At 43.1% G+C, this 144179-nt stretch overlaps 1 protein-coding gene across 1 annotated transcript; it reads left to right on the top strand.

The window, feature by feature from the left end:
- Positions 1–35411: 35411 nt before the first annotated feature.
- On the top strand, positions 35412–133894 carry ADRA1A (adrenoceptor alpha 1A). The gene is made up of 3 exons (XM_066592993.1): positions 35412–35538; positions 107838–109448; positions 131853–133894. Exons 2-3 carry the CDS (start codon positions 108551–108553, stop codon positions 132365–132367), a joined length of 1413 nt encoding a protein of 470 aa, XP_066449090.1. The 5' UTR covers positions 35412–35538; positions 107838–108550; the 3' UTR covers positions 132368–133894.
- Positions 133895–144179: the final 10285 nt, after the last annotated feature.

The raw sequence follows: 144179 nt of genomic DNA, 5'->3' as shown, positions 1-144179 counted from the left end.
CGAATGGAGGGAAATACCAGTTGAAGTGTATCAGACATTAGTAGAAAGAATGTCACAGAGAATATCCAATGCCATTAGGGCCAAAGGAGGCTCCACTAAGTATTAACATATGGAAATAAATACTGTTTTTGATTCTAAGGCCGCCTGCACACGGGCGGAAATCCCGCGGCGGGATTTCCCGCGGGATTTCCGCCACTGAAAGCCTGCATAGGAGTGCATTACAATACGCACTCCTATGCAGACGGCCGCGATTTGGCCGCGCGAAATGTTGCGCGGAAAACAAACCGCGGCATGTCCTATTTTTGTGCGGGGCTCGCAGAGCCTCACACAGAAACGTCACTCACCCGACCGCCGGCTCCGGCCTGCGCATGCGCCGGCTGCTTGGCAGTCGGCACATGAAAGAGCCGGGGCCGCCGGGCGCGGGTGAGTACGCGCTCCTCCCTGCAGGCGCTCGGGTCGGGTCCCGCGGCGAGAATTCTCGCTGCCTGATCCGACCCGCCTGTCTGCAGGCGGCCTTACTCAGATGTACAATTGCATTTGATAGAGTAATGTATTTGGAATTTTAATTGATATATGTGAGCAGGTTTATGCTATTTGTTTTGCCATAATAGACATTTATTTTTAAACATTGATAATAATAATAAGTATTAGTACTGTTGTGTCCTTTATGACACATTAGGCCCCCTGTCCACGGGCGTTGCGGTATCTCGCGGCGAATCTCCGCCTCGGGAGCCGCCGCCCATGAGCAGGATCCGGCAGATGGATCTCCGCGGTCAAGCCGATCTAACAAATAGGCTGACTGCGGAGAATCGTGGCAATGCTGAGAATTGCCGGCCGCGAGCGGAGAATTGCAATGATTCTCTGCTTGTGGACACGGGCCGGCACTTTCCATAGCAACACTATGGAAAGCTTCAGACGGCATGATTCGCCGGCGATTTACCGCCGGGGAAATCACATCCGTGGACAGGCGGCCTTGGAGACAGTTTTACTGTTATTTTTCCAGAATTTGAACATTGATAGCCTAGTGATGAAACAGGGCATCAATGTTTGGCTTTAAAAGGGTTTTCCAGTTGTAAACTATTGATGGCGTATCCTCAGGATAGATCATCAATAGTAGAAGGGTGATTGTCTGCTGCTCAAGACCTTCACTAATAAGCTGTTTTATGGGCTGGTGTGTTCCTACACTGAGCTGAATTCTGCAGGAAGCAGACAGCTCTGCTCATACTGCAGTGGCCAGGCTTGGTATTGCAGGATCTAAAGTGAACGTAAACTTTGCTTGCAATACTAAGCCTGGCCACTGCAGTGGGAACAGAGCTGTCTGCTTCCTACAGAAATCAGCTCAATGCATAAGTGCACTGGCCCAGAGAACAGCAGATCAGAGGGTAGCTCAAGTGGCAAACAGCCACCAATGCACTGTTGATGGCCTATTCTGGTGATAGACCATCAATAGTTTACTACTTGAGAACTCCTTTAATGCTGCATCCCATACAAAGCTATTTCCTATACAGTGGCACTTGCTACACTGGGGAGGCTTGGGGCAGCACTGTGCATGGAGCAACTAGAAAGGGGACACAGCACCAAAGTAGTGCGAAATTAGTATTGCAGCCACTTAAATTTTTTAACCTGTAGAGTCCCGGCAACAGGACCCCCAACTATCAGAAAGTGATGGTATAGCCTATCAATATGCCATTACTTCTTGTGATAAGAATAACTTTTTAACAATATAGCCCCTCTCTGAACCCAATTCCCATCAGTTAATATCTTGTCATGATCTCAAGCAATATTAAAAGGGCATTACAGTTACTTGAGGTTTTTCACATTTTCACACATCCACTGGATAGGTGAAAACTGATAGATCAGTGGGAATGCAACCCCCACTGATCGTCAATACAGAGTTCCTGCAGTTCCACAAATGAATGAAGCGGTTGCCACACGTGTCAAAGTTCTACTCTTTTCAGTGGTACTGCCGGTGATAGCAAAATTCAAGCACCCAGCTATCTTTGCCAGCCCCACTGAAATGAATGGAGTGGCAGTGCACATACAAGGCTACTCAGGAGCTTTGGCACCAGAAATGTATACGATACGAGAAATGAACAAGCTACAAAGATAAGGTACCAAAATTGTGTTTACAGCATAGGTATGGCTCCAGAACTAAGCTTACTGCATAGATTTTGTACCAGAACCAAGCTTACTACAAAAATACAGTACCAAAACTGAGCTCAATGCATAAATACTGAAGTGCTGGAAAAAAATGTGATCATGCTTGTGCCATATTAATTAAAAACCATGCATTGTGTTAACCCCTCGGTTAACCAAATGTAGATAATTTGTGTTGTACTACTTTTAAAAAATAAAAGATCATTAAAAAAAATGTATGTCGCCATCTTCTGACCACTGTGTCTGCGACAGAAAATATCACTGGATCCGCATTATCCACAGGTCCCCCAACAATTGCCCACATGTTGTTGCTCAAGCACCAACTTTAATAATAAGTAGCAAGAACTCTTCAGTGTTCAGCGGCACCGATGTGTCCGCTCTGTGCCTTCGAGAGGAATCATGGGTAATAAGTGCACTCACTTTTCTTTCTTTCTGATCAGCGTTGATCAGGGTTGTCCTCTGTGTTATCCCTAATGCTTACTAGGACTCTAACTCTTCCCCACAGTACAGCTACAACCTCACCTCAAATGTGCAAATCCCCTCTCATTAAAGGCACAGAAGCTTGATAATAAGCCTTACAATAATGGAACATCAAAATAACAAACATTTCCCAAGTGTTCCTCGCCCATTACACCTCCTCTACATCAGCATAGTAGCATAGCTGAGAAGATTCCTTCCACAGGAAAACTAAGAAACAATTATGTAATCAGCTGCCAGAGGGGGAAGACGACCAATTCAGCCTAGAATTTGCCCCCAGCAGCACAGTTGAGCAGCAGTACCAAGAAAGACACAATGGAACAAATGTGATGGAAAAGTGATTGTTAATGATTATAGATGAGCGAGTATACTCGCTAAAGGCAATTGCTCGAGCGAGCATTGCCTTTAGCGAGTATCTCCCCCGCTCGAGACTGCAGGTTCAGGTGCTGGCAGCGGGCACGGAGCTGCGGGGGAGAGCGGGGCGGAATGGAGGGGAGATCTCTCTCTACCTCTCTCCCCCCCGCTCCCTCCTGCTGACAGCCGCTACTCACCGCTCCCCCGCGCCGGCACCCGAACCTGCAGTCTCGAGCGGGGGAGATACTCGCTAAAGGCAATGCTCACTCGAGCAATTGCCTTTAGCGAGTATACTCGCTCATCTCTATTAATGATCGAAATACAGTAAATGAATTTAAATCAGCTATTAGCAGCCTTTCAGGACTTTTCTGTATGAAGATGATTCATGGCATATCCCGTTTAATAAGACAATGAATCTCATTCAGTTAACCCTTTCCAATCCACTGTCTGACGTCTTCGGACATTCTGATTGAAGGCTGTACAGCTCCGACATCAGAAGACGTCCAGCAGGGTGTTCTTACTGTATATTACTGGTCGCTATGTTGTCGTGGGCTTTTCTAGCATGTCCAATACCGCAGTACTGGCTCTAGCCAGCAGATGGCATAATTTTATAATGGCAGAAAGAGAAAGCCCCCTAGGAAACCCTGAATCCAAAATTGGATTGCAAAGGGTTAAAAGAAGCAATTAACTGTAAGAGAACAAGACGGAGAAATGTTTGTTGAATATCAAATGAAAACAGTGTTTATGGAGACATGGGAGCAAGAAAATTTTAAGGGAGGATACAATATCTTGTAGCTGTGACTTCTACATTTCTAGACTGTGAAGACTTTAAATAATGGTCAATGGATCCTGACCAATACGCTAACGGAATCCTATCAAGAGATATTGAACAGATCCTCTATGACCAGTCTCTTGGTGCTAGAAAATGGATTATTTGAGACTTCATTAGACCCTATTTGTATGGCGACAAGTTGTTAACACAGTATATAGAAGTATTGCAGTTAGTAGCCTTCAAGATCTCAAATACTGATTTTTAACGAGATTCACACTTGTAATTTATTGCAATTTAACACCTGGCCTGCAAATCATCATTAGACTACGACCTGCATAGAACACAAACTTTTCCAATTAAAAAAATGGCAGCTTTAACTTTACATCAAAGATACTGTAGATGGGAAGTTTCTGAAGGGTTTAGTGACAGAATTGTCAGTAAGGAACCTGGCACATACTGCACTTCCTACGGTGAGAAAATGGGAGAGGTCACACGGAGCAGCAGATGTGGGCCATGCAGCTGCCAAATCCATCAAATGCACGCAGTTTTATTTTTTGTGATGTGGTGGCCAAAAAAACACTGCGGTGATTGAGTGTAGCACATTGGTCAAAAGAAGGGGAATGTTCTGCACACCGTACACTCAGATCAACATGGTGCTCATGGAAAGAACAGTCCATAAAAATAATAAGCAAAAATCCACAGTATTCATGAATATGCAGTGAAAAAATCCAGATTTATTAGATTCTATTAAAATTCTATTTATTATACAGCAAGTTGCAGTATTCACCATACGAAACAATAGTTCAGGAAATAGTGAGTAGAACACAGTAGCAGCTATCATACATCACATGGCCTTTTGAGTCTCCTCACTCACCATCTAGGTGCTCTCCCTAAGGAGAAAAGATAGCATTTCTGACCCGCATGCCAGGCCTCTTACTAGTAAAGCCAGACTCCTACTGTACACTGGTGAAGGGCAAATATCCTGAAACAGCTGTCTGTGCATGGAGTCTGGCTTTGCATTTAATTCCCAGTCATTGTTACAAGGCTTGTATAAAGAGGATAACTTTGGTTTGAAGGAATGCTGCCTTCCAATAGGTGGCACTGTGGAGGTTTTAATCTCAATCTCTCAGCCATGTGATTATGGCCTAACAAATCCCAGAATGACTAAGGAAATAACAATTGTAGTCATAGAAAACCATATCTATCACAGAAAGAGCACTATTAGAACTTAACCTTTATTGATACTTTGCTAAAATCTAGACATAAATTAAATATTCCAAAACTAAAATATGTGCCAAACGGAAAGAGATAAAAGGCAGGATATGTCCAATAAACTCACCCTATTACAGCCCTTAAATAACCTGCCTACCTAATGAAAACTGGGATAGCCGTCCTGATAAGGGCGATTCAAACAGGAACCTCCTAGTTTCATTATATTGCAAAATGTAAAAAAAACAATAGCCCATGCAGAATATCTGCACAGCATATGAATAATAAGGACTACCAAATTACCATCCCTCTTATGATATAACCTGACATGAAACAGGATCACAATATCTGCACCATCACCTTGGACTAGAGGGCAGCTGTCTACTGAACATCTCCAATGACATCAAATTGTGAAAAAAGTTTCAATCTCAAAATACCTCCAACATGTTTCTCTAGGTCATTTATAGACCATAGTTCATCAGGTAGAATACAATATAAAAAATACAATATAGTAGCTCATTCTCATTCAAAGAAACACCAAAAATGCATGGGATATTTACATGCCCTGCATCCCTGCATTTGATGAAGTTGATGTGATGCTAGATATTATGTGGGTTATCTATCATGTGCGGTGACAAGGACACGCATGCAATAAAAGCAAGAAATGGGCTTCTAAGAGACCCATAAAATATGGAGACTAAATTAAGTTGCCCCATACTTTATGAGTAGAAGGAAGTTGCACAAGGCTTATTCTCCACAGGAACCTTTATATCATCTAATTTGGAAGGGAAATAGCAGCCCAAGCAGGCATTGTGTCCTACAGATAATTGGATGGGAGAATGACTAGCCCCAGACTGTCCCAAATGGTATGATGACACGAAGTAGTACCACAGGGACCCATTTTGCTCCTGCAATAGAGTTTTATATTCTCTATGTTTGTTCCTGTGCTGGTGCGATTGTTTCAGGATGGTGCAGGGGTGATAGACGGAAACAGCCTCTTTTTAAAGAAAACTTTACTTAAAACTGATATTATATCGCTTCACAAGAGGGTACAAGGACTTTTATGTTACATATAATTAACCTGAATTTCACACTACAACATATGCCTCCATATAACAGCCTCCATACTCCAGGCATGCTGGATTAATGCACCATAGATGCAGGATAAATCCCCTCTACTTCCCTCCGGTTGACAAGACACTTTGCACACATTATTACTATCCACCATCCATATATTGCTCCATATACATCATGGCACTTCATGTTACCAAAGGTCCACTGCATGTCGACATCGCGGCCTAATGCATTATAGGTGTCTAAGAACATCCTAAATTTCAGGAGCTCCGCGTCACTGCAGCTTTACATGCACCAAGGATGCAAACATCATCTGCATTAAAGCATAACTGTCTCTTGTGTAGGTATAGCACTACAATCCCAAAGTGTCCAGTCCCCTGTTACATCACGTCTTACACATCACATTAATCAACATCCATCATGTATAACTCTCATTGTATAACTTCAGTCCCAGCAGAACTATAACCTCCCTTGGAGAGATGCTGCCCCAGTCCATCAGCGTCCGTCATAGTCACTAAAGTGTGCAAACGACTGTCTCGTTCAACCAGTGTTTCACACATCCTGAACCTTTCTTTGCTCACAGGTCCATGCCATTATGTTGTATAGGGACCAAGTCCCTTGCGGAAGGGGAGGCTTCCTCTCCTTCCACACGGCTTGACATTTTTGGCCCAAGGTCATTGGGCCCTGTGGACATTCCGGATGCTTCCCTGCTCTGCCTCCTAAACATCCCTGTTTCCTTCAGTGGCAGCTGGCCTCCACCACTTTCCTGGCCTCCAGTGGGTGAGGTCAGGGTCATATATTATCCCTACTTCAGAGGCCATTATCTTTTGGGCGGTGACATGCTATTCACATTATAACCCGCATCATCATGGGGGCCAAACCATGATGTGGTGAAATGAAATCTGTTGAATGTAGCATTCCTAGAGGTACTGTCCCACCATTAAAGGGGTTGTCCAAGTAGTAAGAACTTTGCAAAACCCCTCCCCAATGCATTTAAATATTAAATGGTAACATACTCACCTCTCACTGCTTCAACTGTGTCCTGCAATGGCATTCAGTCCCCCACTCGGGTCTCTGTTGACCGCTATAGCGCTGCCTGGTTTACAGGATGTCACAGGGATTGCAGCCAATAATAGAGCTCAGCGATCGATCACGGATTCTTACACATCGGACAACCCATTTAAATACAGGTTGAATATACCATAAAGAAATGAACAATGTTTGACCTTTATATGTTGTTAAAATTGATCCAGTGAAGAGTTATGACATTTACTTACCTGGTCTTCAATGTGTATAGCAATCTGCAAGTCCACCCAATGATCTGAGTGCTGGCGGACACACATGCTCAAACATACTCCAACATAGAAAATCATTGCTCTCTGCCACAACCAGATGTTGAGCATATAGTAATGTACAAGCATCAAAAATATACAATAACATATTAAGTTGGCCATACACTTGACAGATTGGTTGTCTGAAACAGACAATTTTAGCCATTTCAACCATTGGCTGCAGAATTAGCATAAATGATCATTTGTGACAGTCATGGTGAAATATATTCTGCCAAACATGCAATCCAGCATATTGGAGAATTTGGGCAAACAGCCATTGAAATTGCAAGTATATTGTATGATCGGTCGAATCCAAACAATCATACCATATTGTAGAAGCCTCTGAAAGAAAAGATTAAGCTAGTGTTCTGCCATCCAGTGCAGGAGCCAGCATATGTATTTCAGCCGCACTTCAGTAGCGGTGAGCGATTCCAGCGACCTGATTGGTTGTTGGGTACACACCCCCCTTTGGAGATCTGCACGAGTACTAGTTCACGAGACCCGTGGGTGGTTAGGTTTAGTGTTAGGGTTAGGGTTTAGGTTTTGGGTTTAGGTTTTGGGTTTAGGTTTGGGGTTTAGGGTTGGGCTTTAGGGTTAGTTGGCGACCCTACTACGGCCGTGCTACTGCTTATTTTGGCGATGTGCATGAGTGGGCGGCCCGTTAAATAAGCAGCAGCACGGCCGTAGTAGGGTCGCCAACTAACTCTAACCCCTCACCCTAAACCCTAACCTTAAACCCTAAACCTAAACCCTAACACTAAACCTTAACCCCTAACCCTAAACCCTAACACTAAACCTAACCACCCGCAGGTCTCATGAACTAGTACTCGTGCAGATCTCCAAAGGGGGGTGTGTACCCAACAACCAATCAGGTCGCTGGAATCGCTCACCGCTACTGAAGTGCAGCTGAAATACAATATATGCGCCCCGGTCACCATCACTCTGAACCCGGAAGAAGTTGGTAGTGGTCACATGCACAAGAATGGCACATGACTGCTACGTCTTCTTCTGGGCTCGGCATAGTGGTGAGCATCGCTTCAGGGCTGGATGGGGAAACACATTTAAGTTTGTATTAGGTTTTAAGAGGTGTTCTTTATTTTAAGCTAGACATCCAAATATATGACCAGTTTAAGTTTTCTCTACAGAGATATAAAAGACCATACATGTCATGAGAACACTTGTTTCTTGTAGACTAGACAACTAATTTCCATAGAGGTCAATGCCTACCTCAATAGATGTATTTTTAGATAATGTATTCTCTATCCTTGTCTATAAAATCAGATGAAGCAGAGAAAACAAGATGCAAGTGAGCAAATGGGCACACTGACTTAACCTTTATTTATACAGTTATGGACCCATCATGGAAGACTAAGGAAGAAGTACTATGAAAGCCAAAAAGAATATTTCAAGATGCTGATGGCTACAGCTCAGCCTGTTACATATTTCTTTCCACATCTGCAAATATGAATTTTCAGATCCTACCATTGTGAGATTTAATGAGTAGCATCGCCATATCTTTTGTTTTAGGTAAAAATACATTAGATTGTTAAGAATTCCTGCTGTTTGAGGGCCGCAGATTGCAATACTCTACTCTTTGTCATACTCTTTGTATTTGTTTCAAAGCACGACATTCATAATAAGAATCCTTTTTAAATTGCGTCTAAAGAATTACATTTACGTCTTCTAATGAGATCTGGGCTGCCGTATGTCCTGATATTATTGTACTGGTCAGATATCTAATGATGTGACTTATATGGAGGAGATGAGTCAATGAGACATATGGTTTATAGAAACTCTTCATTATTGTATTTCCTTAGTAACCTGGTTTACAGAAAGGAATACCATTACAAATTGGATGCTTAATATCTGTAATACATTCACAGAGATGGTTCCTGGAGCAGATACTAAAGAAAACCTTGCCATATTCTTATTAAAGGTACCATTCTTGAAATGTAGGTCTTGGAATTCAAGTAGATCCTATATGAGCTTTAACTGTATTTAACCCGGTAACCAAAAACATAACATAAAGGGATTCTCCAAAATCTGAAAAAATGGCAAAAGCTGGAAAGATACTAAAATAAAAAAGAAACAACTCATACTCACTTATGCATTACCCCAACCTCCAATCCAATGCAGCCCTCCAGCGCCCCCCCCCCCCCCCGGGGTCTTTGTTGACTTGCCGAACATGCATGAGAATGGAGCAGCTACTCGCTGCCCTGAGTGGTAAGGCTTGCATGGCATGAGAGCACTGAAGCCAGTGATGGGCTATAGCCGTCAAATGCATACAGGACACATTATCATTGCAAGACCATTTAAACAAGGCCCGTGGCAGAGTGGTGGGGCATGTAGCAGGTGAGTATAGTTTTTATTTCCATTTTATCAAGTTTTTGGCACTTAGTTGAATTAGATTCCTTTAATCATACAAGCAGATACTCTTTTAATAAGGCTTGTGGCTGTGTTCAGAGTTAACCAAATCACATTAAAAATTACATCCAATTAGCACCAAGCACATTAATTCTGATTAGAGGCAAAAAATTACAATAATGTTTTAAACACATCAATTTTTTAATCTAAATAGCTCCAAATCCTAAGCATAGACAAAGAGTTAAATGCTAAACTTCAAACTTTCTGCAGCCACCAGTAAGTGGAGCTTTGGAGTTTACTCTATACTGTTTATGCATTGAGCTTAAATGGCTTGTGCCAAGTTTAAAAAGCATACCCTATTCATAGCATAGAGGAAAAGGATCTGATCAATGGGGGCTCAGCTGCTGGTACCCCCACTGATCACTAGAACAGGGGTCTCATGTAACCTCAAATAAATGAAACAATGGTATAGAATGCGAGCTATCACTCCATTACATTGAGCACCAGCAGGGGACACAATCCTGGTTCCGGGAACAAATAATGGTAGGTTATACTAAAATCTTGGAAGGTCCAACATCATATCAGACCAACTCATCTTGCAGGTTGTAGTTCCTTCGATACGCCATAAATAGTGGACTAGGAAATGAGTTTCGAAGACCTCTGCATAGGATATATTACTGTTTGTAAATAATTTGTTGTACTTTACCACCGGAATCACAAAAGTTAGAAACACCGGGGGTACACTTCCCCGTCTGTGCAGTGGAGTTATGTTCCAGTAAAGCCTGTGTGGGATATTAGAAAGCATATTGAAATGTTCACTAAGGACAGAAGTAGGATAGCCACGTTGTCTAAATCTATCAGCCATCTCTCTCGTACGTAAATCAGCAGTCATAGGGTCTAAGACAATCCTCTTCGCTCTCGTAAACTGAGAGCGAGGAAGAGATTTTATAAGGCCCAGGGAATGTGAGCTGGAATATTTAGGCAAGCTGTTCTTAACAGTAGGTTTATGATGGACATCAAATACTATCTTACTGTTAATTATCTCAAGGTTAACATCCAGAAAGGTGTCCCTAGTAGCTGTTACTTGCATTTGCCATAGTTATCTCTTCCTGACTCTTATTGGGACTCGTCCATCATTGACACCTATATCCACGTTCGAGTCTTCTGATTTAGGTCTTCTGACAATATTATCTGCTTGATAAAGGGCATTAGCCTGAAATGTTGTATGTTACAATGCATATCTGGAGATTATTAAGAAATCCTAAAATCATTCTTAAAAAAAGATCCTCAGAGTGTGCTCTTTATTTTTACAGCTTGTGGAGTCCTGGACGGTGGGACCATAGGATATTGCAGCACACGCTGTGCATAGGAATGACCACTACTAACCCCCTCTTTACGGACATAAAGATGAATGGAGTACCAACATGCATGCTTGACCCCCATTCTTGTGATTAGTGGGGCTCCAGTAGTTGAATCCTCACTGATCAGACACTTATGCCCTATCCTATGGATAGAGGATAGGTTTTAAACAAGACAAACCCTTTAAACACTAAAACAGTATGCTACAAGTTTATAGCTCCCTCTGGTGGTGGCTGCAGACAATCAGAATAATATCATGCAACTACTTTCTACCCAAGGGATGAGAACTAAAAACAGAGTTGTTTCCACTATAAGGCTTTATTCCCACAAGCGTTTTATTGCAACGATTTTGCCACGATGAAACCCCAGTCAAAAATCGTGACTATCTGAAGCACTGGATTCCAATGCATTCGTTCAGATGGGCAATTGTGCAGTGCGTAAAATTGGATGTTCGGAAAAAATAGCACATATGGTGCCGATTCCGGCAGCTGCTTTTACACATGGCCAGAAAAGATAGGACTTGTCCTATCTTTTGGCCGCAAGTAGCCAATGGGAGCCACCGGCAGGCAGAGGGGGAGGAAGTTTAGCATGACTAACTCTTCTAAACTCCCACCTCGTCTCGCACTCTCCGTTTGCCAGCAGCCGGCAAGGGGCTGAGAGGGAGAGGGAAGGCAGTTTAGCAGAGCTAAACTCTCTCTCCCCAGCTGACGGTATTCCGGGCTGTGGTGTATATACGCTGCACCCCGCCGTCTGAATGGGCGAGAAAATGGAAGATGCAGCCATGACTTGATCGCGGCAGCCTCTCGTTCATGCCATTTTCTGCCCCGATGTGTGTGGCTGAAAATCGCATCGCCTGTGTGAATAAAGCCTAAAGATGTACACTGTTATGAAATTAGACCGAATAGTTTGTTAAAAGGTCAACATTCACTTGAAGGATACTCTGAAGTCTTTGTGCTTTTATTCAGCATATCAAAAGTCTACTAGAAGCTTACAAAACAAAAATGGAATACTTTTGTAGAGGGGAATTATGGTATTTCCTCAGGAGAGGTATAAAAGGATGTAAATGCCATTACATGGACCACAGAACACTTTTAACACTATCATCGAGTAGAGAATATAAGGCACCACAGGGATTTCCAAAATCTCTCTATTCCTTCAAAGTTGATGACAAGATGAAATTAAAGCAATCAAGGCCTTTACCGTCATTAAATGGGCATGGTCCTCTAGAATGGCTGAAGAGTGCTGAGCTAATGGGATCCCTTTCCAAATTGATAGGACTTATACTATTTTGCAAGGAAGGATGGGATAAAAATTGCTAAGCTCAGATGTATAAAACAGATGGGAAGCTATTTATGCAATTACATTAAGGATTATTCTTGGTCAGTAATTGTTACTGCTACAGTCACATCATTTACCAATGATCTTCTGACAAGCTCCCGATATGGTTAATGCAAAAGTTAAATCAGAAAATGTTACCTATTGCAGAGAAATCTATCTGCATATACGTGGTTTGAAGACAAATATTCCAATGTGTGAACATTCATCTAATTATATCTAATTGTCTCTATGGACACAACAATTCTCAGTAATAAAGCTAGTTAGCACATACAGCAGCTTATTCAAGCTTCTACATACACTGAGTAGTATATATAAAGTCTTCTTTTATTCTAAACTGAATGATCCCTTTCTTAGACACCCATCTAGTAGCGCTTTGGACCTTCTTCGTCTTGTAGACCCACAACAATTTGTGATGTCATCCATTTACATTCCCCACACCATTACCTCACTTCCACCAGCCTGAACTCATAGAATCATAGAATGGTAAAGTTGGAAGGGACCTCCAGGGTCATCGGGTCCAACCCCCTGCTCAGTGCAGGATTCACTAAATCACCCTAGACAGATATTTGTTCAGCCTCTGTTTGAACACTTCCATTGAAGGAGAACTCACTACCACCCATGGTAACCTGTTCCACTCATTGATCACCCTCACTGTCAGAAAGTTTTTTCTAATATCTAATTTGTGTCTCCTCCTTTTTAGTTTTATCCAATTGCTTCTGGTCTTTCCTGTTGGTACTTGAAGGGGTTCAAGACACAGATTAGATAATAGAAAAAACGTTGACAGCGAGGGTGATCAATGAGTGGAACAGATTGCCACTAGAGGTGGTGAGTTCTCCTTTAATTGAAATCTTCAAACAGAGGCTGGACAGACATCTGTCAGTGTCAGGGCTCGAACCCAAGAGCTCTTGTACTCTAGGCGGTGGCCCTCCTCTTCATCACAGCTTAGTTTACCGGAGAGTGCGGGGTGTGGAATGTGACCCTGAGAGTCCGGCCTGCCAACCATCAAAGCATTGCTGGCGACTGCCGATATGTGCATGATGCTCCAGCGCCATCTATTTTCAGGGCTAGTTGATTCTGCAGGTGAGTGAAGCCGTGACGAGTAGGAGGGCCACCGCCTGCAGTACAGGAGCTCCTGGGTTCGAGCTCTGACAATGTGGGATGATTTAGTAATCATTAGAGATGAGCGAACGCGTTCGTCCGAGCTTGATATTCGTGCGAATATTAGGGTGTTCGGGATGTTCGTTATTCGTGACGAACACCATGCGGTGTTCTGGTTACTTTCACTTCCTTCCCTGAGACGTTAGCGCGCTTTTCTGGCCAATTGAAAGACAGGGAAGGCATTACAACTTCCCCCTGCAACGTTTAAGCCCTATACCACCCCCCTGCTGTGAGTGGCTGGCGAGATCAGGTGTTCGCCTAATATAAAAGTCGGCCCCTCCCGCGGCTCGCCTCAGATGCGGTGTGAGTTAGATGAGGGACAGTGCTGTTTATACCGGAGCTGCTGTAGGGAAAGAATTGGTAGTTAGTGTAGGCTTCAAGACCCCCCAAAGGTCCTTATTAGGGCCACTGATAGCTGTGTGTTGGCTGCTGTTAGCAGTGGGATTTTTTTTTTCTCAAAATCGCCTCTGCAGACCGTTGCACCTGGCATTAGGGACAGAAGTGCTGCATAGGCAGGGAGAGTGTTAGGAGTGAGTGTAGCCTTCAAGAACCTCAACGGTCCTTTCTAGGGCCATATTTATCCGTGTGCAGTACTGTCCAGGCTGCTGTTGGCTGTGCTGCATTTTTTTTGGGCTTCTCAAAATCGCCTCTGCAGAGCATTCCACCCTCCATTGATACTGCAGGGAAAGAATTGTATAGGCAGGGCCACAACACAGTTATTATTCATAGAATATACGCAGTGCTGCCTGTTGGTGGGAAAAAACTGAAAACAAATCTATTTGTCCAGCCTCTGTCCGTCCTTACGGGCGGTGGAGACGTGTGAGCTGCGTGAAAAACATTGCTAAATCATACGCACCCAGCTACGCTTTACTGCTGGCTTCGCCATTTGCTTTCCTTAATTGGGAAAAAAAATACCTGCTCTCCAAGAGTTATAATAACTCTGCTACCCTCACGTTCTGTGACACATAAGCAGGGACACAGCACAGTTATTAAACTTCTCAGGTTCATTGAATATACGCAGTGCTGCCTGTTGGTGGGAAAAAACTGAAAAGAAATCTATTTGTCCAGCCTGTGTCCGTCCTTACGCCTGTGGAGACGTGTGAGCTGCGTGAAAAACATTGCTAAATCATACGCAGCCAGCTACGCTTTACTGCTGGGTTCGCCATTTGCTTTCCTTAATTGGGAAAAAAAATACCTGCTCTCCAAGAGTTATAATAACTCTGCTACCCTCACGTTCTGTGACACATAAGCAGGGACACAGCACAGTTATTAAACTTCTCAGGTTCATAGAATATACGCAGTGCTGCCTGTTGGTGGGAAAAAACTGAAAACAAATCTATTTGTCCAGCCTCTGTCCGTCCTTACGGGCGGTGGACACGTGTGAGCTGCGTGAAAAACATTGCTAAATCATACGCAGCCAGCTACGCTTTACTGCTGGGTTCGCCATTTGCTTTCCTTAATTGGGAAAAAAAATACCTGCTCTCCAAGAGTTATAATAACTCTGCTACCCTCACGTTCTGTGACACATAAGCAGGGACACAGCACAGTTATTAAACTTCTCAGGTTCATTGAATATACGCAGTGCTGCCTGTTGGTGGGAAAAAACTGAAAAGAAATCTATTTGTCCAGCCTGTGTCCGTCCTTACGCCTGTGGAGACGTGTGAGCTGCGTGAAAAACATTGCTAAATCATACGCACCCAGCTACGCTTTACTGCTGGCTTCGCCATTTGCTTTCCTTAATTGGGAAAAAAAATACCTGCTCTCCAAGAGTTATAATAACTCTGCTACCCTCACGTTCTGTGACACATAAGCAGGGACACAGCACAGTTATTAAACTTCTCAGGTTCATTGAATATACGCAGTGCTGCCTGTTGGTGGGAAAAAACTGAAAAGAAATCTATTTGTCCAGCCTGTGTCCGTCCTTACGCCTGTGGAGACGTGTGAGCTGCGTGAAAAACATTGCTAAATCATACGCACCCAGCTACGCTTTACTGCTGGCTTCGCCATTTGCTTTCCTTAATTGGGAAAAAAAAATACCTGCTCTGCCACAGTTAATAACTCTGCTACCCTCACGTTCTGTGACACATAAGCAGGGACACAGCACAGTTATTAAACTTAGATAATTCATTCACTAGAGGCAGTGGGGCCTTTCGTTTTCCAAAAAGGGCAAAAATTATATTTGGCCTGCAGTCTTGCGCCAATTTATTTCCTGCCTGGGAAATCTAATCACTGGTAATACAGCATGCTGAGGGGTAGGGGTAAGCCTAGAGGACGTGGACGTGGACGTGGCCGAGGACGCGGAGGGCCAAGTGAGGGTGTGGGCACAGGCCAAGCTCCTGATCCAGGTGTGTCGCAGCTGTCTGCTGCGCGATTAGGAGAGAGGCACGTTTCTGGCGTCCCCACATTCATCGCCCAATTAATGGGTCCACGCGGGAGACGGTTATTAGAAAATGAGCAGTGTGAGCAGGTCCTGTCCTGGATGGCAGAAAGTGCTTCGAGCAACCTATCGTCTACCCGCAGTTCTGCGCCGTCCACTGCTGCCAATCCGAATCCTCTGTCTGCTGCTCCTCCTTCCTCCCAGCCTCCTCACTCCACTACAATGACACCTGCTCAGGAGCGGGAACACTCCCAGGAACTGTTCTCGGGCCCCTGCTTAGATTGGGCAGCAGCGGTTCCTCTCCCACCAGAGGAGTTTATCGTCACTGATGCCCAACCATTCGAAAGTTCCCGGGGTCCGGGGGAAGAGGCTGGGGACTTCCGCCAACTGTCTCAACAACTTTCTGTGGGTGAGGAGGACGATGACGATCAGACACAGTTGTCTTGCAGTGAGGTAGTAGTAAGGGCAGTAAGTCCCAGGGAGCAGCGCACAGAGGATTCGGAGGAAGAGCAGCAGGACGATGAGGTGACTGACCCCACCTGGTGTGCAACGCTTACTCAGGAGGACAGGTCTTCAGAGGGGGAGTCAAGGGCATCAGCAGGGCAGGTTGCAAGAGGCAGTGCGGTGGCCAGGGGTAGAGGCAGGGCTAGACCGAATAATCCACCAAGTGTTTCCCAAAGCGCCCCCTCGCGCCATGCCACCCTGCGGAGGCCGAGGTGCTCTAAGGTCTGGCAGTTTTTCACAGAGACGCCTGACGACCGACGAACAGTGGTGTGCAACCTTTGTCGCGCAAAGCTCAGCCGGGGAGCCAACACCAACAGCCTCACCACCACCACCATGCGCAGACATATGATGGCCAAGCACCCCGCAAGGTGGGACGAAGGCCGTTCACCGCCTCCGGTTTGCACCCCTGCCTCTCCCCCTGTGCCCCAACCTGCCACTGAGATGCAACCCCCCTCTCAGGACACAGGCACTACCGCCTCATGGCCTGCACCCACACCCTCATCTCCGCTGTCCTCGGCCCCATCCAGCAGTGTAGTTCAGCGCACCGTTCAGCCGTCGCTTGCGCAAGTGTTCGAGCGCAAGCGCAAGTACGCCGCCACGCACCCGCACGCTCAAACGTTAACCGTCCGCATCGCAAAATTCATCAGCCTTGAGATGCTGCCGTATAGGGTTGTGGAAACGGAGTCCTTCAAAAGTATCATGGAGGCGGCGGCCCCGCGCTACTCAGTTCCCAGTCGCCACTACTTTTCCCGATGTGCCGTCCCAGCCCTGCACGACCACGTCTCCCGCAACATTGTGCGCGCCCTCACCAACGCGGTTACTGCCACGGTCCACTTAACTACGGACACGTGGACAAGCACAGGCGGGCAGGGCCACTACATCTCCCTGACGGCACATTGGGTGAATTTAGTGGAGGCTGGGACAGAGTCAGAGCCTGGGACCGCTCACGTCCTACCCACCCCCAGAATTGCGGGCCCCAGCTCGGTGGTGGTATCTGCGGAGGTGTATGCTTCCTCCACTAAAGCACCCTCCTCCTCCTCCTCCTCCTCTGTCTCACAATCAAGATGTGTTAGCAGCAGCATGTCGCCAGCAGTCGGTGTCGCGCGGTGTGGCAGCACAGCGGTGGGCAAGCGTCAGCAGGCCGTGCTGAAACTACTCAGCTTAGGCGATAAGAGGCACACGGCCCACGAACTGCTGCAGGGTCTGACACAGCAGACCGACCGCTGGCTTGCGCCGCTGAGCCTCCAACCGGGCATGGTCGTGTGTGACAACGGCCGTAACCTGGTGGCGGCTCTGCAGCTCGGCAGCCTCACGCACGTGCCATGCCTGGCCCACGTCTTTAATTTGGTGGTTCAGCGGTTTCTGAAAAGCTACCCACGCTTGTCAGACCTGCTCGTAAAGGCGCGCCGGCTCTGCGCACATTTCCGCAAGTCCCACACGGACGCTGCCACCCTGCGCACCCTGCAACATCACTTTAAGCTGCCAGTGCACCGACTGCTGTGCGACGTGCCCACACGGTGGAACTCTACGCTCCACATGTTGGCCAGGCTCTATGAACAGCGTAGAGCTATAGTCGAATACCAACTCCAACATGGGCGGCGCAGTGGGAGTCAGCCTCCTCAATTCCTTTCAGAAGAGTGGGCCTGGTTGGCAGACATCTGCCATGTCCTTGGTAATTTTGAGGAGTCTACCCAGGTGGTGAGCGGCGATGCTACAATCATTAGCGTCACCATTCCTCTGCTATGCATCTTGAGAAATTCCCTGCAAACCATAAAGGCAGCTGCTTTGCGCTCGGAAACGGGGGCGGGGGAAGACAGTATGCCGCTGGATAGTCAGGGCACCCTCCTGTCTATTTATCAGCGCGTACAGGAGGAGGAGGAGGAGGAGCATGAGGAGGAGGGGGAAGAGACAGCTTGGGCCGCTGCTGACGGTACACCGGCTGATTGCCTGTCATCCTTTCAGCGTGTATGGCCTGAGGAGGAGGAGGAGGAGGAGGAGGAGGATCCTGAAAGTGATCTTCCTAGTGAAGACAGCCATGTGTTGCGTACAGGTACCCTGGCACACATGGCTGACTTCATGTTAGGATGCCTTTCTCGTGACCCTCGCGTTGCACGCATTCTGGCCACTACGGATTACTGGGTGTACACACTGCTCGATCCACGGTATAAGGAGAACCTGCCCACTCTGATTCCCGAAGAGGAAAGGGGTTCGAGAGTGTTGCTATACCACAGGACCCTTGCGGACAAGCTGATGGTAAAATTCCCAGCCGACAGCGCTAGTGGCAGAAGGCGCAGTTCCGAGGGCCATGTTGCAGGGGATGTGCGTAGATCGAGCAGCATGTACATCCCAGGCAGTGCAACAGTCTTTAAGGGCCTGGCCAGCTTTATGGCTCCCCACCAAGACTGTGTCACCGCTCCCCAGTCACGGCTGAGTCGGCGGGAGCACTGCAAAAGGATGGTGAGGGAGTACGTAGCGGATCGCACGACCATCCTTGGTGACGCCTCTGCCCCCTACAACTACTGGGTGTCGAAGCTGGACACGTGGCCTGAACTAGCCCTGTATGCCCTTGAGGTGCTTGCTTGTCCTGCGGCTAGCGTGTTGTCGGAGAGGGTGTTTAGTGCGGCTGGGGGAATCATCACAGATAAGCGTAGCCGCTTGTCAACCGACAGTGCCGACAGGCTAACACTCATCAAGATGAACAAAGGCTGGATTTCCCCAGACTTCTGTTCTCCACCAGCGGACAGCAGCGATACGTAAGCAATACGTAGGCTGCACCCGCGGATGGAAGCTACGTTCTCTCTCACCATCCAAAACGGGGACATTTCTGCTTCATCAATCTGTGTCTAATATTCCTCCTCCTCCTCCTCCTGCTCCTCCTCGTGAAACCTCACGTAATCACGCTGAACGGGCAATTTTTCTTAGGGCCACAAGGCTCACTCAAATAATTTTTCTGAACAATTTTTATAAGTTTCAATGCGCTTAAAAGCATTGGAACTTTAACTTGAACCAATTTTTCGTTACACTGGGCTGCCTCCAGGCCTAGTTACCACTTAAGCCACATTAACCAAAGCGATTAATGGGTTTCACCTGCCCTCTTGGCTGGCCATGGCCAATTTTTGGGATGTACATTAGTACTGTTGATACAGCAATTTTTGTGGGCCCTCGCCTACAGTGTAATCAAATTAATTTTTAGCCCACCTGCATTACAGCTGACGTTACCTCAGCTGTGTTGGGCAATGCAATGGGATATTTTTGTGTACCGCCGGTGGGTTCCAGGGAGCCACCCATGCTGTAGGTGCACACTGAGTTTTTAATACTTCTGTACACTTCTAAAGAACCCGTCTGACTGGGGCATGCAGTGTGGGCCGAAGCCCACCTGTATTACGCACGACATTACTACCTCAGCTGTGTTGGGCAATGCAATGGGATATTTCTATGTACCGGCCGTGGCTTCCTGGCACCCACCCAGGCAGTGGGTCCACAGGGAGTTAAACCTACATGTGTCCACTTGTAAAGAACCCCAGTCTGACTGGGGCATGCAGTGTGGGCCGAAACCCACCTGCATTAACCCTTTCCAGTCCACTGTGTGACCTGTGAAGACATTAGGGTTTAAGGCTGTACAGCTCCGTTGTTGGTAGACGTCCGTCGGGGTTCTCTTACTGTATATTGCCAGCCTCTCTGCTGTCGGAGCCTATCCTACGTGTCAGCTCATGCAGTACTGGCTTTAGCCAGCATATAGCGCCGTTGTATAACAGCAGAAAAAGAGTAAGCCCCCTAGGAAAACCATATACAAATTGGATTGGAAAGGGTTAAGCACAACATTACTACCTCAGCTGTGTTGGGCAATGCAATGGGATATTTCTATGTACCGCCGGTGGCTTCCTGGCACCCACCCATGCTGTAGGTGCACACGGAGTTTTTACTACATCTGTACACTTATAAAGAACCCCAGTCAGACTGGGGCATGCAGTGTGGGCCGAAGCCCACCTGCATTAAGCACGACATTACTACCTCAGCTGTGTTGGGCAATGCAATGGGATATTTCTGTGTACCGCCGGTGGGTTCCAGGGAGCCACCCATGCTGTGGGTCGACAGGGACTTCACAATAGGGAGTTGTACCTGCCTGTGTCTATGAATTAAAAAGCCCGGTCTGACTGGGGCATGCAGACACCTTGACAGAATGAATAGTGTGTGGCACATAGGTTCCCCATTGCTATGCCCACGTGTGCAGCTCCTGATGGCGGTGGCACAGGATTCTATTTCTCATTGCTTCTGTACAGCATTGTGGGCTATCGCTCCGCCACTTTTAAAGAGGGTCGCTGCCTAGCCGTGCCAACCTCTGCAGTGTGTGCCTGCGGTCCCTCGTCATGGCAGACGCAATTCTAAATAGACATGAGCGTGGTGTGGCATGAGGGCAGCTGAAGGCTGCGCAGGGACACTTTGGTGTGCGCTGTGGGGGGGAGGGGGGGCGGTTGGGCAGCATGTAACCCAGGAGAAGTGTCAGTGGAGTGTCATGCAGGCAGTGATTGTGCTTTGTTGGAGGTAGTGTGGTGCTTAGCAAAGGTATGCCATGCTAATGAGGGCTTTTCAGAAGTAAAAGTTGTTGGGAGGGGGGGGGCCCACTCTTGCCGGTATTGTGGCTTAATAGTGGGACCTGTGAACTTGAGATGCAGCCCAACATGTAGCCCCTCGCCTGCCCTATCCGTCACTGTGTCATTCCCATCACTTTCCTGAATTGCCCAGATTTTCACACATGAAAACCTTAGCGAGCATCGGCGAAATACAAAAATGTTCTGGTCGCCCATTGACTTCAATGGGGTTCGTTGTTCGAAACGAACCCTCGAGCATCACGGGAAGTTCGTTACGAATAACGAACACCCGAACATTTTGGTGTTCGCTCATCTCTAGTAATCATTGATTAGGGGGTTAGACCCGATGAACTGGGAAGCCCCTTCCAACTCAGACAATGTTTTGCCCTTGCTCAGTGATCCAATTTTTGTACATTTTTGTCCACTGGAGTTGTGCCTTTCTGTTTGTCTTAGACAGTACTTAAATTGGTCATCTGCTGTTATAGCCCATCTGTGCTAAGAACTAAAAAGGTGTGTGTGGAATACATTAGTTGGAACACCAGTTATGTATTTGGTTGCAGTGTGCTTGACTGCACACTGCCTGTTCATTAGAACAATTCTTGACATCCTCTTCCAAACCCCTTATTGACAAGATGTTTACATCTACAGGATCACTTTTCATTGGTAGACTCAAACTGCTGGATTTTCCTATTGTAACGTGCACTCACACTGAAACGCATCCCCACAAAACTTGTCATGTGATGTCATGCTTCACTCTGGAGTTAGGAGTTAATTTGAACATAGGGGAGCTCCAAATGTGAAAGAGCTGGTGTTACTAATAAAGTGGCCATTCAATGTGTGTTCTTTCTATTATACTTGAAGTCATAGCTAGATTTTCCTTCACTCAGGGCAAATATTCATGTTGGCCTCCCTACTGGCACCAAGCCCCGGGACTAGAGATGAGCGAACGTACTCGGTTCGGGTGTTTTTGCACGCGAGCACCGCTTTTTCCGAGTAACTGACTACTCGGACGAAAAGATTCGGGGGCCGCCGGGGTGGAGCGGGGGTAGCAGTGGGGAACAGGGGGGAGCTCTCTCTTTCTTCCCCACCCCCACTTCCCTCGGCAACCCCACGGTGCCCCCCGAATCTTTTCGTCCGAGTAGTCAGTTACTCGGAAAAAGCGGTGCTTGAGTGCAAAAACACCCGAAAAGAGTACGTTCACTCATCTCTAATCGGGACGCATCTACCACTCCAACTGCTACTTTCTGCTGGATGCACGGTACAGTTTGAAAGTAGATGTGTAAGTATATCTAACAATACACAATCCAAGATTCTCTGCTACAAACACAAAAATGATCATATAAATAAGAAGAAGAATCCTGCCCTCCCTAGACATTTTAGATTGCAGATTTTTATGTTTCTCTGATGAGCTGCACAACTAAGAGCAAGCACGAGCAATTCACCAATGGACTGAAACAGCAGAATTTTATGACAAGCAGCTGCTAAGCAAAGCATGAAATGAAGAATTAGATGGGAGTATAGACTTTGTTCACATTACCCTTGGGACGTACTGTAATGTACATTTGTGAAATAAAGTTTTTTTGTTTGCCTTTTAAAATTATGCTAAATTTAATAAATGAGTAATATAAGAAAATGTATATTTCTAGAAATAAGTAGCATAGTGTTTCTTCTGGTTCTTTATAGAGTAGCGGAGCCAGAAGTGCAGCACCTTTAACAACTATATCCGGAAATAAACCTGTCAAAGTACCTTTGGACTGCCTCACAGAAACCATGTTTGATATACATGATATATGACCTGAATAAAAACTAAAAACAAGAGGTTAAAGTACTCTGGCCATTTACTACTGATGACCTATACTCAGTGTAGGTCATCAATATCAGCAGGGTTTCACTACCTGGGATCTCTGCCGATCAGCTGATCCTCCAATCTGCTATCAGTGCAATTGGGCCAGACGTTCACATCGGGGGTCATGGCCGGAAGTGTAACAGGAGGCATCCCTCCCAACACTAATATTCAAATTTACATTTTTATATCAGACACTATTCTATAATGTAAACTGTCTCGCATGTATAACACAGTTAGTCATTAATCCAGGGCATGCGTGAAGAAATTGGTATGATTCCTGCGGGACGTATTGGAGAAGTAGAGTTTAACCCCCTAAGGACCAGGTTGTTTTGTCCCTTAAGGACCAGACACTTTTTAGGGATTTTACTAGAGATGAGCGAGCATACTTGTCCGAGCTTGATGCTCGTTCGAGTGCTCGAGATGCTCGTTACTCGAGACAAGCACCACGCGGTGCTCGTCTCGATTAAACGAGCACTGACCATTGAATTCAATGGAGCCGGCAATACAGCCGGCTCCATTGAAAGCAATGGGCTGCCGGCTAGCGCGGGATGAATTTTCGGGAAGGGCTTAAAAATATAAGCCCTTACCTGAAATTCATCCAGAAATGTGTAAAAAGTAAAAAAATAAATATACTCACCTTGTCCCGGCAGAACGATGTTAGCCCATTGAATTCAATGGAGCCGGCAATACAGCCGTCTCCATTGAAAGCAATGGGCTGCCGGCGAGCGCGGGATGAATTTTCGGGAAGGGCTTAAAAATATAAGCCCTTACCTGAAAATCATTCTAAAATGTGTAAAAAGTAAAAAAAAATATATCAGGAGGCTGGAATCGGCACACGTCATGGGGCGGAGCTACGCGATGACGCGTACAAGGGGGCTGAGCCAAACCGCCGATGGTGCCGAGCCGAGCCAAAGGGAGAAGACCCATCTGCGCAAGCGCGTCTAAAAAAGCAAAAAGACACCGAAATTAGACGGAGCCATGGAGACGGGGACGCCAGCAACGGAGCAGGTAAGTGAATAACTTCTGTATGGCTCATATTTAATGCACGATGTATATTACAAAGTGCATTAATATGGCCATACAGAAGTGCTGAACCCCACTTGCTTTCGCGAGACAACCCCTTTAATAAATCAAAAATATCCAATCCAGACTTTTACTCTCTCCAAACAAAAACTTCAGTCATGGAGTCTTTTCAAATTCAAGTTGAAAAGGAACTTACCATCTTATATTCCAGATGTAACAAGATGGTACATAATAAATCCCTAAACTAAAGACAAGCACTAGAAGATGTTGCTCTCAATCCTTTTATCATAGTCCGCCCTGCAGATAAGGACGGTTCTATTGTGATACTTGACAAAGCTTTATATGAACATGAAGTACTTCTATTGTTATCTGCCACCTCCACTTATGGCTCTGTTTAGATTGATCCAGAAGAAACATTTAAAATTGCTTCATCCAAATTCTTAGAAGAAGGTTTGTCCTCAGGATAATAGACCAAAAACTATATGATTATTTATTGGTAAACTCTCCAGGCTGCCCTATATTCCATGCATTGCTCATTGAAATCAATGGGTTCCATTCACTGTATATTGCGCGCAAATACGTCAGTGTGAAGCCGACCTAAATGTTGTTTCAAACAAGATGTGACCTGTGCTCTTTATTTCAAACAAACCAAACCATATTCTTCCTCTACAACATCACAGACTTTTTATATTAATTCATTTATAAATATGATGTGCGACCCCAGTCATGTGATCACTGTTATCCAATGGATAATGGTGCTCGTATAAAAGTTTTTAAAAGTTTTAAAAAAAATTAGTTTAATCTCCCCTCATGGAACCGATTCCATGAAAGGAGATGAAACTACTCATTTCTGGCTTCCGCGATCTACTGTGGCTATCTGGTCCTGCAAGTACCTAGTGCCGGCTTCTGCACAAGTGCCCCATCGGCAAAGTGTCGGGCGCATGCGCAGAAGCCAGAAGATCCCGGGAAATTTAAAATCTCCCTGCTCCCAGATACCGAGGGTAGCCGACAGCCTACAAATTTCACGAGGGGGGGGGGGGGGGGGGATAACGGCGATTATGTAAACTAAAAAAAAGTTTTAAAAGTTTAAAAAGATTGTATCCACGAGGATCTGTCCCTCTGACGGGATGTTTATCCACGGACCTTTCCACGGACCTTTCCTGTGCATGCACCTGTCTGCAAAATAACGGAGAAGCAGAAGCCGAGGGTTGCCCAGTAAATTTAGAATCTCTCTGCTCCTGGCTATCAAAGGTAGCTGAGAGCCTTGAGATTTCACGGGGGGCTGTCGAATGTGGTCCCTGGTCACGCGATCGCCATTATCTAATGGATAATGGCGAAAGTGTAGGGGTAAAAAAAAAAGTTAAAGTTTCACCTCCCTTCATGGATTTGATCTATGATGGGAGGTGAAAATACTTACCTAAAGGTCTACTAGGTAATGCTAATGGTCTACTAGGCTAGTCTCACACAACGGATAGGAATTGGGGATTCCGCATGAGTTTGATCTGCAGTAATACGCGGATCAATCACATGCATTGGATTACACAACTCCGCTCACATTGGCGAGTCAGAAATTATGCAATCCACTCGCAGACAATATAATGCAGCATGTTGTATTTTATCTCTGATATTCGCGACATAGAGCCCATTGTGCTTTATGGTTGCGGATATAATCGCAGCTCATACGCAACTACATTGTGTACGGGCTGCAGGTATCCGCGTCATCACTAAGCGACGGCACGGGAAATATAAACAAACAAAAAAAGGTGTACTGCACATGAACGTCTGCGTGAGCACGCAGTTATGCGCAGTGCAGAACATTACATGGCCGTACACAGGGCCACGGCCAGGCTCACAGCTGGGATCTGCAAGCAGAGTCCACATGTGGCCGTGAGAGCCCGGCATTATTCAGACCGCTACCTGTAATACATAATTTACAAGACGCCCCGGGAACGCTCACCTTCCTTCAGTTCCAGGAGCAGCTTGTTGAGTGCCTTCTGTGTGAGACCACCGCACCTCAGCAAGATTATAAGTCTAAGGAGGTGCAAAGGCACACATTGCAACACTTTTTACACCCCATCCCTGCCACTGAGGCCAAGAAATACCCCCCAAAAAAGTGTCGGGTTTGCAGTAAGCATGGGAGGAGGAGGGATACCCGGTTTTATTGCTCCATGTGCCCATCCCAACCGGGCCTCAATAATTACCCCTGATTTTAGACGTACCACACAGTTTACATTATTACTTTTATCTAAGATTTAGGGAATGCCAAAAAGGACGCGGAGGAGTCAATTGTTTTCTGCACAAGAGAACAATGGGGCCTGTAATTTATGCAATTGTGCCCTGAAAGCAAATAGATGTTTCCTCAAGTATAAGCCTACCCATGTGTACTATAAGCAGATTGGGGCTACAATGGGTTTATTGCTGAACACAGAAGAACTAGTACTATACAATTTGGGGTGCGTCTTCCCAGTTTTTCCTGCTTGAAACAAAGAAAACTGCCATAAAAGTGACATTTATGGGGAAAAAGAATCGTATTTATTTTTCACCTGCTGGGGTCAGAATGCTCAAAATGAGGTCACTTGTGGGGGGCATTCTATCATTCTGGCAGCTTGGCTCTACAAGTGAGAAAGGGGGCCTGGAATTTATTCAGTTGTGCCCTGAATGTTCCCTTCATTACAGGCCTAGCCAATGTGTCTAGTAAGCAGATTAGGGCCACAATGGGTATGTTTCTGAGCACAGGACAAACAGGGGGATCAATTTTGGGTTGAAAGTCTTCATTCATATGTGTGCTGTACAAAAAAAAACAGTTTTTTAAAATTACACAATTGCTAAAAAAATGAAAATCGTAATTTTGTCCTTCAGATTTGCTTGGATTTATTCAAAAACTGTGGGGTCAAAATATGCAGTACACCACTAGATGAATTTATTAAGGGGACTAGCTTTCTAAATCGGGTCATTTGTGGGGGTTCTCAATCGTTTTGGTTGCTCAAGGGCTCTACAAGTGGACAATGGGGCCTAAATCACCTTCAAGCAAAATGTATGGTCTGAAAGCCACTGGCTGCTCCTTTCAGTTTGGGCCCCGTTGAGCATACAGACATAAGATTAGGGCCACAATGGGTATGTTTCTGAATATAGGACAAACAGGGGTATCTATTTTGGGGTGCAAGTCCTCATTTTCATGTGCACTATAGAAAAAAAACTGTCTTTAAACTGACATATTTGCAAAAATATGAAATTTTGTTTTTTCTCCTCTAAGTCGCATTAATTCCTGAAAAAAAAAACTGTGGGGTAAAAATACTCATGACACCCCTCAGGGAATACATTAAGGGGTGTAGTTTTTAAAATGTGGTCATTTGTGGGGGTTCATGTTCTGACACCTATGAGACTTTTTAATCTTGGCTTTGGGTAAGAAACAAAATGTTTAAATTTGTACGTCTTCTAAATGGATTTTAAAAAAACTAATGTTTTTCAAATGTGCTTCCAGAATAAGGTAAACAGATGGAACTATACATCTTATCAAAAATGTGTACAGTTCCTTTGCACATATTTGAGATATTGCAGTGAAAATGTGAAAAAAATACAATTTTTCCTAATTTTCCCCAATTTTGGCACTTAATAAATATACACAAATTCTATCAGTCTATTTTTACCACCTAAATGAAGTACAATTTGTGGCAGAAAAACTATGTCAGAATCACTGGGATATGCAAAACCTTTACTGAGTTATTCTTTGTTAAAGTGACATGTCAGATTTCCAATTGCTGAATGAGCTGCCTCTGATTGGTCACAGCCTCACCAATCAACCTGTCATTTAGCTGAGAGCTGCCCCTGATTGGTCCCTGCGCTGAGCCAATCAGAGGCAGCACTCACTCACCCATTCATGTATTCATGAATGGGTAAGTGAGAGCTGCCTCTGATTGGTGAGGCTGTGACCAATCAGAGGCAGCTCATTCAGCAGGTGGGGATTTTAAATCCCCGGCTGCTGAATATTACTCAGAGCAGTTCAGGAGAACTGCCGCCGGCCGCGGCTGAACTCCGTCTGCTGGGACCAGGTGAGTATATATTTTTTTTTTGTTTTTACACATTTCTGGATGAATTGCAGGGAAGGGCTTATATTTTTAAGCCCTTCCCGAAAATTCATCGTGCGCTCGCCGGCAGCCCATTGCTTTCAATGGAGCCGGTTGTATTGCCAGCTCCATTGAATTCAATGGGCAAACATCATTCTTCTCTGCCACAGCTGTTACAGCTGTGGCAGAGGAGAATGATTTGTCTACTATATGTTCTCAATGGGGTCAGCGCTGCTGCCGCCGGCCCCATTGAGCACATATAGGGATGAGAACAGGAATCGCAGATTGCAGATTGGTGCGATCTGCGATTTCTGTTCTATAATTTATCGGACGAGTGCATAAAAAGCGCTCATGTGTACGATACCATTGCAAAGCAATGGTTTTATAAAATCGCCGGACGCATGCGCAAATCGTGCGAAAAAACGCCCGTCTGACCGAGGCCTAAGGCTGCATTCCCATGAACGTATATCGGCTCGGTTTTCACGCCGAGCCGATATACGTCGTCCTCATCTGCAGCGGGGGAGGATGGAAGACCCAGGAGCAGGAACTGAGCTCCTGCCCCCTCTCTGCCTCCTCTCCGTCCCTCTGCACTATTTGAGATGAAAATAGTGCAGAGGGGCGGAGAGGAGGCAGAGAGGGGGCGGGAGCTCAGTTCCTGCTCCTGACTCTTCCATCCTCCCCCCCGCCTGCACATGAGGACGACGTATATCGGCTCGGCGTGAAAACCGAGCCGATATACGTTCGTGGGAATGAACCCTAAGACTCATTCAGATGAACGTAATTTTCATGCTGCTAGCAGCGCAAAATGATCGCTGCTAACATCTCTATGGCCTCATTCACATGGGCGACAAAGTCGCACGATTTTGTAGCGTTGCTACAATGCTACAAATCGCATGTATGTGAAGCCCATGCTTTCCTATGGGTTACTTCACTCATGCAATATTTTGTAGCATGCGACAACCCGACACAAAAACCCTGCAGGTCCGGCGATATGCCCGTGACTCATGAGGTTTTGTAGCCCATGTTTCCCTATAGAGCATTCCTCCCTGTTGCATTGCATCACACGAAAACGTGGTTATCGTGTGGTGCAATGCAACTTTGACAGTAGAAAATCCTACATTTAAAGCTATAATGTAAGCCATTGCTGCAGAAAAAAAATTAAAAAAAATACATACACCACCTTACAAGCGCTGTCAGCCCAGCTGCGTCTTCTCCCCGGGTCCCGGCACTGATTCTATTTACTATCTTCTTGACGGGGTTTGAAAAATCCCCGCCTCTTGGAAGTGCTGGCTGTGATTGGCTGACGCTTAGCCAATCACAGCCAGCACTCGATGAATGGCTGTGATTGAACCAATCAACTGAAACAAGACAACTGTTAGGTGGATTCACAACTGGCTGAGTGATCACACTCAAAGAGTGGTCATAAATGGCTGCACATTCAAGTGGAAGAATGTATCAAGTGGGGTACCACAAGGCTCTGTCCTATGCCCAGTGTTGTTCAATTTTTTTATGAATGATCTGGAGGAGGGAATTGATAGGAAACTGTTCAATTTTGCCGACAACACAAAGCTAGAAGGGATAGCTAACACTAGGGAAGAGAGAGAGAGTATTCAAAAAGATCTATAAAAGCTTGCACAGTGGGCAACGACTAACAGAATGATATTTAACAAGGAGAAATGCAAAGTCCTACATCTGGGCAAGAAAAATGAAGAAAGCACATACAGAATGGGAGGAACTGGGCTAAGCAGCCGAACATGTGAAAAAGATGGGTATACTGATAGATCATAGACTGAACATGAGTCAACAATGTGATGCAGCAGCCAAAAAGACAAACACAATTCTAGGATGTATTAAGAGAAGCATAGAGTCTAGATCACGTGAGGTCATTATCCCCCTCTACTCTTCCTTAGTCAGACCTCATCTGGAATACTGTGTCTAGTTAAGGGCACACCAATTTAAAAAAAGACATAGACAAACTGGAGCAAGTTCAGAGAAGAGTTACCAAGATTGTGAGTGGTCTGCAAATCATGTCCTTTGAAGAACGGTTAAAGGATCTGGGAATGTTTAGCTTGCAAAAAAGAAGGCTGAGAGGAGACTTAATAGCTGTCTACAAATATCTGAAGGGTTGTCACAGTGCAGAGGGATCAGCCCTATTCTCATTTGTACAAGGAAAGACTAGAAGCAATGGGATGAAACTGAAAGATTAGATATTAGAAAAAACTTTCTGACAGTGAGGGTGATCAATGAGTGGAACAGGTTACCACAGGAGGTGGGGAGTTCTCCTTCAATGGAAGTGTTCAAACAAAGGCTGGACAAATATCTGTGTGGGATGCACTGAGCAGGGGGTTGAACCCGATGACCCTGGAGATCCCTGAACGAGGTTTTTTTATGCTTTTTTTTCCTTCACAATAGCTGCACATTGAAGCCTAATTCTGCACAAAAATAGAGCATATCGTGTATTTTCTTGCCAAAATGGAAATGCACTAAGAATAACGAGCAATGTGAGGGAACACATTGAAATCAATGGGTTTTAATGGATGCGGTTTCTATGAACAATTTTCTGCGCACAAAAACCCGTGTGCAAGAGTCCTTAATGACTTGCGGTGCTTACTGAGTTGATTCAGTATAGTCTTTGTAGAGATGTTCTACAGTAATCCAATGTACTAAAAACCAGACGTCTGCTGAACGCACCAATTTCATCGGATCTACTACTATTGCCCAGAATGAAGGGGGTCATGTGTTTTGTAAAAGGTTCTGACATTTCAGTGCAGTATGGCCATCTCGGCATATAAATGGCCCTTTGGCATTTTCTCTGCAGAGCGCCATTCCTTTCTCTCTATTAATGCACTTAATGCTATACGGAACTTGCACATAAGTAAGCTGATAGATAAATAAATTTGTATTTATCTACTTCTTGCAGCACCTAGGAAGATGATTCCCTTCACATTACATTGTGTTAAGTGCCGTGACATATTGCACCAATTTCACTGTTATTGCTGCTGCAGTCATATAATCCGATGATAAAAGGCAGCGCCGCAAAAAGCAAAATAAAACATAGCAAAAGCAAATGGTTTTTATTTCGATAAGTGAGACTATTAGCTTTTATATGCCTTTTTTTGCTTAAATGTCTTATCTGTATTTGGGATTCTCGTTACATAAATCAGAAATAATGTGGCCACCATTGTTGGTGCAGTAAGCGTGGACCTGATGTCTTACCATAGAGCCATGTTTTATCTATATTATTACAGGGCTAGTAAGAGATAGACGTAACAATAAAGATATATTGGGCCAAAGCCAAGTCCTAATGAAAAAAGTGAGTATTGAACCATGTGATTAGATTTCCAGACTTGTAGAAAATCATATATATGTAAAAAGAAGGCATATCCGGGTCTGATATACTGTATAATGACACTTTAAGTAGATTTGCAAATTAAAGAATTCCTGCATCTTATGCTAAGAGCTGCTAATGTCACAGGTGTAGCTTGTATTGTATATCTGTTTAGAGACCCTCAGAGCTGGAGATAAAGAGAGAGAATGTAGTGACTATAGGGGGGAAATCACTTTAGTAATCCAATTGAAGAACACTGCAGTCCACTTCTCCACTGCCTGAAATAGCTGGTAATGGGAAACAATACACTAAATTACATCCATAGCAACTAGAGGTAATACAGACTTTAACTACAGAGTCCCTTTAAATATTTACTTGTTTATACCACATGCTTAAAGAGATTGTCCAACTTTTACTATTGATGACCTGTCCTCAGGATAGGTGAAATGTGCACGCAAAATCGGAATATGTGTATGAACCCACTGACATCAATGGGTTCTGTTCTCTACATATTGCATGTGTAAAATTTATGTGCGCAAATATGCTCATCGGAAACAGCCCTGGGGGCTCATTCACACGGGTGTCAAAGTCGCGGAGAAGTTAGCCACACGAAAAAATCCTGGATAACTTGCAAGAAAATTGCGTGAATGGACAATTTCCCACTATCAAGTCATGAGCTTAAGTAGTGGTGAAATTGCCCATTCAAACGAATGGGAGCTGTATGTCGCAGGAAAAAAAATACTGCTGCTCCGGGAGGAGAGAGAAAGAGATGAAGGAAAGCCCCATGGGGCTTCCATTCATCACTGGGGACTGCGGAATATCCCTCCAGCTCCCCTGCAGGTGAACCCCTCTCTCCCTGCTACAGGCCAATTTCTCCTTTTCCCATGCAGGGGAACCCTTCTTTCCCTGCAATGGGGAAATCCCTCCAGCTCCGCTGTTGGGGAACCCTCTAGCTCGCTGAGATATAGGTAATCCCTGGCGATGAAGATTCCCCCAGGGCTTCCCTTCCTGGCTCTCTCTCTGCATTGAAGGAAATTCCCAGGGAGAAGAAGGGGTTTTCCCCGGGGCTTTCCTTCACCGCTCTCTCTTTCTCCCCACTGCAGGGAACACCCTTTATCTCCCTTTGCCGGCCGTATCGCATAGTCTCCTATGGAAGTCTATAGACAATCCTGCGCTTTTTATTGATCAAAGATAGGTCAAGACCTAAATTTTCATGCAGCAGGAAATTTCAGTCACTGATGTCCTTTTTTTTTAGGTGCATTTTTTTGCGCGGCTAAAATTCCTTCAGTTGAATGTTTCCATGGGAAACCCTTGGGTCTAATAGTTGCATTTTTGTGCGCACGTAAGTTACCTGCTTAAATTCCCTCGTGTGAATGAGCCCTGGGACTGCAAAAGTGGCGAGGTTTATACTAGTTTATATTAAAAGGGAGAAGAGAGATGTGAAATTTTGGGGGCGTTCCTGACCAGAAGGGGGACAGAGTTTACGTTGCCCCACAATTAAGGATTCATATGTTGGTAACTAGGCTAGAGCAGTCGATGTGGAAAAAGATTTAACCACTATTGTGAAGCACATTAGGTCTTCTCCGGAAACAAGAAAACTTCCCCGTATAGGTAACTACTCTTTTAGGGTTTATTCACATGAGGGAATTTGCGCAGCTAAGTTAGCTGCGCAAAATAAACGCGACTATTAGAATCAAACATTCAGACAGAGGAATTTTAGGCACACGAAAATAAACAAAAAAAAATATCACACCTATAAAGAATAAGACATGAGCAACTGAAATTCCCTGCTGCACGAAAATATAGGTCTTGACTTATCTTTGGTGTGCACACACTGACGGAGGTGTGTGCGCATGGATGCCTCCTCCCCCCTCCTTCTGTGAAACCAATGAGGGGAGGTCAGGGAAGGAGGATCCTGGGTGCACACACTTCCGTCAGTGTGTACATCCCGCAGCAGTGGCAGTGAGTGATTACCACCTGGGGAGCCGCGGCACCCTGGCTAGTAATCACCTTCATGTTATCCCACTTGGGACTCTGGGGAAAGCGGGATACAGGGTCCCAATATGGGACTGTCCTGCCTAAATCAGGATGTCTTGGCCCATTAGCTATTCTGTCATCCTCTTTGCAGTGGATCCATATGCAAATTTAGCTTTTCCAAAGGACTTGTAGAACATCTGATGTGTTTCCATGAAGATCTGTATGAAGAAATGACGTCATTTCTTAATGCAGATCCGTGCAGAAATGTGTCAATTAGGTCTAAGGGCAAAAACAGACAACAGTTCGCACAAATACACTCGCCAGTATGAACCGTAGATGTGCTTGAATGAGGTAAATTTCTTCTCCTTCGGCCATCCAAATTCTGCGCTATAGCGTTTATGTGTTTTCGCTCTTAGGCCTTATTCACATGAGCGTTTTTACACAGGTAATTTAGCCGCAATAAAAAATCGTGACCACCTGAAGCATTGGATTCTAATGGATTCATTCAGATGAGTGATTTTTACGGCGGCCGGTTTTGTATGCGGCCGGAAAAGATAGGTCTTGCCCTATCTTTCGCTGATATATGCTGGTGGTTCCCATAGACTCCTATAGGAGCTGCAAAAAAGGGAGGGGGAGGAAGTTTAGCAGCGTCCAACACTACGAAAACATTATGGCTGGCACTAGTTAACCCTTACATGCCATACCAAGGATTTATGCCAACCAAGGGCTTTCCATGCTGCAGCGTACATATGCCGCAGGCGCTCATGTGATTGGTCGGGAAAATGCATATTTTGGCCACGACTAGATCGTGGCTTTTTCCCGTTCACACATTTTTTTGCCTGCGATGCGGCCAGTATGAAAACGTAACGCTCATGTGAATGAGGCCTTAATCAGATGAATGTCTGCGTAAGTTTGCTCGCCACAATGGAGCATATTTGCGCATGAACGTGATTTGGAAACGGCCCTATACAGGCTGATATGCACGTGCCATCGCATATTATGCAAATTTAGCGGTTTACGGGCGTGAATTTCACATGCACAAAAACCTCCACAAACACGTTCGACTGTTTAAGTCTTTAGGGCTCCTTTACACAGGTGCGTTTGTGCGCACAATAGGCTGAGAATAGAACGCATTGATTTTAATGGGTTAGTTTACATTTCTGTTTTATGCACGCACATTTCGATCGTGCAAAGGAAAAAACACGGCATACTTTATTTTTCTGCGCAATTCTACAAAGAACTCAATAATGGGGTGCGCAAATGTGTGCGCAATACGCAAGGATATGTGTAATACGCTGCATAATGCTGCTGGAAAAAGAACACATCTGGAACTAATTAGCCATTTCAAGCTATTGCAAATGAACATACCCTGCGGGCAGAAAAAGTACAGTAAAGTATGCTGATGCCAATGCGAAAAAGCATTATTCTGCAAAAACGCATAAATGTGGTTTTCACAAATGCGCATTCGCTTGTGTGAAGGAATCCTAAATCCGCACACGGATTTTGCCAATTGACAGGACTAAATCCCCCTCCAGATCCGTGCAAAGAATAACCACGGATCTCCGCAGCGGTTTTACAAGAGCTGAAAATTCGATGGTGCGTGAACACGACCCTAAATGGTGCAAATATCTGCAGCAAAGTCCACTGCTGAAATTCTTCATGCTCTGTGTGAAGCCGCCCTTATAATAATGAAGGTAACATCTTTCCTGCTTCTTTGCAACCAGAAGCCCCGGCAGCACTTTTCCGCTCCGCAGTCTATTCCACACATTCATTCAGCCATTCATTCACTCATTCATTCAAACAACAAGCAAATTTCTATAATCAAGTTGGCAGGAACTGCTGGGAATTATAGTGTCACAAGATCTGTACATCAAGTCAACTATAAAAATAGCATCAACCCTGCATGTACAAAGAGTCTAGAAAAGCCACTGGTTGCCTGAGCTTATTTTAAATGCTCTTGCCTTCTTTTAAAGGGCTGGGAGCCTTCAGTAGGACTGGGAAGCTGGGAGTGCTCGTCTACACTGCACATTACGGTAGCAGTCAGGCTGCGCTGCTCTCCCTCTGCTACATGAAGAGATGAGTAAAGTTGCATCCACATAATGCGGGTGTCAATGTGAGGATCAGGCAGTGTCCTGTCACTGAGGAGTATGTGCCATGCAGGCTGGACTGCAAGAATACTGCTCAGCGGCCAGAAGACAGTCACCGCTGGCTGGTGATGGCATCATGCTGCTCATAAGGTGGGTGATTGATTACAAATATTGATTATTGGCACATTTAAGAACAATAGCAGTGATCCGAGAAAAGTCATGCGTTGAGAACCCGTTCATTGCAAAGCACTCAATGTTTTTTAGATTTTATGGATTTATTCATTTTTGCAAAGTTTTCCATATTTGTATATTTTTACAGTTAGTCGTCTTTCTCGGATCATTCTGACTGCAGTACTCCTGGCCATAGACGTTACAATCTCTCATTAAAATGATGAATGATCCGGCATTGGCTTTTTAGAATGGTCAGCAGATCATTCCGAAATAACTCATTATCCCATTAAAAAAATGATTAATGATAATGATGATGCGAATTATTCCGTCTCGCCTCATCAACTATCCACCACCAATATGTTTCTCACAGTGGGTTATTATTGTTCACGCCAAATATGAGTATGCAAGCAGGAACTGGATGAAATTTGGAATCAATCAATGTGTAATTGGTTAAAAAAAAAAAACATTAGTTGAAGGACCAACAATATGATGGGACATTAATTAGGTGCTGCTGTTCCGCTAAGTGTCTGGCAGCGAAGAGTTAATGTGATACAGTATCTTCTGTAATCTGACATTTAGTGCGCTAATAAAAGACCAACTGTATATCAATATGAGGTACGGTAATAGGAATATACGGAGCCGGTGGTACATAGAGACACACAGGTCTTGCTCTGCAGAACTTGGAAGGGACTCTTGGATCACTAAATTACTGGAACTAATTACAGAATACTGACCTCTGGATTTACCGCATTTGCCAACGAATCAATGCAGGTATCAAATAAATTAAATTATTGTTCAAAGTTTAGTGATTTGCTCCGAACATACAGCACTGTTACTTTCTCAGATTTGACTTTTAATCAGAATTGACTCATTATTTAGGAAAGGGTTAAAGGGTACTGGGGCATAAATCCATAGAAAGTCAATGCTAGATCTGATCCAGAGTAGCGCTGGGGGGATTAATAATACACTGTGTTACAAGGGGATGTTTTCCTGGGTAATAATCAGTGTTCTTCCCTATATTCAGGGTGCTGAATCCAAATATGGCAAGCAAAATCGCCTGCTAGACAGGTTATAGACATCATAAGAAAGTAGGCTATTCAATAGTGTAGCATTTTGTTACGGTGTATTGTCCATTACAACCCCATTCCATCCAAATGCCAAAAGGCTCATTTACACGTAAGTGTGCGATAATCGTTGCGTCTAAATGCGAGCCATTCTGCATTTTTTGGGGGGCTCAGTTTCTTGGCTGCATAAAAATAATCGGCGGCTCACTCACTTTTTGTTACATCTAACCGCTCCCCACTCAGCGTATGCGTAGGAATGTGAAGGACTCAGCGGGAAGAGAAGGATTCTCAGCGGTGATCTGCCGGTTTAAACATTCTGCACGAGCGCGAACAACTAGCGGTGACGTCACCCGCTTATGGGCTCATTCATACGAGAATTGTCCCATGTAAAAGGGGCATAAAGCGGTTTTCACACCTGCATTAGGGCTTCCGTCTCACTTTTCCGTTTTTTCTCTGTATTTCAGAGAAACTGAAGTACAACTGAAAAAAAAAACGAATCCGAGTTTATCCCCATTGACTTCAATGGGGCTTCAAGAAAATGGAAAGTTTTCTGTTTTATTGGACGGAAAACTAATGCATCGCGGTGAAAAACATGCGTTGACATGTGTAATATTGGGTCAAGTTTCTGATCCCGATAAGACACTCGCCCGTGTGAATGTAGCCGGTACTTCCCAGGGAGATGCAGAGACTTATCAGATGAGCATGGTGACAGATTATGTGCAATTGAAAACTGGTATGAAGGAAAGTGGAAGCCTGCTGGAATATTCCAGGGAAGAACACTGGCAGACAGGAAAGAAATAAGTGACCTGTGCAAACATTGTATCTAACTTCTCAGATTCCTGCCACTTCTGGAAGTTCTTTGTACATCTGCCACCTGGTGCTTATTGTAAGGATCGGCGGGTCGCGGGTCTCTCGTGCCCTCACCGCTGGTCCTGTCACGCGGGCTGCTGCTGTGCGACGCAGGGGAGCCCCAGTCCTCGTCACCTCCCCTGGCCGCTGGGCTCCTCCTCGCTGCCAGATTGCTAGGGATGCAGCAGGTGTTGCCCCCTGCCACGTCCTCCGTTCCATGGAAACCCGGCATGCGTCTCCTTCTCTGCCTCCTGCAGGGCTGGGGGCGGGTTCCCCAGTGCTGCTGGGTGCACTCAGCTGCTGTCAGACTCCCCGCCCCAATCAGCTGGTGGGGCGGGAGCTCTGACAGCATTTAAACCTGCTTGTGTCTGCAGATCAGTGCCAGTGTTAGTTTGGTCTTCCTGCTACACCAACGTACTTCTTGTTGTGACTCCTGGCTTTTGACTCCCTGTTTTTGAACCTGACGTTGCCTTTGCCTGACCCTCTTGTACCGTACCCTCTCATTGCCGGCCCGGATAGTCTGACTCTTCTTGCTGTTGTTTGTTCCAGTGTCTGTCTGTTTGTTAGTCCCAGTGTTCCCTTTCCTTAGTGAGTGTAGGGACCGTCGCCCAGTTGTCGCCCTGGGGCTAGGCCCAGGGTGGCAAGTAGGTAGGGACAGGGGTTGCGGGTATTTTCAGGGACTTCCAGTTTCCTGGACCCCGAGTCCTGACACTTATAACTGTGTGTTACCCCATTCAGGACTTACTGTTCATAAGTACGTTTATAAAACATATTTAATTGTAATTCTATCTGCACTTCTTTATGCCTCTTTCACACGAGAGTATGCGTTTTTGCGGTCACCCGCACGTCCTGTTAAATCGAGCGAATGAAGAAATGATGGGATCAAGTCCCGAGCTTAATTAGCGGTTTCTCATCCATTCACACGGCTGTATGCAACGTATTAGCGAAAAAATACATCCCAGCCAGAAAATCATTTGCTCGGCATGAATCCTCGGAATGACTTCTAATGCCTAAATAGAGGCACCTGCAAGCTTTTCCCTGTGTTGGATGCTGCTATACTGCCTCCCCTTCCCTATTTTTCCATCTCCCATAGGAGTCTATGGGAGCCGCCAGTATGTATCGGTCGAAAGATAGATCCAGAGTAATCTTTTCCAGCCACACGTAAAAGCGCCCACCGGAATCTGCAGCACAAGTGCTATTTTTCCCCGTCGGATAATTGTTTGTGGCGCAAAATCGCCCGTGTGAACGAATGCATTGGAATCCAATGCCTCAGATGGTCGCGATATTCAGCCGGACGTGAAAACACAGCTAAATAACTGCGTAAAAACGCTGGTGTGAATAAAGCTTAATGCTATTATCTGTAAACCTGTTCCTGACATTCAAAATCTGAGCACACCAAAAATTCTGGAAGAAACACAAAAATTTTGTCCAGAAAAAAGAAAAACATTATTTTGTAATCCAGGGCTCTCACGCAACTGTATTGTAATTGCGCATTACCCGCGTGAATTTCACATGCATAATATGCTGTTGCAAGTGGCCATAGAATTACTTTGTGCCACTCACACATATTGCATGAAATACGCGCGAGATAAATCACAGCATGCTCTATCCTGCCACAGGTATACACGCCAGGATAGTTCATGGGATTGGTGATCCGCAGCAAGAACGCATGCTTGCTGTGTGCAGCGTATATATCTCACAGGCAGCATGCAGCAAATTACGGCCATCTGAGCCTGGCCTAATTGAAATAAACTGATCTAATCTATTTAGTAAATAGTTACTGGATGTACATTATGGTACACTGCTCCTGGGTATACACTAAGGGCTTAGTCACATGGGCGCATCCAGGCGCCGATGCACCCGTCTTCCTGCAGGATAAGACGGCCGCATTGTAGGTGCGGAAAAAGAACACATGACTGGCTCTATTGCCGGTCATGTGTTCTATTTTCCAGTGCTGCGGAGAATCGTCCATACCTACAGTGCGGCCGTCTTCTTCATGCGCCCGTGTGACTAAGCCCTGAGGGCTAAAACGAAGTGCATGCGCAAATACGCTTGCCGCTACAGAGTGTATTTGTGCATCAACCAGTGATTTTTTTTTTTGACTGTTCAAATTCCGCGCTATTGCGTACGAGTTTGAATTTTAAAAATATCGGGAAGAAAAGAGTCAAGTGTAGCGTAAAATAGAAGAAGCCATGTTCTTCTGTAAAAACATCCGTGACTCAAAATGTGTGCCTTTTTTCACCAAAAAATCCCTGTCACAAGTGACTCCATAATTTCCTCACTCTGGGTTTAGGGTCAGACTCGCAAGTGCAGTTTTTCATGCAGTTGTTTTGTGTCAAACACAAGAGTGAATACAACAGAGATGAGGAATATTTCAGAAAAACGCTATAGTTTGTCCTGCAGTTTTTTTTTAGCAAAAGTCCAAAGTGGATTCACAAGAAATGAGAAATATAAAGGGAGGACTTCTTCCTGCCAGATGGATCGACTTCTGCAACCTCATGAATGAAAAATACAGACTTAGCAAAACTGAGCATTTTGTAATTAGAGATGATTTATTAAAAGGTTTCACGGAACACTTAATTAGCATAGTGACAGGTCCGAGAACCCTCTTACGTACTGATCAAGCACTGCGCTGTATTCATGTATAACCGTATATTCTATGGATAACGGTAGATAGCACAACTGATCATGATATCACTGTGGGCTAACGGTAAAACTTAGCTCTGCTACATCTGTTAATAGCACCGCTATATTACTTTGATTCTATTGGGCTCTTCTTAGGAATAAGGCTGGGCTCACATGAGCGTAAGTTTACCACCTATTACGAGCACGATGTACACCCGTGTGATACACGGTAATTCGCTCACATTTGCGCGTATGAATTGTGTAATGAGCGAACGAAAAAAAAGAACGCAGCACGTTTTATTTTGACGTGTATTATGCACGATGGGGGCCCTTTGTTCTCTATGGGCGCATAATCAATTACATTGCATATAGATGGCGTATATAGGCACCATTGCAAAGCGACAGAGTGGGAAAATTAAACAAAAAGGAAGACCTATGTGAGATACGCTGTCATGTGCAGTACCATATCGCTGCCATACACAGCGACAGGCTGGTTTCACAGTGACTCACGCAGGGTTTTACGCATATGGTCGTGTGAGCCCGGTCTAATAATGTCATGGCAGGTTTAGTGATGTTACTTTATACACTGTAATACCCTGGCACCATGTATGGGAACAGGTAAAGACTATAAAATAAGAGCACCTGGAGCGACTATTATACTAGTCATAGCTCTAGAAGAAGTAAATTCCGCCATGTTTGCTACCAGCAGCCTCTCGTGTTGGTCCTTAGCAATACTTCTATTAAGAATAATCATAAACTTCCCATAGTCATTGGAAGACCATGCAGATATTGGAAGCTAAGTCCAGATAGTTGTAGGTTGAGCAGCAGAGGGGCGCAGAAAGTTAATTCATACCCAACGGTTGTCTTTATTAGGTCCACATAGTTATGCCGTATTATATGTGGACCTAATAAAGACAACCGTTGGATATGAATTAACTTTCTGCGCCCCTCTGCTGCTCAACCTACAACTATCTGGACTTGTATTGATATTGGATCCAGGGTCTGGATCCGGGACTGAGCATGCAGTGTCTTCAAAGCTTCCCCTTGGTGGTGGTGGTGAGTGCTGCAGATACATCCTATTGCAGACATTGGAAGCTTTTGGGTTTTGCAATGTAAGTAAGGCTCTGCTCACATCTGCGTTAGAGCTTCAGTCATAATTCCGTTCCTCTGCTCCATTTTTGGAGAAGAGAAAGGCAATTGAAACAGAAATAAACAGATCAATTTTTCCACTACTGATTTTATTGGGTTTTCTAAAAAACGGAAAACAAACAGAAAGCAGGAAGGGGTCATCGATTCATGCTGCTTGCACTAAATTCGGACCTCCCATCACCACGGTGCAACAGAAATCTGGATTCATGTGGGCAGCCAATGCTTTTTTGCTGCTGAGTGATACACTTTTTGCGCTCTTTTGCCCTCTGGAGTCTTGTCTTTCTGTTTCTGTAAGACAACAATGGCGCTAGGACTCATTATTTGCTGTTATAGGCCATCTGTGCTAGCATTTGGACACATTAGCAGCAGCATTGTATTCAGCTTCAATTTATTTGCCTGTGCACTGCTTATTTGTCAGAAGGATTCTTGACATCCTCCTCTGACCCCTTTCATAAAAGAGCTGTTTACCTTCACGGGATCCCCTTTCCCTGGATGTTTGGTATTCTCTCGACACTGCTGCATGATAAAACCCCACAAGGTTGGCAGGTTTTTAAATCCTAGCACCGATGACCAGGCCTCATTCAAAGTTGCTCAGATTGCTCGATTTTCCAATAATAATGTGAATTCACACTAAAACTGATTCATGAAGAACTTACTTGATTTTATGTTGCACTCCGGGGTCATGTGCCAAATTTTCATACACGCATGCTCCAATGATCTACAGCATATTAGAATGTGTGCCAATGTATCAGCCTTTGCCTATTCTATAATATTATGGGTATAGAATGTATGATGTAGCATGCAGTTAAGATAACATAATAAGCTTACCTTCAATGGTTACTAATTTTTCGTTCAGCTTTTACTTATATGATAGCCAGTGTGATGACTAGCAAAACTGCAATTTACTTTATATATCTAAGATTGAACCTTGTGCTGAAAAAAAATCATTCTAATGTGCTAGCCACTGGGGATCTCCCTTTCTACTAACTTACCACTTCCTGCTGTTAAGTGTGTCCCTGGACACAGGACTAGAGAACAAGAAGAAGTGTGGGAGGGGAATGAGTCATCAAGCTCATTGAAGTGCATAGGGAGTAGAAGGGAGGGAAAAGAGAGAAGGAGAGGCTAATAAAGACACTGTAAGGCTGCCTGTCCACGGGCGTTGTGGTATCCTGCAGCAGATCTCTGCCGCAGGAACCATCACCCGGGAGCAGGAGCCAGCAGATGGATCTCCGCCGGTCAGCCTATCTGTCAGATAGGCTGACAGATAGCGCTCTCCATAACAGCAGGGAACGCAGTGAAAAGCCGCCCGTGGATAGGCAGCCTAAGTGACTGTTTACTGTGTTTTAGCTATTTAAATCACATCTCCACTGCTCTGTACTGCTATAGTGTCCTCCATGATGATACAGATATGTCCTTCCTTACATTTCCTCTTGGTAGGATATGTTCAGATATCTGTGTCACAAAATAACCAGCTTTTCTTTTTGCGATACTCTGACATGAGATCTCTATCATGCATCTATTGTAGCCATCCAGAGGTTGTCTTGTGAACTGTACACAGATTAGATATTAGAAAGAACTTTCTGACAGTGAGGGAGAGCAATGAGTGGAACAGGTTACCACGGGAGGTGGTGAGTTCTCCTTCAATGGAAGTTTTCAAACAAAGGCTGGACAGACATCTGTCTGGGATGATTTAGTGATCCTGCACTGAGCAGGGAGTTGGACCCGATGACCCTAGAGGTCCCTTCCAACTCTACCATTCTAGGATTCTAGTGGTTGTGCCAAAAGACAGACTCTTTGTGATACTGATAAACATGGATCCGCTAAATCTGTAATTGTAAACATGTATAGGGGTGGACAAATCCCAAGAGCCAGATGGCCAGCACACCTAAGGGCTTAAACAGATTGCCATGTTTTTGTATGCATGAAAATCACGCCCACAGAGCATGACGAATAGAGCCCATTGATTTCAATGTGTCTGCTCTCATGAGCGTGTTTCCTGCGTGCGAGAAGAGATAGGTCCTGCCCTATCTTTTTGTGTTTTACGCAGCAAACTGCCATAGAAGTCTATGGCAAGTTAAAAAAATTAAGGTGAAGGGTGTGACCCTGCGGTCAACGGAGGGAGAAGAAGACAGATGGCCCTTATTAGGCTTTAAATAGCCATACAATTTCACGGAAAGAGAGTATCACACGCGTATTTGAACTGGTCTTGTGAGCACAAAAATTACAATCCTATGTGCAGACAGTCCTGTTTATTCCCCTCTCCAACCCTTATTCATGCGCAAATATGCTGCGTTGTGGCGAGCATATTTGCGCGTATGTTCGTCTGTCAAAGCCCTAAAGGTTGTGTTCCTGTTGCCTACAGTTTAACGGTTTTAGGGCTTCGACAGACAAACATTGGACCTGCTCAATTTCCCTGCGTTTTGCGCTGCAAGGGCCCCATAGAAGTCTATGGTAGGTACGCAAAAATAACACATTTGGACCTCATTAGGCTAATTAGGGTGTGTCACGCAAGCATGTGTACTGGCCCTAGGTGCGCAAAAAGTATGTTAATATGTGCAGACATGCGTGCAAATGTACCGCAAATATATTGAGCTGCGGCAAGCATTTTTGCACATACGGTTGTCTAAATAAGCACTATATCTTATGCAAGTTTTACATTTTTAAGGCAAAAACACATAAGACATACATCAAAATTGCAGGGAAATCGGTGGAAATAGTACATTTTCACTGACCGATATCGCTAGAGCCTGTGTAAATACAGCCATATAGCACCGGAACTGACCAGGTAGTTTCTGTTACGACCAGGAAACATTCAAGGCTTCTCTCCTGGCTCTTGACTCAGCCACACCCAACCTGGCACCAACCCAACAAACTTACTACTAACTCTATTATTGGTGCCAACACAGTGTGTGTGCCACACCCCGTCTTCTGTACCAAACACAGCCACCATCCTAGTGGTGCAATAGCGCTATGGACCAGCTACAGAATGTCCATTGCACATACAGTATCTTGTCCAACCATGGCCATATATCAAGTGTTGTTTGTAATACACCCGTGTACGTTGAGTTTGCACATACAGTATCTTGTCCAACCATGGCCATATATCAAGTGTTGCTTGTAATACACCCGTGTACGTTGAGTTTCTGCAGTCAATATCATCTGGGGTTGACTTTTATGTAACATCGTGAAGCTTTTCATACCTATGTCTTAGCTTGAACTGGAGGGTATCCTGTATGATAGATGTAGTCAGTGATGAATGGGCTCCATTTCTTGTGACTATACCTAACAGAAGGGAGGATAAATGTATTCTACCCTATGTGATTGCCTGCGCACGTCCTTTAAAACAGATCAAGAAATTGTCAGTCATTTCTTGAAATCCAGTGAACATGTATTAATATATAAGGGTCACATTTTAAAGGTTATTCCCATCTGATAAGTTGATAGCATTTCACTAAGACATACTGTCACTTTGTAATCCGTGGATGGCTGACTACCCCCCCCCCCCCCACGCTGTTCCAGAGAATGAATGAGGTCGGACCCCCACCCATGTTAAAGTGATAGCATATCATAGCAATACCAAGAATAAGCCTTTACAAGTCCATAGAGTTTTTTCTTAAAGAGTTCGATTCATAAGCCTACCAAGTACCAAAGTCATGTCAATAGAGTTCAAACAGAGGAGAAGAGGGAATATGATTGACCGTAAAGAAAAGTGATGGGGGTGGTGGCTTAGATCGTAGATTCTACCTCACTAGAAGAAAGCTGAAAATGCATTTGCTTGAGCTCATAGCAGCTTCACCTCCCGTCAGCTTCTCCCCCAAGCACTCAAGAGAGCGGAAGGCAGCCAACTGACTCTAATGCAATAGCACTGACTAAAATGCGTTAGCACCTATTGGCTTCTGTTACTTTCTCCTGGCAGTAATAGGGAGAACTGAAGATGACCAATAGACTTGTATTACAGTCTTCAACTCCCCTGGGTACATATGCTTTAACCCCTTTGCTCCTGAGCCATTTTCCGTTTTTTTGCCCTCACCAACAAGAGCTATAAATGTTATTTTCCTGCTGACACAGAGATATGAGGGCTTTTTTTGCAGTTGTAAAAAAGTTGTATTTTCTGATGTTTAATGCCATAGCACCAAGGGCATGCTAGGAGGTTTAGTTTGGAAACAGCTGAAGAGCCACAGGTTGAGGAATCCTGCTCTAAAAGCTGAACAGGCTTTACTTAGCAGCTATATTAGTAGTACAGTCACTGTAACTTTGCACATAGTTTCAGAACACGGCAACAAAGTTTCAATACTTTGTCAATGCTGGCTTTTCTACTATTCAGCTTTACTACACTGTTTCAGCTTTTGGTTCTCGTGAATCAAGTCTCAGTCTTCTTATGTCTTTACAGTCTGTAGTTACTCAGTAGGTCTGGCATCGCTCTGTAGACCCTCTCAACAGTTCACAAGGGTATGCACTCACAATCTTTTAATTTTTACTCTCTCAGCAATACATCAAGTCTACGACCAAAGCTTCCTCAGCTATGATGGTCCAACTGACCAGGTAGTTTCAGTTATGACCAGGAGACATTCAAGGCTTCTCTCCTGGCTCTTCACTCAGCCACACCCAACCTGGCACCCAACAAACTTGCTGCTAACTACATTATTGTTGCCACAAACCGCCTTTTGTATCAAACACAGCCACCATGCTGTGGGGCAATGCGTTCCCTACTATTTGTCTGTCCAATGTATATGGTCTGCCTGGCATGGCATCCGCTTAGGCAAACTTTAAAAATGGCTACCACAACTGTGACAGAGACCACATGCACAGAATGTCCACATGGGCCACAACAGAGACTTACATAAATCAGCTGCATAATACACAATACACCTCAGTAGTTCTGTAATAATACTTGGCAGCAATGTAATAATCATCCATCACTATAGCATTTTTCCTAATAAACATTAGTATTTATATTACTTACCCCACTTAATGTTAGCATTCTACGTCACCGCTCGAAATAAACGCTAGCCAGTAAAGTGTTTACCCAATTACACTTGATTAACGTTTTCATGGTGCAGTTTTTGATGCTGATATTCTGCAGCAAATCCGGCCCATGTGGATATAGCCTTTTACACACCCTAAGGACTCTTTCACATGAGCGTATATTGGCCGCCGCTTTCACGGACGGACAATGTACGCTACGATCTGATGCATTGGATTCCAATGCATCAGATCACATGGCCGTATTCCCGCGACATAAAAGCACCTGGCCAGGGTAATATAGCATGGGGCGCTTTTACATCGGGCCCAAAAGATAGTCCTGGAACTATCTTTTGGGCTGGAATACGTCGGCCACTGCATGGGCTCCTACGGGTGCTAATGACAGCGGCCAGAGAAGGGAGGTGGGAGGGAGTTTAGCAGCATAACTGCTAAACTCCCTACCTCTTCTCTCCTCCCCTCCAGCTAATTGCAATGGGCCGCCCCGTCCCGCCGCTTGTCCGCAACCAGCAATGGGAGGAGGCTGGACAGGGCAGCGCTTAGCTCAGCTGTTGTCTCGCCTCCTCCCATTGCAATCAGCCCAAGGGGAGGAGAGAGGAGGTGAGCCAGCGAGGGGGAGGGAAGGGCAACGACGGGGCCCATGCTGTTCGAACTGCCACACAAACGTTAGATTTATGCACCCGTTCAATAGTTTTTACACCGCACATCGTAGCGTATATCGGCCGTCCATGAAAACGGCGGCCAATATACGCTCGTGTGAAAGAGTCCCTAGGCAGACAGATTTTCAGCCACTGAATGAAAACAAGAATGCTTCCATTCACTTACAGCAGTACTTATTAGTCTATATTGATAAGCTCTACAAGCAAACTTCCACTTCTGGTTGCCACAGACATGAAAATTGTGGCCCAGATAATGGAGCTAAACATGGTTTTGTCTTTGACTTCCATGACAATCCAGGGGACTCGGAGTTAGAAAAAGTTCCAACCATTATGAGGATCTACAGGGAGTAGTCAAAGAACCGATATATCTCAATACTGGTGTCCTATATTGAAATAATAACGTTCTTGAATAGGAAGGCATGCATGTGCTACATGATGGTATGGCCCCTGGGGCCCCGGAGCATGGATTTCAAAAGAGAGTAAAACCCAATTGCAAAGTTGAAGAGTAACATGTGAGAAGCATAAATCCTCTTTGGAACTGCTACTATGACCTAAGTAAGGAAAGTGTACCCTAAGTGGTCTCCTTCTGCTACCATATACGCATGGCGCCATTCAACAGTGCAGTCAGGGCTGACGCTATCATTACAGAACTGTGTTAGTGAACGGTGAAGTGCCGATTCAGTGCAGATATACTAGTAAGAACAAAAGCCAATCAAAAGACAATGCAAATTTCAGCGTGAACATGTGGGTCAGAATTTGGTGCTATCGCTTTGTTGGACTGGTGTTCATTGCAGGGACTCTCAACACGGATTGGTACCTGAATCTCTGGCAGATAATGGTGGATAACTTCCTGGATGATCTGCCTTTATCGTAGCAGAAGGAGGCCGACATAGGACACCAGTATTGAGATATAGAACTGGATCAGTCTTTTTGACTACCCGACTGTATAGGGAAATTCAGAAAAGAATTTTGGACCTAAAAACATCAAGATGAGTAAAGAATAATATTACAAAAATGCGAAATCTTAATTGTCATATTGCACAAATTTAACTCCTTAACGATGGCCATCATAGTACAAAACATTGCATGAGAACTAGTGATAATTGTGTTAGGGTGGAACTAGATTAGTCATGTGAATGAGTACGAAGTTAAAGCCTCGTTGAAATTTGATCGGTGCCCATTGGACACAGCAGATCCAATTCATATACTTTTGTCACATAAATTTTAACTACGCAACACATGACTGTGATAACTTCCTACAAAGACGCCCTTTAACTGTCATGATGTATGGATAGGAAAACAACAAGGTCACCGAAGGTGCCAAAATAACATTTAGCTGAGGTGGGACTAATAGAGCCGAAAGATGCAGTCAGCAACTCCTAAAAATACAAATCTCTTTATAGAATGATGATCACTCTGGTTCTATTTATTGAACCACGATCACCTCGGACAGCTTTTTTATCCAGTGTTTACGTACTATGTTCATAGTTGTACCCTATCACAGCCCATTACTAAAGTGGTGAATCCTGGGACAAGTAAGGTCAATGATTTCATATTCTTAACTTGTTCCAAGTTATAAATATGACCATTTGGTCTACGCTTCCGAGCGTGCATATGGCGTCATTACAGCCTGGATCATTTACACTGCATTAACACCTTATGTCCTGCTCTCCCTGGTGTTCATCTGACTTTGTTCACGTGTTTAGGTGATTCCAAGTATTAACGCCATTTACACTTCAGTTCTGTACAGCCATGTAATAGGACACTGATAGAGGCACATAGAGCCATACTGAATCTTCATATACTACCATATTTGCAGTATACGAGGGCACTGGAAGTTTGTTTTTGGTCAGACTTAGTATGAAGTAGGAAAAAGAAATTCTAATATGCTTCATCATTTGCCATATGATGGAGGTTTTCTCCCAATTAGAGAATAGAGCTGTGCACATGTTTCTTGTTATTTGTATAACACCAACTTATTAGTGCTTTCAGGTAATTATTATTTATTACCCCCCCCCCCCCCTCCCCAAGCTGGGTTCTCATTTTACCAACCTCAAGCTTCAGCCGGCTACCTGAATCATGCGGGGATTGAACTTGCAACCTTCACACTCTGCACCACATGAGGCTCACATGCTTCAGTCTCTCACTTTTCAGTAGGGATCACAGAGGTAAGTCTCTGCTCATAAGTGTGCCAGAAGGCTCCTCCTAATCCCATCAGTTTTCTTACTAATCATAATAAATTAACGTGGAGAATAAGTTGGCAATAGAAGCTTCTGCTAATAAATAGTAGGACACATCTTACACAGCTCCTTAAGCTGACTCTTTACTCCTCTTGCAACTCTCTCTGCCTGCAATGCAGTCTCTCAAAGCTGAGGACCACTGGGATCGTTCTCCAGCTTGTTGCTCTCTCACACGGTGTCTGGCTCCTACAGTTTCCACCCAAGGACATGGAGCCCATGCACCTCTTCTCTATCATCCCCAGTCTTCCAGACATCCCACCTGATCTCTGCAGCCAATGAAAAGTAGTATACAATACCCCATAGAGAAATACACAAAATGCAGTAATGTATGATGGCCAGTAGAGGTCGTCCATATACCATCCAAGAAAATATCATTTGAGCCCTTACACTATTATTCAACTATTGACCAGGATTAATCAAACTGTGTTCCACAACTCACAAATGAGTATATTACTGGGAAGCAGTACCCTTAACCAGATCTGGGTGTCAGAACATCCATCTGGTTCCAACATCAGATCACATGGTATGGACTCTGTGCCTGTCATGTCATCAGAGGGGACAATTGTTCCACTCATCTTAATAACTAAGCCAGACCCATTCCCTGTTTCAGCGACAAAGAAGGGCTTAGCTTAGTTATTAAAATGAGCAAAACAGCCAGCCCCCTTCAGATGAAGTGACGGAAGCCATACTATGAGACCCAGTGTCAGAACTGGGACAGAAGTGGAGGTTCTGGTACCGCAGGTCTAGATGTGGATTCTGCTTCCCTGGACCGCCCCTTTATCCTATTAAGGACCAAGCACCATAAATATATTGGCACTTGGTCCTGGGCTTTAATCTACGTCATGAAATTAAAACTCCTGATCCTGCAAGGAGTAGATTGGGTTTCATGTGTCAAACACAGTCAAGGACCCGAAGAAGCAGGCAGAGGTGCTTTTTTACCACTTTTGCCTTCTCCTTTAGAGGCTACATAGTGCTTAGTGAGCACTATGCAGAGAATGCAGGAAGCAGCAGTGCCGTTTTCTGCATGGAATCCCTGACCAGCTCTGACAGTGACTACTGTCATTATAGGGGTAATTGTTCCCTGTAATTGGGGCTCCTGTGGATGCTTCAGTACAGTGGAAAAACGTTAAAAAAAATGCAGTGTGAATGACCCCAGAAATCTTATATATACTGTAACGAGCCACGCCATTGTGTTGTCACCATAAAATTCGCATGTTGTGATTGCAAGTGGAAATATTGAACCCCTTGAAGAATTGCTAAACAAGGTATAATAAGGAAATTGCAAAACTTTTCATTATACTAGCATAATGAATGTTTTTTGCTGTAAATTGAACACTCCTTTAATTATAAAGAACATCATAGAAAACTGCGATGAGCACCTACTCTGAATGTGCCCCTGCCCTTCTGTCTGATTAATTATGGTGCCCTGCAAAATTACATTTTTTCTTTTTCATCCAGATGAGAATGGAGCGACAGTCATCTGCCGGCTGTAAACGCCCTTTATTTCCAATGCAAAATTATGCTCATCTGCAGCTATGTTACTCCATAAATCTGTGGCGTTAGATGACAATAGAGACACAGTGGCGCAGACTGGGAGAACAACAAGCAATTTGTGCTGGACTTTTTGGCCTTTAAAACCAAACTACTGACCTGAAACGGGAAAACAGACTGTAGACGTGAAATGACCACCTATGCTTCACTTCCCATATTAGTATCCTCATACAACTATTGTAGTAAATGTGCAGCAGATTAGTTTCATACTAGTGAATACCTCATTTTGCTGTTACTAGTCATGTGAGATCATCACATGCAATGGTGCCCTGATATTCCCTCTCTGCGGTCTAGCGTCTATTGGCCCTCCTAAATACCTCTCTTCATTGGACAGTTTGGCCACATGCTTCATGGAGGAGCACTGCCTGCCAGACATTACCTGCAGTGTGTAAGGGACTCACCCCAAGGGGTTAATGTTGCCATAGAGATGGACTGGGGTGATGCATCAAAAATTGCACCAAAATCGTTGTGTGCAAAAAAAGTTTGCCAAAACTTGGAACAATAGAACTGAGCATGCTCACTGAGAACTTACTGTTTGGATGATAACCTGTTATAAAAAAGGACTGCATAGTAGGCTGCGCAAGGATGGTACGTAATGTAGAGAGAGTTAAGCTGGTGAAAGACAGAAGCTGGAAAAGAGGGAGACGGTACTGCCTAGGACAGAGGTGAGCAGGATCGACTGGGCAGAAAGTAGCGCTCCCGACCCCAGACAACCTTATCTAGGGTTGCCACCTGGCCGGTATATTACTGGCCTGACCGGTATTACTAGTGGGAGGTGGGTATCATTATTTAATTTCTAATACACCAAAGTCTGCAGGCTACCTGCAGATTTTAATGCAGAACTGAAAATGACTTAAATTCGCCTGCCATTCCACATAAAAGTCCACAGTTAGACCTGCGTCTTGCGGTGCGTCCTGGTGGAAATATTCCGTCTATGTGAAAGACTCCGTAGATAGTGTTCGCAAAAATGTAGAGTGTCAGCAGCGCTCATACTCTTACTAAGCTTCAACAAAAGCTTTTTTAATGCACGCCTTAAACCAAAGGACTGGATCCAGAAAGTCCAAAAATCAATCCAAGAATATGCAAAGTAAGCCAGCACAATCCACAGCAAATAGGGAAAAGAAAGTGATACAACCTTTATTTATTCCATGGTCTAAAAAGAGCCTTAGCAGCAACATTTCGACCTCTATCTGGGTCTTTGTCAAGCTTTGTCAAGCATATTCTTGGACTCCGTAGATAGTGTTATACGCCAGTTTTAGGGGTTTCCTTGCACTTCCAGTTCGGTTCAGAGTAATTTGGACAGAACTGAACTTTTTGCAAAAGTTTGGCAAACTAGACAAACCAAACTTATCAAACATTCGCTAATTACTATTGAGAAACATTGAATAATACCCAGGCTGCCATGAAAGCCACGCTCCTAAATCGCACCACTGCCACACTAAAAACCACAGCCCTAATTTTTGGTTAGAAAGGTGGCAACCCTAACAAGATCGCCTGGGCCGGTAGAAGTTGAGACTCCCATGTGTCAAAGTGTGAGGCTTGCCTCAAATGGAAATTTAAGGTCAGAAATTGCTAGCTAGCGGGCCTGCTTCAGCAGAAAGAACCTATACTGATGAAATGGGACTGTTGATTAGTTTCCATCACTCGAACCCTGATTCACAGACGGATAAGTTTACAAGGAGGAAAGTGAAAACGGGTAGTTTGCGAGCCTTAGATAAAGAGACTTTGCAAGTGTATTCTGTAATCTACATTTCTATTAGACTGTATTGATATTAGTAAAGTATTAATAATATTACTTAGAGGGTATTACTACATTATCGTTGATAGCCCAAGAGAATAGAGAGAATTGCATATTCATTACCATTCCATTCACCTGCGCACCTTTAGGGGTAGCAGGGGTCGCAATTGCGATCCGACACCTTTAGCGAACGGGGGTCCACGTTCGGGGATATACTGTATCACTGCCAGCTGTAGGTACCTCTCAAAGGGTGGAGAGCCTTTACCTGGGGAGCTGGCAGTCAATTCCATGCTGCAGACTCCCCGGTCACGCGGTCCTCCTACCACTGAGAGACTGCAGTCATGATTCGGCACAACTGCAGTCTATCAGTGCACTGCCGGCCGCGTGATTGGTACATATATAATTATATACAGGAGATATCCAGGGTATACCAGCATGGTCCATAACACTATATACAAGGGTATGTGCATCTACCTGTATATAGCGATATGGAGCATGCTGGTATAACCTGGGCATCTCCTGTATATAATTATATATGTACAGCTAGTATAAGCTATACACCCTGTATGTAGTAATATTGACCATTCTGCCATACCCTGGTATATCACTATATACAGGAGATGTATAAAACCTATACTGGCTGTACATATATAATTATACACAGGTTATACCAGCATGGTCCATATTACTATATACAGGATATGTATAACTTACACCAACTGTACATATATAATTATATACAGTATATACCCAAGTAAGGGTGGTTTCACACCTGCGTTGGGCATTTCGGTTTCCTGCTCTGTTTGGAAAGCAGGTAAGGAGAATTCCCATGGCTGAATGGCTCCATCTCTAGACGGAACCAAACAGCGCTGGAGGACCCCCCCCCCCCCCCCATTGACTATAATGGGTTCCATCCACTTTCCGCCCAGCTCCCCGGCTTTTGGATGGAATGAAAAAGCACTGCATGCAGCACTTTTTCTTCCAGTATTTTAAGCTGGATCTATGACAGAACCTCCAACCAGAGGTTTCAACGTAGACGTGAAACCGGCCTTACACCAGCATGGTTGATATCACTGTATACAAGGAGATGTATATACATCTCCCTGTATATAGTGATATCGACTATGTATATAGTGACATGGAGCATGCTGGTATAACCTGGGTATTTCCTGTATATAATTATATATGTACAGCTGGTATTAGTTCTACGTCTGCTGTATATGCTGATATGTTGCATGCTGGTATAACCTGGGTGTCTTCTGTATATAATTATATATGTACAGCTGGTATAAGTTATACATCTCCTTGTGTTATAGTGATATGGACCATGCTGGTATAACCTGGGTATCTCTTATATATGATTCCCCACTTTGCACACAATTAAAAAAACGCAGCCAAATCCTGTATGCGGTTTTTTAAAAAAATCCATGTGTTGTTTAAATCCACATGCGGTTTTTAATAGTGTATGCAGTTTCTTAAAAACGAATGTGGCTTTTGATACATTTTTTAATTGTGGTTTAAAAATGCAGCAAAGAAACATGAACACAGCCAAAGGGTCCACAAACTAATTTTCACATAGTCCAAGAATGAGTCATGTTTATGCCAACAGGTACAGGTATAGGTTTGGGGGATGGGGGGCCCAAGCTCAACTTTTGCCCCTGTGCCCCTGAGCCGATTCCATTGTTCACTTTTATTTGTGTGTTCTTAAATAAACATTGTACCCTTTGGTAACACCATCTGCTGCATCCTATCCTGAATGTAGCGCCCCTGCACCTCAACCTGCAACACAGCGCACAATATGGGACAGTCTTTGCCTGTATTGCGGGTTTCATTAAGAGTTGGCACTGCAGTGAATAGGGTTTTTATAGAAGTCTTGGATGCTGCAACAGCACCACTGATAATCTAGCCCTGACCTTGTCGATTGGGCATTTCTGTTTTATAATGTAGCATTTTTTCATGACAGTTAATGTTTTCCAAAAGTTTGCAATATAGCTAGAATATGCTGCATCCTTCTCTCAAGAGTTCTCATTACTTGTTGTCACACAGAGCCCAATCTGAATTTTGAAGCATTGGGAATTCCCGGACGATATGAAAGTGTTACTACAGCATTCCTTACTCCAGGTGTCCTTCTGTTCTGCCAGATAGGTGTGCAGCATGTCGTCTGCAAGGTGTTTGGCACAGGCTTGAGAGATCTTCTGGGATTTGTTTTTCCACATCAATAACATACAGACATGGGGACTCTGTACGGGACTTAATTCTTTTTAAGTATGAGTTTTTATGACAAACAGTACAACTCATAATTGTAAAATTCGAGATTCGCTCTAGACAAGGGAATTTCTCTATGTACAATGCAGTCCTTCATAAGCATTGCCATTGTCTTGTTTGGGCTAATAGAAGAAGACAATAAATGGCTTATAATAAAATGTTGCTTATATCTGTGACTAAGACTCCTAAAGTTTTTAGTTTTGGATAAGAATAAGAAAGTATGACTCATTTCTTAACCTACAACTCCAGCACTACAAGGCAGCAGTGTTAATGACTGAGCCATCATGCTTGCTCATTCTTCTTTCTTCTCTGGAGGAGGAGAACAAAAAAAACACAAAGAAAAGATAAAGTCCATGCAGATGTTGCCTTTGGTCAAATTTAAAACTAGGATTTCAGCACAGCAAGACAACAGTAGTAATGACTAACCCACCATGCTTTTTGTTCTTTCTTCTCCCTCTTCCTCCTCCTTCAAAGGAGAAGGAGTTATAAGAAAGAGAAGGAGGAGGTGAAAGGGGAAAAGGAGAATACGACAATCTTGTCATTCTCCTCCTCCTGCTATGAAGAAGGAAGAACTAGGAGGAGGAAGAAGCTTGACGGGTTTGTGGCTTGGGAGTTTCTCCCATTGTTCTCAATGGGGGAAACATTGCATCGCACCATATGCTCATAGTTTGTGGTGCAATGCTTCCTCTTCTATTTCTCTGAAAGAACAAGTGTGGTGGCTGGGATGTTAGCACTGCTGCCTAGCAGTGCTGGAGTTCAAGATTCAAATCTGAAAAAAGGTTGTATGGAGGTTTTCAAAGTTGATGTTGCTCTTGAAGGATTTGAGCCCAGGACCCCAGCATGGCAAGGCACCATTGCTAACCACTGATGCTACATTTATTAAAGAGTCCCCACCATACAGAAAACGGACAAAACTGAAAAGTAGATTGTCTTCAAGTTCTATCTGCCGCCCATTGAGAAAAGTGCAATAAAAAAAGGATCCATCTGTATTCCATTTCCAAAACTTGAAACAAAAGCACAGTATCCCGTAAAAAATCAGAATGAAGATGGAAAATACAGAAACAGATTGAAACTGAAGACCTTCCGCTTCAATGCATTGCTATGGGCTTGAAAACGAAAAATGTTTTCTTTCCTTTTTGCCAATTCCCATGACAGAACAGCAAAACAGAAAAGAAAATGCTAGTGTGAAAAGGCCCTCACTTGCAGTTTTCAGTACAACTGGAACCATTAAAAAAAATCTATATGAAGGGCAGACTTGCATACATTGATGCGCATAGGCATACAGTACAGTTGCATATATCTAGGGAAATACATTCAGTCTAACTGTTCATATTCTCCTCAAATGCCCAAATGCTGTCTCAACCTAGCTTTGACCATTATAGTTCTATAACTTTAGTTATTTGACTTCATAACTAATATTCAATTACTTGGGCAGATTGACTATCATGTTTTTAGATATGTTGTACACTTTTTTACAACTTTTCTGACAAAAGGGCATGGCTTCGTGAAAAATGCAACTTTGTGTTCCAAAAATTAAGCCAAAGTTTGCTGAAATATTTGACATTAACTGTGCCAACTGTTAGGCCGTATAAAGTTACACTAGAACATCTAAAAATATGCCAGATTTATCATTCAGCCGAGTCACTGTGATGGATCGGGTGCATTTAAAGACTGTCTACTTTAAGTCTACACTGTCTAAATATTAGACAGTGTTAGTAAATCTGTCCTATTATCTTTTACTGTTTTGAATGCCACAGTCCATTGTTCTAATTTATTCAACCTATACAGTATGTGTTATTAACCCTGTGGCAAAGTTTTAACATTCCAGCATAGCTTTACTTGTCGGCATTTCCATTGGTGTGTACAGCATCCTGCTGGTATCCATGGGGAAGAAGCTGATCTAACAATTCTAAGCTCTGCAACCTTCCACCTAATTCACTGAATAACTCAGAACAAACATTTTTTTCTGAGAAGGCAGATAATCACTCAAAATAATGCTTTATATTCTCAGTCATTGTTAAAAGGCTTGTCAAAAGGTCTGACATAGACTTGCAGGAATGCTTCCTTCCAATAGGTGGCGATGTAGAGGCATTGTTTCAGCTTCGTATTTACATAAATTGCCCAGAGAAGCATACATGGCCTTATAAGTCTCCTTGTATTTTGGCCAGAATACTTAAAGGAGATGTCCCGCGCCGAAACGGGTTTTTTTTTTTTTAACCCCCCCCCCCGTTCGGCGCGAGACAACCCCGATGCAGGGGTTAAAAAAACCACCCGCACAGCGCTTACCTGAATCCCGGCGGTCCGGTGACTTCAATACTTACCGCTGAAGATGGCCGCCGGGATCTTCTACCTTCGTGGACCGCAGCTCTTCTGTGCGGTCCACTGCCGATTCCAGCCTCCTGATTGGCTGGAATCGGCACGTGACGGGGCGGAGCTACACGGAGCCCCTCTCTGGCACGAGCGGCTCCATAGAAGAAAGCTGAAGACCCGGACTGCGCAAGCGCGGCTAATTTGGCCATCGGAGGCCAAAAATTAGTCGGCACCATGGAGACGAGGACGCCAGCAACGGAGCAGGTAAGTATAAAACTTCTTATAACTTCTGTATGGCTCATAATTAATGCACAATGTATATTACAAAGTGCATTATTATGGCCATACAGAAGTGTATAGACCCACTTGCTGCCTCGGGACATCTCCTTTAAGCCCACAAGCCCAGATCAAGGGTCCTTGTTGTCTTACGAGTCCCTACTTTAACAAGACAACTAAAACCCAAAGGGAGTCCTGCCTACAAGCAGGGTGATCATCCTAATAGGGACAGCACGCTGCAACCTAAGGGCCTGGCTCACCCTAGATGGTAGCTAGCACCAACAAACGGTCAAATGAATAAGACCACAGATGCTGAACAGGACAGTTCACACCCAATGTCTGAACACCTACAAACAGTCACTGAACACGTCGGTGTTCACACCAACAAATGGACAAGGCAATTCCACCCAGAATTCGATGCATGCAACTTACACCAAAGCAGAACATGCATGACTCCAAGCACCAGAGTTCTGAGAGAGAATGAGATAATGAATGAATGACCAACACCCTTTAGTAAGGCCAGTGATGATTGACTGGCTGGAGGAATACACATCCAGCCAGCTCAATCATTCCACACTTGTGGAAAAGTGCTTCTGGAAACCCATAGAACTACTGGTTCCAGGAATACAACATGACATTACACAGCTGCATCCACAGAAAAATAAAAAAGTTACGGAATTTTGATATTGTCATTATCATATTGTCACAAGTCTGGTGTGGGACTAGAGTCTCTTGTTGTAGCCACTACTGGATGGTAGCATTGTCAAGGAGTAGACGAGGTCTGGTACATAAGATGGTGATGCAGTACAGACATTCAAACAGTAGAATAGTCGAAAGATAGCCAAGGTCCGGTAGGACGATCTGATTGGACGATCAGTTGTAGAGAAGCAGATATGCAGGGAGGAAGCTTGGTTAAAGGCTCAATAAGCATGCAAGAAAGGGGGGGGGGGCAGGGCCAGGTTTATATAGAAGACTAATTGGGGAAAGTATAAGACACGGGGAGGACTAGACAGGGAACACAGAACCAGGAACATGGAACAAGAGATAAGGCACGAGGAACATGGGACTAGGAATCAGGGAGCTAGCCAGGAGGCTAAATAGTTCAGTAGATAGGACTGCTGCTCAGAGTGCAGGAGGTTGCAGGTTCAAACCCTGACACATACTGCCCTAAAGAATAAAATTATCATGTTTTTTGCTGTAGTGTGTATGTCCTACAAATGAGACACCAAACACTGCGTAATTACTTTTTTTTTCAATTTCACTTCAGTTAGAAATTTTTTCAAGTTTTTTTTTTTTTGCATATCATATGGTACATTAAAAAGTATCACTGAAAAGTACAACTCTTCCTCCAAAAAACGAGCACTCAAACAGCTAAGTTAACAAAAAAATATATGATTTTTTGAAAGTGGGAAGGAGAAAAGATAAATTAAAATAAAAGTGGCTGTGTACTCAAGGGGTTAATTAAAACTATTTATCATGAATAGGTAGTTAGGTTTACTTTGCCAGAAATTCATTTGTTTTCCTTGCAATTCACAAAAATGTGTAGAGCTGAAAGCCATCCATTCTTTTCCTATTATACTCTTTTATTATCCAATATTCACAGCCATTAAGGATCACGTACTATACTATATGTGATAAAACAGTAACTGTATTGGATATAGCCACTCGGAGGATCTATAATGGTGCATATGACACAGAAAGGATGCCACTTTGCAGCAATTAGAAGGCAGCTGGTTAAGTTTGATAAAGGAGTAGCCAAGTCATTCACAGTTGCTGTTGAGCCAGGGCTGAGGAGCAGCCTAAGCTGGAGCTTGTGGGACTGGAACAACCAAACTGCATGGAAGAGATGCCCTTAATACTGCAGCCCAAGAGTTGGTAATGAACTCCGATTTAATTGAGATTAACTGTCTTATGTTTAGGTATTAGGCCTGTTAGTTAGAGACAGAGATTGTGTCAGGAATAGAGATGAGCGAACGTACTCGGTAAGGCCGATTTCGCAATCGAGCACCGCGATTTTCAAGTACTTCACTACTCGGGTGAAAAGTACTTGGGGGAGCTGTGGGGCGGGGTGTGGCGTGGTGGAGCGGGGGGTAGCAGCGCGGAACAGGTGGGAGCTCTCTCTCTCTCCCTTTCCCCCCCACTCCCCTCTGCAACCCCCCGCTCACCCACAGCGCCCCCGAGTACTTTTCACCCGAGTAGTGAAGTACTCGAAAATTGCGGTGCTCGATTGCGAAATCGGCCTTACCGAGTACGTTCGCTCATCTTTAGTCAGGAATCAAACCGGGGACCTCCTACACTCCAGCCAGTAGTGGTCCTGGCCTCGCCTCTTTTCTTGATTGTACTTCCTATAAAAGCCTGTCCCTGTCCCTCCCTCAGTGTGTGATTATTCTCTTCCATAGCACCGTTTGATCTAGCTCAACTTGCCTGTTCCTCTGTGATTTCTGCAAGACCTCCTGATACTGCGTTCTGGCTTCCCTTCTGACTACGCTACCCACCTCATCCATCTGTACTGCAAAGCAAGACCTCCTGATACTGACTTCTGGCTTCCTTTCCAACTACGTTACTCGCCTCATCAATCTGTACTGCAAACCAAGACCTCCCATTGCTGACTCTCAGCTCTTTCTTAACTACTCTCCAGACCTGTGGCCATTACACCTGAGGCTCCAACCCAGTGCCTAAAATCACTACCGATTGTTTAGATTAGTGGCCAGATGGCCAGGGTTTATTTGTGTACCGGTCTAATGTACAATGTGAAGTACTGTGATGGGAATAAACCTGGCAGGTGCAATATTTTAAAGTCATTGCAGTTGTAAAGTGTGTTCCTGAGATTGGGCCAGCCATCTTGAATGGAGAAGATGGCAATACCGAGATGTGACTAATCCCCCCCTATTGTCACATATAGGCTAGACAATTATAGTTCTGTATTCCCTATTCCGAGTGGCGTAGCAATAAAGGCTTCCAGGGGTTGCCATTGCACCCAGGCCCTGGTGCCTGAGGGAGTCCACGGGACTCTGGCACATAGAAAGATAACGCTATTATAAATGGTAGGTGGTGGATCTTTTACATAGTTTGCATTGGGGCCCAGGAGCTTCAAGATATGCCTCAGCCTATTGAAAAGGTCTTGTTGAATGTTAACATACCATAGAAGCTTGAAAGTAATTCGCACTAGGATTTGTCACTGTGCCTTCAAGCACAATATACCTTTTAATAAAGCAGTATCCTTAGACCTGCATGGAGGACAGACTAAAACCCATTTAGAGAGAAGCAATTCAAAGTGATACATTCAAAAAAGTTTGTCTTGAAGATGGAAAAACCTTCCCGTCATCACATAGATAATCCAGTATGTCGTTATAAAGATTTTTCTAGTATAAAAAAAAACGTTCTATCGCATCACAGTTCCGATCAACAGGAAGAAAACGAACACAAGATATAAGTGCAGTTGTTTTCTAGCTGTAATAAACCTAATGTGTTTGTAGCCTACAGGTCTTATTTGTCTATTGTCTAAGATAAAAACATATGTAAGGGACCTTTCACACAGGATGGAATAGGCCACGCCATGCACCCCTAGCAGTAAATTATCCTTATCAGTGGACTAATTAAGTATTTACTCCTCTGCTTATCTTGTTCTGGTATTGTTTTAAATGCAAATTAATCACATGCCTTTTTATATGTATTTGTGTGTGTATATATATATATATATATATATATATATATATATTTCATATTTCTTTGGACCTATTCTATTATACCTGAGGAAGAACCTCTAAGTAGGATCGAAAGTGTGCTATAACATCATGTCTTTCTGTTTGCCATTACAAGGGATCATTATATCTACAATATTACTTGGTTTCTCTTACGTGGTACCAAACTTTTTTCTTCTATTTAATAAATATGTGTAATTCATATATATTCAATATATTGCTTAACACAGCTACAGTATGTTAAAGTGTATCAGAGAAGGTAATATTGTTAGGTAACCACCGAAATAGAGCAAACATTTTCCTACCCTAGGCGCCAAGCTCATAGACTTGCCAATAGTGATACAATGTAAAGGCAGCCGAACGCATTAGATAGAAGTAGGTTGATTGTTGAGCAACTGTTCAGTAAATAATCATCTGGTGAACAATTGCTTCGCAGACACGGCCATACATATTTTAGTCCATATTGGTCATTACTGTTGTTCAAACAAGCCATACATTTTCCGTGACTGAATGACGAACGAATGATCCTTCTGGGATGTTTTTTTTTTTCAAAGAAAGACCATTCATAGAAAAAAGAGTTTTTGGCTGACTAACAGGAGAAAGTTTCAGATGTGGCCAACTTCCTTCCAGATAGTCAGTCATTGGTCTGGTAAAATGACGATTCATTCTTATATTTCTTCTGACAAATGATTGATTGTTTTAAGCTCCTTCTATATGGCCTGATTATTGGGTGAGAACGTTCACATGAACTCTTCATTGCTCGTACATCGAACTGCATTACACTCGTTCGTCTTCTATGTGTATGATACACTCGTATCTTGTATGCAAGCATGGAAATGCTCGCTGGTTGACTACACATCTCCCCATGTAAATGGGGATATGTGCAGATGACCAATGCCAACCCTATGGGGATGAATGATTGTATGAAGGAACATTCATGACCTTAATTGTCTCAATCAGCCCATGTAAAGGACTGGTAGACAAGTGCCAATCTGATTGTTTGGTGCTCATCTACCAGAGCAAATCACTCAGTTGCTGTTTTCAGCCTCTGAGTGTAGATGGAAAATGCTTTCCATTCACTGTCAGCATGCAAAGACCTTGAAAATGGGAAGATTATTTAGGTATTTACTATTTTAGAAGTAGATTTGTAATATAGCTATTTATTTTCTCATACATATTTAACGTTTTACCTTTTATGAGTAAAATCTGATACCAGGATGAATGTAATTTAATAACCCACTGGGGTGTTCTTGAAAGCAACTAGAAAAATAATATACCAATATTCTGTATAGAATATATGGCTATCAGTGCCAAATGGGACAGGATTCATGGTGCCCATAATCTACACTGGTGTAAATCCATTCCTGTCAATAGGCAAAGGGAAGGAGAAATTGTTTCATGTGCTAGGGATAAGAATGTCATACAAAATAGCTTAAAGTGATCCTCTGGTTTTGGGACCAAATTTTGACTTATACTATCTGCTGTTGGTCTTCTGTGCTGATGTCCCTCTGATCTGCTGGTTCCAGGTCCCATTTTCAGCTGTCCAAGTTGACCGATAAAATCTTCAGATTAACTAAACCCCATAGTATATTGGTAGTGTTTATAGATGAGCGAGTATACTCGCTAAAGGCAATTGCTCGAGCGAGCATTGCCTTTAGCGAGTATCTCCCCCACTCGAGACTGCAGGTTCGGGTGCCGGCATCGGGCACGGAGCTGCGGGGGAGAGTGGGGCGGAACGGAGGGGAGATCTCTCTCTCCCTCTCTCCCCCACGCTCCCTCCTGCTGACAGCCGCTACTCACCGCTCCCCCGCGCCGACACCCGAACCTGCAGTCTTGAGCGGGGGAGATACTCGCTAAAGGCAATGCTCGCTCGAGCAATTGCCTTTAGCGAGTATACTCGCTCATCTCTAGTAGTGTTAGACTACCAATGCACTATAGCTTCTTTCTAATTCCCAGATGGCAGGCCAGTCAGAGAACGGTGCACAGTGTACGTTAGGTCACTAAAAAATTGCAGTGGCCATCTTAAACAGCTGAAAACAGAGTCCCGAATCGGTGGATTGTATGGGCATCAACAGCTAAATACTACTGCTGGTAATATACCCTATCACCTTTGGTCCTGGGACAGAATTTGGGAATTTTGGTTAAGGTCTTTGGTTCAGTTCTGATGATTATATGAACTGGAGGTAGTTACAAATTACCCTTTCAGTTTAGCATCAATCCTGTCACCTAGCTAGAGGCATAACTTAAAGCTGCTGCGCCCCAATGCAAAATCTGTAAAAGGCCCAATTTGCCGCAATTATAATTCTCATTTAAGTATGAGTCTCCTCATATGGGGAAGAGAGCAATATGGGTCCCCTAAAGCTCCATGCCCAGGTACAGCCTTACCCTCTGCTCTATGGTAACCCCCCTGCACCCAGCAAATCCTGTGAAGGTTTTCATGGTATCAGAGGTAATTCCACCTCAATAAGAGTATCTGCAGTCCCGTATTGCGTACATGTTATCATTCTCTTGATGTTTATGTGCATATTCAAATATATTTATGACTTAGAATCTGCAGGAGGTAGAATTGATATTCTCTACTGTGTGCATCACATTGTACAGACTATGATACATTCTAAATAGCTCAGTGCATTCAATCAGTTAATTGACAGTGATCCACCATATAAGATGTGCAAACATGTTCCCTGATAATGGAAATGAATATACATATTTCCATAGTCATTTATAAAATGGCAAAAAAAATGCATGAATCACCCCGGGACACCCATCTCCACATTCATGCTTCAAGCATATTTTATTTACTGTGTATTAGGTAGGCATATCTTAGGGTGAATTTTCCTCTCTTTTACATGTATATCTACAGCAGGGGGTGAAATCATTGAGTTTCCAAGAGATAATAGTTTACAGGTTTCATGGAGTGGACAAGTGAGCTTCACGTGGCGTAGCCGGCGGTCAGTTCACTAAGACATTGCTAATGCACAAGATGTGAAGTTGCTAGAAAAATGATGCCTTGAAAACTGCACAATGCAGAAAACATTTTGGAATCCAAAAACACTAATTGTTTGTCCACCATTGATGATGGGGGCTTGATATGATTATTTATTGGCTGTATCCAAAAATATCTTGATTTTATTGTATAACATCTCTTCGAGTCATTAGTATTCTCTGCCTTGTCAAAACACAGTGATTTATTTACAAAGCCCATCTGCTTCTTCCCATCGCTTTGGGTCGTGCACAGTAAAATTGCATTTGCTTTTTATTGTAAACTGCACTACAGAAATGTCACGGTGTGCAGCAGCAGATGATATTTCTATGGAATAATACAAACAGACGGAACACGTGCGGTTCAGGTGATTTGTAAGAGAGATCCATCATTGTGTTCGGCACCATCCACGTGAAAACCTTGGAAACATATTGTCTTGCACTGTACAATACTTGAATCCTTGAATTTCCTTTAAGTTCTTAAGATTTTTGACAATTCCCCCTAGTAAATGTGTTTTAGTTAATCAATATTTCTGGGATGCATTGCACACACAGACCTCTTCAGGTCGTATCACAGCATCTCAGAAGGGTTTAGGTCAAGAGTCTGACTTGGCCTTTCTGAAACTGAAATTTTCTGCTTTTTTTAACCATTTTCAGTTGATTTACCAATGTGTTTTGGGCCATTATATCATTGCATCACCCAACATCTCTTTAGCTTGAAGTCGTGGACTGCTGCACTTACATTTTCCTGTAAAATGTTTTGATACATCTTTCAATTCATTGTTCCCTAAATCAGAAAGCATCCAGGCCTTGAATCAGTAAACCATGATGCTCCCCCCACCATGCTTCACTGTTGGGATGAGGTTTTGGTGTTGGTGTGCAGACTTCCTTTTCCTCCAAAAATGACATTTTGAATTTGTGCTAATAAGTTCCACTTCTTTCTCTACTGAGGTAATCTTGAGCATAGTTGAGGCGAGCTAGAATGTTTTTTTTTGTTTTAGGACAGGAGTGGCTTACTTCTTGGTGTCCTTCCATAAACACCATTTTGTTCAGTGTTTTTGTAATCGTGGACACATAAACAGAGGTTTTTGCAGTTTGCAAAGTCCTTTGTAGGTATTTTTCTGTTACCTTTGGATTCCCTCTCACCTCTTTCAGTATTGACCATTGTGCTTTTGGAGTGATCTTACCAGGATGTCCAGTCCTAGGGAAAGTAGCAACAGTCCTGAATTTCTTTATTTGTAGATACTTTGTCTAACCGAGTATTGGTAAACACCCATCTTGCAATGCTTTTTAAGCTCAATGTGCCATTATAGCATTCCTTCTGATGTCTTCTAAAAGTTGTTTGCTTCAATGCATGGTTCACACTAACCAATCTTTTTTGAGAAAACACATTTGTCAGTAACCAGGCTTTGTGTGCTTTTTATTTAATGGCAAACCCACCTGTGAAACCTACACTGCCAAACTCATCTTAGCTGTAACACTTTTTATGAATTATCTCTTGGAGAAGTCATCATCACAGACCTTCACTTAGGGTTCTTCTAGACAAGCCCATTATCATTTGAACAAGCGAGTGACATCATCACTGGCTGATTCGCTCATGCACTCTGTTCAGAAAGGCAGATCTTGGGGCCCAGAAGCTTCAAGTTATGCCTCTGGATAGATACATTGTTGGCTCATTCAGAATCGTTCAGTCTTTCACATTTGCCGTATAAGTAAATGAGAAGGACTGAACGAGAGCTGTTTAACCCTTTCCAGTCCACTTTGTATCCTGGTTTTCCAAGGGGGATTACTCTTTTCCTGCCGTTATACAAAGGCGATATATGCTGGCTAAAGCCAGTATTGCATGAGGTGACACGTTGGAAAGGCTCCGACAGTAGAGAGGCTGGCAATATACAGTAAGAGAACCCCAACGGGTGTCTTCCAACATCGCAGCTGTACAGCCTTAAATCATAATGTCTTTAGATGTCAGACAATGGATTGGAAAGGGTTAAACTCAATGATAAGCCATGCACCCACAATGATTTTTATGCCTGCATAAAGTGAATGATTATCGTTCATCATTCAGTCGTTCACCAGAATTGTAGACCAAACAATTATTATTCAATTTCTCTTGTGTGAACGATTTTTTTGAACGATAATCATTCTGCTAAAATGATTCTTAGCCTTTCTTTATACACTATGGATGTTTAATCGATTGTAGTCAATAAAATACTCGTACGTGAGTAGTACAACTGTTTGTGTGTTATTGGACAAGTGAAGATCTATGTTCTCGGCAAGTTCCCTTCCTCCCAAAGAAGTGAATGGAGTGGTAGTTAAGTATGCGTGCCATTGTTCCATTTACAGTGTGCATTTACGATGCGCTAGTCTCGGAATTGCTGTGGATCCCAGCGGTCAGAATGAGGATGAATGTCTTTGGTAGGAGATAAATACCTGTGGATAAAGGATAAATGTCTATAATAGAAAAATCCATTTAAACATCTCCAGATATCCAGTAACGTTATCATTGGCATCATTTTGTTCATTTCTTTAAAAAGCCTTTCACTTGATCCGTGCATTCTCTTCATTCCTGAGGTTCACTTCTGTATATCTATATCACTGGTTAACTGTGAAAATCTTTCTGACTTGAAAATACGTATTTCTTAATCATTTCATCATGGAAAAAATGAAAATGACATTGAAAACTTTGAGTTAGCTCTTGGCTCTGAGATGTAGCCCATTTAAGTTAAATATATGTATCTTTATACAGATCCACGAGGTTAGATGAGTGACAGTGGGATGGGTGGGATATGTCTTCTCACTACAAGATAAAAGTGTGGCCCCCATGATAAAATCTCTGCCGGAGAGAAAAATGTCCAACATGATCCTCAGGTAGAAAGCAACAAAATTATTTTGCCCTCTCTACACATAAAACTTGGGCTCATGAAGACCTTTGCAAAGGGGATGAACCAGGGTGAAGAAACTTTTCAGGACCTTTAGAAGACAATTTCCATAGCTCAGTGATGCTAAAGTTGAAGAAGGCATCTTCATTGGCCCGCAGATTCGTCATCTTCTAAAAACTTTGAGCAAGTTCTTCAGGGTCATGAGAAAGCAGCATGGGAGGCATATAAAGATGTGCCTGGCTTCCTGGGAAATTGAAGAGTTGACAACTAGGTTGAGATTGTGAATAAACTTCTAGTAAAGTACCATCGATTAGGTTGCAACATGTCACTCAAAATTCATCTCCTACATTCTCACCTGGACTTCTTCCCTGACAACTGCGGTGCCATGAGTGACGAACATGGAGAGCGATTCCATCACGATATATTGAAAATGGAAAGAAGGTATCAGGGAAGATGGTCTGCTTGTGGACTACTGTTGGACAGTGACAAGAGACACCCCAGAAAGGGAGTACAAGCGACTAGCAGAGAGAACCCATTCACGTGATTAAGCCCTTTTATTGGAAATTAGTGTATCTATAAAACCAGAGTAAGGCCTACTAAACAAAATATGTCATATTTATTTTTCTCGACCCAAAATTAGGGTAGTTTAGTTATTTTGAGAATAGAAAGAACCTCAAAGTGTATTCTTAGTATTTTGATTTGAGATTAGTATATCCTAAAAAGAGCTAATAAACAAAATCTAATCCCATTTTTGTGTTTCTCGACCCAAAATTAGGGTAGTTTAACTATTTTGAGAAAGGAAAAAATTGCATTTTTGGTGTCCATATTTGTACGTATATTTTTACGATAAAAGCAGAAATTTTATGTGTTGAGTTAATGTGAGAGTGATATCATTGAAATACCTACAAATCTAGAAGGAACCTAATTGTGCTGAGCAAAATTTATAAAGATGCAACTGGTGGAAACCTTATCCTTTGCCAATTACTAGCATGGGTAAGGCAGACTTCACATCCGCATCGGAACCTTCGGTCGCAGGTTCCGTCACAGATTCGGCTCAAAATACAGGTAGAAGAAGCACTGCATGCAGCACTTTTTCATCTGGCCAAACCTGGACAGCTAGGCGGAAAGTGGATGCACCCCATTATAGTCAACAGGGTCCATCAAGCGAGCAGCAAAGTGGAATCCTTAGCGCAGGTGTGAAACCACTCTAAGTAGCTGACCGACAATTTCTATTATTTCTGCTACCCATTTAACAAATAATAAAAGAATCACAAATGTTGGGCTATTTTTCTTCATCATTGATCACCAGCCTGGTGATTGTTTGGTAATTACATTCCCTTCAGATACGGTGACCCCATGACATTGAGATAGAATCTGCTGTTTGTCATGTCACATATGTCCTTTCTTGTATTTGCTTTGTCACATATGTCCTTTCTTGTATTTGCTTTGTCACATATGTCCTTTAGTGACCTGTAATATAAATTGAAGCTTACAAGCATTTTCCTCTAGTAGAGTCTTAAAGTTCTTTTTTTTCTATTCAGAGTCTTCTAATGTATATTCCCTGCCTTTCAGAAATAAGCTTTTTGTGAAAATTCAGATTTTATTTATTGTTATAGCTTTATGCAAATAGGATGTCAATAACACCTTTGTTGTAGACTCTGCTAAGTAATAGAAAATCATGTTCTTTTTCATTATACATAGTATTTGCAAAGAAGATTATGCCTTGCTTTGTGAAATTGAAAATCAGGGGCTGATAGAGTTTTGCAAATCTTATGCGTGTATTGTGCTAGAACTTTTTCTAAAATAGGTTATATCTACCTTTGAACAATGTGCATTAGATACAATGATTCACCAGATACAGCGCTTGGGTAAAAGATGTTTTACACATAAAATGTATCTTCTGATGTATAATTGAAACGTGTCAGAAAGTAATAAAATTGCCCAAGTAGTGTATCCACCCCTTCATTGCAATTGTTACACCTGGCAATTGGTGGTAAATGCTCTGTAGTTATACTTTATCTGCGCACTTACTATACTTGAGGTAACCCTTTGTTACATCTGCTCAGCGCACTAAAGCGCTATGCCTCAGAACAGACGCAGGATTGTGTCCTTTTAAAACCGCAATCACTCACATAGTGATTGCAAGGACCAATTGCACCTCTCGAGGCAATGATGGAAGGACCCCTGTCCCTTAATAATGAGGGAAATTGGGGAACCCCTTGTCTAAAAGCGGGGTGATCGTCCCAGTAAGGTTGGCCCCACTGTCTTCATCTGGGACCTGGCTATCCTGGATTAGGACCCTGGAGAGATGCACTAAACACACGTATGACACGACACTGTTCACACACACCGAACGCAGAACAGGACTGCACATAAAGCACGTCTGGCCACCTGCACCAACACACCACACGTCACTGTTCACACTAACATACAGAGTAACAAAACCACGTAGAACAGGACTACACATAGAGCACATGTCTGGCGACCTGCACAGACATAACACACACGTCGCTGTTCACACCAACATACCAGGTTTTGCATAGCACATATAACTGGAACTCCACCCAGAGCTCACATGCATGCAGATGGTAAACGATAGCCAGTCCAAGTATCCCCACACCAGGGGAATAGAGAGTCAGCCACCGTGCTGACATAGGGAACAGTGTCAGGCATCACACATCTGACACACATATAGGACATCAGACGTCTGGGGGACGCACCTACCCAGTGATAGGGAGAAACCTGCGGGGCCGCCTGCACATGTGTGGTCACCGTACCACACACTACCCAATGCACGCACCCCAGAACACAAGGAGGGGAGGGACAGCAGGTGCCCACATCGTCTTCAGGGGAGGAGAGAGGGACACTACGGACAAGCATGCACCACACCAGCTCTGAGTGGGATTAACTGTGAAGAACTGAAATGACCAGCAATCTCTCACAAGAGTTTGCTGGTATTTATCTGCTGCAGACCAGGGGGATTGGCTGGTGGAGAATACCACACCCAGTCAGCTCAATTAACCCCTACGTGTGAAGGTGTGCACAAGGAAACCTGTAGAACCACAGGTCTCAGATGCACAACCTTAACACCCTTTAAGAGGACTTGACATGTGATAAAATTAGTCAGTATCCACGTGGACCTCTGTATAGTAACTTTATGGATCATTAATAAAGAAGAATTCATTTTGTCCTGGTTTTGGATCTCTGTACCTGTATTTGAACATTTGCCATTAGCTGATGGTTCTTCAGGAATATAAGCACTTGATTGATAGTATATTATTACGTTACCCATTGATAGTGAACAGTGAGAATTAGAGGGCAATATGAAAAAACAATGCCCAGTGATAAGTTAGGCACAGTTGCAGAGCTATGCAGCCAGACCTATTGATATAATCCCATAACAAGTCTTCTATAAATGCACTCTATATTACAATGTAGTAGTGCCCCAGAGGCTGTAATTTAAGCATAGGGCAACTTTGTGACAGATTACAGGCATTATGGAGCAACCATACAATCCCATATTTTCATACTTCACATCAAGGAAGTGTTCAAAATGTATACAGTTCCTTTCACATATGATAGCATTTTTTGCTACAGCCCAAAAATTGCATTTAGATGGAACAAAACTAGGTTTTACTGTATCAAATTGAGACCACTTTAATCTTGTTTGGACTTGATTTCCTTTTCCCTTCAGGCATTTTAGCAGAACAGAAAAGTGTCAATTTAACGCTTCTCTGTTCTATCAAAATGCTGGGCTGGGGACCATGCCATATTAAAGTCTATGATTTTGTACAGATTTCCTCTGAATGCTGTTTTTGAGGATTCCAATGGAACCTTGGGACAGAAATGTGTGATTTAGTGAAAACACTATGGGAAAAGAGCTTGACAGGTTCTTATGCACTGGAGAACATTTCCTGGAAGTAGCTTAAGGAAAAATGTGAGAGTCTGACCATTCCCACTACCCACCAGCAAGCCATGTAATCTCTATCCTGAAATATAACCAGGACATCAATTGTATTAGAACGTAGTTCCTATCTCAATTTCAGCTTCTGGGATAGTATGTCATTTCAATGTACAACCCAAACCAAGTATTCATATTTATAGGGGGAAAGCTTCTTGGAGAACAAGCGCTGAGCCTTCTTGTGCATGGCTACATTAGTGTCTCTAAGCAGTCTATAAGGTAATGGCATGGAACACTCCGACAACCCCTGTGAATGAGTTAAAACTGGCAAAACTACAAACCGAGCCACTCGTATCCCATTTTTTCTCTAATCTGTTATCCATTCAATGTCTGGAAGACCTATAACAAACAATGTGGGTTTCATGAGACGGGGTTGCAAGTCGGAGGATGTCAAAAATGCTTCTACTTGGTCATCTCTTCTCCCTTTCTACATTTTGTCTTCTCACTCTGTCACTTCTTCACCCTTTTTTTATTCGGAGAAAGGCATTTATTTCTTCTGGATCCTTTTCCTTGTCTTACTAATGTGCCATGCACGTCTTTTACTTTTCCATGTGGTCTGATTAATGAAAGTGTCTAACATGATTGGATTTACAGTAGTAGTGACCTTTTTGTATCCCAGCTCTTACAGAGTTTTGAATGACCCAAGTATTTCAGATTAACTGATTTTACAAGACCTTCTATACCTGTCTATAAAAGCTTTGGTCCAGCATGACCTTGAAGACCAGTGCTTATCAAAATTGGAGAGACTTTGTTCTTATTACTTACTGTTGGACAGTATTCCGTGACTCAGATGTTGCCCCATTTTGGGCATGGTTTCCTTCTATGTGTGCCAATGATATAATGAGTGACTCATCCCTCATAGGAGTGCACAATCATCTATTCTCTCTCCTTTTTTTTCTCTGACCATATTTTTTATGTTTTTATTGTGAAATGTTTCTCGTTTTCCTGCCTCAGGAAAGGCTGCTGTGATGGTTTCTGCAAATTAAATTATTTTTTTACCTGTTCTCATGCCCTTAACACTTATAGGAAAAAGAAATGTTTCATTGAATGTCACTTGGAAAACCAATTCCCCAGGTGCCATAAAGAAAAATTATTGCATTTCTATAAGCAGCACTTATTTTAGGCTTCATTCAGCCGTTGTTGAGAGAACAGTGTCATGCTTGGCAAACATAAAGCAAGTTATATTACGATGCTGTCCTATAGAGGGATGGGTACCTGTCGTCATAGCAGACCTTTTTAGATAAAGTCACTTACTTGTAAGATTACTTGTATAGATTTGTGATCTGCCAGCCATTAGGATTACATTTCAATTTTTAGAATTCAGTTTTCTTTCTTTTTTAAGTTTTCAGTAAAATACAAGATGATTAAACTGTATGTAAGAGAATTCCACCATATTAGTAACTCCATTACCTTACTATGTGGAGCTATACTTTTTAGGGTGAAGCCAGACAAGCATTTGTTTGCGCGCATCCATGTGTGCAAAAAAAAGCATGCCTGATAGAGCCATTGGTTCCCTATGGTGTGATCACATGTCCATTTTTTACAGGCGCCCAAATTCGCACACCTGCAAAAGATAGGACATCCACGCACCGGCAAGGTCCGTGCTGCACGTAAATATTCCCCGCAGGGAGTCCCCTCATCAGTGAACACTGTGACAGCACTGTCACAGTGTTCAGGGATAATGGTACTCCCCGTGGAGAGGAAAGAATCCCCTGCCACAGCTGTCGCAGCTGTGGCAAAGGAACGCAATGTTCTTCCATTGCTTACAATGGGGCTGTTGCTGCTGCCGACGGCCCCATTGAAAGCAATGGAATGCAGGCAACCCCCACAGTGATTTTCAGGGAAGGGCTTTAAATACAAGCCCTTCTCTGAAAATCATCCTTAGGTGTAGAAAAGAAAAATTACTCACCTAGCAGCGCTGTCCGGGCTCCGGCGCATCTTCTCTCTGGCATCTCCAGCACCGTACTGAAGCACTTTCCCTAGTTGGGGTTTTAAAAATCCCTGCTCAGGGAACGGGCTATGTCTAATTGGCTGAGTGCACAGCCAATCTCAGGCAGCGCTCAACTATTTATTGAATGACTGCTGAGAGCTGCCTGTGATTGGTTGAGTGCTCAGCCAATCAGACGCAGCCCTTTCCCGGACAGCGCTGCTAGGTGAGTAATATATATATTTCTTTCTACACCTAAGGATGATTTTTCAGGGAAGGGCTTATATTTAAAGCCCTTCCCCTGAAAATCACTGCGGGAGTTGCCTGCATCCCATTGCTTTAAATTGGGGCACTGGCAGCAGCGGTGGCCCCATGGAAAGCAATGGTCACAGAGCTATGGTCACCCGCTTTTTTGCACATCCATTGATGCACTGTTTTGTGTGCACATACGCGTGCATAAATATACGCTCGTCTGACTGAGCTCTTATACAGTAGGTTGAATTTAGCATTGTATATAAATGGGGAAATGTTTCGCTCTTTTTTGGCCATTATGGATCACCACATATGAAAATATAGAGCAGTATTTCTCTTCCAGAGTTTCCAAGAATATGGTCAGTTATCCAAAATACAACAGCAACAAGAGATGACACTTTTGTTGAAGAGGTGGCAAAATTATCTAAGACTGCTCAAAGATTATGGGTGCAAGCAAAGCATACAACTCTCAGCTAGAGTTTTAGAATACTTTACCTGCCTTGAAAGCAAGATTCTTTGGATGAGTGGGAGTAGAGGTCTATGGGTGTGGAACTTTTCATCATGGGCTCCCCAATGGTAATAAAGTTGGGGTTGGATTTGAGCATCATGCACACAGATTGTACAGAAGCACACAGTATCCATGTGGCCCCATAGTAAGTTGGTATGGAACTGTAGGCATAGTAGTATTGTGTCCACTGTAGACTCACATGGGAGAATACCTGCATAATGTGACATCTGATGGAGCATACATCCATTTTTAATGAATCCTTATGAGGCATATGTAATACAGTAGTCTTAGAAGTTTTACGAATCCAACTCGCATGAGCTTTTATTACATTTCTGCAGATACTGTAAATTTGAAAACTGTCAACTTTACAATCATGCATAAAAATAGCATAAAATAGATCTAGTCCAGTCTGGCGTTTCACCAAGTCCCAGCTGAAATGGATGTTAGAAGCAAGCTTGTGCTACACTCATAAGTCTGCAAGTTTCATTAGATTTTTTTCGTTAAAGGGATTCTCCGGGACTTTTACTATTAATGTCAGTGCAAAGAGTGCTGAAAGCAGATAGTGCTGGTTTGGTACTTCAGACACTGTTCCAACTGAATTCAGTGGGACCTATGCCTATAGTAATCAACTAGCTGCTGCAATGTTGACAGCATTATCTGCTCCCTGCACTAACAGTGGGCCCAGGAATCAGCTGATTGGCAGGGCTTCCTGACTGGTGGCCTCCACCGATCAACTCTTGATGATCTATTCTGAGGATGAGTCTTCAAATATAGTAAAAATCCTGGAAAACCCCTTTAAATTATCTACAGGCATCATAGAAGCACTTCACAATTTATTTTCTTTCAAATTCAAATGGAATATAAAAAATCTTTGCTTGTCCATGGGGCATATGGCAATACAGAAAAGCCACACAGAAGAACAGCGGCTCTGTACAACTTTGCAGTAGTAGGGTGCCATGTTACGTGAGTGCGCACAAGCCTTTAAGGTCAAGAAAAGATATTTATTAGCATAAAAAAATGTCTATTCTCACCTTCTTTTTATGAGGTGTGTTCAAAAAGTATTCAACCTTTATTTTATGTGCATAAACTAATTAAGATAGGGACGTGTGGTTTGGTGCACGTATTTAGGCAAACAGCTGATGAGCGCCGTCTGATTTCCTTTTTGACAAAATGACAGAAAAGCTTGAACACCGACACTGCAATAAATTTTGTGTAAAGCTTGTCGATTCCCAAGTGGAAACGATCTGCAAGATTCAACAGGCCTTCAGGGACAGAGCAATGGGCACTACACAAGTAAAGGAGTGGCATAACTGCTTCTAAGATGGGTGCACATCAGTGGAGAGTCAGGCTCCCGGTATTAGTGTATCTTGATGCCACGGGAAGCTAGGGGTTTGACAGGAGGAATGCCCCTCTCACACCCCTAGCTCCCGATTGGCTCAAGAACCTATGGGTCCTGGAAGGAGGTTAAGTGGATGGACAAGCGGCATTCAAACTAACATAGGAGGGCTCCTTGTGTTAGCCACCGATCACCTGCAGCAGGTAAGCTGATGTCCCAGGGCCTCTTAGCTGTCCTGCTCGTTGTGCTGTCTGCGGCCCGGTGCCTGGAACGCTGACTCCACTGCCGCTGTTGCCTGGCTGCTGTCCTAAAGCAGTGTGCGGACATGTCAGGAACTGTTGTCTCCACTGTTGGCTCCCTGCTGTTGGTTGGATGGTGTCTATGGCTTCATGCAGGGCCTCCGCTGTGTTCTTCCAGATACCGACCAGCCCAAAGGAAGGTGGGAGGAGAGGGCACTAAACGCCGCCGCAGCCATAGACGCTGGAGGCCACTGTGGCCTACCTAATGGCAAGGGGGCTTTGCGATGTGACACTCAGCGGGGTGCCTTGTTCTGGCCGCTGAGTGGAGACCTGGTTTGACCACAGCAAATGCGTGCATCCATCGAGGGCAGGGAAGGAAGGCAGATGCAGTCCTCCGTCCATTGCTGCGGGGTGGCTTTTCTTGTGGCCGGCTGGCAGGGATGGCATTTCAGCAGGCCCAATTCGGCGGCGGGGAAGGGGGTTTCAGCAGGACCAATGGGGCCACCCAGCAGAGGCGAAGGAACACAGGTGCACGGGTCCCTAGATTACAGCTGCAGCATCACTTTACTTAGCTGCCAGGACCTGCAGCTCATCCACGTCTGCAACCAATGAGGTCCAGGAGGCATCACCCCCCTGTCAGTCTTGACTCCACCAGTTCTTCCTGGTGGCGCCAAGATACTAATACCCAGGCTCCCTACTCTCTCGGCGTCTCTATTTGACTTATGGCTTTTCCCCAAGCTAAAAATACCCTGAGAGTAAGTAGATTTCAGTCCAGAGAAGACATTGTGCAGAATGTGATGGACCAGCTATGCGCCATCTCAACATGGGCGTTTCAGCACTGCTTCCGACAGTGGCAGAAGCGTTGGGAGAAGCGTGTGGCTACCCAAGAGGACTACTTTGAAGGAGATTAGTGTAAGATTATTGTATCTGAATACAAACATTTTTGGTACTTAGATTTTAAATATTGAGCAAAACCCATTCTGAAATGATTTTGATAAGAGCTGCCTATGCAAAACTTCTGACACCGCTGAAATTTTATATTATTTCAGTCTATTTTTACAACCTGGCCACGCGTGAATAGCTGAATTCCTAAGTGCGTAAATGCAATTGAAACCACCTCTGTTTTCGGATAATGCCGGTCACAGTTACTTCAAACGGTCCCTTCATTCCGCTGCTATAAATGACTGGATGCCGGTGTGTGATTGATACGGAGCTGATCTACATTTCATTCCTCTCAATGTGCTATGATTACATTTCTTAGACAGAGTAAAGTAATTTGATTTTTATTTTTAGAAAGTTGAAAGATGGAAGAATTAAATGTACTCCCTAATGAAACAGGTAATTGCCGCATCTGTTATGTTTTTCTAATAAAGCACACTTGATTTTTTTTTTTTTGCTTAAAAGCCATTTCTGAAAGTACTAGAATGTTAAATGCCAAGAAAGGAATTTAATAAACTCGGTCTTACTCAAGCTGATGAAACGTCAGCTGCCAACTCACAACCAAGAAATCAAAACTTACTCCATGGAGTTTAGAACCCCGTTAATCTGTTTTTCATTTGTTATTTTAATCTCACTGATTACCTACATGCCGACGTGCCATGAACAGCAATATGTTCTGTGCCCGCCACGACTGGAAACCTTCATTCTGTGACAGCACTGCCGCAGACCCCGACGGTACTGGCAATTAATAGGTCTAGGGAAAATTATCTAAGTAGCATGCAGAACAGTGAAGATTGTACTGTACATTAAGCTAATTAATAAAACTAAGATCTTTTCGAGAGCAAAGTCTACAAAATTGGCAGCGTTTTAAGCAATCTGGGATGATTGCTCAGTAGACGTGAACGTATTGAATTACTAAAAACAGAAGTGTGAAAGAACACATTTACTGAAACATGATGCGCTGCATAGCCCTGCTTACTCTATTTTTAAGGATATTTGTCTAATAGTTGAATCCAGAACTTGATCAAGGTTGGTGGAGAACCCTAGGAAAAAAATTTGTTGGGGATTCATCCTTAACATCTATGTCATATAACGGGGCAAAAGATTTTATTAAATGAGTTGTCCTGTGTCCATAGGATAGGAGATAAGTGTCTCATCAATAAAGGTCCAACCACTGGTCCCATGTCCCTTCATGAATGGAGCAGCACCTGAATGCTAATATACCATTCATATCTATGAGACTGCTAAACAGAAGTAGAGTATTGCACTCAGCAGTCCCTGTCAGTCCCAAAGAGATGAATGGGGCAGGAGCATTCATGCGCAATTGTTGCTCTATTCATACAGTCAGACCCAGAATCCTTGTTCTTATTAGTAGGGGGCCCAGCGGAGGGACCTACACCAAACAGACACTTATTCTCTATCCTTAATAAGTGTGAAAGAATACCACACCTGTTTGATTTCCACCCAGTTCATATGAGGGACATGGATCTCCATTTTAGTGATTGGTGGGGTTCCCACTGATCAGATACATATCCTCTACTTTAGATAAGTGTGAAAGAAAACACTTGCTTGAACATGGTGTGCTGCAAAGTCCCACCAATTAGACAAAAACCCCTGACCTATCCTAAACATTTATCTCTTAGGGCTTAAACACATGGGCGTGTTTTAGTCCCGTTATGTGGCCATGAAAATTACTATTCCACTATCGGGATTCTCGCACGTTAATACTACACACGAGTGAAGATAGGACTTGCCCTATCTTTCTTGCAGGGAGTTAATACTATGTACAAGAAAGATAGGGCAGGACCTATCTTCCCACTTTGTTTTTCAAACTCATGTGCACTAGCAAAAAATAAACCTAGTTCATTCTCTAATGTGCTGCATAGCGGCAAGAGTATTGGCGCATGCGCCCATGTGTTTTTGCCCTTAGGGTCCTAACAATTCTCGTTTGAATGAGCAAGTGATATCACTGCCAGCTCATTCGCTCTCTTTTAGCCTGTTTGGACAGGCAAATACATCTTCGGCTCATTCAAAAGAGCATTATTCAGTATCATTCAGTCTTTCACATTCGCTGTATTAGCTGTTTAAACTGAATGATAAGTGAATCAGCCATCAATGATTTTTAGTCCTGCATAAGATGAACAACGAGCAAAAAGCGAAAAATTCTCACTCCTCATTCAGTCGTTGCTCGTGTTTAGACTGTACAATTATCATTCACTTTTGCTCGTTTTAATGATTTTTTTGAATGACAATGGTTCCATCTAGAAACGCAATTATCCTAGTATTTATTCACACTTATCTAGGATAAGGGATAAGAGTCTGATCGGTGGGAGTCCAAGTGTTGGGACCATTGATCACAAGAACATCGCGCTATTGTTTTACACATACTATATCTAAGGCAGCATGCACATAGGGGGATCGGATTCCGCATTCGGAATCTAGCCCTGGCAGTAGCGGCGTCCACGTGTACATGCATGGTCTTTCCTTCATCTGTACTGCGAATAGTTCGCATGGCTCGTCATCGGACATGCGCAGTACAGTTTTTTTTCTAAACTCCTGCTGTTCCCACGTCATCGCCTAGCGATGACATGGAATCCACGACCTTTCCTCAATGTCATTGCGCCGCAAATCGCATGGCTTCCATTGACTTCAATGGAAGCCGTCCATGTGGAATCTGCACAAGAATGGAACATGCTGATGTTTTTCCTCCACGAGCGGACAATCGTAATTGATTAGTGGGGTTATGCGAAACACCATGTGCAAGTAAGTATATTAATTCATACTTATCTAGGATAGGGCATGAATATATTATTCATGGGGGTCTAATTTCTGGGTATAGGGAATAAGTTTAACTCTTGGGACGACCCCTTAAATCTTGTAAGAATCCAACAGCAATTAGGAATGTATAATATATGGTAGCAGTTACACTTTATCCCAAATATTTGCAAGTTGGCGGAAAACAAGGTCTAGCTTGTGGGATTTTAACAAGGCGCAATCCTCTGATTATCGGGTAAATAAGCGGAGAAAATGTGACTGGCAGCTGCTTATTCTCCCCTCTCTGTGGTATTAAAATGCAGACTTCATTTCCAGATATCTTCTAATTACTGCAAGCAAATGTGGCATCAGAGTTCTGTGCAAGATGAACCGAGCTTCAACCCTTAGTAATAAACATAAGTGAAAGCTGCCTAATGACCACTTCTGCCAAATAGCATACATTATATTGTGAAAGTACACTTCAAATCTTTTCAAACTCCCTTGTCTTAAAGCTTTGAGTGTCTGGGAAAGGCTGAGGGGACTAGTTGGTGATGACTTCTAAGTATTTGTCCCTTTGTAAGGCTCAGCTCACATTCCATTTATGCCTCTGTCAACAGTTTTCATCTGAAATACCGAAAATAGAACCGTAAGCTTTAATGTGTGAAACTGTGACCCCGTTGATCTCCATTTCACAAGGTTTTTGTCCCCTTCTGACTTTTTAGGAGGTTGGAAAAGCCTAGTTGACTCCAGCTTGTGAAGGGTTTAAGCGAAACCATACATTTTTGAAACAAATATACATTTTACTCATGGGAGCCTTTGTAGGTTGTAGAGGGTTCCAACTTGACATTATCCATATTTATCAACCCTTGCCATATCCATAATGAAAGCGTATAAAGGTCATAGAGGATGATCCTCTGCTTGGGTCCTTCTTTTTAGAAGTTCAGATGAAAACCGTTTCCCGTTTTTAACATAAAAATATATAGCAAATAAAAAATGTAATTGGTATTGCCGCATGCCAATAAGTAATAAAATACATAATTTATCTCCCATGGTGAATAACATAGGGAAAAATATACACAACGCCAGATGTTTTTGGTCGCCTCGCGACCCAAACGAAATGGTATAAAAAGTGATCCCAAATTTGAATGTATCTAAAAATGCTACCAATGAAAAGCATACTGAGATCGGGCGCGTGACGTCATGCAGGAGTCACAGCACATGCGCCTAAACTTAGTATGGTGCAGGCATGTTTGGTGGAACGCAGGACGATTCCAATGGCAGAGCTGGAGGCGTCAGTCAGCAAAGAAGAGGGCGTGTTTGAGATAAAGGAACAGAAAGAGATCCCAGAATGCTTGCAGAGATGGACCGCCCATCGGTAGGTCCATCAGTGATTTGCATGCAGTGCGGGAAGAAGAAGAAACCCCTGCATTCCTCCATCAGGTGCACATGATGTATGGCATTAATAGCGCAAAATAATGTGACAGACTTCCTTTAAGTCATATCCTCAGTTCTCAATAATAAGCATTGTAGATTCTGTCACTTTGTCAAAGCTTTTATCAACAGCTATTATGAGGATAGAATTGCAATCCGTTCCTAATTACTTGGACTCCTTGTTTCTGCAAATTTATTATGTAAATTGCATGTTATCTTACTCTTCATTGAGAGCCACTGTCTCCATGTAGTTCTATTCTTTAGGCTTCATTATTTATATGTCCCAACATAACAAGTGGGAGTGAAACAGCGTCACTGGAGTGTTGCAAATGTCATAATGCATAAAAAGATGGGAAAGGAGGTTTGAATGTGCATTTAGGATATGAAAAACAAAGCCGGTTGAATTCTTTAAAACGTCTTTTGAATTGCGCTATTCATTGTTTGAAGCAGCGCTAGAATACTAAGAAACAAGTAGCAATGCCTCTACGGTTCAGAGTCCCCCGCTGTGCTAATGCATGACCACTGTGGTGCCACTATTGCATAGTAATATTGTGAGCTGCCAACAGCTTATGCAGGGGGCCTGGAAACCACATGCTAATTTACTGAAGCTAATACAGTGGATAGAAAATGTCTTCACACCCCTGTTAAAGTGTCGTGTTAAAAAATCTGACAAATAGAAATGATTTCAGATTTATTTCCACTTTCTACGTGCCCCGTTATCTGTACAATGCCATTGACAAACAAACTGAAATCATTTAGGGTGGAAAATAAACATAACAAAACTGAAATTGTGTGGCTGCATAAGTGTTATCACCCTCTTATATTTGGGGATGTGGTTGTGTTTAGTATTCACCAATCACATTTAGACTCTTAGTAGTTAAATAGTAATCAGCACTCCGCTGCCATTATGCAGGGATTCCGATTTACACCATATAAAGTTCAGCTGTTCTAGTAGAATATTGTTAGTTGGTTCATAAAGAGTTTACAACACATCAAAGGGATCCGATTGTTGGAAGGTATCTATCAGGAGAAGGGGGACCAAAACATTTCCAAGGCATTACATATACCATAGAACACAGTGAAGACGTCATCAAGAAGTGGATTACATTTGGTACAACAGTGATATTACCAAGAACTGAATGTCCCTCAAAAATTGATGAAAAGACGAGAAGAATGTTGGTCCATGAGTCTGCCAAGAGGCCTACAATAACATTAAAGGAACTGCAGGAATTTCTGGCAAGTACTGGTTATGTAGTGCATGTGACAACCATCTTCCGTATTCTTCATATGTCTGGGCTGTGGGGTAGGGGGCAAGACATAAAGAAAAACATCCAAATCCAGAAATGCAGCCCTAAGCTCTCGCTCACGACCTAAAGGTTGCGAGTTCAATCCCCACATGGTTCAAGGTTGACTCAGCCTTCCATCCTTCTAAGCTCAGTAAAATGAGTACCCAGCTTGCTGGGGGGTAAAAGATGACTGGGGAAGGGGTGGCAAACCAGCCCAGCAAAAACAGTCTGCCAAGAAAATGTCATGAAAGGACTTTACCTTACATGAAGTATGTGAGAGAACATGTTCTGGTCTGATGAGACCAAGGTTCAACTTTTTGGCCATAATTTCTTTTTTGGTAATGTTTTTGGTAATGTTTGGTATGAAGCCAACACTGCGTATCACCAGAAGACCACCAGACCTGCGGTGAAAATGGTGGAGGCAGCATTATGCTTTGAGGCTGTTTTTCTACTGCTGGAACTGGGGCTTTAGTCAAGGTGCAGGGAATTATGAACATTTCTAAATATCCGTCCATTTTTGGCCCAAAATCTTCAGGCTTCTGCTAAAATGCTGAAGATAAGATGAATTTTACCTTTCAGCTGATAGACAACAACTAGAAGCATGCCTCCAAATCAACAAAAGAATGGCTTTTGCAGAAGAAGATCAAAGTTTTGTAATGACCCAGCCAGAGTCCAGACCTGAATCCCATTGAAAATCTGTGGGATAACCTTAAGAGGGCGCTACACACAAGATGTCCTTGCAATCTGACAGATCTGGAGCGTTTTTGCAAAGAAGAAAGGGCAAAGATTGCCAAGTCAAGATGTGCCATGCTGATAGACACCGACCCAAAAACACTGAATGCTGTGATAAAATCAAAGGGTACCTTAACAAAGTTTTAGCATAGAGTGTGCATAAGTATGCAACCACATTATTTTAGTTTTTGTTTTTTTTTAATTTTTCCACTCTAAATGATTTCAATTTGTTTTTCGAAGGAATTGTACAGATAATGGGACACATTAAAGGTGGAAACAAGTCTGAAATGATGCATCTTTATCAGATTTTTTAGCATGCCAAAAATATAGCATTTTAACAAGGGTGTGTAAATGTTTTATATCCACTATATATGGCAGCAGAACTAAGGGCTCTCTCACACAAGCGTTTGTCACTGCTTACCACGCGTGCATCTCTGCGTGGATTACATACTGCTGTGTGCTGATAAATCCCCATACACTATCTTGGCATGTATGAGTGCATAATATGCGCCAAGATAGCGCATGTTGCGTTCTTTTTTTGCACACACATTTCACACGCTGTGTTCAAGAGGCACCGTTTAGAGTAATGTAAAATTTATTATCGCGTATTACGCATGCAAAACCCGCACATGCAATACATAGTAAAAAGCGCTTGTGTGAGACATCCCTAACATTATGACCTGTATAACATTGTATCCTAAATTTCATGTTAGGCCTGAAGCATAAAAAAAGATGTTGGAAAATGTATTCCGAAGATTATGAAATTAAATGGGGTACCTCCAATGATCTAGACCTTTAGCTGGCATTGGATGTAAAAGTATTGATTTTAGGACTACTCTCAATGACACTCATTTTTTCTAGGTAGGTAGTTGTGAGTGAATTGCACCTTTCTGTTCGGCATCAATGGTTGTCTATATGTTATTTCTAAAATCTGTAAAGCGTTTTCCCAGTTAAAGACATTTGCCCCTATCCACAGGATAGGGGATGAATGTCTGTTCACTGGGGATCCAACCAATGGGACCACTAGTTGTCTTGAGATCTGCGTACCCTGAAGGTCCCATGTGAATTGAGCGGTGGTGTATATGCTCAACCGCAACTCCGTTCACTTTTGTGGGACAGGTAGAGATTAATGCACTGGGGCAATCCTCCTTCTCCACTCATGCACTCAGCACCACTATTCCATTCATATGGGGCACTCAGGGTACACAGATCTCAGGATGACTAGGGGTTCCAGTGGTCAGACTCCTATGGATAGGGTATAATGTCTTTAAAGGAGTTGTCTGACTTAAATATAATATGAGCAACTTTTTACTTTTTCTTGCTACTTTTGAAAAGTGGCTAGAAAAGAGTGTGGGGTTATGCGGGATGAGCTATTCCATTGATCCAAGTGATTAACTATAATTTATGCCAGAAATTAGCATAAATTACATCTCAAATCTACACCTGCGCATGGAATAAAATTAATTCCAATTTCTAAAGCATGGACAGGCAAGGACCTGCCAAATTTCCTGTGATACGCATGCCTCTCAATAAATGTGGTGCATTTCACTCCAACGCGTTTTGGTTTTATCCTTACATGTGAAGCGCTATTCTTACTCAAGTTCTCCTATGACTTTGCAGGCGATTTGCATCTTTGTAAACAAAGCCCCAACTGCTAAAAAGATGTATTAAGAAATTAGTCAACACAGATTTTTGCACCTAAAAACAACATGGTGTTAAAAGTAGGCATTCATTTTAAGCTGTAATATTCTATTCTAGGCCATTATAATCATCGCATAATTATAGTTTTAATAAGGCTATGTTTTTTTCCCCCACTTACTCGATCGCTGTTATTTCCCATGGCATTTCATGCAGAGAATGACAAAAGCTATGCCGCCACAACAGCTACAGAGGAATACTGAATTATACCACTTCCTATAGACTTGAAAGCAATATGTTTATGAGTGTGTACACAGAACAGCTGTACTGTGCATGAATGGGATCCGTGGAGCGCACAATTTTCAGCTATGGTGCCTTTATATGGTGAACATCAATAATTATTATCTCACCGTAAAAACATAAAATGTAGTGAATATTCAACACCTGTAAATGTATTCGACAAATATAGTTTTATCAGAGGAAAAAGCTGCAAAAAGTGATGTTAAAAAAAAAGTTTTAGAACATCTAGAATACACAATTGTATACAATATATAATATTTTAATTATGATCAGTTCCTCCCCATGGCTGGCTTTAGCTACATGCAATCCATGTGGGTGCCAGCCACCAGCTTGTAGGGGGGCACTAGGCAAATATAGGCTCGGGGTGAATACCCCTATTAGGTCCGCTCGGCTAGATGAACTTTTTCCTCCATGCGGCAGCATCTTCCTTTCTGATGGTCTGAGGTGCTGCTGTCAAGTCAACCCAGTGACGCCAAAGCAATAACTTAGTTCTGCTGTATTTATGTTATGAGCTTTGTTCTGGTATTGTATTTATGTACTGAGGTTGATTTGTGCTACGTTTATGTGTTAAGCTTGGTTCTGGTGCTATATTTATGTTATGAGATTGGTTCTTGTACAGCATTTCTTCACTGAGCTGTTCTGGTGTGGGTATACTGCTTTCTGCTCAAGCAGAATACAAGCTGGGTATATCAGCCTTGGGCAAGGCTGGGTATATCAGCTAGTATACATATTTGCCCCTATATATATATACTAGCTGATATACCCAGCCTTGCCCAAGTTAATTTGATACAGGTGTTTACCTGTTGTTCGCACGGAACATTTTATGAAGTCATGGTTACTTTAGAGTAACCGAGGAATTAAATATATATACACATAGAGGAGAATTAGATTCTCCTTAGGCTACATGTACCGATGTCCCTCTGTAGAATGTGGCACCCCTCCCACGCTCCTCATTTAGGACCTAAAGAATGCTTAATGCTTGTGCCAAATTTCACGCTTGTACAACACTGAGAAGTTACATTATGTAGGAGTGCACTTACTTTTGCAAATACAGTTAGGGCCAGAAATATTTGGACAGTGACACAAGTTTTGTTATTTTAGCTGTTTACAGAAACATGTTCAGAAATACAATTATATATATAATATGGGCTGAAAGTGCACACTCCCAGCTGCAATATGAGAGTTTCCACATCCAAATCGGAGAAAGGGTTTAGGAATCATAGCTCTGTAATGCATAGCCTCCTCTTTTTCAAGGGACCAAAAGTAATTGGACAATGGACTCTAAGGGCTGCAATTAACTCAGAAGGTGTCTCCCTCGTTAACCTGTAATCAATTAAGTAGTTAAAAGGTCTGGGGTTGATTCCAGGTGTGTGGTTTTGGATTTGGAAGCTGTTGCTGTGACCAGACAACATGCGGTCAAAGGAACTCTCAATTGAGGTGAAGCAGAACATCCTGAGGCTGAAAAAAAAGAAAAAATCCATCAGAGAGATAGCAGACATGCTTGGAGTAGCAAAATCAACAGTCGGGTACATTCTGAGAAAAAAGGAATTCACTGGTGAGCTTGGGAACTCAAAAAGGCCTGGGCGTCCACGGAAGACAACGGTGGTGGATGATCGCCGCATACTTTCTTTGGTGAAGAAGAACCCGTTCACAACATCAACTGAAGTCCAGAACACTCTCAGGGAAGTAGGTGTATCTGTCTCTAAGTCAACAGTAAAGAGAAGACTCCATGAAAGTAAATACAAAGGGTTCACATCTAGATGCAAACCATTCATCAATTCCAAAAATAGACAGGCCAGAGTTAAATTTGCCGAACAACACCTCAAGAAGCCAGCCCAGTTCTGGAAAAGTATTCTATGGACAGATGAGACAAAGATCAACCTGTACCAGAATGATGGGAAGAAAAAAGTTTGGAGAAGAAAGGGAACGGCACATGATCCAAGGCACACCACATCCTCTGTAAAACATGGTGGAGGCAACGTGATGGCATGGGCATGCATGGCTTTCAATGGCACTGGGTCACTTGTGTTTATTGATGACATAACAGCAGACAAGAGTAGCCGGATGAATTCTGAAGTGTACCGGGATATACTTTCAGCCCAGATTCAGCCAAATCCTGCAAAGTTGATCGGACGGTGCTTCACAGTAGAGATGGACAATGACCCCAAGCATACAGCCAAAGCTACCCAGAAGTTCATGAGTGCAAAAAAGTGGAACATTCTGCAATGGCCAAGTCAATCACCAGATCTTAACCCAATTGAGCATGCATTTCACTTGCTCAAATCCAGACTTCAGACGGAAAGACCCACAAACAAGCAAGACCTGAAGGCTGCGGCTGTAAAGGCCTGGCAAAGCATTAAGAAGGAGGAAACCCAGCGTTTGGTGATGTCCATGGGTTCCAGACTTAAGGCAGTGATTGCCTCCAAAGGATTCGCAACAAAATATTGAAAAAAAAATATTTTGTTTGGGTTATGTTTATTTGTCCAATTACTTTTGAGCTCCTAAAATGTGGAGTGTTTGTAAAGAAATGTGTACAATTCCTACATTTTCTATCAGATATTTTTGTTCAACCCTTTAAATTAAACGTTACAATCTGCACTTGAATTCTGTTGTAGAGGCTTCATTTCAAATCCAATGCGGTGGCATGCAGAGCGCAACTCGCGAAAATTGTGTTACTGGCCAAATATTTCTGGCCCTAACTGTAGGAATTGAATAACTGAGTTGTGACCACTTTACTTTTCCTATTTAGGATCTAAAGAATGGTCATGTCAAATTTCATTTTTTTATAACACTCGGAAGTTACATTACATAGGGGTGCACTTACTTTTGCAATTAGCATTGAATAATCAAGTTGTGACCCCTTTACATTTCCTATTTAGGACCTAAAGAATGGGCGTGCCAAGTTTCATGTTTGTACGACATTGGGAAGTTAGAGAATTAGATTTGGTACATTACACAGGGGTGCCAATACTTTTGCACTTAGCATTAAATTTTCAAGTTGTGACCGCTTTCTATTCTCCTCATTTAGGACCTAAAGAATGCTCATGCCAAATTTCACGCTTGTAGAACACCGAGAAGTTACATTACATAGGGGTGCACTTACTTTAGCAATTAGCATTAAATAATTGAGTTGTGACCCTCTTCCATTCTCCTCATTTAGGACCTAAAGAACAGTCATGCCAAATTTCATGTTTGTAGGACACTGGGAAGTTACATTACATAGGGGTGCCAATACTTTTGCACTTAGCATTGAATTTCCGTGTTGTGACCCCTTTAATTTTACTATTTAGCACCTATAGAACTCTCCTGCCAAATTTCATGTTTTTGCAACACCGGGAAGTTACAGAATTTGTGGTTAGTCAGTCAGTGAGGGATTTCACCTGTGGTATATATATAGTTTTATTTATTATGACGGGGCAAAAATAAGTTTGCACAAGGTACCATCTAACCTAATGCTGGCAGTGGTGCCCCCCAATGCAAGTTAGGCATGTAAAGACTAAGGGCTCAGTCACACTGGCGTTTGCAATGGGCGTTTTCCGCACATCAAAAAATTCGCACTAAATAGAACCAATGCTTTTCAATAACAGCGGTCGCATGTGCGAATTTTGCATGCGGAAAAACTCCTGCGGTGAAAATTACAGGACGCCAGTATGCAGAACGCATGTAACTGCGTTTTGCGGCAAACCGGTGTCCTGTGTATGTGAAACCCCTGGATGCGACAGGGGTTTCACCTTGCTTTCAATGGGGCTGGCGGCAGCAGCACCGAACCCATTGAGAACATATAGTGAAGATAGTGATCCTCTGCAATACAGCTGGCTCCATTGAAAGCAATGGGCTGCCAGCCAGCGCTGCAGTGATTTTCGGGGAAGGGCTTAAAATATAAGCCCTTTCCTGAAAACCATTCTAAAAATGTGTAGAAAATAAAAAAAAAATCTATACTCACCTCTCTGCAGCTGCCGGGGCTCAGACGAGTCCAGCCGGCTCTTCTGCTGCACTGCTCCAAGGAGAATTCAGCAAATGGGCTGCCTCTGATTGGCTGAGCACTGTAACCAATCAGAGGCAGCTCTCAGCTATTGAATGACAGCTGAGAGCTGCCTCTGATTGGTCCCTGCACTCAGCCAATCAGAGACTGCACTCACCCATTCATGAATTAACTATGGAAAGCTTCAGATGGCGTGATTCGCCGTCGATTTACCGAACTCAGATCAGTGCGAGAGAAGAGCTGGCTGGACTTGGCTGAGCCCCGGCAGCTGCAGAGAGGTGAGTATAGATTTTTTTTTATTTTTTGCACATTTCTAGGTTGGTTTTCAGGGAAGGGCTTATATTTTGATGTGACAGCATCCAGGGATTTCACATCCAAGGAATCCTCTGCTGCAGCTGTCACAACCACAGCAGGGGATAGCGGAAAGCGGTCTTCTTGGGCGGATAAACGCTGCTAGCAGCGTTTTTCCGCTGTGACACCCGCTTCGGTCACGCAAATTTTTTAACGCATAACTTATGCGTTCAAACATTTGTGCGTCAAAATGATCGTATGACTGAGCCCTAATGGAAAGCTTTTTATCCCTATCGTTTGCCATTGGAATACAGTGATCCCTCACATTGCAATATTAATATCAATTGCTTCAGTGCAAGGGCTCACTCACACGGGCATATTGTCGCCGCGTATTACGCATGCATATTTCCCATGCGTAACACGCAGTCAATGGAAGCAATGCAAGTCAATGGACTTTCATTTTTCCATTCACACCTGAGAGTGGACACTGCATATCATCAGGAGAAATAAATTGCACAGAGCACGGAATTTGAAAAAAAACAATTAAAAATCACACTATGCATATCCACGTCATCAGAGGCAATCACAGCCTGTACCTGATCTCTGCTGCCTCTCTGGGGCAGAGTGTATGGGCTGCGTTGTGTACAACACTGTGGGAGACTTGCAGCGTTGTATGCATACGCTTGTGTGAATGAGCCATAAGGGTCAGAGTGACTGCCTATCAATCGATCCTTAACCTATATTTATCACCTGAAACTATGGGTAATGTGTAAAGTTATTCGCAAATTTCTCAGAGCTATTTAAAGTTGTCCTACATGACTTGAAAAGTTGTTATGATGCACAAACAGAATATGGTGTGGGCACCTACTGTTGGGAGACATGGCTGTGTATGCTAATGGGGTCTTAAGTAGTGGGTCCATGCACAGAGCTGTGCATTGTGACAATGATGAGATATGTGACTCCAGCAAGGTTGCTCAAAATGTTGGTGCCAGATGAGGACGAGCTGAACAGAGGCTCCCACAAGTGTTACTGAAGGGATCAATGTTGTTAGAGAGGGCCTTGCTGAGAGGGCCCGAGTGCGTGCAGACGTAGCCGGCATAGTGGTATTATTCTTATCAAGTGCCAATCCGTTGCCAAGTGAGAGAGCCCAAATTCTACCGCTAAGTAATGGCTGGCAAATATGATTACTGGAGACTCAAAAGAGACAAGTGGTATCGAGTATCATTGATGTACACTGTTTTTGTCCAGAAAGAGACCGCCTGTTATTATTACTACACCTTGAAAGTTTTTCCAAAGAAGAACTGATAAAGAATAAAGATGTGACGCTACTTTATCTCTCTACCATCATCCCATTTCACCCCGTAAGACACAAGATATGACTGGTATGACTTCATGAAGCCCGGGTTGCCTATAGATGATGTGAGTAGACCAGACATGGCAGCAGTAGCAGGTCATTCTCTATGGACCAGTTGCTGAGCCTGACGTCTATGTACATTACGATGACCATGGTCAGTTGAAAACATTGTATTTTGAGACTATAACTATATGGAAAACTCAGTAAGGCCTCCCTCACACAGGCATTTTCAGAAATGCAGCGTTTTGCAACGCTGCGTTTACTGCAGTTTCCGCCCAGTTTCAGCAGCGCTGGCATGCGTTAAAAATCAACACTCACCTAGCTGGTGAAGTCACTGTCTCTAGCGCCACTATAGGGACCTTGTGAAGCCGGCCGATTGCTCTTATTGGCTAAGTGCCGCTGAGTCAATCAGAGCCAGCAATGGATGCGTCCAATCACAGCCATTCAATGAATGAATGGCTGTGATTGGACGCATCCAGTGCTTGCTGTGATTGGCTGAGTTGGCTGTCAATCAGCGGCGCTCAGCTCATCAGAGCAATCTCTCATTGGAGGCGGGGATTTCAAATCCCCGTCACCAGAGAAGAAAGTTCTCCTGCCAGCTGACAAGTCCCGAGAGCGCCCCCAGTGACAGGGACATCACCTGTAAGGTGAGTATGGATTTTTTTTCTTAACTCAGGCAGTGTAGCTAGGGCATTTAGCGCTGCCAAAAGTACTGTACCAAGTTGTGCCGCGTTTTTGGCCGAGCTGAAACCGCTGCCCATTCATTTCAATGGGCAACACCGGCTGAAAATGGCCAAAAATAGGACATGCAACGCTGTGCAGCATTGAAGCCTTGTGTGAGCAGCCCCATTAAAATGAATGGGTGCGTTGTACAGCGTTTAGCGCTGCGCTGAAAAAGCAGCGCTAAAGGCTGTACAAAAACGCCTGTGTGAGGGAGGCCTAAGCATGGACATAATGCAAATGAATAAGTGAGGATACCCAACCCATGAAGGAAGCCTAAGGAAATGTTTCCTTTTAGTTCAATTTCTCTGGCTCAATAGGGGAAAACAAAGTTCTAAGTACTGAAAATGGTTTTTTTATATTTCCATTACCTACACTTGAACTGTTCCACATATATATCCATAAACTTTCATTAACATTATGTTAATGGAAAAGGGTCTACAAATGTCTGTGATCAGAGGCTTCACGAGAAATCTGATTATATTTAAGCCTCATGTTTTATTCTATTCATACAGAGATGATGCCGTGCCTAGAAACCAGACATGGACAGTACTATGATGTAAAATTAGCTTCTAAAGAAAGAATCAATCAGCCAAGCTCTACAAAGCGCATGCTAAACACACTCAGGTTAATGGGATTTCCTGGCATTAGTTCTATTACAGAATAATCCCCAAATGTTGAAAGAAATAAAAGAAGATGAAAACTGTTTTAGCATTAGAGTGAAATCATAAAGGCAACATTTAGTTCATAAGTAATATACAAGGGACCATGATGTAAATTTAGATCACAGTGGATGCAAGGTGGTGAAGACCTTGGAGTAAATTCCTCATTTGCCTATGCCATTTCATGAAAAAGTAAGTGAACCATTTGGACTTACCTGGATTCTTGCATAGATTACTAATAAAATGCAGTTTGATGGTTATCAAAGTCACAATTATAGACAAATACGATCTAACTAAATTAATAGCACACAAATGGTTGAAGCGTTCATGAATTTTTATTTAGTACATTGAGTAAATATCCACAGTTCAGGCAGAAGAAGATAAGTGAATTCTTGAATTTAATAATCTGCAGATCCCCCTTGAGCAGCAATCACCTCCACAAAACGTTTCCTGAAACTGCAAATACACTTTGCACAATGTTGAGGAGGTATTTTGGACCATTCCTTCCTGCAAATGCGTTGTAGGTCAGCAATATTTTAGAATGCCTTGTGTATATAGCGCTCTTTGGGTCATGCCACAGCATCTCGATAGGGCTAAAATCAGGACTCTGACTTGGCCCATTCCAAAACAAATCATCTACTTTTTCAACCATTCTTTAGTTGATTTACTTGTAACTCCATATCTTTTTGGTCAAAGGAACTTTTATTGTTTGTGATGCACTAGCCTACCAAATGAACTTCTGAGCAAGAATCAAAAGTAATGTTTATTTAGTAATAATAAAGTATTAACTAATGTTAATACTAAATGGGGCATCTTTTGGCCCTTATGACATTGGATATTCTACATTACATACTTTCTGCTAACATCTGATACACTTCAGCCAGTATTTACCTCCCTTCACCCTGAAAACCTCTGGCAAGTTCTCACGTTGGCCTATCTACAAAAGTGCAAGGAGTGTTGTCATTGGACAATTGAGCAATGGAAGAATATTCTATGGAGTGACGAATCAAGATGATCTTCAAATCCGATGGACATACCTGGGTATGGAGGATGCCTGGGGAATGCCGTTTGCTTGAGTGTGTCATGCCAATAGTTAAGTACGGCTGAAGTGCAGTTATGGTCTTGGTCCATTGGTTGCAGTGGCAAGAACCATGAGCATGGAGGTACACCTTGACATTCTAGACAATATTGTGCTGCAGACAATGTGGTAATACTCTGGAAATAGTTAGTAATACTTCCAACAAGACAATATGCCTTGTCACAAATCCAACACTGCTTTATGTTGATTGGACTGACCTGCACAGATTCCCAACCTGAACCCTACTGAACATCTTTGGAATAAACTGGAGCATAGCCTCATGATACATGAGCAGTGTTGTTGGGTCTGCTGTCTGTGTCTGCCGCCCTCTTGCTATTCCGGACATTACTCTGCTTCTTCTAATTGAATGTACTCTTTGTTCTATTTTCTACCAGCAATGAGAGAGTTAACTCATCTCAGTGCTCACAGCCCAGCTGCAGTTTAAATAGCAATTACTCTCCTATTTAAGTGAGCTGGAGATCGTCCTCTTTTGCTTCACAATTGATGTGTGTTTGCTTCAGACACCCAGCACATCTAGGTTGCCTGTTTCAGGACGGTTCAGTCTTTTGAACCTATATCTCTATCTGTTTATTATGTATGTTCTTTGCCTTATGCTTTAGCCTGTGTGCGTCTATCCATTTCTGTCCAGTCTGTGCATCGTTCCTGTTTCTGTGCTTTGTTTCCTGTCAGGGATAGTCAGCCCCAAGGTTCCAGCGCAGGGCCATTCTTATCAGGATGCTTACCCTGTTTATAGGCAGGGCTCTTCCCATCTTCCTGCTTAGCCAAGGACAGGTTAACCATTTGAGTCTTACCTCCTGCGGTACTTCTGACCACTGGGTTCAGCTGCCAGTCACACCAAGTCTGGTCTAAAAGCCATGTTTGGTTGGTTAGAACAGTGGGTCTACACACAAAGCCCTAACAAGTGTCCATCTTTTTTCCAGAGAACATCTTTTTTGAGAGATCTCACCAGATGTTTTCAGGATGAATGGAGGGAAATACTAGTTAAACTGTATCAGACATTAATAGAAAGTATACCACAGAGAGTATCCAACGTCATTAGGACAAAAGAAAGCGCCACTATAATTATTAACATATGGAAATAAACACTTTTGATTCTTGTTCCAGCGTCCAATTACTTTTGATAGGAAAGTATAAGTTGACCTTATCTTAGTTATGCAAGGCTGTCTCTAACACTCCGAATCTTCTTCTGAGTTGCATTATGCTTTATGACTTCCGAAAAGCATCTGAATCAGTCTTTATTTACCCAGCAAAGGTAGCAGGCCATATTGGCAGCTCTGGGCACCATGTAGTCATCCATGTTTATACTGTGACACTAGTGTTTTAAGGAAAACCATGAGAGAATCTATGAGGCCACCATAGCCTCAGTGTATGATTTACATCTACAGATGGCAAAGTAAGACATTGTGTAACATCTCAGACACGAACCTTGAAGGGGTACAGGCTAGTAATGCTGTCGTCTTCCTGCATTGGAACATAGTCGTGGTTCATGGCGGCTGTATTACAGCGCTTTGTCATTATAAAAGTGTCAGGGATAATAGTGACATTAAAGCACTTTGCAGTTTATTCATTTCTGCTGTTTAACATTACATCTGTTTTTGTGCTATAAAGCCTCACCAGGGTATTGTTCATACAGCAATGTATCATTCATTTTCCTCTTCACCAGCACTGCAGCTCCCGCTCAACTCTAACCCATAATTTCATATCCTTCTGTCTGGAGAACGCAGTTAGAACTACAAATGATGCTGATCTCTGCTTCCGGCAAGTAATAGCACATCTATATGGATATTTATGTCTCACAAATTCTGTTCCTAAGCATTTTGTCTTTGGAACAATTTTTCTCTTAATTTCTACATAACATAGTATCTGTTTTTGCAAACTTGATCTCTAGATATTGAGGCAACTTTCTGTGTTGCTTACGCTCCCCTACCCATACCTAATTCTCTGTAAGAATGACCTGTCTACTGAATGTCCATCATCATGGTAAGGGTTACAAACGCTATATTTTCTCCTTAGGGAGAGCACCTAGATGGTGAGTCAGGAGACCCAAAAGGCCATTCATGCTCCTCTGGGTAATATGCAAATAAGGGAGATGGAATAATATCTCTACAGTGCCACCTATTGGAAGGCAGCATTCCTTCAAGCCAATGTTAGACTCTTTATACAAGCCTTGTAACAATGACTGGGAAACAATACTCAGAACAACTACACTGTTCAAAACTAGTAGCTAAACTGAAATTTTTAAGCCTGTAAAACTATCTTTATAATGAAGCAATAAAGATAAGGATTTTATTCATCCTTGTCTCAGTGCCAAGAATCTGTTGTTCTGTTGATCCTGCTATTTTTCAAATACTGATGATCAACAGTTTCCCTTGAGCACCAGTGGTTCTACTATATACAATACTGTGTAAAAGTTTTAGACAGGCGTGGAAAAGTGCAGATTAAAAATATTTTAAAAAGTCGAAGTATTAATAGTTTATTTTTGCCAGATAATAAAATACAAAGTGAATGAACAGAAGAGACATGTAAAGCATATCAATATTTGGTGTGACTGCCCTTTGCCTACAAAGCAGCATCAATTCTTCTAGGTACACAAAACATCAAACATCTTAGAGAAGATCTTGTGTGGATGTGGGCCTGCTCAAATCCTTCTTTCTCCTCATGTGATCCCAGACATACTAGATGATGATGAGATCTGGGCTCTGTAGGACCATATCATCACTTCCAGGACTTCTTGTTCTTTTTTAGGCTGAAGATAATTCCTAATGATATTGGCTGGATGTTTGCGGTTGTTGTCCTACTACGGAATACATTTGGAGTCAATCAGATGCCCTCAATTTTTGAAAAAAATTCCTACTTTGCAGCATTTTTTCCAGACCGGCCTAAAACCTTTGCACAGTACTATAGTTCTTCACTCCTTGTCGTGAACATGGAGGTGATCACCATCTGAACCTGGTTTGTGTATGCCTTTAATGACCAATGCCACCAGGAATATTCATATATAAATGTTACTATGTAGATGTTTCTGTGGTAATGAACCGGTCTACCTGGACTTGTACAAACAAACCATAATTCCAATAACAAGTAATGCCATCATAAGATCCGTCAACAGCCATAAAGCTACATTACTTGGATTCAGTCTCCGTTACTTTGTTTTTAGATTGTGTAATTCAAAGATGCAGCTTTTCTGTTCTGTTCTTTTTCTTCAAATATCCCCATGTGACTAATCATGCCTTTATTTTTGGGCTCAATGTGGAAAGCATCCTGTCTCTCTGGTTGATTCGGGAGTTGACCTTTCTGCATATTGATGAGGTGAACATATGTGATTTTCATTTGTGAAATAGATGCAATTTTAGCAAATAGGTTTTTCTGAACATTAGCCAAAACAGCCTACTGTTACTGACATTGTGCTAGAAGATCCGTAGTGCACTACTATAGACTGTACTTATGTGCACCTCTCATTTTATATAGAGGTACTTTGTATTACATAGTATGTATTGCAGAGCTATTCTCTGGAAAATGCAGACCCCCATGGATAGAACAAGATGCGAACGAACCTATAGAAATCAATGGGTTCTATTTTCTGCATATTACGCATGTGCAAATATGCTTGTGTGAATCCGGCCTAAGGGCAGTTTCAGGCGAACATAGTTTTTTTCATCATGGGACAAAACGAAAACACTGATTTCCATTGGATTTCAGTTGTTTCATTTTCACTATCGGGATTCTCGTCCGTTAATTGTACAGCTAAGAAAAGATAGGACCTGTCCTATCTTTTCCGCATGTAGTGCATACTATGTGCAAGGGAGATCGGGCGGCACCTATCTTCCCATGTTTTTTTTTTTACTCCTGCGCTCTGGTGTGGAGTTTGAAAAGCTGGCGAAGGGATAGAAATTCCCTTAGTTCAGGCCCAACTATGCTCCGTGCCGCCGTCCATAGTTGCGCCCACGCTCGTCTGAATCCGCCCTAAGGCTCAACTATAAAACAGATGTAAAATCAATGCAGTATGCAATGAAATCCAGGTCTCTGCAGTAAAAAAGCAGCACAATGGAAACACCCTGTGTGAACCTGGCGTTACTAATGTTATCTGCCGGATTCATCTGTCTGTGTAATAGGAGCATTAAAGAAAATATGCAATTTAATGCCTTTTCCCCCCAGTTTTAAATATAATATCAAAAACCCAGAAAGAGCTATAAAGGAATCTTCACTTCATCGAATGGAATCTGAACAGACAAAACTGGTTCTACGTTATCTAACGCATTTATCACTAAGACGTAAACTATAGTAGCTTCAAATTGGAATTGTGAAATATGATTTTTTACCATTATACTCCCAGAATACATTTAGTTTTGCATGGCTGCATTCGTACTACATGTGCTGTGCATGGTGCCGAATTAGGAAGATGTTCTCCGCTAAAGGCAATGCTCTGAAGTACCCCTATAATATGACACCTTTTTGTTCTTTCAGATACATACAGAACTATAGTTGTAACCTTAGAATTTCATTACAAAGAATGACTTGTATGACCCCATTTGCACTAAAAGATGATTGCTAACTTTGGGTTGTTCTCTAACTTTAAAATTAACTTTTCAAAGTCCACTGTTCTAAATGTCGCAATTCTAGAAACTCGCTGTAAAGCTATTAGGGAAAACTCCCCTTTCAATTGGGCCGAGAAATTAATGGATTTCTTAGGAATTAAATTAACCAAAAAAATAGAGGATCTCTACCAAGCCAATTCCCCCCCCCCCCCCCCAAATCGGTCAAATCAAAAATCTCCTATGAAACTACAATATCCCTTTTATATCGTGGTTTGGGAGGAAAAATGTCCTAAAGACCTATATTCTCCCCATAATTTTATACAAAATCAGAATGCTCCCAGTCCACCTCCCAAAAAGCTTCTTCAAAACAATACGAACAACCTTCTCTGGGTTTGTGTGGAGGAATAAAAGGCCTAGATTGGCCTACAGCCTTATGATTAAAAGAGGCACAGAAGGCGGCATAAATCTCCCTAACGTGTTTGACTTTTATTCCGCATCCCAATTGGGATACTGGATGGACCTAATACTTCCAACCAGAGATAAAATTCTACCCTCTCTAGCAGAGGCCTCAGAGGGGAGATCATTTTTGAAAGAACTGTGGTTCCTGTCAAATAATAGAAGCAGATCTAAGAATTTTAATCATCTCATCAGGGGCCCTTGCGAATTATGGGCAAGCCTAAAAGAAACTCTAGTACCAGACCCATCACCATGTGCTCCTATAAGAGTCATCCCAAACCTGCTAGACACCCCCGGTGACCCTGCCTCCCACTCAATATGGGAGAAATTTAAGGGTCTCAATATAGGAGCTTTACAAACTATAGCCCACAAAAATACAGATGAAATCCTAAAAGACCTTCTCCCTGTGCATAACTTCTCATTTCTTCAACAGATTTATATTAAAAAAACACTTAACAGTTTCCTAAAAAAATACACCTCTACTAGGCCTCTAACAGGCTTCGAAAAGATCCTGACAGACAATAACTCCAAGTCTAGGAAGATTTCATATCTACGCAAACAATTTATCATCAAATCATCCTATACAAAACCTAATTTCCCTATTTCCTGGGGAAAGGAATTGGGCATTTCTCTCTCACCATCCAATATCAAATCTATTTTGAACACCTCGTTCGGCATCTCACCTTGCATCATAGCTCAAGAAAGCCACTACAAGCTACTGGTGAGGTGGTATAAAACCCCCCAGTGGTTGGCCGCCTACAATTTAGCTCCACATGGGAGATGCTGGAGATGCGAGAACGACATAGGATCATATACTAATATCTGGATGAGTTGCCCGATCTTGGCCGCTTTCTGGACAGAGGTGGAAGTGACACTAAAAAAATTCGCACCGTGTATATCTATCTCTCCGGAGATGATATTTCTATGGAAGCCTACTAAAGAATTTCATCCTAAGAGGAACCCACTCATTGCCTTTCTTCTAGATGCTGCTAAAGCGTTAATTCTATTATTGTGGTTTCAAAAAACTCCTCCTTCACTAGCTCAGTGGATGGAAAAAGTTGACACCATCGTTAATTTAGAGGAGCTATCTAGTTGGGCCACAGACTCCCATGAAAAATTCTGGAATACATTGGGTCCATGGACGCAATTGAGGGCATCATGAACTGCACCTATCGAGTTGGGGCCTCTCACGCGCGGATCGCCCCCCCCCCCCATACTCCTTTACTGCACAACAGAGGAAAAAACCCCTCCAGGGAGAACCCTGAACCTCACTAGCAGGATGCCCACACTTCATACTTCACGTTCCTCAGTTACCCGTCCCCTGTCCAGGAAATAGCTATAAAACTTCGGCTCAAACCCCCCAACTGGCCATGCTCGATCCTTTCACATCATCTTAGACCAACATTAAGATAGCTGACAACCCTCCCCCCCCCCCCCCCCCGATTATACGGAAGACCTTCTATACACACATTGAGTCCATTGTCAAACCAGCGAGTTATATCCCAACAGTATATCTACCCCCACTGCACCCCATTCGCCCCTTTATCCTCCCCCCCTTCTGTCTGTCCTATCCCCCCCTCTACCCCTCCTCCCCTGACTACCCAATTATAACTTTATATTCTTTCAGTCAATGTTAATTAGACAGTCACTCTAATCCTCCCGTTGCTGACTTCCAAAAGGAAACAAGACCTTATCATTCTGCCTTCCGCAGATCGAGAAGAGAAGCCTTACCAACAGACAATAGGAGAAGAGTCGTTATCAGTATACGCTTAGAACTGCCCTACCTCCCGACCTCTCCCTCTTATGGTCTTATTTTACTGTGATGCAGATATGTGTTAAAAATTCTTTGTGACTGCCTATGTCCTACCTGTTAATGAATAACAAAAATGTCAATAAAACTTGATTTAAAAAAAAGATGATTGCTCAAACATCGCTCAAATGACAGTTTCATTGACAGTTTTGAGAGATCATCTTTACATAGTCTATAGTAGCTAATTGGCTACTAAAGAGCTATGCATGCGGAGCTTGACACTATAAGAACAATACAGCTATTTTGCATAAGCAAACAGCTGCATTGTTCTGCGCGCTTACAGCTCGCGCCCCGCTGTGAACTACCAGCAGGACACAAGCTCAAAGAATCTTATCAGCGCTGTTGACTGTGATAACAGCCTGCATTGCTGATAGGAGTTCATCACTCAATTCTAGAAAACTAGAATTGAGCAAGAAACGAATTGTGCATGAAAAACTGCACTATGTCCGTGCATTTACACCCAACGGTTATCGCTCAAAAGATGGTTTTGAGCAAATTTTGAGCAATAATTGTTGTGTCTAAATGGGCCTTAGGGCGTTCCATGAAAAATTGCAGAATATTTTTACGCATTTTATTTACATCTGATTAAGGAAAATACTATTGACACGCATTATTAGTACATTATTGCATATGCACGAGTGTGAACCTTGTCTTAGGACTTACCACATTAATGTGTTAAGTGATGAAGTAAAGATTTTTTATATGAAATATAGTGGATATAAAAAGTCTACACACCCCAGTTAAAATGCCATGTTTTTGTCATGTCAAAAAATCCAAAAAAGATGAATCCTTTCAGATTTATTTCCACCTTCGATATGACCCGTTATCTGTACAATTCCATTGGAAAAACAAACTGAAGTATTTTATGGTGTAAAAAAAAATTAAAAATAATAATAATGATGATGCATAAATGTGCACACCCTATACTAATACTTTGTTGATGTAGCCTTTGACTTTATGACAGAATTCAGTCTTTTTGGGTGGTTGTCTATCAGCATGGCACGTATTGACTTGGCAATCTTTGTCCACTCTTCTATGCAAAAACACTCCAGATTGTGAGAGCATCTCATGTATAGCGCCCTTTTTAGGTCAACCAACAGATTTTCAATGCGATTCAGGTATGGGCTTGGCCATTACAAAACTTTGATTTTCTTCTGGCCATTTTGCACCACTAAACTCAAGATAGGTCGAGCGAAGAGAAAAGGTAAAGAAAGACACATCTGTATGAGCCATATGACATCACATGTAAAATTAGAAGGAATTTTTGCCCCTATGGAACGAAATCGGCCCCATGTGCTAAATAATTTTACTTACCATTCAACCTATGTCACCATACAGAGACTAATTCTGCTCGTTACTCGAGCCGGGCTTTTTGTAATGCTCGAGAGCTCGGTTCGAGTAACGAACTCCATTGAAGTCAATGGGAGACTCGAGCATTTTTCAAGGTGGCCCATGCTCTGCATATGGGAGGGTGTTTGATTCTCTCTCCCTCTCCCCCTCTATCTCTCCTTATAAACCTATATGATATGGCATTTGTAATTTTGTCATAAATGATGGACCACCAAGAAGCTTATTGTTGAGACATTCAGCTGTGGTTTTCAGAGAAACAAATATTTACGCACAGTATATGTACTTAGACAAATTCCCTAATTGCCTGTGTCAAATCGCCTGTCATAGAGTTCATGATTAATAAACAAAAAATAGACAAAACCGTTCGGCTTCATTTACCTTGTTAAGTCTGTCACGTTGTCTTAAGCTAATAGACTTCATTTTTACCCTGCAGCAGAATAATATAACTTCTTAAACAAGACCTGGCCCCACTTTTGACTTTTTATGGAAAACATTCTTATTACAGCATAAGGGTACTAATGCTAGCTTCACTTACATGTTAGCCATTAATGATAGCTGCCACACACTAAAGGCCCATTTACACGTAATGAATATCACTCAAAATTCATTCAAATGACCAAAAATGGGCGATAATCATTACATGTAAACGTGGAGCATCAGGGACTTTTCATTTAAACAATGATTTTAAGGTGAACTTAAAATCCATCGTTCAGCTACTGGAGATAAAGCAAACACATTTACCTCTCAGTAGGCCACAGGCTGTTATAAATATGAGAGATGGCAGATATCATTGTAATCTGCCATCAGCCAGGAGCAGAACAATGCAGCTGTGTGCACAGCTGGGCGTGTGATTAATCACAGGCTGGGCTCTGCTAACAGCTCCTGGAGGCCCTTTTACATGCGCATAAAGAGGTTAAAGTGTTAATGGCCATTATCAGTTTATGCAAAAAGAGCGCTCAATCTTTCAGTCATTTGAAAGATTATCTTTGCGTGTAAATGGGCCTTGGCAGAGACTGTTTACACGCTTACAACCTTCATGTACTTCACCTATCAATGCGTTAAGAGTTGATCGAAATGGGTGATAGGATATAAATGTAAAACATGGCTTTCATTAGGATAATGAAAATAAGGGTGCCACTTTAATTCAGTAAGTTGTGCACACTTAAATAACTGGAAAATTCACTGGGGCAGAGGGAACTCAAAATAATATAAAGCCCATTCACAGAAAAAGTGCCCTAAAATAATTAAATATTTATTGATATACGGAATACACTAAAAACTCTGGGCTATGGACTAACAAGACAAACAAACAGACAAAAAGGATATTACAATTATGTATCCAGGTTAGTTACACTTCAGATTTTCCAGACTTCAATGAAAAAACATCCAGAAAGAACGAAGTGTAAGTTATATACCTCTTGATAATTCATGGGTATTGACAGTCTGAGCACCTAAAGATAACCAAGATGCGATCCTGGTCACCCACTTATAATACTCCCACACTTAGATAGAACCCCTGATGTTGAGCAGAGCTATAGTAGATTCTCTTCTCAAAGCCCAGATAAAGCCTTGGCAATGACCATCTAAATTTTGCCTGTTTGATGGATTAACCCTGCTGAAGCTGGCCTATACACATAATTCTTCAGTAAGAGCGAAAATTAACTGTCCTGACCAAAATACATAAAAGTTACAAAGTCTGGTTGAGGGGTTCCCTAATACAAGGGGATAGGTCCACCAGACTTAACGAAGAGGTACAAGGGGGTTCAACGCGGTTCAGTTGGACCTTCAACTCATCAGGAACCAGTTGGTCTAATGTCATACATTCAGGGAACCTGATGTGACTCGCAACCCTACCTATCTAGATCCCCAGACCTACAACACTGTCTAGGGAACAATGCCAATGCTCCAATGCTGAGAAAAATTTTCAGATTCTTTACTCCCTACAATGAATTATATTCATGCTACTACTATTGGATCCCTGCAGAGCAAGAGAGCCCTAAGGCTACAATCGTCCGGGATCACCACAATACATAGAATCCCTGTGTGCTGCTCTATTGCTGCACTATTCCTGAATGTTTGGCTGCGATCACCCTGGATCCCTGGAATATTAAAGAACCCTACGGCGGTACTTGTCCCAGGATTCTAATCTATTCTCCTAACACAAGGTACGATCCCCTACTAGACTATAAGAAAAAGGAGACAGGAGGAGCAAGTGGCATGGCCGCCAGCCATAGTAATAGCATGAATATGAATGTTTTTTCATTGAACTCTGGAAAAACTAAAGTGTAACCTGGAAACATAATTTTGATATCCTTTTTGTCTGTTTGTTTGTCTTGTTAGTCCATAGCTCAGAGTTTTTAGTGTATATCAATAAAGATTTAATTATTTTAAGGCACTTTTTCTGTGAATGGGCACTTAAATAACCGAAACCCCAGCCAAATATCCAAGCAATATCAAACCAAAAGTTACAAAAGACTAAGGCCTCATGTCCACGGGGAAAATCGGGCCCGCTACGGATTCTACATGTAGAATCTGCAGCGGGTCCCTCCTGCCCCGCGGACATGAGCGCTGAAAATACAAATAAATGACAATAAACTCACCTCCCATCCGCTCCGTTTCTTCTCTTCGCGGCGGCGTCATCTTCTCTCGTCGCGGCCGGATCTTCATTCTTCGGCTCGGCGGATGTGCACGATGACGTCGGTGACGTGCCCCGCGCATGCGCCGGGCCGAAGCAAAATGATCCGGCCGCGGCTGAGAGAGGATGGCGCGGCGCCGAAGAGAAGAACCGGAGCGGGTAAGTAAAATGTGATTTTTGTGTCCCGCGGATCCGGACGGCTTCCATAGGCTTCAATAGAAGCCCGTGGGAGCCGTCCCCGCGGGAGACCCGCATGAAAATGGAGCATGGTCCAGATTTTTTCATGCTCCATTTTTTTTTAAAATCACTTTTATTGACGATCCGCGGGTATTTATCTACCCGCGGGTGGTCAATGCATCCCTATGGGGTGCGGATCCGCGCGCGGGAGAAGAGTTAAAATCCGCTGCGGATTTTAATTCTTCTTTTCCCCGTGGACATGAGCCCTAAGTAGTCTAATAAAAAACATAAAGCAACATAAACATGACTGAATCAAACCAGAGGATAAAGCAAAAGAATAAATGGTCTCACCCAGTCAAGACTCTATCCAGATATGCTTCATTCATCTCAGTGTCATGATGGCTCCCTACTGTGTAGCAGTCTATGTGACAAAAAATTGGGTTACTTCCCAGACAGAGACAATCCCGAGTTAAAGTCACTAAATAGGGGATCCTAGGATCTCCATACAGGGGTAGGACTCACTTAATAAATATCCAAAAGCGTTTGACCAGTATAATAAACAGAAGGCTCATCAGTGGGCTACACTTAGATAACAACAAAAGCTGCTAAAAGATATGAGAACATATATGAAAAATTTATGAAAAAATCAAGAGCTGCTAATATGCTGTGCAAAAAAAGCTTAAAGCAATCCTCCAGTTTTGGGACAGAATTCTCTCCCTAGACTTCTCTACAAATGTCGCTGTGATATGCTGGTTCAGTATCCTGTTTTCAGCCTTCCAGCCATCCAAGATGCTCATTTCATCAATTTTTTTAGCTACCTAATACACACTGTACACTGCTTTCTGATTGGCCAGCACTAATCACGTGAGCAGTAATAGTCAATCACAGAGCAGGTATAGAGCATTGGTAGTCTAACGCAACCAATGCCCTGTGGGAATTAGGTAGTCAAAAGATTGAGTTGATCATCTTAGACAACTGAAAATAAGACTTGGAACAGGTGTTTCAGAGGGGCATCAGCACAGAAGACCAATAGCAGGTAGCATAACTGGTCCCTCTGGTCCCAGGATAAAATTTTGTCCCGAAACCGGAAGATTGCTTTAACCCTTTCCAATCCAATTTGTATCCTGGTTTTCCTAGGGGGCTTACTCTTTTTCTGCCGTTATACAACGGCGCTATATGCTGGCTTAAGCCAGTGCTGCATGAGGTGACACGTTGGATAGGCTCCGACAGCAGAGAGGCTGGCAATATACAGTAAGAGAACCCCGAAGGACGTCTTCCAGCATCGGAGCTGTACAGCCCTAAATCATAATGTCTTCAGAGGTCAAACAGTGGATTGGAAAAGGTTAACAGCCATTCGTAACTTAAAGCTGAAATGGCAGCTAGATCAGAGTCCAAGTGCATGGCACATACTAGAGGGATTTGCAATCACTTACAGCCTCAACCCTAAACTGTGTACACGTGACCTACTGAACTACAGTGGTACCCTTGTTCATAATTATACTAATAAAAGCTGTGTCTTTTTATCAGTCCATCAAGTTCAACCTTTTTTGGTTAATTATACATAGTTATTTGCTAGATTAATTATAATGCTCCAAGTCATTCAATATTATAGAATCATAGCTGTTTTTTAAATGTTGACATTGTCCCTGTCATTACTACCTCTTGGGACAGGGTATTCCATAGATTGACTACTCGAACTGTAAAGAACCCTTTTCCATGTAGATGTCTAAATCAAATTTCCTCCACTTGTAAAGAATGTTCCCTCGTCCTTTGTAAAAATCATGTGCCAGTTCTTTGGATTGATTGCACATATATATGTAAATGAGATCACCTTCATTTAAGCAATTAGTGCAGTGTAGACATAGATCTATTGAGCTCATTAATATTTCATTAACCAATTATAAGTTTTGTAACGATCTTAATCTGGCCATGCATATTTCTTCTTTAATGCAGAGTAAAGCTTCCTATACACATGCTACGTATATTAGCAGAAATTGATGGTTTTGACTAGTTTGGCAGATCATTGGGTGAAAGTCTTAGAGAAATGAAAATTCACAATTAGAGCTCGTTCACACGTGCGCAGTGGGCGCGCAATATAGCCGTGTGCAAGGATAGTCATTGAATGGCTGTGATTGGATAACACAGTGCCAGCTTTCATTGGCTGACGCTGCGCTGAGTTAGCCAATCAGAGCATTAGCTTTCTGGGCATTCAAGTCACGCATCCAGAAAGCAATGCTCTGTCGGCGAAAAGGAGGGGGTGACAGCCTGCAGCAGCACCGCAGAACGCCGGGGAAGGTGAGTAGTTGTTTTTTTTTCAGCTTATACCCGGCGTATAAGACGACCCCCAACTTTGGAGAAGATTCTCCTGGGTTAAAAGGTTGCCTTATACGCCGGAAAATACGGTAACTAATGCTTTAAATAGAGGCAGCTGTCTTCTTTTCCTAGCATTGTACTCAGGTAACCCCCCCCCCCTCCCTTTTTTCAAGTCTCATAGGAGAGTATGGGAGCTTCCTGCATATCTCGTCAAAAGATAGGTCAGCATATCAAATCAGCAACCAAAAACAGTCGCTGATGTCCTATTTTTCCCGACACAATTTTTTTATGCCCCTACAAATCGTTCATATGAATGAATACATTGGAATCCAATGCATCACATAGTCGCGGTTTTTGAATGCAGCTACATTAGCTGCGTATATACGGTCGTGTGAGTAAGGCCTAACCAACTGCTACCTGCTGAAAAGTGCAACGTTCGTGAATAGTAAACAGAAAACTTTAGTGAACAGTAAAAAAAAAACGTCCAGTTTCCTTATCAGGGTCACTCATGACTGTATACCGGTCAGCTGTTACTGAGGATCAGCATAAGCAGTGTCACATTAAAAATATAGTACTGGATTAGCTTTTAGCAACTGATTCATAACCACAAAAAAGATAAACTTTGTCGTCCTGAATTAGCTGATAAGAACATTCAGGATGGGAGAGAGCAGCGGAAGACCAAGACTTCAGTTTAGCTTCACTGACTGATCTCCTATTGAGACTCAGACTGCAGTTTCTACCTACAGTGATATGTAGAAGCTGCAGAAGACAAACAATGCAACATTTTTAATCAAACCTTATTGCAAAAATAATTGTGAACCTAAAATACATTTTTTTTTATTGCTGAATCAGAATTAGGGTGGTTTCAGATATAGGAGAAAATTTGGTAAGGGTTTTCAATAGCTTTCTGATGTTAGAAAAGGCGCACGTTTTGTGACTTTGCTGTGGTACACATCTCACTACACTATTCCAAATTGTCTATAAAGGGGTGTGGTTTGTATAGTATGAGGGTTTTAGAATGATTTAAGAAATCTGACTTTTTAACAAGTTGCAAAATGTGTCACAATCTCCTTTCAGTAGCTGCGTCATATAAAAGCTGACTTAACATCTCAAGTCATATGTAAGATGTGACTAACTTAGGATCAGCCTGTGAAATTTGATAAATTTGTCATAAATAACAGCAATGTGGCCTCCATCAAAACTGGCATAAAAAAATGATCAATTTCCCCATAATGTTTTTAGGAAAAATTATACACTTTTGTAGCATTTTTCCATCATTTTTTGTTGCCTTTTTTTCAGCAAAGAATGCCATGGCCAGATGATAACTGTAGGTTGATAGGGAGCTACAAGTCACACTGTAAACAGTGTGGAGGCCTTTTGGTGGCAATTTACAAATTTTTTAATAAGATTTCATTATTTTTTAAATTCTAAGTAAAGATGAACGAGTATACTTGCTAAAGGCGGGCAGGGAGCTGCGGGGGAGAGCGGGGAGGAACGTAGGGGAGATCTTTCTCTCCCTCTCCCCCCCCCCCCCCCGCTCCCTCCTGCTGACAGCCTCTTCTCACCGCTCCCCCGCGCCGGCACCCGAACCTGCAGTCTCGAGCGGGGGAGATACTCGCTAAAGGCAATGCTCGCTCGAGCAATTGCCTTTAGCGAGTATACTCGCTCATCTCTAATTCTAAGGGCTTTTTATCCCCAAACACAGCATGCTCTAGCTATGGTGTTTTTACGGTGCTTTCCCATAGACTTCTCTATAAGCAAAAAAAGCCTGATGAAGAAGCATGTCAAAAATGAGTAAACAAAAGCTGTCAGAACCACAATAACAGAGGTCGGAGAGGAACTCTCCGTGACGACCTCCCTTGTAGTAGCCGGCGCTTGTAAGCACAGGCACAGATCTAATTGAAATCAATGAGAGCCTTTCCGGCAGTTACAAGCGCTGGCCACTACATAGAGGTTGGCACGGAGAGTTCCTCTCCGACCTCTGTTATTGCGGCGCTGACAGCATGCGCCTGCACGGCTGATTGGTCAGAGTCCCAAGTGGTGGACTCCGGGCAATCAACTATTGATGACCTGAGGATTAAACTCACGCTTAAGGCTTCCACCGGAGGTATACATCTGCAGTATTTCCCACCATATATCTTCGAACAAAGCTCTGACGTATGTCACTGAAGAGATATATAATGACATGTTGCCCATAGGTTCACCTCTTTAAAAAAAAAAATTAAAACCGCACAGACACATTACCTTCAGACATAAATTGTTCACATGATACCAAAATACAAGATTTTACACCTGTTTAACCATTTTCCTTATTATGTTTCAGGTGAATACACAACTGGATTAACATGAGAAGAACGCATTGTCCTAACCAGGATGAACTCCGTTTTATACTACTTTGGTTAGCGGACATCTGTTGTGACCCTTCTATATCAGTATACATAAAAGTCTTGTTTACGGATTGGAGTACATTACCATCTCTCCGTGATCTGCAGGAGTCCCCATCCAAGGGGTCATCCGAGTTAACAGATAACAGCACCGTGTTCCAAAGGTTCATTCGAAAGAACTCAAACCAAACTATAGAAATACATTGTAGAATTCACAAAGGAGCACGTTTTGCTGATGATCTTCTCAATAGTTTATGTCCAAAAACAGCAACAACAAACAATTTAACCCAAGGACGCTGTTGTAAAATCTGCTGTGTCTCAGCAGGAAGTACTAAAAGTTTAATTCCACCACAGAAACGATGTCCAATGAATTATCCCAACATCTGTAATTCATTTTGATAAGGCGGAAGAGTTCCAAAGTAAAAGAAAATGTTGCAAAAAGAAATTAAAGTTGCCATCTTCACATCAATCACATTTAACAGAAATATAAGCAAAGCGTTGGCTGAATTCTAAATTTTGCACATTAGTCATTGCCTGGCTGTAAATCTTGGCCACAAAAAGTATTTCCAGAGCTTTTGCTTATAAACAAGGTTTCTTCTGTCAAAAATTTTAGGGGATAAATTTCTGTAAACAGGAATCGTTTATCTCGATCATGGACCTTTTTAATAAGAACAACTCCGTAGAGTCCATCCCTCTCTGTATAAACTGTACTCACCAGCCATCAACAAACAATATCTCGAAATCAATCATCGTTGGAGTCATATTTGGAATATTCATCACATTTGGTGTACTCGGAAATATCTTGGTCATTCTCTCAGTGGTATGTCATCGGCATCTACAGACTGTAACCCACTATTTCATTGTCAACCTTGCTGTTGCAGACCTTCTCTTAATGTCCATGGTGCTTCCTTTCTCTGCCACTTTTGAAATTCAAGGATATTGGCTCTTTGGTCGCATCTTCTGTAACATATGGGCAGCTGTTGACGTCCTTTGTTGCACAGCTTCTATAATGAGCCTATGTGTCATATCTATAGACCGCTATATTGGTGTTAGCTATCCACTGAGATACCCCAGTATTATGACTGAAAAACGAGGTCTTCTTGCCCTCCTTTGTATATGGCTTTTGTCTCTTGTAATCTCAATTGGACCTTTGTTTGGCTGGAAAGAACCAGCACCAGAAGATGAAACAATCTGTAAAATTACAGAAGAACCAGGCTACGTTCTCTTCTCAGCTTTTGGATCTTTCTACCTTCCACTCACAATCATCCTCATCATGTATTTTAGGGTCTACGTTGTGGCCAAAAGAGAGGGAAAAGTTCTAAATCGTGGAATAAAAAGTGAGAAATCAGACACTGAAGAGGTAACCTTGAGGATTCATCGGAAGAGCACTCCAGAGAGTATAAATTCTAATTCTAGTACAAAACAAAAGACTCACTTCTCAGTGCGACTCCTCAAGTTTTCCAGGGAAAAGAAAGCAGCAAAGACATTGGGAATCGTAGTAGGCTGTTTTGTCCTGTGTTGGCTGCCATTTTTTCTGGCAATGCCTATAGGTAAGATATAATGCCAGTAAAAATGTGTATGTCGAGTGTTCTTGAAGATATTAAGGCTGGGTTCCCACGGGATGCTTTTTCTGCGGAAATCTTGCGGTTTTTCCACAGCGAAAAATCACAAGATTTCTGGGGGATAAGCACAGCTTTAGAACCTGCAGCAATTAACTGTGGTTTTTGCAGTGGCTTCGCCACATGCTTTTCCGTTGCGGATGGCTCTCCCATAGAGAGGAGCGACGCTGCAACGAAAAAAAAAAGAATTCACATGGTGCGTCCTGGGAATCCGCGCTACAGCAATGGCTAAAGCCAGCTTTGCCACAACGGATTGTCCGCCCCATGTGGACGAGATTTTTGACAAATTTCATCCACATGGCTGGCCAATCCAGGGATTAGCGGCCGCAGACGGACTTGCCGCAGCCAAATTCCGCAGGGAAATTCTGCGGCAAATCTGCCCTGTGTGAACCCGGCCTAAAGATTACGTTTTTAAAGGAGTATTTTGGAGACTGGACATTTTTTCAACTCCTTACTCATCCACTGGATAGATGGAAAGTGATCAGTGGGTGTTCAACCTGTGGGACCCCAACCAATTCCAAGAATAGGGGTCTTGTTTCCCATTGTAACTCACTGTGGGCTCATTGTACATCTGCAGTGAGGAAGAGATTGAATGGAGTGTGTCTATGTATATGCACTGCCACACATTCATTTCCAAGGGGACTACCAGAGATAGTGTAGTACGAAGTGTTTGGCTATTTTCATCAGCCCCATTAAAATGAATGTAAAGGTGGGCATGTATGTGCAGCAGGAGAAGCCACCTGGAAGTGAGGAGGAAAGGCGAAACAGGACACCCATTTTGGGATCAGTTGGGGTCCCAGCGGTCGGATCCCCACAGATCTATCAATTTTCATCTTTCCTGTGGATAAGTGAAAATGTTAAAAAATGTCCACTCTCTGGAGTTTTCTCGAGGAAAACTACTGATCTCACAACTTTAGTATTGGTGCTCCTGTAGCATGCTGTGGGCACATACTGCACCTCTTGGTGCTCTTGATGAGGCACACACAGGTTCTCCTCATGCTTGATGCATGTTACATGACTATTGTATTACTCAACTCAACTATTTATCGGCAGGGTGTTGATTCTCAACATAGAAAAGAAGCTCAGCCCTGATAGGACCAATCTAGTAAAATCATTTGTGCACAGCAGCACACTAAATCAACCCTTCAGTTATAATTAATTACCAGGTGCAACCAAGTTTCAATTATATAGCCTGTGTGTAATGGAGGGTTACAGTAACACAAGCTTTTAATGGATATTTGGCATTTTCTTTTTCAATGAACATGAGACTTTTGCAGCTGCAAACAGATGATGTGCATAAATGTGGTTCTCGGTGGACATGCCCTTGTTTCTATATATTTAGTGGGTTTCCTGTTAGTAAATGGGATGAAAAAAAAAACATGACACGGTGTGGTAGTGAATAGACATTATTATGCAGTTTACAATAATAAGAATTTACAGATAGAAATGTTAACCCTTTGCAATCTAATTTTGAGTTGAGGGTTTCCTAGGGGGCTTTCTCTTTCTGCCATTTTACAATGGCGTCATCTGCTGGCTAGAGCCAGTACTGCAGTATGTGACAAGTCGGAGAGGCCCCCGACAACAGAGCGGCCAGTAATATACAGTAAGAATAACCTGCCAGACGTCGGAGCTGTACAGGCTTCAATCAGAATGTCTTCAGATGTCAGACAGTGGATAGGAAAGGGTTAAAGGTGTTGTCTGGCTTACTAAACTTAATTTTAAATACCGCATTAGAGAATTCTAATGTAATAGATCTTCTGTTCAGTCTCCTTACTTAATAGCTTCAGCCAAAAGCAGCTACAAAGCGTATCTCTCACTCTAGAGAACCTAGCACACCTGTACATTACATAGAGAGCCTATTGATTTCAATGGAAACTGTGTAACGCTTCATTTCTCCTCTGGGGGTGCTGCTGGGAAACTGAATTCTTGTTGCATGGTTCTTTTACAGATTAAATCTGGCTATCAGCAGTCAGATACCCTGTGGTCAACTTGTTGTTGGGGAATTCTTTTAAGAAAAAGGGTTTGTTCAAAGCAACAACCACTTTAATTGATTCAGTGACTTAACAATGATGTAAAAAAAAGTTTGAGTAAGAAGTAGAGAATAATCCCATGAAAAAGATGTCTCTTATTATCATTCCACTAATTTAGTGTGTTTCAGAAGGAACCAGTAAAAAAAGAGTTTCATGGTACTTTTACAGGGGCTCATAGGCGCCCAAGTAATCACTTAAAAGAGCAATTACGGGCAATCGTCATCCCATGTAAAGAAGGGGATCCATCAGGGCAAGTGAGCGAGAATCAGTCACCTGTCAGAGTCGCAGTCGTAGACATCTATGGATGACTACCTACGGGTGGTGGGAAGAGATCTCCGACGCGCTCCATTTCCATTCAGTGACTGTCAGATGCTTAAGCACCCCACAGTCGACCCACATGTAAATACTCTTACTTGAACTTACGTTCCTGAGTGATCGGGGTGCGACCTTAGGCCACCTGCGCTTGGGCATATTTGCATTGTGGAATCCGGGGTGGGCATCTTCCACAGCAAATACCATGCATAGCATGCTATGGAAAAGTGCTTTTTCCTACCCATGAGCAGAAATCAATTGTGATATGTCCATATGGACAGCTTTCATTGAAGTTGATGGAAGCAGTCTGACCTGCGGCCCACCCGCAATTAACATTGCATAAAGGTCGCAGTACCCACATCATTGTCTATCTACGGCGCAGGAAAATCTGTACTGTGCATGTCCGATGGCGAGCTGTCTGGGCAATCCACAGTACAGATAAAGAAGACGACTGACAGGTAAGCTCCAACTTGTTTAAATTCTTGTAATAAAGCGTCAAGTGAGTTTTGGGGGTGTATAAGAGTTAATAACATGTAGTCTGCAAAGGAGGCTGTTTTGTGCTTTCTCTGTCCACAAACTAAACCGCTTTTTTGGCTTTTTCTTTACCAGAAAACTTCCAGTGTTAAGGCCCAAAATCGATAAAAGGCGATCGCTTTAGCGATAATCGTTGTGTCTAAATCTGCACCCATCAAGCACTTTTCAATCACTGGTAGCTGATCGTTAAATTCAGTCTAACCTAAAAATCGTCAATCAGCCTTATCAGCGGTTCTCCATGGGGAGTGCGGATAGCATAGTTTCCCCCTGGAGAACAAAGAATCTGAATGCTGATAAGAGCCCTAGGGCTATTAACTGCTTTCAGCTAAGGCTTCATTTACACATTTAATTGCTCTTAAGTAGCTACTTGATAGTTTATGCAAAATGATTGCTCAAAGCTGTCACTCAAACTGTCGTTTGAGCGATCTTTGAGTGATCATCAGCTACTGTAAATGGGCCTTTAGGGCAAAACGCAATGGAGAGTGAGGATAGGCTTGTCTGGTACCATTATTTATATCAAGAGAGAATTCACTATTGTTCTTAATTTTAGCAGAGGGTTTGTGTATAAGGCCATGATCTTATGTTCGAATAGGTTTGGAAAGCCAAATGTTAGTAGAGTTAATTTAAGAAAAAGCCAGTCTACTCTATCAAAGGCTTTTTTTGTATCCAACTTAAGAGCCAGGGGAATATTGTTCTATTTAGCATAGTGAAATATGTTTAGGACTTTAAAAGTTTTGTCTTTGGTGTCTCTGAAGGGCAGAAAGTCTACTTGTTCTGTATTGATTAGATTAGTAAGAAGGGTTTTAATTCTATTGGCCAGAATATTAGCATATAGTTTTAGATAATTATTAATCAGTGAGATGAGTATGTAGCTACTGCATAGAGTAGTATCTTTCCCTTCTTTAGGGACAAAAGTACTTTCTGAACATTATTAGTTTTATTAATATGGCTGAAATATTGAAGAGGTTGTGGAGCTAGGATTTTTTTAAAGGTTTTGTAATGAAGGGAGTTAAATCCATCTGGGCCTGGGCTCTTACCATTGGGACATAGATTAATAGTTTCTTCAGTTTCTTGCAGTGTAATCTGTTCCGTTAGAGATACTTTTTGAGTACTAGAAATCTGAGGGAGGAATGTTTGGGATTTTATGAGCTCTGTGTTGGTTTTCATCCATGGTACCATTGATATTGTATAGATCTGTGTAGTATAAATGAAATATTCCCGCCATTTCCTCTGTTTTATGATGCAATTTATAATTTTTACTTTTAATTTTGGTAATGAAGGTTTTAATATTTTGTTTTTTAATCAAGGCCGCTAATCTTTTTTCACATTTGTCTGAGAATGCATAATGTTTAAATCCTGCATAAAAGAGGTATTTCTCTGTTTTCTGATTGAGAAGATCCTTCAATTAAGCTTCTAGATTAAAGAGCTCCTTTTCCAAATCTGGCGAACTTGCTCTTTTATGATGAGTGTCAAGCAATTTTATGTTTAGAGAAAATCTGCAAAAATTAGCATTTTTTTAAATTTGACATTTTCTGCTTCTAATATAGATAACCATACCACACAAAATAGTTAAGAAATAACATGTTCCATATGTCCATGTTATGTCATCATGTTTTAACATTCCTCTTTGAGATGAGCTTCCTGACTTCTCAGATGGAGGGGCACAGTAGTGCTTTCTTATTATAATAGCTGTGACTGGCTGTCACAGTCATCATGTATCTGAAGAGAAATAGGTGGAGAGAGAAGTGGAGCAAACCTACAGTGAAGACTGAGACTAAGGCCTAATGTCCACGAAGAAAATCAGGCCCGCCGCGGATTCTTCATGTAGAATCGTTAGCGGGTCCCTCCTGCCCCGCGGACATGAGGCCTAAAAATCAGAAAAAACTCACCTGCTCTGGACGATGCGGATCTTCCTTCCTTCGCGGCCGGATCTTCTTTCGTCGGCCCGGTGGATGTGCTTCGGCCGGGCACATCCGCCGGGCCGCAGAAAGAAGATCCATCCGCGAAGAAGGGAAGAACCACAGCGTCCGGAGCAGGTGAGTTTAATTCTGGTACGGGTCTCCCGTGGATCCGGACAGCTTCCATAGGCCTCAATAGAAGCCTGCGGGAGCCGTCCCCGCGAGAGACCCACACGATAATGGAGCATGTCCATTTTTTTACTGCACGCGGATCCACGCCTGACGGGAAAAATGACATCCGCATGTATTTAACTACCTGCGGGTGTCCAATGCATCCCTATGGGGCATGGATTCACGTGCTGGAGAAACGCTGCGGATTTTAAGCCCATGGACATGAGGTCTAAAGGCCTGGGAAGATACCCTGGTCTTAAAGTGCTTAGATTGAATATGATAGATGACAGGAGGTGCTGCCACCCAGATTAACCCACCGATGGTGGAAGGGTAGAATATGCTAAAACAAAAATTTGCTGCAACTCTCCGGAAGTTTTAATAAAGGTACAAGAAGAATTGGATGAATATCTAACTTCTTGTTTCATTTAGAATATTAAAAATATTAAGAATTATTAAAATGTTTTTAATATTCTAAATAAAACGAGAAGTTGGATATTCATCATTTAGCATGTCATGTGTCTGAAGACCATGCTAATTGGTCTCCAGTAGAGTTGAGCGAGCGTACTCTGCCAAGCTTCATGCTCGTTTGAGTATTAGCATACTCAATGGTGCTCGTTACTCGAACGACCCCACCCCAGTTGTTGGCTCCTCCCCACTGTGACGTGCCTGCTTTGGCCCCTCCCCGCCGCAGAGCAGGCGTCAATGGCAAATTTTTTGGCAGAGAGAGAGAGAAACACACGAACCAAGAAAAAAGAAAAAAAAGCTCAGGACCCGGCGTCCTACATACAAAAAAAGTAACGAGCCAATGGGGTTCTCAAGTAGAGCTCTCGAATTTTACGAAAAGCTCGACTCTAATAACGTGGACCCGAGCATTTGGTGGTCGCTCATCTCTAGTCTCCAGGCATAGCCCTATGGTCTGAGCTGCCATTAGTGCCTCAGATCACAGAGCTCCTGCACAGCAGTGGGAGGGGGGGTAGATGTCTAGGGGCATTAGACAATTAATGGCAACAAAAAATGTATAAAATTGCTTTCTTAGCATATGATCTGAGAAGTAATTGAAGATACATAAAAAAGTACTGGCATTAGCACTTTTGAAATGACTAAAGAAAGAAGAAACAATACAACAATAATGAGTAACGGTGATAAGAAATTACATTACATTACCCTCTTACTTACTTCTCCTTTCACCCTGCTTCATGTCTGTAAGTTCTGATTTTCAGGGGGTCTTCCCCATCTTTCTGTTGCTCCTTTCTTTGCAATCCACTATCATGCAGGGTGAATAAAACAATGTATTCCAAGCTCATAGGAACCAATACAGTTCACACGTGTACAAAGGAACTTGTGTGGGAGGTCCTTGCTCTGCTGTGGCCCCTTTTCCAAGCATACTGATCACTGACATAGTGTGGGTGTATGGGTGCGGTGTTCCTAATGTAAATAATAATAATAAGCTGTTATTGGCAAGGAGTAAAGGAAATTCCTTGCCGATAACAGCTTATTATTATCAACCACATCATGGGTATGTAATGAATTTGTATTTTGGGCAGATATCTTTTTGTTCTATAACGATGAGGTCATGGATGTGAGCATTACATTAGGAACACCGCGCCCATAGACCCACACTAAAAAAATGTCCACTATGTCTGTGAACAGTATGCTTGAAAAAGGGGCCACAGCAGAGCCCTGAAACACGTTGCACCCCTTTATCCATCCACCAACCCTAGTTGTCAAGTTTGTGAATGCATGTCTTTTGAAGAAAATAAACCTTGCTGTTAGAAGATCTGTGAAATCCTCCAATTCTCCTTGGGAAATCCTACACTTCATTTTGCCATATGACGTTATAGTGAGAACTCAAGGGCAGGGACTTCCCACAGAATTAAGTTTCTTTGCACATGTGTGAGCTGTATTGGTTCCCATGAGCGCGAGATACATTGTTTAATTTAAACTGTTTCTTCCCTGGACTACGCACGTAAACTGGAGCTTCTTCTCTGGCAACTCTCCACCCTTCATGGATGTACCTGGTACATGGAACTCCAAGACATTGACTGGGCCTTTGGGACATTTCTTTGACTTGCGGTTCGCTTACCAGTCAGGCGAAACCACAAGCCTTTGGTGAGTCCCCCATATGTTTCTTTTTAATTTGCACTGATTTTGCACTTTCACTCTGAGCGGTGCTCCTAAATATTGTTTACTATCATGTGGGGGACATGTAGCAAGCCTAGCATTTTATCAGTAGTTCACTGTCCTGACTTTCTTGCCTTTACCTCCCATGCAGCATTGCATAGTCTGTTTTCCAATCAGCAGGGAGGCAGAATTTGGATTCTCGCCCCTGTGCCTTCCCAGTATGATTCAGGCATTCAGAGACATTCTGGCCGAAGGGTTAGTAAACACACAGATGTTGTAACAGCAGGAGAGGCAGAGACTGTGGAGATCATTATCACAGTGTCTGCAGATCTGTCAACCTGCAGCTTGTACGTGCAAGGAAACTTCCTGTGAAGATCCTCCCCCTATTGCTATGGAAATGTCCCTGGGTCCCTGTTACTAAGGAAGGTCTGTTCCTAAGGACAGATAGTGAATTGCGGAGAAGCTGGGAGACCTCTAGTAGCAGCTATATCAAACATCATTTACAGTGGTAAAGCAACAAAATTTGGAATGCAAGTATATTACAGAAATGATAAGACTAACACAAGCTAGTCGATAAGCAGATGTTATGTGAAAGATTAGTGCCCCTTTAACAATTCTTTTTTATTTCTTGAGTTCTTAAAGTTGTGTGGGATATTAACTTTTTCCTGATGGTGGTGCAATGATATAAAATGTTGCTACAATTAAGTAAAATAGACTAGTTCCACATGTTAACAGTGTGTAGTGAAAGGGGCTAGTCCATACTCTACAGGTATGCCAGCTTTGGTGAGCATCAATGCCAACTGTATAATAGATTGTTCAAGCCATCTGAGCCTGCCCGTGCACCAGACCCCCTTTACACGATTTTGTTAATGGAGACTCTCTTGTAAATAACATTAAGGGAAGGCGTTTTCCCGACTAATTGTACTTTTATTAATTAGTCTTCTTGTTACTTTGTATATATAACATTTATCAATGAGTGACTGCACTCTTGCTTTTAATTATGTCTCTAATAGTCCATAACACTTTCTTGCTAATTACGCCCAAGTTTTGCATTAACTGTGGAGAATTTACCAGCTCCATCTGTCTTCTGTGCTGCTGATGAAAGGGCCCACGAGGCTGTGACACATGTTCACATTCTGTATTGTACTTTTATTAGCTCGGTGGCACAACTCTCCTGACGGAATTTTATTGCTATGTTTATTCCTTGTGTGGCATCTGCCTCACTCCTGATTGACATTACTTGACTGTGTCACAATATGAAAAATGTTTGTGGAGCAATACAGGCTGTTAGTTAAAACATGCTGGGAGTTGCACTTTAGTTGCAAAACTACTACTCCCACTGCGTGCTAAGAGCCTGTGTTGGAGACCACTGCTATACACATATGCTGTAGATGGTCAAGAGTGACTTCTGACATAATTTCCTATTCAGAGGTCTGCATTGTAGAATCTGTAACAGGACCCTCAATTATTATGCTTCATTGATAGTACTAGTCTTCTTGATACCTATTGGGCATGGTTGGCCCTTAGGCCAGGGTGCAAGTGCAACTTCTGCACCCATTATAGTTAAAGGAAATGTCCAGGATTAGAAAAATACATCTGTTTGCTTTCTTTCTTCCAGTCTATGGGGTGTGTTATGTCTGAGCCGGACGCCAAAAACACTTTGACCAGATTGGACGCAATAGATTTCCAAAGGGACGGATATACACAGTACTTAGAAAGTCACAGAACCAAACTATAATTAATTATACTAAACAGTGGGGTAAGGGAAATGACACCCTATCATACTAATATGGGAAAACCCTACCTAGAAGTGGGGTAATTGCCTTGATGAGGGCGGCTCCACAACTGGAACCCCTGAGGGCTACTTAGATGAAAAAGGGGGTGACAACTAATAGGTTTAAATAACAATAGTCACAGCTGCACTAGAAGGCAGATGCACAATACCCTGTATTAAGTTAGAGCACCAGGGACTTATCTGATGCCGGTGGCACAAGGAGGACGTTGACCAGTAAGAACTCAACCATGCTGAGGAATAACCGGCACCTTCTGGGAGGAGGAGCTGGAATATATATACACTACAATAATGGTTGATTGGCCAGCTGTAGATACCACATCCCCAGGTGGATGCATGGATATCAATATTGTATAAGACACATTTATCAATGTAATTGTGTTGCTGGTTACAGCAGTTGAAAAGCATAGCAGTCATGCTGAATGCCATCCTTATGAAGCCCATCACCACTTTTTGATACTGTATTTGTCATTGAAAAGACCGATGATTTCAAGTATTATTGAGTTATGGTACTAAACTTTTAAACTACATTTCTGCACAGAAAAGTGGGAAGTAAAATGCATTAGGTGCAACCTGTTGTAGTACAGCAATTGCATCATGTTCTTTAGTGAATGTTGCAGTGTAATTAGATACTGACTAATCACTCGGCAGAGTGCCAATATCCTTGATTGTGCCCCAGTGTGTTCCACTTTCTTATAGATACATAAATCAAACACTTCTGTAGAACACTATGGGGAGCTTTTTTTACTTTGGGGCTTAGCCGTATTTCCAGGCAGTCAGTATTGAGATGAGGCAGTGTTTCTGCTCTTTCTCCCATTTGGCTGTGACATACTGAATTAGAATGAGTTTGTTCATGTGCATTTCATGGACTGCAGTGAAAAGAACCCTCTTGAGTATTTGTTATTACTGCTGAACTCAGGAAAGGTTTGATTTTGCTATAATGCCTTTTCCTCCACATGAAAGGCTCCATGGGTCATTGATAGAGGAAAAAAATGCAACCTTGGCTTTAATTGCTCAGCAGTTCTACACCTTTTTAGTGTCTTGAAAAAAATATAACAGCGCTACAGAGATAAAAAAAAATGAATATAAAAGCTCGGTATTTCCATATAGATCCCAGCTGTACTGGTAATAGAGCCAGCTGGAAGTCTTGTGGATAATGAGCAAACAGAAGACCTTTATACCCCTGATAGATTGCCAAGGAAAAATTAAAGGGACTGTCAGATAAATGGTGCTTCTCTTATGCATGATGTCACGTTGTGCTCCTGGAACCTGTAGCTTTATGGGTTTCAAAGAGCACACTGTGTAAGGTGTAGTTGATTTGGCAGGCTGATGGTGTGAAGTTTACAGGTGTCCAGACAATAGCTGTGAACAATGTCTTGCTCATTGTCTGTCTGTATAGTTGATTGTCTGTATCTGTGTGCAGATGCCTGTTGTGTTATTTCCCTTGTCAGGTGTTCCTGCCTGATACCATCTAGGGCAAGCCAGGCCCCTAGGTTCCAGTGTGGGGCATTCCCTATTGGGACGATCGCTCTGCTTGTAGGTAGGACTCCCTGTTTGTGGTTTTAGTTGTCTTGTTAGAGTAGGGACTCACAAGACATCAAGGACCCTTGACGTGGGCTTGTGAGCTTTTGTATTCTGGCCAAAATACAAACCAATACCTCATACGTACTTATTAGCAATTCCATTTGCTTGTGTATTTGTTGATTGGTAAGTATTTGGCTGCCTACTGTTGGTATGCACGTTCGGTTTATGCATGTTGTCGGTGTCTGTTCATGTGCATATCCTTTCCTTTATTCTTCCTTACCTTCTATTTAGGTTGCGTTCGTGTAGATCGCAGTTCACACGATATAACACATGAGCTCTGTTTGGTATTATAGACTAGCCCCTTTTAAGTACAACCTGATAGCCTATATTGCTTTATGGTTTTTTTTCTGTAATCCAAAACCCATCGGTTTAGAATTCAAGACACCATATATATCTACAGGCCAGATTGACAGTAAATTTTCCAAATGCCTATATTCTCAGGATCTAAACATTATGATGAGTTTCAACCACCTGGTTAGGACATTTCCTTAATAATGTGTTAGTAGCATGTACGAGTCCATAATATTGAGTTATTAGAGATAACATTGCAACCGAATGTCATCAGTATGTCAACATTGCATGTTCTGTATTTACCTCCTTCTTTGCAGTCATTGGTTTTATTCTCGACTGGGCTAATAATGATCTATATTTTTGGCTAACACAAAATAATAGGAATGAATGCAATTGCAAAGGCAAAACCGGGCACAAGTAGTGCACACTGCATTTGTAAGACATAGCCATGAAAAATATGGCTCATAAAACACGGACCAAATACACTTGTCTGAAGGCATCCTTATGTTGGTTTACAAACCCTTGCAGCATGCCCTTATGGTTGCTGGTTAGCCTACCTTTTGTTTCAGTTTGGCCAGTGTTTTCCCCATTGACTTCATTGTACATTGAGGGTATTGCCGCGTATAGGAAGAAGAATGTCAGTCATCCATGGCAGGACAGTGGCAAATTCAGCTTAGAAGTAACCAGGGCTACATGCTGCAGCATAGGGAGATTGATTTTACAAAAAGTGTGGTTCTACCAAAGTAAGCGCCCCCCCCATTGCAATCAGAGTCTTTGCCACTAATAGTTTATGGGGTCAACATAATATAATGATAGAGTCCCTTTAAAATAGGAATGAAGAACCTGTGCAATTAGGCTTGATTACAAATATCCTAATTTTTTGTGTTTGCGGTTTTAATGTAAACTTATTTGCAAATTACTGCTACATTGTAGTGCTTGGCAGATTGCAAACAGATTTGCAAATTATCAAAACTTTGGATGAAAAAAAAATATATTTCTAAGGCTGCATTCAGACGAACGTATATCGGCTCGGTTTTCACGCCGAGCTGATATACGTTGTCCTCGTGTGCAGGGGGGAGGATGGAAGAGACAGGAGCAGGAACTGAGCTCCCGCCCCCTCTCCGCCCCTCTGCACTATTTGCAATGGGGAGAGGTGGGCCGTGGGCGGGGCTAAGCTCAGATAATTAGCCCCGCCTTGCCTCTCCCCATTGCAAATAGTGCAGAGGGGCGGAGAGAAGGCGGGAGCTCAGTTCCTGCTCCTGGCTCTTCTATCCTCCCCCCACCCCTGCACACGAGGACAACGTATATCGGCTCGGCGTGAAAACCGAGCCGATATACGTTCGTGGGAATGCACCCTAATGGCAAATCCTGAATTCAAATGTGTTAAGGTGATTAAGTAGTAGGGACGAGGCTGTGGCTGAGGTGGTAAATTTAGCCACATTTTGCTTTGTATTCCTTTGTGACAAGCAGCTATACTGATAAGCTTGTTAATTCCTGATACTGAATGATATTATTCTGAGAGCATGCAGAAGAAAAGTAAAATAATGTTTCCCTTGCTACTATGGGAATGAGATTTCTATGGTAATTCTGAGCCATCTATTCGTGAAGCTTCTATCTTTAGCTGCTCACTCCTGAGCTTATCTGGCCACTTGGCTATTAAATGTAGCTTGTTGACACCTTAAGGCTGGTTTACACGGGCTGATGATCGCTCAAAGATCGCTCAAACAACAGTTTGAGTGATAGCTTTGAGCGAGCATTTCGCATAAATCATTGGTATGCGATTATTGGTATTTAAGTAGCTACTCAGCTACTTGAATACCAATTAGGTGTGCAAATGAAATCTTCCATGAAAGCAACTAATTGCCTATCAGCTGTGCTCAGATCCTTTGTTCTCCACGGGAAACAATGCTATCAGCACTCCCCCCCCCCCACCCTGTGGAGAACTACTGATAAAGGTGAACAATGATTTTTAGGTTAGCTTGAATTTAACGATCAGCTAACAGTGCCAGAAAAAGCCCACGATGGGCGCACATTTACATGCACCGATTATCACTAAAACGATCGTCGATTAGCGATTTTTTTAGCGTTCATCGGCTGGTGTAAATGAGCCTTTACTTATAGACCCTGTCTAAGTATTTATTGCCAATGGCTCTCTATTGGAGCCTTAATCTGTCAGTGACATATAGACATGTTTCATTGGTTCATTTTGATAGTTGCATGTTCGCATCTCTTGTCTAATTATTTATTGCTTATAAGGCTCTTCATGTCCAAGATGGAAGCCCAGAAGCTCTGTTCTGGACTCTTGTCAGAAAGAACTTAGCGCAAAGCTGTTTTTGTGGCTCTCACTGAAGTGAATGGGATCTACGGAAACAGCATATCATAGCGGTTCTTTCTGAGCTATGGTGTTTCCATAACTCTCATTCATTTCAATGAGGGCTACAGAAACACTGATGGGCGGAAGCTCTTGGCTGTTTCCGTAGGCTCTTGCCGGGTGACCCGTAACTATAGCAGGACTTTCCCATCTTGGCTATGAAAAACTGAGATAAGACTATCCCTCTAAGCTATATTAACCCCAGCTTTTAAGAAACACAAAACCCCCAAAAAATTACAGACATTACAAGAAAAAGGTGGACATGTTATCATAGGCACGGTGTTCTTCTTAGCTCTATATGTTTTTTCAAGGCTTGCACATTATAATTCCAAGGCTGGGTGTAGATAAGGGTAATATTTGTATTTTAATATGCATACAATTGCTCACAGATGGTACTGATCCTCTTGGCAAAAATCCAAACAAAAGGGAATCTTTAAGACAACCTTCTCTGGGAGAAAGTATACAAAATCAGTCTCCTTTAGAAACAAACTCTCTCTACTGCCACCTATAGGTGGCTATCCTGTACGTTAATGATCAACCCTTAGAAGGCCTCATGTCCACGGGAAAAAGAAGAATTAAAATCCGCAGTGGATTTTAACTCTTCTCCCGCCCGCGGATCCGCACCCCATAGGGATGCATTGACCACCCGCGGGTAGATAAATACCCGCGGATGGTCAATAAAAAGGAATAAAAAAAAAAATGGAGCATGAAAAAAAAATGGACATGCTCCATTTAGGTGCGGGTCTCCCGCGGGGACGGCTCCCGCAGGCTTCTATTGAAGCCTATGGAAGCCGTCCGGATCCGCGGGAGACCTAAAATAAGAATAAACTTACCCGCAGCGGACCGGGCAGATCTTCTCTTCTTCCTGGCCGGATCTTCTTCCTTCGGCCCGGCGGATGTGCCCGGCGCATGCGCGCGGCGTGCCTAGCACATCCGCGGGCCGAAGAAAGAAGATCCGGCCGCGAAGAAGAGAAGATCTGCCCGGTCCGCTGAGGGTAAAGTTAATTCTTATTTTCAGCCCTCATGTCCGCGGGGCAGGAGGGACCCGCTACGGTTTCTCCATGGAGAATCCGTAGCGGGCCTGATTTTCCCCGTGGACATGAGGCCGAAGAGCTCTGGTACATGCAGTTGTAGATTATAAAAGGGGTGGACTGGGCAGCCAACCAAAACACCCCAACATCTTTACAAGTTTCCAGTCACTTATGTGGGAGAAGCTGTATGCCAGATGTTGCAGCCTCATCACAGCGTGTCCCATACACAGCTTGCTCTTCCTGCTCTCCTGCTCTCAGTACAATATGTACAGGAGAGAGGGGCGGTGGGCTATGTACGGGACATGATGAATCTGGAGTACAGCTTCTCCTATGTGAATTTTATCCGGGAACTCAGTATCTTGTTGAGTTGTGAGCATACTCAGTATATGCAGTCTATTGGTATTCTTTACTGTGTTCCTTGGGCATGCTTGGTGTATGCAGTTCGTTGGTAATGTGCACTAAGCCTTTGTGCATTCTCTGTTTATCCAGTTTATTGATGGTACCAAGTCCCTGGGGATTCCCAGTTCATTCATTCTATTAGCATTGTATACTAAGACCCTGAGCATGCTTGATGTGTGCAGCCCATTAATCATGTGCACTATTAAGCATATTCAATGTAACTTGGCTGTTGCCAGCAGGTGGTTGGAAACATCTTCTTAATCGCCTTCACACTTCCCCTACTTTCTTAATATCTGGTGTAGGATCCATGGCTGTACTCCAGTAATTGTTAAGAACCATTCAAAGAGAGATGCCTGTGTCTAAATTGCAAGGGTTGTTCAAAGGGATAGAACTTTTCACCTTACAGCTGTTGCCTCCTACTTATTTGGCTAAACCCAAGTAACTGCTAACAACAATTTGTTCATTCTGAATGTCCTTAATTTGGCTGGACTCAGAAAGGAGCAATACTGCAGATCACAAGATCCAAAGGCCAAAGTTTACAGAACTAAAGTTTATAAAAGCAACTATTAATTTTATTCACACACAACTAAATGTAATATATACATAGTGAATGTATTGTGAAATAAAGTAGTGATCGTGGGGGCAGATATTTTTTTGGACTTCCCAGCTGGGACAAACACCTGGCAATGAGGCACAGAAGACTCAGCTATGTAGGAAAACAAGCAAATAAAGGAGATGGAACAATACCTCTGCAGTGCCGCCTATTGGAAGGCAGCATTCCTGCAAGTCAGTATCAGATTCTTTATACAAGCCTTGTAACAATGACTGGGAATTGAAAGCCAAGCCAGAATCCATACACATACAGCTGTTTCGGGGTGTTTGCCCCTCATCACTGTGTAGTAGATTTCTGGCTTGGCTAGTAAAAGGCCTGTGATGTGGGTCAGGAATGCTATCTTTTCTCCTTAGAAAGAGCACCTAGAAGGTGAGTGAGTGAGGAGACTTATAAGGCCATCATGCTACTGCACACTGATGAAAGGCAAACACCTCAAAATAGTTGTCTATGTATGGATTCTGCCTTGGCTTTTAATTCCCAGTCATTGTTACAAGGCTTGTATAAAGAGTCTAACATTGACTTGCAGGAATGCTGCCTTCCAATAGGTGGCCTTGCAGAGCTATTGTTCCATCTCCCTTACTTGCATATTACCCAGAGGAGCTAAAGAGAAAGGAAAGCAAGCAGTAATGATCCCAAATGTATCTAGAGGGAATCACTCCACTACCTTGCAAAACCACAAAAGAAATAATCATACAGCTGCATCAAACATACAAACAAGTTATGACGGGAACATAAAGGGGCAGCATTCAAAAAAAATACCGATCCTCATGAATAAAAGAGAAAAAAAAGATTCAAGCATACATAAATGCATCTTGCTGAGATAATCCCGTTGGTACCTGTCCTCACATAGCATTGTTTATTCATTGACTAATATCTAAACCATCTACTAAATAAAAGGCTCATCACTAAGAGCATAAAGAAAATCACAGTCCTAGAAATCCAAAAAAACGTATTTTCATTGAGGCAGTTTGTTGCGCGAGTTATCGCATCCAGAAAGTAGATAAAACACTTTTCAGAGACTCTATACTGACATTTACAATAACCTTCCTTATCTACACTTCCAACCATCCAACAAGTGCAGATAGAAGAAGCCTTTCAAAGAGCGGCTGGAGGAGTGAGGGACTCTTCGAAGTGCATTTATATTCTGCTCAGGGCCTCCGGATCCATAATTGTTTAACAGTGTTACTTTGGGAGATTACATTTAAATTCCCAGTCTTATCCGCTTTCATAAAATGTAACTTTTGTCATCACATAAATCAGTAATCGGCACAATCCTGCTGTGTCGCCGGAGCTCTGCTCTGTAGTAAAGCCATTTACATTCTACAACATCTCATTGATCATATCTTTCTCTTCGGGTAGGATAGAGTTCTATCGGTGTCTGTAAGTAGCATTTAATTTCATGCCTGCAAGTATCTTGCTAGGTTGTGTTTATGAAAACTAAGAAATGCTCTAAAATACGAACTTTTTCACTTTCTTCAGGCAGGGTTGTAGCTATAGGGGATGAAGAGGAAGCAGTCATGACTGGCCCATGGTGTCAGAGGGGGTCCACAGCCCCTCTACCACATAAGAGGACAGTGTTATAAAGAGTACATAGTAGCTGGGGGTCTTGTTATAGATTTTGTATTGATCTTAGAAGCTTTAAAGGGGCCTTTAACTTTGTAAAAAATACAGGCAGTAAATAAAACACAAATGGAAGCTGTTTTTTATATTTTTACAAAGTCTAATAACCCCTTTAAGTTATGTCTCCTTTGACTCTGGGTTTGAACATTTATGAGGTGTTCTGACTTTTCAGAATATAGGGGTTGCATCGACTGCAGTTGTGACCAGGCCCTTAAGCCATGGGGGTCCAAAGAACCCCCTTGCCACTGTGGGTATTCTTGACGCCACTGGAAGCTAGGGGTTTGACAGGAGGAACGCCCCTGTCACAGCCTTAGCTCCCGATTGGCTCAAGCCTTGAAGGTCCTAGCAGCGTCTCCATTGCTTTTAGCCGACCCTGCTGGCTTACGGTGAGGGTTCGTTTTCCACTTAGGCTTACATTATGAGCTGTGAATGCTGGCATGTTACAGCCTGAACATGGCAGCCTTTACAGTGTATAATCTAAGCCTAAGAAGAAAAGGAACCCTCACCCTAAACCAACACAGGTGGCAAAAAGCAATGGAGACGCAGCAGCTGTGACTCTCACCACTGGGTACAGCGCCGCTTCTCTGGAATGGCTCCTGGCCGACCAGAGGTGAGGGCTCAGTCACTGCCGCCGGCTTTTGGTTGTGTCAAGGCCACCTGCTCCCTGCAGTCCAGCGCTTCTCTGCTCCATCACAGCCGTTCCCCTGTGCACATTTACTGGCCATGTGCCACCGCAGATGCTCCTGCTGCTGTGCAGTGGAATCCCTGATTTGGTGCTGCAGTCTGCGGACGGCCACCTGTCACTGTGTCTGCCTCCAGCGCTGTGGCCTCCCTGTGCTAGGTGAACATGACATCGGGGGGAGAGGGGGCCGCCGTGGGTCTTCTGCCGCCGGCAATTTCAAAATGACATCGGGGGGAGGGGGGTTACGCTTGTTTCACGGGGCGGCGTGGCTGCAGCAGGGGGCTGCTGTATGCTGGTCGTCTCTAAAAAAGCTTTCCTTTGTGGGCTGCCAGGACCTGCAGGCCAGCCAGCTGTGCAGCCAATCACGTACAGGGGGCGTCACTCCCTGTCAATCTTGGCTCAACCAGGACTTCCTGGTGGCGTCAAGATTGAATAATACCCTACTTTGTCAGCAGTGTTCCTTCCACACTTCTATCCTCACTATTGGTCAGTAACTTTAGCATCTTCAATCATTGGGACATCTGAAACTCAGCTTCTGCTGCCTGACTCCTACTCCAGCCTAGGTAACTATTTTGATGCAATTTGTGTGAAAACTCATTAGCTTTTAAAGGAAGGTGTTCCATAATAAAATGTGATACTACAAAGAATGGACATTTTATTGGAGTTTTCTTAATTTCTCAGTCCTCTATTAGATATGAACATTAAATAATATTTAAAGATGTTTCTCAAACATCTGGACAACCCCTGCCAACTCTTGGTTAAAGAGGTTCTTCACTTTGGACAGTCCCTACTTGTTAGAAGGTTCCCTTGACAATACACTAATCCTAAAATGTTTCCCTACTGGGACCCAATTGATCAGCTGTAATCTGTGGGAAAACCTGGAAATGAGTGTTACATTTCCCTGCAGCACCACCACAGGGCAAATTTAGGCATTGCATCGTGTCCATTCATATCAATGGGTTTTCTGTGTAACACAGATCAGGATAGGTCCTCCAGACTGAGAGGAGTGCTTTCCACTTTGTGAGGGAGATGAGGATACTGAACAGAGGACCTTCCTCAATTAACTCAGAATTCCTTAATAGGGTATATAAAAATGAGCTTTTTAAAGCAGAGAACCCCTTTAATCTCCTATCATACACAAACATAAATCTTATATTTCCAAAATATTAGGCTATGTACTTCTAAGACTGAGTGTCCATGGGTAGGATGGAATATCGCCTAGTGAATTAAGGCATATTTTCATTTGTAGATGCAAAGATTTCTAGCAGAACGTTTTCATTTCTTAGAAACAATGTCAAATGAAATTTCCCAGACATGAATTACATAAGAGATTGCCTAGCGCAATGCATGTGACCTCATCTGGTAATTTCATTAGGGGACTGTATTTTGTCTTGGTCAGTCAGTCTATTCTGAAATGTCAAATCTGTAAAATCATCATATTGCTGTATGAAAACTATAGAAATGCAGGTGAAATTGGTTTTGAAGAACTTATATTTGGATTGTTGGTGCCCGTAAGGCTCAAGATAAAAATGTTAAACTTTGTGTGTGATGCATCCAATGTGTAAGGCTCTGAACTGTAAGATTTCTCAAGTCTTCCTTGTCATTCATCTGTGAATGACTGCCTGTTTACTCTGAATGGAGGTGGTTCGCTCGAAGACATCTTGGCACACTCCACGTTCATTCAGTGAGCGATTATTGCTGTGTGAAAAGCATAAGAGCGATAATGGTTGTGACAAACTATCTTAAAATGAGCTACATTGTAACAGTTTGGGCAGTGTCTTGCCCATGTGTCTTATTCTACATGCAAATTATAATACTTTAGCTGTACCACCGCAGAAATATACACCGATAAGGGTCAAAACCCCCAAAACAGCCTGCCTGTACATGGTTATTCCTTATGGAGAAGACTCTGGTTTTGCTTATATTCCTAGTAGAGATGAGTGAGCACCAAAATGCTCGGGTGCTCGTTACTCGGGACGAACTTTTCGCGATGCTCGAGGGTTCGTTTCGAGTAACGAACCCCATTGAAGTCAATGGGCGACCCGAGCATTTTTGTATATCGCCGATGCTCGCTAAGGTTTTCGTTTGTGAAAATCGGGGCAATTCAAGAAAGTGATGGGAACGACACAGCAACAGATAGGGCAGGCGAGGGGCTACATGTTGGGCTGCATCTCAAGTTCCCAGGTCCCACTATTAAGCCACAATAGCGGCAAGAGTGCCCCCCCCCCCGCACTGTCAGCATAAAGATCGTTCTCCTCTGCCATAGCTGTAACAGCTGTGGCAGAGAAGAACGATGTTTGCCCATTGAATTCAATGGAGCCAGCAATACAGCAGGTTCCACTGAAAGCAATGCGCTGCGGGCGATCACAGGATGAATTGTCGGGAAGGGCTTAAATATATAAGCCCTTCCCTGCAATTCATCCAGAAATGTGTTACAATAAAAATATATACCGGCGTATAAGGCAACGGGGCGTATAAGACGACCCCCCAACTGTCACCTTATACGCCGGCAATACAGCGGAGCAAAGAATAAAATTCATTACTCACTTCCCCTGGCGTTCTGCGGTGCTCCTGCAGGCTGTCGCTCCGTCCTGGTCCCCAGCAGAGCATTGCTTTCTGGACGCAGTGGTTGAAATCCCTGCCTCCAGAAACACACGTGCCTTCAGCCAATCACAGCCATTCAATGACATCATTGTCATTGGCTGTGATTGGCTGAAGGCACGTGTGTTTCTGGAGGCGGGGATTTAAAGCCCTTCGTAGAGAAAGCAATCCTCTGCCGGGGACCAGGAGGGAGCGACAGCCTGCAGGAGCACCGCAGAATGTCAGAAGAAGTGAGTAATGAATTTTATTCTTTGCTCCGCTGTATTGCCGGCATATAAGGTGACAGTTGGGGGGTCGTCTTATACGCCCTGTTGCCTTATACGCCGGTATATATTTTTATTGTAACACATTTCTGGATGAATTGCAGGGAAGGGCTTATATATTTAACCCCTTCCCGACAATTCATCCCCTGCGCACGCCGGCAGCCCATTGCTTTCAGTGGAACCTGCTGTATTGCTGGCTCCATTGAATTCAATGGGCAAACATCGTTCTTCTCTGTCACAGCTGTTACAGCTGTGGCAGAGAAGAATGATTTGTCTTCTATATGTTCTCAATGGGGTCGGCGCTGCTGCCGCTGGCCCCATTGAGCGCATATAGAGAAGAGAACAGAAATCGCAGATCGTACATTGGTGCGATCTGCGATTTTTATGGCCTAAGAAGGACCGTTGGGGTTCTTGAAACCTAAAATACTCCTAACACTCTCCCTATAGCAGCTCCGGCATCAACAACACTTTCCCTGAACTATGTCAGAATGCATCTGTGGCGAGCCGCGGGAGGGGCAGATTTTAATACTCGGGTGACACCTAATCTCGCCACCCACTCACTGCAGGGGGGTGGTATAGGGCTTGAACGTCGCAGGGGGAAGTTGTAATGCCTTCCCTGTCTTTTCTATTGGCCAGAAAAGCGCGCAAATTTCTCAGGGAAGAAAATGAAAGTAACCCGAACATCGCGTGGTACTCGTCTCGAGTAACGAGCATCTCGAACACCCTAATACTCGAACGAGTATCAAGCTCGGACGAGTATGCTCGCTCATCTCTAATTCCTAGTCATGTTACAAAGTCTGTTGAAAGGTTGGACATTGACTTGTAGGAAAGCTACTTTCTATTAGGTGGTGCTGCAGAGGCATTGCAACATCTCCAATTTGCATAAGAAATTTGCCAGAACAGCCCTGCATGACCTTTTAAGTTTCCTCACACCTACACAGCAATCTCCACAAGGAGAAACACAATAATGTACTAATTTTTCCTGTTGCCACCGTTCTTCTGGTGTCAATGTACTGTAGTTCAATGTTAGTCACTATATATTTTGATATGCTCTGTTTAGTACTGTGTATAGAATATACAAAGAGCATAAAGAAGCAAACAGGTGAATTTATATTGTAACGCTCATGTAACCTTGATTTCCACTGAACAGTAGTGGGAGGATTGGTTTAAGATCTACAGTAATAGAAATCTCCAACAAAGCCAAAGGAATTCAGGCACTTGTCGAGACCCCTTCACTTTAAGAATCAATGGCCAAGTTCATAGACTCCTGCCATTAACATTTTATGACATTCTACTGTGACATGTCAATGTGAATTTTCACTTTAAACCAAATGCCCAGATTAAATATGAGCTTTTCTTCTCTTTATTTTTGACCATGAAACCCTTAAAGTTAAAAGAACATTCCAGGAAAAATAGATACATCGTCAGATTCTTCACAAGACACACTGTAACGCAGTGTATCAAAGTTTCTTGAAATGATCTACATTTTAGGAAACTTTGATACACTGCGTTACAGTGTGCCTTGTGAAGAATCTGACAATGTATCTATTTTTCCTGGAATGTTCTTTTAACTTTAAGGGTTTCATGGTCAAAAATAAAGAGAAGAATATGTTCACAATACCGTTTTTTGTTTCCGTCTAGTTGTATTATCGTGGAAACAACTAAACAGAAAGAAAACACTTCAGTTCTTGTGCCCATCGAAATGCATTGAAACTGAAGACTTTCGGTTTCAATGCATTTGTCAACTTTCCATTACCATTCCGTTTTTTAAAGCTATTTCAAAAATGGAACCGAAATTGATTTTTTTTTTACTTTGCAGTCAATCGAAAATGGAAGCGAATGAAAAGTTATCTGTTTGCTTCGGTTTTCTTTCCATTTACGCAATGGAAGAGCTAGACGGAAACAAAAAACTGCTAGTATGAATTTAACCTAAACTTTCTCCTAAATTTAGTATATGCATGTATATCTCTTTAGCTTACATTGTGACATAGTTATACTGACTGGATGTTTTCTGCTTTACAGGCTCCCTATACCCTCCGGCCAAACCATCCATTACTATTTTCAAAATAACCTTTTGGCTGGGTTATTTTAACAGCTGCATCAACCCAGTTATCTACCCATGTTCCAGCCGTGAGTTTAGGAAGGCCTTTCAGAACATTCTGCATGGTCGTTGCTCTCATAGGAGACAGGCTTCAAGTAAGTACTCAACAGGATACATCCTGAGCAGCCCTGTGCATCGCAGTCCAGAGGAGCAGAGAGATGTTGTGAGAATCCCAGTAGGTTCCGGAGAGACGTTCTACAAGATCACAAAGACTGATGGAGTTTGTGAATGGAAATACTTTTCTCCAGTACCAAGCCCATCCTCTCCATATGGGCAACCGAAGGACTTCTCAAACTGTTCAACTGCCAGGGTGAGCAGTAAGTCCATTTTACGGACCTGCTGTTGCATTGAAACCGAGCAAATACGCACGTGCCATAATATTCCTACAATTAAAATACATACAATCTCTACAGGTGAAAATGGAGATCCCGTCTGAGTATAGGAGGACAAAACTATTCCAGTAAATTCCAATACTCGTAGACATGTGCTGCATGTGGATTGGAAGTGACCACGCATTTCTGTTCAGTCTGAATGTGCAAGTTCCCAATTCCTGTCAGCACCATTTACATTCCATTGTATCTGAGCCTCACCTTAACCCTTGACTCAATTACTTTTTTACGCTCAACATTTTGAACCTCAACTCATGATGAACAATGCTGCTAGAATTGCACCTCGGATGTGGATGCATGGAATTAAAACGTGCTTAAAAGCCTCCATGGTGCTATGTAAGTCCAAAATAAAGTCATCTGGAAATGGCGAATGAAACTAATTGCCTGATGCTGTACTATTTATGTCCAATTAAAGTTTGTACAGAATTAACATGTGCTGTGCACGCCGTACAGGTGGAGGACATCCAAATCCTGCTTTGGATGGTTAAGTTTCCATCTGCAGTTCACTTGCAATAAACACAATCACAAACAAGTGTTATGGTTATTTCAGCCAATTTTGTGTATCCTCGGACATTACCAATTTGCCGTTATGAGCAGCTGCTTCAGGTTGTTAAAGCAACATTAATGTTCACCATTTAGATACTTTTTACATTTCTTTTATAAAAGACCACAAAGTACTAAACACTCAGCATGATTATGATGCTGCAAAGAAATGCTTAATGGCAGACAACTTATTCATGTCTGCTTTGTCTCCATCTTCCTGAAAAGGGTGTTGCAGCTAAAAATGGATACTAACAATAAAATGGGATATTATTCAGTTAGTGCATACAAAAAAAACAAAGTTAGCACTTCCAACAAAGATTAAATGAGAGTATGCACATAAGCCATGGCTGCAACATATACAGTAACAAAAACACTTGCCCGTGCAACAGGAGTACCCAGCTACTGATCCCCTGGGCTAAGTTCTATCAGTTAATATCCAGAATTTTTTGGTGAAGTAACCAGTATATATTGTATTTCTTTCTGTGCTTGTTTATTTGCACTATTTTTTGTACGATAGGATCACAGTTGTCCAGGGAAGGAGGAAGGAAAACAGGCTCTTGTGAGAGTTGGTGGATATAAAACCTGGAGAGTGCGCAGAGAGTGGCACAGATAGAGGATGCTGTAGAGTAAGAGTTTAAGTGTATGGTCATTGGCAGAGGCGTAACTTGAAGCTTCTGGGCCCCAATGCAAAATCTGTAACAGGGCCCCCAACTATAATGCTTTATTCATACTACTAGGCTTATTATATGGAGAAAATAGGCCCTATGGGCTCCCTAAGGGTCTTGGGTCTGGGAGCCACCGCATCCCCTAGTTACACCCCTGGTCATTGGTACAGATTCCATTGGTGCCACATGCCAGGCTCTATTTATGTTACTGCCTCACTGGAGCTATGCTAGGGTAATCCACACTTACACAGAGCCTGATTTATGAGTGATAATGCTAAGCCACAGAGTGAGAGCCTGTTTGCCTGACACCAATCCTGGGTGACCAGCATCCGCGTATTCCTGAACACAAATGGTGACGTTATCATGTGCTACCAATAAAGTTCAAGCATTGCAAGCATGTGGTCTCAGCCTGTTACTTACCCTCTGTATCAACTCGCACTGACAAACAGATGTAATCAGGACTTCTTTCACAGGCGTACCTCCCTAAGCTGCAGCCCCCGGGTAAGTGAATAGGACTCTGAGTTTGTAAACTCTGAACCCCCTGAGCCAGGCTGAATAAAATTGCATAAGTGTTCTTTATAGTAACCACGTAAAAATGGATCAAAAGACAAATAGGAACCCATCCAAAAAGGTTCACCTGGGTAGGGCAAATGGGCCCATATGTTTTGATCAAAAAATATATGCCAGGGACCTTGCATTTTAATGTGGTTAGTATAAACAACAGATGTGTAATTTTATTCACGTAGTAAATGTGTCTAACTGCTGATGCATGTGTTTCTGTTACTATATCTGTTGCAGCCATGGCTTACGTGCACCTTCACATTTAATTTATTTGTTGGAAGTGCTGTCTTTGTTTTTTGTTTGCATTCAATTGGTGTAGGAATGGCTGCCTACACTTTTGTCTTGCACTCCATTCAGCCATCTGTCCTAGGTGTCTTAATGAAAGTATATAGCCAGGTATCCTACTTTCTCTGAAGCCTTTTGGCCCAAAGAGGGGTGTATTTAGAGTTAGGAACCCATTCAATAAAGTTCTTCTGGATATGCAGGAGGGGCCCACATGTTTTGATCAAAATCTGTTCTAGGAACCTTGCATTTTTATGTGGTTAGAATAAACAACAGTTGTGCAATTGTATTCAGATATTAAATGTGTATTAGTGCTGAGGCATATGCTTTTGTTACTTCATTCACAGTTTGAACATTAGCAATCATCGGCAGACAAAATGGTAAGAGATCATGCACAAACCTGTTTCCAGGAGCCATGGAGCCATGATATAGCTCCCATGAGCCTCAATATGCCTCCAGCTTCATAAGCAGAAAAAAAGTTGAGTCAGAGTGTATGTGTGTATATATATATATATATATATGTATATATATATATATATATATATACACACACACATTCAAACACACCATACATTTTTCTTAAGGGCTTTTTCACACGGGGGAATTCACACCGCTAACTTACATGCACAAAAAAAGTGACCAATGGAACCAATGGTTAGAACTAGAGATGAGTGAGCATACTCGCTAAGGACAATTGCTCTATCAAGCATTGTCCTTAGCGAGTACCTGCCCACTCGGAAGAAAAGGTTCGGCTGCCGGCACGGTTGAGAGGTGGGTTGCGGCAGTGAGTGGCGGGGGGAAGAGAGGGAGAGAGAGATCTCCCCGCTCTCCCCCGCCCGCTGCCGGCAGCTGAATCTTTTCTTCCGAGCAGGCAGGTACTTGCTAAGGACAATGCTCGATCGAGCAATTGTCCTTAGCGAGTATGCTCGCTCATCTCTAGCTAGAACCAATGGTTTTCTATGAAATATTCAGATGAAAGAATTTTAGCTGTGCAAAAGAAATCGCACCTAAAAAAATAGGACATCAGCGACTTAAATTCAGCAACTGAAATTCCCTGCTGTGTGAAAAGATAGGACCTGACCTACCTTTGGTGCACAAAAAGTGCAGAAGCCTCCATAGACTCCTATGGGAGGCTATGCGAGGCAGCCAGCAAAGGGAGAATAAAGGATTTCCGTGCAGCAAGGGGAGAGATGAAGGAAAGCCCCAGGGGAACCACCCTCTCTGTGGGGCTTCCCTTCATGTCAGCAGGGCTGGAGGGATAGATGAAGGGAGTCCCTGGGGAAGCCCCTTTATCACTGGTGAATCTCTTCATCTCCATGGGGCAGGAAAGATTTCGCCGCTGATGGAAGAGAGAGGTTCCCTTGCAGGGAAGAAGAAGGAAATCCCTAGCTGCTGGGGGTTTCCTTCTTCTCCCCTGCAGGAAAACCTCTCTCTCCCCGCAGCGGGGATATCTCTCCAGCCCCCCGGGGCTTTCCTTCATCTTTCTCCTTCCGGAGCAACAGTGGATTTTTTAAAGCAACACGCAGCTCCCAATTGTGTAAACTGGCAATTTTACCACTAATTAAACTCGAAACTTGATAGTGGGAAATCGGCCATTCACGTGATTTTCTTGCGAGTTAGCTGCAATTTTTTTGAGCGGATAACTTCTGCGTTACTTTGATGCCTGTGTAAAAGAGCCCAAAGATAAAGGGAGGACTGTACATACAACAAATTAGAAAAACGATAATTATACTGCCAAATATGAAACTCATAATCCTTAAACTAGTTTCTAAGTAAGCCTATTATAAAGGTATTGATGACTGCACCATCAGTTTTGTACACAGTAGTTTGTGCAATGCCTGGAAGTTGTAAACGACACCCGTTTCCCCTTATTTTTTACCCCATAATTACCTAAACAAAGTCTAATGGGGCTTTGATTGAATAAGCCGTGTGTACTTTAAATAAATCTGAAGCATTTAGCAGCTTTAAACCAAACATTCGTAAAACTTTAATTACTTCACTTGTTCTCTATTGATAGGAAATCAATTGATGAAACCTCTTGTTTGGGTTTTTCCTAATTAAACTACATGCAGCTGCTAAATACAAGAGTTTAGTTGTTCATTTTTAAAGGGTATGTAGAAAGAAAATATGCCAGGGGAATAGGCAGATAAGTGTTTTGCTTCTCATGAGAGTACATGTGCAGGTGCATTACAAGGAGAAACAAATCTAGCTAGCTAGAGACATAAATGTTACCATGAGGCCGGTCAGGGACCATGAGTGGTCCTGCTATGAGAGGCGCGCATGCTCTACCTCTGTGAGTTATAGTAGCTGGCTGGGAGCTCCAGTCAGCCGCCTTGATTGGTGTCCGCCCAAGGGGCGGAGACTCCTGAATATAGTCTGGCAGCTGCTGATAGCAGTTGCCAGTTATTGGTTCCGTTCCCTGTGTGTCTGACTTCGGTCCTGCTCCAGTGAAAGTTACCCTGTCTCGATCCAGCTCTGCCTGTGTTCTGTGGTTTTCCTGTCGTGTTGGTTTATTCTATCAGCCTAGCCTGTCGGTACTAGTAAGTTGTCATCTGCATAGGTACGGCGGTTCCTTCCTGTCCTGCCACTAGGCAGCGTAGGGTCAGTGTTGGCGGCCTGGAACTGTCCACCTTTGGGGCTACCTCCAGGAAGGGACATTGGCGTGGGTGAGGGTCAGGGAGTTCCGCGCCGTGCGTGCTTGTGCACCCTACTAGTACTCACGGTGTTAATGGAGTCCTACAATATGATTACCGGTCAGATTCGTGACCTGGCCAGGATGGTTCAGGACCTGTCAGGGCGTCTCAGCCATCATGAGCAGCGGTTGGTTGTGCCCGCTGATCCAGTAACTGAACCTAAATGCCCATTACCCGAGGTGTTCTTGGGGACTGGAAAAATGTATTTGTCTTCCGGGAGGATTGTAAGTTGTTTTTTTCCCTTGCGGCCTTGTTCCTCTGGGTCCGAGCCCCAATGGGTGGGGATTATTATGTCTCTGCCTATTCTTTACCAGCTGAATCCGCTTGTCTGCAGTCGGTAGACTCTTTTTTCATTGAGCCCGGGAATATTTTTATGAATCCGATCGTGCAGGTTATGCAGTGAGTAAGTCGTTGGCCCTACGCCAGGGGCGCCTGTCGGCAGAAGAATATTGTTCTAGTTTCAGGCAGTATTCAGGTGAATCTGCATGGAACGACTGTGCGCTCAAAGATTTGTTTTTGGTAGGCCTGTTTGACACAGTAAAAGATCTATTGTTGTCCCATCAGGCTATGGAATTAGCAGTCAGAGCTGATCATAGACTGAGGTCTAGAAGGGAAGCTAAGCTAGAGTACCATCAAGAATGTGGTGCTAAGTCTCTGGTGACAGCCTGGATCCCATTGTCAACCCCCGGAGCTGATGGTATGGAAGTGGACCGGTTGAGTCCTAAAGAACAGAGGTGGTTCCGAGTTTCAAACCAACTCTGTTTCTACTGCGGCAAGGCTGGTCATCGCATTGCATCCTGCCAGGAAAGGCGGATACGGAAGCCGCAGGAAAACTTCAGCTTCTAGGTGACTGTCGGGAGGGTCATCTAGGAGGTCAGGTACTACCTAAATTACTGGTGCTTGTAGTAATTGTAGTGTGTCTTACAAGGCTTTTCAAAGGGTGGGACAGGCATTTATGGATTCTGGGTCGGCTGTGAACTTATGTATTTGCAGTTCGTAAGACCACTGTTATCAAGTTTTACCGCGTTAGGTTTGCCGATCCACTTTACCAGTATCGATGCAACCCCTCTGTCCTCAGGTGTAGTGCGTTGGAGGACACCATAACTTTGGTTTATGGTGGGCGCATTACATTCGGAGGTTATTTCATTTTTGGTCATGGAGAAGATGTCCATGGATATCGTTCTGGGATTGCCATGGCTAAGGACGCACAATCCTCAGTTCGATTGGACTACTCTGGAGCTAGTTTGGTGGGGAGGGTCCTGTCAGGATCATCTAGTGCCTGTTACATTGTGCTCCACCTATACTATTAGTATTCCGGACTATTTACGGGATTTTCAAGATGTGTTCTCTAAGAAGCTTTCTGAGGTATTATCCCCACACCGTGAATGGGATGCGCTTCCTTGGGTTTGCCAACTTTTACAGAAAATTTATCAGAAATGTTTCACAGATTGCAAAACTGCTAACTGATCTCACGAAAAGAGGAGCGGACGTGACGTCGTGGTCTCTGGAAGCTTCAGAGGCATTTGAGCAACTTAAGAGGGCTTTTTCCACCACACCAGTGCTTGCTCAGCCGGATCCTCAAAAGCCCTTTTTTGTGAAGGTAGACGATTTGGAGGTTGGGATGGGGGCAGTCCTCTCCCAGTAAATGGGGGGACGTTCAGGGTATAGTCTGTGTGCCTTCTTTTCCCGTAAATTCAGTAGCGCCGAGCGCAACTACGATGTTGGGAACAGGGAAGTGTTCGCAATAAAATGGGCATTTGAGAAATGCCGTCATTTTCTGGAGGGGACAGCAGGTGACAGTCGTCACCGATCACAAGAACTTAGTGTATTTGAGAATGCTAAGCGTCTTAATGCGCGGCAAGCCAGCTTTTCTTCTCAAGATTCAATTTTACAGTCACGTACCTGCCGGGAGATAAAAATGTGAAAGCTTACGCCCTCTCCTGCACTTTCGGGACTCTGGAGGTTAAGGACTCTTCTCCAAAAGACATCCTCCCGCCCGGTGTCATGATGGCAGCCCTGACTCGGAACCTTCCAGCTCAGCTTCAGGAATATCAACAAAAAGCCCCGGAGGGGGTTCCGGCAGGGAAGTTATTTGTACCGATGTCTCTGCGGTTGTTGGTTCTGGAAGAGTCTCATTCCTCCATTTTTGCAGGGCATCCAGGGGTCCAGGGGGCTCTTGAACTATGTTCCCGATTCTACTGGTGGCCCGGAATGGCACGGGAGGTCTGTGAATTCGTAAATCGGTGTTCAGCTTGTGCACGTGGTAAGAGTCGTCGTAAGAGCCCTGAGGGACCGTTAATGGTGCTGTCAGTTCCTGGTAGTCCATGGTCGCATGTGTCCATGGATTTTGTCACTGAACTGCCTCTGTCACAAGGTTGTTCCACCATTTTGGTAGTCGTTGACAAGTTCTCGAAAATGGTCCATTTTGTTGCTTTGGAAAAATTACCGTCTGCCGCTGAATTAGCAAAGATTTTCATTAGAGAGATTATAAGATTGCACAGAATACCGATCAATATAGTTTCAGATCGGGGGTGCAATTCGTGACCCAATTTTGGAGGGCCTTCTATTAAAACTTGGGAACATCTCTGTCTTTCTCATCAGCATTTCATCCGCACACGAATGGGCAAACAGAACAAGAAAACCAAGACCTAGTACAATACTTGTGTCTTTTTGTGGGCGAGAGGGTCAGTCGGTGGGTAGAGTTTTTACCCTTGGCCTAATCGTATCAGTTCTGCGACAGGGGTGTCACCTTTCTTCTGTGTGTTCGGTCAGCATCCCAGGTTCCTGACTTCCATTCCAGTACCTACAGCTTGTCCCGCTGTTTATGTTGTTGCTAGTGAGTTGCGGGAGGTCTGGAATGGTGTGCACAAGAATCTGGAGGACGCAAGTGGTTGTATGCAACTACGTAGTTGTAAAAGGTCCACTGTGTCGGAGGCATTTGAGGTCAGTCAAAAGGTCTATTCACAAAGAATTTAAAATTGAAGCTCCCCTCTGTAAAGCTTGCGCCGAGTTTTATCGGTCCCTTTGCCATAATGCGAGTCATTAATCCTCTAGCTTATGAGTTGGATTTACCGAGTTCTTGGAGGGTGCATAGGGTGTTCCATGAATCCCTTTTGAAGTCATTTATCCCTCCGGTTAGCCCGGCCGATGCAGCTGTAACTAGCTCTCGTGTAATAGCACCTTAACACATTAGAAATAGGACATGATCTATTTGTAAAGGTGTGGGAAGAAGGACTTCACTTTGTGAACCACCTGTCAGAAGGGGAGACAGTGGTGCCCATGTATTCACTTCAAATAGAGCATTAAAAAAATATACTGAACCAGGTGTTCCCCTTTTTAACCGATTAAGACAATTGGGCCATATCTTCTCATGTGCTCAACAGGATACTATCCAATAGCATACCACCCCAAAACCCCAGCTCACTGCTGCCTTTGCTGCCCCTACCTTAACAGAATGGGACCAAAAAAAGGGGGACTTTGGATACCCAGACTCGCCACAGCCTTGTAAAAAACTGCAATAACTGGAATTTGGACAAAAAGAACTGTATACATGATGCAAAATGGCCCAGAACTTACCCTGGAGGCCTCACAGTAAAACCTCTCTACCTTTAACCGGGCACATCCTTGCCCCACAAACTTGTCCATTTACCATCCTTCTTTTTTTTCACTTTCTATCTAATCCATCTTGTATCAACGTATACAAACGTCCAATTGCCTTTTAATAAGTCGCACATCCTTTGTATATGAACCGCCCCCCTTTTACTGGAAGAGACCAACTCCCCTACTCATAATGCTCCAAACAACCCAAAGAAAAGCAAATTTGAATACTGCTTTTTCAAAAACTCCTGCAATTTTTTTTTTTTAATACGCCATCCACAGTTCCAATAATTTAAACGACACGGGCCTGGCTCTCTCTTTCTCTTTTGGACACCCTTTGGGGCCTGGCCTCCTAAACCGAATGCCAAGGCCATCATAAAGTGAATAACCTTAGCAACAGACCAGCCCGCCATAGATGCATTCCCTAACCAGTATGATAAGGCTCCTCTGTCATTATCCATTTGTAAGTCACCCAATGACACTCCCCAATTCTCCCATTCCCGCCACCCTGCTACATACGCTGACTATGTACCTGGTGCCAAGGATGCCCTAAATAGGCCATCCACTGCTTCCCAACCAATTCCCAGATTCATGGTGGGCACGTCCTCCCTTCTTCTGAACCCGGAGTCAAGATAAAAACAACGCTCCCACTAAACCAAGATAGAGCATTAGTAATTGACTTTTTAACATCCGGTACATGTACCACTACAATCCACATGTTTAGTGACAAAGCTTGTTAACCATATAATGCCACAAACTCATTACTGGAGGGGATTATCCCATTAAACTGTTAAACGCTTGCACCGCCCCTTGATTGTCGCAATTAAACCTAACCTTTTTCTACTTGAAACACTTACCCCATTGCATCACAGTGAAAATTATCGGAAAAGCATGAGTACCAACAAATTCCTGACCAATCTTGACTCCCTCCATTCAATGGGCCAACTGCCCACCACACCATCGTCCTTGGAAATGAGACCCCCTGGACCCTGTCCTACCAGCTGTATCCATAAAGAACTCCCAGTCAAATTCTCCATTGATTCCACCCCACGTCACCAATTTTCCATTACAGTATTCTAAAAAGTACGTCCACGCCCCTAAGTCCCCTTGTGATCTTTACCCAGGCAAATGAAATGTTGTGGGTTTTCTCCTACCTTCACAGATGCCAATCTCGCATGACCTATCCCGTGGGCATTACCCAACAAGTGAAATTAAGCTTACCCAATAGCGATCATGTAAACGTCTGCGGAATCAAAACCGCCATCATCTTTTTCCCTCCTGACCTCTTCCCTTTGTCCAAATAAAATGTTTACAAAGGGAGGAGCAAGAATATCTCCACATACTCGCCCGGCCATATTTTTTTTCCTTCCCCTCCTTTTTTAAATGTGCACCCAATGGACCTTCATAACACACATAAACTTCTCCTTTTGCCCTATCATCCAAGCGAATCCCTTCCCTGTCTTTTTCAGTCTGTACAGCGACCGTCACTCCTGACGTTTGCATGCCCTTTGTCCCCGACATCAAGCTCCCACATGGAATACTCACACTCGTAGTCAGCATCAACAGTGTCGACCATGCTATAACCGGGGATGGTTCACTCCTCGCACCTACCCCAGCACTCCTCTCACACCTGGATAACAATTCCTTCATGCACCCCAAAATGTCCCTCACATCTTCCGGCACCAATCTTCCTGTAGATGGATCGATCCTCTGCGCAACTGCACTGACCACCTGTCGTCCGCCTGAGGCTGCCTGTTCTCTTGGACCCTCTGCATCTGGAATCCTGGAATCTGCCGCTTCTTCAACAGCTCTAGGACCGTGGCGAGGATGCTCCCCAACCGGTTCATCGCTGGGTGAGCGCCCCCCACGCCTCCTCTACTCTCTGGTGTCAGCTGCAATCTAAGCCCTGTTTCCTTTTTGGACTTAGGCCTAGATGGGAGCATAGGGCCCCGCCGTCTAGCAGGATTCCTCCCAGGCCGAGCCTCTCCACTGGCAGGCGGAGTGGCCAAGATCCGACCTGGAGGGTCCTTAAAAGGGTGGGCTCTAAGGGGATAATCGGGGCTCAAACTTGCTGGAGCGCATGCTCTTTTCTCTCTCCTTTCCCAGGCCCTCAGCATCACCGGCACCGTCACCACAGCTCCAAGGGCCTCCTGGATCGTCCTCTGGAGTCAGGCTTCCCTCTGGATGATTGCAGCCGCACGGAAGTCTTCTATCATCTGCTCAATCTCCACCGGTAAGTATTTCTTCTTCACTGCTCCAAACTTCATTCTTCTCTCTTTGTGTCCTCTTCTTCTTCTGATGTCACCAACTGTTCTTCCCACACTTTTTCAGCTCCTCCTATTCCCCAGTCACCTCACCTTTCTGCATTACCATTAACCCCCTCCTTTCCACTTCCCTGTTAACCCTGTCAGTGCCGGATCTTCTCCAACCTCCCTGCAGGCCTATGTTACAGCCCTTACGTTACTGCAGTATAATACGTTCTTTATTGTACATTTTACATAGGATCTTAACATTCCCCAGGAGGTGCTGCTCCACTACATAACAGGCTCTCCATTATACTAGGAGTTCTGCAGAGCTACACTACAGGTTGAAGAAAGCCACCATTTTCTAAATGTAGGCCCTGTAAGTGGCTTTCCTAAAGGGTTAAGAGTTTGTTATGGTGTTAGACAGTATGATGTGCCAAATATTATGCCAGAATTACCTCATGCACCAAAATGTATATCAAATTTACGCATGCTCAATGGATGCTTGCTGATTGGCTAAGGCACTGACATAAAAAGGACAATTTTTGCTGTGCCACAGGAGAGTGCAGGGTGATGTGCAGAGAGCTTGAGGTGCTGCTGTAGCACTGCTGAGGAGGAAGACAAGAGTCTGTAGAGTGTGGCTGCTAAGAGAAGGGAGAGGCAGAAGAAGCTTCTGAGAGATGAGCACAGACCAAGAATTGAGGGCCAAGAAACTGCTGCTACCAGAAGCTAACCAAGAGAGAGAAAGATAGATCTCACTAGGATCCAAACCTGGTCAGGTACCTGAAGTGCGACAAGGATCAAAGAGAGCCATAGTAGATTCAGGCTTCCGGCCTCACGCAAGCCTGGGCCAGTAGTAGCTAGATCTCCCATGCAACAAACTGTAAAGGCTGGTTTACACAAGCTCAAAAATCGCTCAAATGACAGTTTGAGTGACAGCTTTGAGCAATCATTTTGCATAAACTATTAAGTAGCTACTCAGCTACTTAAGAGCAATTATGTGTGCAAATTAAGCCTTAGCTGAAAGCAGTTAATAGCCTGAGGGCTCTTATCTGCATTCAGATACTTTGTTCTCCAGGGGAAACAATGCTATCAGCAGTCCCCATGGAGAACTGCTGATAGGGCTGACAGACGATTTTTAGGTTGGAGTGAATTTAACGATCAGCTAGCAGTGCCCGAAAAGCACACATTTAGATGTAACAATTATCGCTAAAACGATAACCGATTAGTGATTTTTTAGTGATCATCGGCTGGTGTAAATTGGCCTTAAGTGAA

This window comes from Eleutherodactylus coqui, chromosome 2 (genome assembly GCF_035609145.1).
Source record: "Eleutherodactylus coqui strain aEleCoq1 chromosome 2, aEleCoq1.hap1, whole genome shotgun sequence".
Lineage (NCBI taxonomy): Eukaryota > Metazoa > Chordata > Amphibia > Anura > Eleutherodactylidae > Eleutherodactylus > Eleutherodactylus coqui.
This window is presented reverse-complemented; position numbering and strand designations above follow the sequence as displayed.

Bases quoted from the DNA above. Each gene is read 5' to 3' on its own strand.
- ADRA1A (XM_066592993.1), top strand. From the start codon at position 108,551: ATGGACCTTTTTAATAAGAACAACTCCGTAGAGTCCATCCCTCTCTGT. The intron at 109,449-131,852 runs GTAAGATATAAT...TCTGCTTTACAG, and splicing joins TTTTCTGGCAATGCCTATAG to GCTCCCTATACCCTCCGGCC.